The sequence below is a fragment of the Muntiacus reevesi genome, chromosome 19, assembly GCF_963930625.1.
Source record: "Muntiacus reevesi chromosome 19, mMunRee1.1, whole genome shotgun sequence".
NCBI lineage: Eukaryota > Metazoa > Chordata > Mammalia > Artiodactyla > Cervidae > Muntiacus > Muntiacus reevesi.
Window position 1 is genome coordinate 27165976 of NC_089267.1, and position 144179 is coordinate 27310154.

Genomic DNA, 144179 nt, shown 5'->3' on the forward strand with positions numbered 1-144179 from the left:
GAGTTTAAAAGGATACAAAAGAAGATAATATGTATGAAAGATAGGCAAAAAAGAGTCAATATGTAAATAACTGATGTTTCAATAAAAAGTAGTTAGAATAATTAAAGATACAATTCAAGACAATTTTACTTTTTTAAAAAGCCTTAAATTTAGTCAAGAAAGTGTTCCCTATACTTCAGGGAAACTTGACTCAAGGGTGTTCAATACGAAGATATATCCTAGTAGAGTTACTGGACTCGAAATAGGTAAAATTGGCAGCTAATTTGGAAGTGAAGCTAGCGTTTATGCTCTAGCAGCCTTACTTCAGGTTTAAGCATGTCTTTAAAACGTTTTCCTCAACTGCCATTCAATCCAAGGTTTCTCTGTATGAAGAACCAATCTTTTGGATTCCGTTTGTAAGAGGTACTTAGAGTATAATTTTCACGTTTTATTAATACTGTGTTAACGGATTCTGTTAATGGTTTTTTTTTTTTTCTCTCTCTCTCTTTCTTACCAAAGACTACCAGTTGAAACTGCTAGCTAATCATGCCTGGATGAAAGCATACCATAGAGAAAATAATACCCTTTAATATATAGCTGGATGAGTATTGCTGGGAAAGGTAAATGCACACAGCGTTTGTATTAAGGGTACTGGCAGAGAAAGTAGGTGGAGAGAGCTCTGCTCTCAGCCCAATAGCCCCTTAAAGGATTTCAAAAACTAGATGATCCCAAGAAAGACTGAACTCTACTACACGGTATAAGTAAGATAGGCCAATTGAGGCAGGAAATTCCCTTTGAGAGATGTCAATGGAAGATGGCTTCTGGTTGACTCATATACTTAGCTTCCTCTGACACCAGATCTTTAAAGAAGATAGGACTGCTTCTGGAGAAAGAAAGATCTATGAGCAATATGGCAGAGTTGGTGGAAGTGAGGTCAAACTATACCAGAAACAAGTTTGGGAAAGTTTGAAGGAAACAAATGACACAGCTGGATGCTACCAATAGCTAAACCTTGGACTTTTGCAGGTAATGCCAAATGGGTTCCATGTACGAAGACCTTGATACTAGGAGATACAAGGATGCTTTATGAAGAAATTAAGACCTTACCAGTGAGTTACTGGGTTGGATACCACTTGGCAGGAAAACTGCTGAAGGGTGTTCACACTTCTAATCGTTTCTGAAGTTAAAGTAAATTTTCAAGAGAATAAAGACTGTGAAGAAATAACGTACTCAAAGTTCTTGATCATTCAGCATAAAGAGAACAAGAAGAGATCAGCTTTTTAATAAACTATACTCCAATACAAAATAAAAAGTTAAGAAAAAGATCAGCTTTATATAAGAATTTGCAAAAGTGTTACATGGGGTAACAGAGAATACAGGCAGTGAAATGAGGTGCAGAGAGCTGGGTGAGAATCAACAAGCACTGTCTGGGATAATTTGAAATCAAGCTGCTTGAAATGTCAAGGACCTCCTGGGAGCACCCTATTGTTACAATTCCTCCCCCCTGGAGGGGAGAAAGCTTAAGTCCATAGAAACTCAGATGTTAAGTTGATTAAAACAGAATTATGGAATATTTGGAATACTTGAAAATCAAATATGGTGAATTTCATACAAATAAAATAGCAATCTTCCAGATGTTCAATGTTCCAGATGGATTTAGAAAAGGTAGAGGAACCAGAGATCAAATTGCCAGCATCCGCTGGATCATCAGAAAAGCAAGAGAGTTCCAGAGAAACATCTACTTCTGCTTCGTTGACTAAAAGCCTTTGACTGTGTGGATCAAAACAAACTGTGGAAAATTCTTAAAGAGATGGGAATACCAGACCACCTGACCTGCCTCCTGAGATATCTGTATGCAGGTCAAGAAGCAACAGTTTGAACTGGACTTGGAACAACTGGTTCTAACTGGACTTGGAAAAATCACAGGTTCCAAATTGGTAAAGGAGTACATCGAGGCTGTATATTGTCACCTTGCTTATTTAACTTATATGCAGAGTACAATCATGAGAAATGCCGGGCTGGATGAAGCACAAGCTGGAATCAAGATTGCTGGGAGAAATATCTGTTACCTCCTCAGATATGCAGATGACACCACCCTTATGGCAGAAAGTGAAGAACTAAAGAGCCTCTTGATGAAAGTGAAAGAGGAGAGTGAAAAAGTTGGCTTAAAACTCAACATTCAGAAAACTAAGATCATGGTATCTGGTCCCATTACTTCATGGCAAATAGATGGGGAACCAATGAAAACAGTGAGAGACTTTCTTTTTTGGGCTCCAAAATCACAGAAGGTGATGACTGCAGCCATGAAATTAAAAGACACTGTTCCTTGGAAGAAAAGCTATGACCAACCTAGACAGCATATTAAAAAGCAGAGACATCACTTTGCCAACAAAGGTTGGTCTAGTCAAAGCTATAGTTTTTCCAGTAGTCATCTATGGATGTGAGAGTTGGGCTATAAGGAAAGATGAGTGCCGAAGAATTGATGCTTTTGAACTGTGGTGTTGGGGAAGACTCTTGAGAGTCCCTTGGACTGCAAGGAGATCCAACCAGTTCATCCTAAGGGAAATCAGTCCTGAATGTTCATTGGAAGGACTGATGCTGAAGCTGAAACTCCAATATTTTGGCCACCTGATTCCAAGAGCTGACTCATTGGAAAATACCCCGATGCTGGGAAAGATTGAAGGCAGGAGGAGAAGGGGACAACAGAGGATGAGATGGTTGAATGGCATCACTGACTCAATGGACATGAGTTTGAGTAAGCTCCAGGAGTTGGTGATTGACAGGGAAGCCTGGCATGCTGCAGCCCATGGGGTCACCAAGAGTCAGACACGGCTGAGTGACTGAATTGAAAATGGCAATATTAGGTCTTTGCAGTGGCTCAGTGGTAAAGAATCCCCCTGCCATTGCAGGAAACTTGGTTTTGATCCCTGATGCAGGAAGATCCCATAGGCCTTGTAGCAATTAAGCCCATGTGTCACAACTATTGAGCTTGCACCCTGGAGCCTGGAGCCGCAAATACTAAAGCCTGAGCGACTGAGAGCCTTTGCACACAGGGAGAAGCTACCACAGTGAGAAGAAGCCTGTCACCACAGGCTGCTAGAGGGTTGCCCGCGCTCTCCACAACTAGAGAAAAGCTCTCACAGCAGCGAAGACCCAGCACCATCAAAACTAAATAAATAAATAAAATTAGATAAAAAGAGAATTGCTAAGGAAACACTCTCCCTGGAGGAGGAAATGGCAACCCACTCTGGTATTCTTGCCTGGAAAATTCCATGGACAGAGGAGCTTGGCTGGCTATAGTCCATTGGATTGCAAAGAGTCAGACAAGACAGAAGTGACTTAGCACACACAGCACAAGGGAACACTCCGTGCAAAACATTTTTTTTTTTTTTAAATAGCAGTATGATAGCTAAAATACTTGAAAGAATTTAACATCTACCCTTCTTTCTAACAGATTTGATTTTTATACAAAATATCAGTTAGATGAAACAGATTCAACACCCAAAGTAAATACACAGGCTTAAACCTACTTTATTTCGAAGTATCTAAATAATTTATGCAAAGAAAAGTATGTTGGCTTGTTTGTTTAGCTTGGACTGGATCACCTGAATAACTGCCTCAGTTTTCTCGCTCAGCTTTAGATATGCAGTGTCCAGTAGAAGAGCTAGTGAACTCATTATGTGGCTGATCTGAATTGAGATGTGCTGTAAGGGTATGTTATAAACTAGATTTAGAAGACTTATGAAAAAAAATGTAAAAAAAAATAAATAAAAAAGAAAAATAATGTAAAACACATTATTAATAGTTTTTATTTTAATGTCATGTTGAAATGATATTTTGGATATATTGAAAGTAAAAGCGTTAGTTGCTCAGTTGTGTCCAACTCTTTGTGACCCCATGGACTGTAGCCCACCAGGCTTCTCTGTCCATGGGATTCTCCAGGCAAGAATACTGGAGTGGGTTGCCAGTTCCTTCTCGAGGTGATCTTCCCAACCCAAGAATCGACCTTGGGTCTCCTGCATTGCAGGTGGATTCTTTTACCCTCTGAGCCACCAGGGAAGCCCAGTATATTGGGCTGAACTAAATTAATTTTATCTGTGTTGTTTCTTTTTAATGTGGCTATTAGAAAATTTTAAATTACAGATGTGCCTTATATTCCTATTGCAAAGCACTGATTTAGACATTACCTTAATAATATATTTAATAAAATTCAAAAATCTGATGAATGCTTAAACAGAAATAGTTAGCTTTTTTGTATAGCGTAGTAAGTTACATTTTTGGTACATGAATGCTTGATTTTATTATTTTAATATATCTTCATTATATGTAACATTATATTTGATCAACTTCTATGTGAGATCAGTAAATCTTAAATGTATTTCGGCTAAGGGTTCTTGAGATGCTGAATGTTTTAGAAGTGCCATTAGCATTTCATCAAGTAATCATTCCCAATATTTATAAAACAACATTTTAAACATTCAGTTCAGTTCAGTTCAGTTCAGTGGCTCAGTCATATCCAACTCTTTGCGACCCCATGAATCACAGCACGCCAGGCCTCCCTGTCCATCACTAACTCCCGGAGTTTACTCAAACCCATGCCCGTCGAGTCGGTGATGCCATCCAGCCATCTCATCCTCTGTCGGCCCCTTCTCCTCCTGCCGCCAATCCCTCCCAGCATCAGGGTCTTTTCCAATGAGTCAATTCTTTGCATGAGGTGGCCAAAGTATTGGAGTTTCAGCTTCAGCATCAGTCCTTCTTTAAAACATTTAATTCTCTACCTACTTCATTATTTTGATGGGGAATATTTGCTCTTTGTCTTTAAATGTGCATATGTTCTACTTGAAATAAATGTTATATTTTTGTAGTCATGTGCTTCACCAGTTTAAATATATCTGACTATCTGTGAAAATTACTGACTTAGATTTGGGGAAGAAAAAGAAAATCTGTGTGGAAAGAAACTTGTTCATTTGTATTTTTAGTATTAGGTTAATAATTTAGGGGAGTGTGCCTTTAATATTATTATTATTATCATTTTAAATATCAAAATCACTAACAAAACCATATCTTTAATCAGGATATAGTTTCTTACAATTCTAAGTTTATGCTGACCCCTATAGGTTATTATGTCCTAATCTATTTCTGGCTTATTCTTTTTTTTTTTTTTTTTCTGGCTTATTCTTATAGAACATATAGTAAAATATTTAAACCTGTTTACATTTAGAATTACAACCATAAAATACTTTATAAGCCTTTTCTCTCCTTCTAGATGTAAAATTTTATTCATCCTTTAAGACAGTTTATTTCAAGTGTCCAAGATGTTTTAGCCATCAATAGTTTCAGTGTGGGTCTACTGAGGACAGGGGAACTAAATAGCATAATCCATAATTTACAGTGAAATATAACCTGATTATTTTCCTTTTAAAATCTGTTCTATTTGCAGTGTTCCATAGCTATAGCCCATTAAGAAATTACCTTTAAAGTTTATGCGGAAATTTGTACAAAGGCAGGAAAACCTTGGGACCAAACATAAGTCTGACTTCAGTTAACCTTGGCAGAGGGACACTCATTCCAGGTTAAACTGGGAACTTTTAAAGTGATGTGCAAGATACCATACTGTTTCCTTGTGGGTACAGGTGAGGAATGACAGGAGAGGGCAGAAGGCTATAGACTGCTGGTTTCTGGACATGGGCATCTCCAGCAACAAGTAGTGGGAGAAGAATTGTCTGTGGATGACCACTAAAACAGTGGACTGTGAGTGGATCGTGGCAGCAGCAATCAGCCAAGATAACAGTGGAAATTGTCCTTTAGGTCATTACTGATAAACTGCAACCGGAACTCTGTACATTCCATATGCTTCCTAAAATTGCCAGTCCCTGAATGAGATACTGAGCCAATTTCTTCGCAGTCTATGTTTTGCAGACATAGACAGAAAGGGAAAATCTCAACCTGTTAAGAGTTTTCAACAGTGCTAATTTTTAGGAATCAAGAACTGCAGCAGCCCAGGAGTTATTGCAGGGTAGTTCCAAAAGGTACAATCCCAGGAAACCCAGAATGTCAGTTCCATATCACCGTAATAATGAACCCTCAAGAAAGAGTGGTGTGTGAATATAAGGCCTCCATAACGAATTCTTAAAAACATCTGTCATTATTCACCAGTGGCACTAGTGGCAAAGAACCCGCCTGCCAATGCAGGAGACTTAAGAGATACGGGTTTGCTCCCGGAGTTGGGAAGATCCTCTGGAGGAGGGCATGGTAATCCACTCCAGTATTCTTGCCTGGGAAATCCATGGACAGAGGAGTCTGGCAGGCTACAATCCATAGGGTCGTAAAGAGTCAGACATGACTGAAGTGATTTAGCACTCATGTACATCATTATTTACACTTATTCTGGAGAAAAAAATCAGTCATGAACTATGCTGTATGAATTTAATCTGAAGCACGGCCTACTCTTGTTTTTCTTAAACTTGTATTTTAATATAATCTGAGAATTAGGGATAATAAAAATTGTCTCCTTACATATCAGATAGTAATTCCCAGAATATTAAGGAGCAAAGATGTATTTTGATCCCTTTCTGACTTGAAACTAGACATAGATTGCCATAGAAAACATAAAACTAAGTATTTTCTTTTACACTGAAGATATGGTTTTATTCCCATGAAGGTACGTTCTGAAAGCAAAATTATTACTTGCGTAGATATTCTCATAATACTTAATGACTGATAGTCAATAGTCTAGATTTCAGAGTAACTTACTTATTTGGTTACATTAGGGTAAATTTTGTGCCAAGTTCATCCTGGGTATTACATTGGCATAAGTAGATTTTTATTAATGTATTATTGAAACTTTTACTATTACCAGGATAGCCTTGGTAACCCTGCTTTCCATTTTTCTCAGGTTACAATTATCACAATCTTCCTCTACTCGGTAGCTTTGATTCTTTGTTCATCCGTGTATGATAATGAACCCAGAATGTTTCCTGAGGAAACCCTGACTGTAGTATTCCAGAATTCTCTCAGCCCACTTCTTGTCCATGTCTGTTCTGACCTGTGTCTTGTTCTTATTATTAATACAGGAGACTATTAATTTTCAATTCCATTTGTTTTAATGCCAAAATTTATATCTTGTCCTTAATTGGCAACATAGAGCCTGCTCACATTCTTGGCAAGGAATATAACCTTGAGCTCTCTAGTGCTCAGAAAGATCTAGTCTTTTGATCTAATGATCAAAAAGCTCAATTATGAAAAATTATATTTTAGGAGGATGGCCAGGAGGCTAGGCAGTCCATCCTTCATGATAGATATTAATACATGTTTCATGGGGGGAAAAAAAGGTTTTTAAAAGTAAAATAAGTTTCCAATGTTAATGTGCAACATCAATCACAAGCATATAGTGTGCAGTACCACCCAAACTTACTTGAAATCTTTCTGACGGTGGCTACCTATTACCATCTCAAAAAATTATTATTCTAATACTTTTGAAAATTGCCCACTTGAGATATTTTAAATTCGACTCCGGAATCAGGTCACGCCATTAGAGAACTAAGCAATTAGCATCTTTTAAAACTCCTAATTTACTTACTTTGTAAGTAATTTGTGCTTTGGCATTATGACTTTGACGTGCTATAAAAAGTAGCCTAGGGAAACTGCTCCTCCTGAATTGCTGGTTTGTACTGAAAACATTGTGTTTGAATGCAAATCTTAAAAAGCCATCTTTTTAAATTTCTCACAGCCAACAAGTAGACAATTTGTTAATTATAGCTAATAATTATTTACTTTGCTATTGATTTACAATCAATGGGTATATTGTTCCTTAGAGGGTATCAAAACAATTAGGAGGAGGGGATAATTCTCACAGTAAGCGGGGGTTAATAACACTAACAAATCAGTCTCACAAAGTTTAATCTTACATAATAAAGTGCTGTCCAATCTAGAATGCTAATAATGTCTCATTGAGAAACTCTCTAACCACTAAGAAACTTATAGGTCAAATTCATTACACACCCAACTTTTATGGGGTTCACGGGGTCGCAAAGAGCTGAACACAACTGAGCGACTGAACAGCGACAATCACTCTTAAGACTCCTGAGACTATATGACTTGTCATCCAAACTCGAACACATGACTAAAATGTGTAGAGAAAAGAAAAGGATCAAGAACAGCCAAAACAAGTATGAAGAATAAAGTATAGAAACCTTCCAGATATCAAGATTTATTTTAAAGCAACCATAATTAAAACTATTTATTAGAGACACAACTATAATTAAATCGATGTGTTAGTAAACTATGTATAGACAACCCAATCCATAAAGTTCAGAAACATGTGTATGGGAATTGATGTATGACAGCAATGATATTACAGATGAGAGAGAAAGGATTATTATTCTCTAATTTATACTAGGACAATTGGTTATCTATAAGAAAAACTAGAATAGAGTCGGACCTGGTGGTATGTTGGCACGAGATCAAACCATTCCTAAATGGTCGAGAATTTCACAAGTGTCTTCTTCAAACACTGATAGATGGGAATTGCCATAGTGGGAGTATTTATAATAGAAATCTGCAAATGCTATGTATCAGGGCTATTTTTCCCCCAGAGAGCCAGTTTACCATCACATCACTGATTGGATTTCACCTCCTACCATACACCGAAATCAGTTCTTTAAGTGGATTAAAAACCTAAGCATTTAAGAGCAAAACTTTAAAACTAGAAGAAAATATACGGAGGAAAATGTCTTTCAAATCTTGATACTAGTGAGTTCTAAACAACAAAATCATGTAACTTTATGATCAAGTTTGTTAAATTTGATTATGTTATAACAAATTTTAAAACATGCTAAGGTGTTGTCAAAAAGTGTTACTCGTGTTGGGCTCTTTGAAACACCATGGACCGTAGCCTGCCAGGCTCCTCTGTCCATAGCATTTTCCAGGCAGGAATACTGGAGTGGGTTGCCAAATCTTCAAAAGATATCACAAAAAGAAAAAGGAAGTGCAGATTGGGGGATGTAACTGCTCCACACAAAACAAAGAATTTGTATCCAAAAATAGACTAAAACTATCTACAAATCAATAAAGAATAGGCAAAATACTTGAAAAGGCATTTTATTCAGAAGAGAATGTCCTAATAGTCAATAAAAAGTTCTCAACCTTACTAGTTATCAGGGAAATGCAGATTGATAGTATAAGGAGACATTTCACTTCTCTTTTATTAGTTAGAGTGTGAGAACCCCTGGTGCTGATAAAAATGTGACACACAATTCTCACTGCTGGAGAAAGTTTATATTGGTTAAAACCACTTTGAAGAGCAATTTGCAAGTCAGTAAATTGAAGACATTGTAGCAGAGATTGCTGGTTCGTCTCTGACATTCATTCATTATGACCATCTTTTGGTGGAGGGTGAGGAGCGATGCAATCGGGAGCAATGGTTTGAAATGTTATTTCTTGAAGACAGGAAAGTTCACGATTATAACCTTTTTTCACTTTACCCTTTTTGTAGGTCAAAATAATTTTAAAGATGTTTACAGCTTATTGGGTGATAAATGTCTCCTCAACAGCTCGTGATATTCAATAAAATCCATAACATGTTTGCGTTGTTATTCGTAAGTTTTAACTAATTTACAAATTTTAAATGTGCAAACTTCTTGTAACATCTTAACAGCACAAGAAATTAAAATGTTACAGCCGCAAACAGTGATAGAATTGGAAGCACCCAAATAAGTAGGAATAAGTGGGCTTCAGGAATAAATTGAGAACGTAAGTTGGGGGAAAAAGATGCGCAAGTGGAAAAACAAGACGCTTTTTGCCACCTGAATTAGAAGACCTATAGCCGAACGACAGAGGCTTGGAACCCAGGGCCGCGCGTGCGCCACCCAGCACGATGCCCTCCCCTTCCCGGCCCAGGCCGCGAAGGAAGTGACGCAAGCTGAGGGGCGGGGTGGGCTCTGCGCCGGAAGTGGGTTGTAGTTAGTAAATAAGCTGGGAAAGGCGAGGGGAGCTGCTGTCTCCATTTTGTTGGCATACGCTACTCCTGCGACGTTGTGGAGATGGGGAGCGTCTTGGGGCTGTGCTCCATGGCGAGCTGGGTAAGTTGGTTGTTAGCGGCCTGAGGGGTGCTAGCGTGAGAGATGAAAGAAAAGCCCCCGAGCAGGCCTGGGTGAGGCCCGGCGGGACCGTGTTACCCCACCCAACAGGGAGGCCGGCCTTTCCCGTTTTCTCCTTATCTCCCTTGGCCACTCCGACACAGCTTGGCGGCTCTGAGCCTTTAGAAGAGCCGACCCGGGTCGCCACGAGGAGCAGTGAACATGAGTGAATGACCCGGATGGGAGATTCCAAGCTGAGAGCTAGTCGTTTTTCCTCCCCCACCCGCTTTTTATGAAGGCTATTCCCTATTCTTCCAGGTCCCTTTTTGTGCTTTATGTCTTATGTCTGCCTGGGCCCTTCCTACAAAGGTCTTAGGCCGCTTCGTTTTGCGGAGTACCCCCTCTCTTCTCGTCATCTCCTCCCAGCGACCTCAGACTGCAGCAGTGCCATTCCCGGAGGCCTCTTTGTTCTGTCGCGCAGACTGCAGTTAAATGACGGATATGTGGGGCAGCTCGGCAGTAATACTGATACAGTAACATGCTTTTTAAACAGCCCCAACTCTGGGAGTGAGTCCTCGAGCTTAATGATAGGAGAAAATGATGTATTTCTCAAATAAGTGAAAAAACTGGTCAGTTCTGTGATATGAGATATCTGTTTTTTGACAGAAAGATGCTTGTGTAATTCGACACCACTTTTAATTTGGTGTACGTTGCATTTTGATTAGATAGCGTTGTTAGAGTGAAACCATTCTTCATTATAGTGGCAGGATTTTTTGATTCGGGTGGTACAAATAAATTTGAATTTGATATAAACACTCCCCCGTCCCCCAATAGACAAAACTTGACTTTACAGTTAATAAAGGTATTTGTAATATGGGGCGAGATATTTGGGTTCAAATTTTAGTTCTTTAACCTATGATTTCTAAATTCTGTTTCTAACAGTTGCTTGTCTGACTTCCCAGATGACTCCCATTATATACATTAGGTAGCATTTCTGTTGTTTTTGCATATCTCTTTTTAAAAAGTTTTCAATGTAGCTTGAACTGTAAATGTTAAATTTTAGTAAAATACTACATAGAGGGTACTCCAACCCAGGTCATTGTCTTGATTTTACACACACACACACACACACACACACACGCAGTTTTTTTTCTTCTTGTAGCTGGGCGTGGAAAACTGGTATGTTTTTCTTTCTTTCAAAGCTGGTATATTTTTATCTCAGTAAGAAAGTAGAGAATCTACTTGAAATCATTAAGTATCTTATAAGAGGCATAATTAGGGTAATAAACTTAATGTATTGCAAAATGATTATTATAGAATTGTTTTAATTGAGGGAGGTGAGATGTTGTGTAATTCTATTTGTAAAGTCTGATTTTGTCCAGTTAGCAAATGGGCATGTTCTTTATATAGTAAAGATTTAAAAGGAGGGATACACGTTTTCCATTTTGTTTTCAATTTCTAGACCTGTGATGATCAGTCTTTTTTGCCTCGAGGACGATTATGGTTAAAAATAGATTTGGGGGATTAATAAAAACATGTTTTAAATCGTTTTAGTGAACAATGTGGGAAAAATTACATTCGTATTAAAATTTTTACAACTTAGTTCTCCTTCTCCTTAGTCACACTTCTACAGACACAGCCTTTTACTTACTGTTAATATTAAGGTGCATTGGAAAGATGGTAATAAGGAGACACTTTCTTACCTTCCAGTAATTAGGTCTCTGATGGTTAGAGAGGCTAGGTGGTTCTAGGCAATTCTGGTTATTTTTTCCCCTTTGTTTCCTGGTATCTCTCATTATTTTTGAATTGTTCAGTTTTAGTGCAGTTCAATAGAGATTAAAAGAGAATATGCCTTGTATTTTACAAATCCCTTTCTTCCACGGTCTTAACAGTCAATATGCTCATTTACTTAGAGGTTTTGACACATTGAAATTTAGTCAGATATTCAAAAGTATTCAGGTCGTTAACTTAGATCAGTTAAGCCAGAATGAAAATGAACCTCATTCTTTTCTTTGCTCAGGTTTCTTTAGACTTAATCAATTTTTACAAAGATTTTTTTGTTTGTTTTGGAAAACAGTAGAAAATGTCTGAACTATGGAAAAAGTGTAAAAAATTACTTGTGATACTACTGTATATCACAGAGTTTGGAGTGTTAATTTTTTAAATTTCATTTTGTGGGTTTCTTTGTTTTGTGTTTTTGCTATTTAGTGGTCTAGAATTAGATTGATCATAATCCCTGGTTTAAGCATGGCTATCTATCTGATTGGTGATTAAGCATTTTTATAAACATAGGTGGACTGCCACCTAATCCTCTAACTACAGCATCACCAGCAGTTGATGCTTACTTAAGTGCTTTCCCCACCCCAGTCTTAAAATGATGCTAGTGAGTAGCGTTGACTTTTTGAATCACTATATTTTGTACAAAATAACTATCATTTTTTTGCCCAAGATGTTTAGTAATTGAGAAGAAGCTTGTGATTCTTGACTGCTAGTTTTGTGCAGTCTCTTGCTAGATTTTTATTTTTTAGTACAATGACTTGATTTTGTAGAAATGATTCATAGTTGATATAAATAGCCAAGCCATGCAGAGTTCAAAATGTAAATGTCACCAACAAAATCCCACCACATTTCTTCTCTCTCAATGCATGCATACACATGGATGAATAGACAGAAATACCTTTTTAAGGAGTGGTAGCGTGCTGAACATATATTTTTAAACAGAATTAATTTTTTCTGAATTTAACAGAAGAATGTAAAAGTAAAGGAATTGCTGAATGTTAAACACTTCATCAGGAGAGGTTCTGAAAGCGTTATCTCAAGAGATGTTTCTAGAGCAGTAGTTTTCAGCTGTCCCCCAGGGAACATTGGACAATACCTGCAGATGTTTTTCATTGTCACAACTTGGGATAAGGTGCTAATAGCGTCAAGTGGGTAGAAGCCAGGAATACTGCTAAATGTTTTACAATACACAGGATAGCCCTCAACAGTAGAGACTTATTTGGCCCCAGATATCAATATTGCTATAGTTGAAACATCCTGCCTTATCCTTTTCAATTGGTCAGTATAAGAAATGAAATGAAATCTAAGGGTCTCAGCTGCACTTTAAAAAAAGTGAATTCAACTAATCATTTTATTTTCACCTCTGCCTTCAACTTCTCTTATGAAGGTATGTGGTACCGCCTATTCCTGATCTGTTTGATGATCCTGTACAAATTTTATTGCTTAACTTTTTTCCTTTGATGATTTAGAATTTAACTTTCTGACCTGTTAACTCAGTATTATTCTGATTTTTTGGTTTGTTTACCTTTTAATTTTATTCCTTTGGTTAAAAATCTTTTATTTTTCATTTTATTGGTGTTTCGAAAATAATTTATATATTCAGTTTGCCAACTTTAACTAGAATTTCTTTGTATTATTTTTTATATGACTGTTTTGTTTTATAACCATAATTCCCTCAGTTGTTTAATCTTAGAACTAAACCAGTCATTCTTAAAGTATATCCTGGATTAAACTTACTGGAAATGCTGACTGGGTCCCAGCATTGTGGTTTACTATTCTCAGCGGTGATTCTGATGGAAAACCACTGTTGTACTCTTAAGGGGATTCATAGTTCTGAGCATTCTTTTTTTTTTTTTAAACCATAGCTTCTCTCAGTTTTGTTTCTTTTTTTATGTATCATCTCATAATTGATCAGATTTGATCATCTAATAGATTTCTTCCAAAAGAATTCATGGATATTGAAATCCGTGAATTTTTTCATATTTAAAAATGCCTCTTGCTTTCTTGAGAAACATGGTGGACTGGTATAATAATACATCCGTTTCTTTCAGGATCTGAGATATTTCTGTGGATTATGTGCTGGCTTACCCTGCCCTGGTAGCCATTTCCTTTTAAAACGTCTCATACACAGTTGGGCTGTCTCTTCTGCCTGGGTGTCTGAAGAGTTGTATTTATCTTTAAAATTAACCAAATATTTCTGACTTTAAATCTTTTATCACTTTTTATTCTTCTAGAAAATAGTGGGTTTTTATGAAGATACAGATTTATTTCTTCAAGGAAATTCTTACTGTATCTTTGAATGTCCTTTTTGTTACACTTATTTAGAGGATTCTCCATTTTAAAGACATGAGTTCATTTCGTATTATGTTGCCTTCTTTTTTCTTCCATAATATTTTTCCTGTTTTCTGTCATTTTTCTTTAGTTGATTTAATTTACTATGGTGTCTATTAGTAATTTCTTCCTTTTTATTGTTAACGTAGTATTCCATTGCTTGGATTACAACAGCTTGTCTATCCACTCAACAACTGAGGGGCATTTCCAGATTTTGGAAATGAAGTAACTGTTAGTGTTCCTATAAAGTTTGTCTTGTATGTCTATAACTTCTTATTTTGTTTACCTAAAAATAAACAAATGGGACCTAATTAAACTTAAAAGCTTTTGCACAACAAAGGAAACTATAAGCAAGGTGAAAAGACAGCCCTCAGATTGGGAGAAAATAATAGCAAACGAAGCAACAGACAAAGGATTAATCTCAAAAATATACAAGCAACTCCTGCAGTTCAATTCCAGTAAAATAAATGATCCAATCAAAAAATGGGCCAAAGAACTAAACAGACATTTCTCCAAAGAAGACATACAGATGACTAACAAACACATGAAAAGCTGCTCAACATCACTCATTATCAGAGAAATGCAAATCAAAACCACAATGAGGCACCATTACACGCCAGTCAGAATGGCTGCTATCCAAAAGTCTACAAGTAATAAATGCTGGAGAGGGTGTGGAGAAAAGGGAACTCTCTTACACTGTTGGTGGGAATGCAAACTAGTACAGCCGCTATGGAGAACAGTGTGGCGATTTCTTAAAAAACTGGAAATAGAACTGCCATATGACCCAGCAATCCCACTTCTGGGCATACACACTGAGGAAACCAGATCTGAAGGAGATACGTGCACCCCAGTGTTCATCGCAGCACTGTTTATAATAGCCAGGACATGGAAGCAACCTTGATGCCCATCAGCAGACGAATGGATAAGGAAGCTGTGGTACATATACACCATGGAATATTACTCAGCCATTAAAAAGGATTCATTTGAATCAGTTCTAATGAGATGGATGAAACTGGAGCCCATTATACAGAGTAAAGTAAGCCAGAAAGATAAAGACCAATACAGCATACTAACACATATATATGGAATTTTGAAAGATGGTAACGATAACCCTTTTTGCAAAACAGAAAAAGAGGCACAGATGTACAGAACAGACTTTTGGACGCTGGGAGAAGGCGAGGGTGGGATGTTTCGAGAGAACAGCATCAAAACATGTATATTATCTATGGTGAAACAGATCACCAGCCCAGGTGGGATACATGAGACAAGTGCTCGGGCCTGGTGCACTGGGAAGACCCAGAGGGATCAAGGGTGGGAGGGGGGAACGGCATGGGGAACACATGTTAATCCATGGCTGATTCATGTCAATGTATGACAAAACCCACTACAATATTGTAAAGTAATTAGCCTCTAATAAAAATAAATGGAAATATATATATATATATATATATATATATATATCTTGCAGTGGGATCACTAAATCATATGGTAAATGTACATTTGACTTATAAGAAATTGCCAACTTTATCTCCAAGATGGTCATACTAGTTTTTTATCCCACCAGCAAATATTTTCTTAAAGTCTGTGGCTTGTGTTTTCATTCTCATAATGTCTTTAAAAGAGTAGAGGTGATTTTTCTTTCTATATTGATCTTCTTTGGCACTTTTATCAAAAGCCATTTACCAGACTTGTTTTTCTTAGCTCTGTTGTTCTTTTGTGTCCACAGTTTTGCGTAAATTACCGTAGTTTGATTACTGCTGCTTTTAAGTTAGTCTTGAAATCAAGCAGTGTGGTTCTTCCAACTCTTTCAACATTCTTTGAGCTATTCTAGTCCTTTTGCCTTTCCCTGAAAGTTTTGGAAGCAGGTAGTTTGTTGCTACCAAACACTTGCTGGAATTGTGATTGGGCTTGGGTTAAATTTATAAGTCAGTTTAGAAAGAATTGTTACCTTAATGAGGAGTCTTCCAATCCGTGAGCTCAGTTTATCATGCTGCTGCTAAGTCGCTTCAGTCGTGTCCGAGTCTATGCGACCCCATAGACGGCAGCCCACCAGGCTCCCCCGTCCCTGGGATTCTCCAGGCAAGAACACTGGAGTGGGTTGCCATTTCCTTCTCCAGTGCTTGAAAGTGGAAAGTGAAAGTGAAGTTGCTGAGTGGTGTCCAACTCTTAGTGACCCCATGGACTGCCGCCTTCCAGGCTCCTCCATCCATAGGATTTTCCAGGCAAGAGTAGTGGAGTGGGGTGCCATTGCCTTCTCTGAGTTTCTCATGCCATTTTTAAAAATCTTTGATTTCTTTTTTCAGTGTTTTTTTTTAAATTTTCATCGTTTGAAAGCTGGTGTATATTTACTCGTTTTATAAATAAGTATTTTTGTTTAGTTTCACTTTCCAGTTGTTTGTTGTTAGTATGCAGAAGTATAATTGATATGTGTATACTGACCTTGTGTCCTGTGAGCTTATTAAACTTTCTTGTAGTTCTAGTAAGCATTTTGTAAGTTCTTCGGGATTTTTCATGTTGACAATTATGTGTGAAGGAAAGCAGCTTTATCTTTTCCTTTTCAAAGTATGTACTTTTCTTTATTTTTCTTGCCTTTATTTTTTGATAAAATGCCTTTTATCAAAGCATCTACAAGATAGTTAAGGGTATCCTCAAGTCGAGGATATTCTATTTGTTTGCTGAAAGTTTGTTCTTCAGTTGCTCAGTCATGTCTGACTCTTTGTGACCCCATGGACTGCAGCACACCAGGCTTTCCTGTCCTTCACCATCTCAGTAATGCCCTTTCATCCTCTGTCATCCCCTTCTCCTCCTGCCTTCAGCCTTTCCCAGCATAAGGGTCCACTCCAGTGAGGCAGCTCTTCAAATCAGGTGGCCAGAGTGTTGGAGCTTCAGCTTCAGCATCAGTCCTTCCAGTGAACATTCAGGACTGATTTCTTTTAGGATTGACTGGTTTGGTCGCCTTGCAGTCCCAGGGACTCTCAAGAGTCTTCTCCAACAATACAGTTTGAAAACGTCAGATCTTGGATATTCAGCTTTCTTAATGGTCCAACTCTGATCTGTACGTGACTACTGGAAAAACCATAGCTTTGACTATATGGACCTTTGTTGGCAAAGTGATGTCTTGCTTTTTAATATGCTGTCTAGGTTTGTCATTGCTTTTCTTCCAGAGAGCAATCATCTTTTAATTTCATGGCTGTGGTCACTGTCCACAATGATTTTGGAGTCCAAGAAAATAAAGTCTCTCACTGTTTCCATTGTGTCTCCACCTATTTGCCACGAAGTGATAAGACTGGATGCCATGATCTTCGTTTTTTGAATGTTAAGTTTTAAACTTGCTTTTTCACTCTCTCCTTTCACCTTCAAGAGACTCTTTAGTTCCTCTTTGCTTTCTGCCCTAAGGATGGAGTCATCTGCATATCTGAGGTTATTGATATTTCTCCCTGCAGTTTTGATTCCAGCTTGTGTTTCATCCAGCCCAGCATTTCACATGGTGTAATCTGCATATAAGTTAAATAAGCAGGGTGACAATATATAGCCTTGACACACTTCTTCCCAATTTGAAACAGTCCGTTGTTCCATGTCTGGTTGTAACTGTTGCTTCTTGACATGCATACAGATTTCTCAGGAGGCAGGTAAGGTGGTTTGGTATTCCCATCTCTTTAAGAATTGTCCAGTTTGTAGGGATCCACACAGTCAAAGGCTTTAGTGTAGTCAGTGGAGCAGGAAATGTTTGTCAGAAATTCTCTTGCTTTTTCTGTGACCCAGCAGATGTTGGCCATTTGATCTCTGCCTTTTCTAAATCTAGCTTGTACATCTGGAAGTTCTCAGTTCATGTACTGTTGAAGCCTAGTTTGGAGGATTTTGAGCATGCCCTTGGTATAATGTGAGATGAGTACAATTGTGCGGTAGTTTGAACATTCTTTGGCATTGCCTTTTTTTGGGATTGGAATGAAAACTGACCTTTTCCAGTCCTGTGGCCACTGCTGAGTTTTCCAAATTTGCCGGCAGATTGAGCGCAGCACTTTGACCACATCGTCTTTTAGGGTAGGAAACAGCTCAGCTGGAGTTCCATCACCACCACTTTGTCCTTAGTAGTGCTTCCTAAGGCCCACTTGACCTCACACTCCAGCATGTCTGGCTCTAGGTGAGTTTTTAAATTTCTTTTATAATGAATGGGTATTGAATTTTTCAAATTACTTTTTTGCATTCTTTGAGATGGCCCTGGTGGTAATTTTCTTCAGTCTGTTAATATGTTAAATTAATTTTATTGAATTTCAAAAGCTTAACCAAATTTGCTTTCTCCCAGCTCACCCCCACTTGATTACAGTGTATTAACCTTTTGTATGCTTTTTTAAAACTATTTTTAGAAACCAGTTTTAGCTTCACAGAAAAATTGAGAGGAAGATAGAGATTTCCCATCTATGCCCTGTGTGCAGACATGCATAGCCTCCCTTGTTGCAAACATTCCCCACCAGAGAGGTGCGTTTGTTACAGTTACTGAGCCTACACTAACACATCATCATTTCCCAGAGTCTGTAATTTACGTGAGTTCATTGTTAGTGTTGGGCCTTCTATGGATTTGGACAAATATATAATGACGTGTCCACCATTATAGTAGCATACAAAGTAGTTTCACTGCCCTGAAAATTCTCTCTGTACTTTGCCAGTTCATCCCTCCACCAGCTCCCCACTGCTGATCTTTTTGCTGTCTGCATAGTTTCATCCTCTTCAGAATGTCATACAGCTGTGACTGTAGATATATGCATGTATGTAACCTGTTCAGATGGGTTTCTTTCAGTTAGTAGTATCTGTTTAAGGTTTCTCCATGTCTTTTCAGAGCTTAATGACTCATTTCTTCTTTCCACTGACTTATATTCCACTGTCTTAATGTATCATCGTTTATTTATCCATTTACCTCCTAAAGGACATCTCATTAGCTTCCAAGTTTTTACTCCCAGTTTCTCACAAGTCACTGTGACTTTGGCTGTAGGTGTTTTGATATTCTTTACCAAGTTGAGAAAGTTATCCTCTATTCCTAGTTTATTGAGAATTTTTATTGTGAATGAGTACTGAAAGTGAAAGTTGCTTAGTCATGTCCAACTCTCTGCGACCCCGTGGACTATACAGTCCATGGAATTCTCCAGGCCCGAACACTGGAGTGGGTAGCCTTTCCCTTCTCTAGGGAGTCTTCTCAACCCAGGGATCGAACCCAGGTCTCCTGCAGTGCAGGCAGATCTTTACCAGCTGAGCCACCAAGGAAGCCCAAGAATACTGGAGTGGGGAGCCTATCCCTTCTCCAGGGGATCTTCCTGACCCAGGAATCAAACCAGGGTCTCCTGCGTTGCAGGCGGATTCTTTACCATCTGAGCTGTCAGGGAAGCCTGTGACTGAGTATTGGGTTTTGTCAAATTCATTGTATGTATCCAAAATGTGATCATATAATTTTTATCTTGATGTGATGGATTACGTTAATTCATTTTTGAATGTGAGCCAGTCTTGCCTTTTGGGACAAATCCTACTGGTTGTGGTGTGTAATTCTTTTTCCTACATTGTTGGATTTAATTTGCTAATATCTTGTTGAGAATTTATGCCTTTATTCATGAGAAAGGTTAATCTTTTATTATAATGTGTTTGTCAGGTTTTATTAGAATGATGCTTATTTTATAGAATAAGTTAGAAAGTATTCCCTCTACTTATGTTCTCTGAGATTGTAGAGAATTGATGTAATTGTTTCTTAAATATTTAGTAAAATTCACCAGCGAACCTGCCTGTGCCTAGTGCTATTTTGGAAGGCTGTTAATTGCTGATTAAGTTTCTTTAATAGAGGTCTATTCAAATTGTCTGTTTCTTGTGTGTGAGTTTTAGCAGCTTGTATCTTTCAAGAATTTTGCCCATTTATGTAGGTTCTCAAATTTGTGGGCATAGAATTGTCATAGTATTCTTTCATTATCCTCTTCATGTCCACAGGACCTACACTGACATCCTCTCTTTCATTTCTAACATTAGTAATTTGTGTTATCTTTTTTTGTTAGTTAGCCTGGTTGGGGGCTTTTGATTTTATTGATCAAAGAACCATGTTTTGTTTTCATTGGTCTTCTATTTTTTGTCTTTGATTGCATTGGTGTCTAGTCTAGTTCTTCTGTTTACTTTGAGTTTAGTTTGCATTTCTTTTTCTAGTTTCCTAAAATGGAAGCTTAAATGATTGATTTTAGATTTTCTTTTCTGGTAAATGCATTCAGTGCTGTAAATTTGCCTAGAAGCACTGCTTTCACTACATCCCATAAGTTTCTATAAATTGTGTTACTTTAATTCAGATTTTTAAAAATTTCTCTTGAGACTTCTTTGACTTCTGTGTTTATTTTAGATAAGTTTTAAGAATTTGTTTTAAGTTTTAAAACTTAAAACTTTGTAATAAGTTTTTAAGAATTTGGGGATTTTCCACTTACCATTTTGCTATTGATTTCTAGTTGATTTGTAGTCTGAGAGCCGGTCAGTGCTCTTTCAAGTTAGATAGTGTTTTGTTGTCAACAGTGTGGTTTTGGTTAATATTCCATGTCCTCTTGGAGAAGAATGTGTGTTCTCTGGTTATTGGGTAGTCTATAGATGTCAGGTATCCATTTGATTGGTGGTGTTGAGTTCAGCTGTTCTTAATGATTGTCGTCTAGCTCAGTCTGTCCATTTCTGAGAGAGATACTGACAGTCTCTCTAACTGTGACAGTGCAGTCATCTGTTTCTGCTTGCAGTTTTACCAGTTTTTGCATTCACAGTTTGATGCTTTGTCATCAGGTGCATACATATTAAGAATTGTTAAGATCTTCTTGGAGAATTGGATCCCTTTATCATTATGTAATGTCTTTCTTTATCACAGATATCTTTCCTTGTTTTGAAGTCTGTTCTACCTGAAACTAATGCAGCTACACTTACTGTCATTTAGTGTTCACAGGTTGTATTTTTTCCCCCTTCGATTTACTTTTCTTCTGTGTGTCTTTAAAGTGAGTTTCTTGTAGACAGTATAATTGGGTCTTGTTTTTTGAACACTCTTTCAGTCTGTCTTTTAATTGAATAAATTTAGGCCTGTGATCTCCAAGGTGATTATTGATAGATTTGGACTATTACTTACCATATTTGTTACTGTTTTCTATTTTTCCTGTTGTGTGTTGGGGAAGGAGGGTGTTTAAAGTAAGCATTGTATATGATTCCGTTTTCTCTCCCTTCTTAGCATATCCGTTAAACATCTTTTAATTTTTATAAAGTGTTATTTACCTGTTTTTCAGTTGTTGCCCACTTTATTAGTCCATTTGGGCTACTGTAACAATCCTGCAGGGTGGGTGGCATGTGAACAACAGGACTTTGTTTCTCACGGTGCTGGAGGCTGGCAGTCCAAGATTAGGGTGCCCGCAGGCCATCTTTTGTATCTGGTGAAGGCCCTCTTCAGGGTTGCAGACTGCCAGCTTCTTGATGTGTCCTCATATAGTTGAAGAGGTGAGGATCTCTCTCTGCCTCCTTTATGGGAGCACTTTTCTCATTCATGAGGGCTCTGCCTTTTTGACCTAATTCTTCCCAAAGGCCCTATCTCATAATATCATCACCTTGTGCATTAGATTTTCGTCATATGATTTTCAGCCTGTAGCACTCTAGAATTTGAAATACACATTTATAGCTTATCCACTTTGAAGTAACAGCATACTATGATACTACACACTTTTGTATAATGCTATACCACTTTATGGCTAGTATTAATACCTTATAATAGGAAAACAATCCTAATTCCTGTCTCCTGTCCCTTCTACATTACTGCCATTCATTAAATACACACACACACCTATGTGTATACACACATGTATATAGAAGTATGTGTCTAGGCATAACATAAAATGTGCATATATAACAATACATTGTTTATTTTGAGCAAACAAGTTAGCTCAACTAAGAATAAGAAAAGTAAGTCTTAATTGTACTTTTATTTATAAAAGTAGTTTTATATGTAGAGTTTCTGAATTATATTATTTTCCTCCTCTAGAGAATTTTGAGCATTTCTTGCAAGCAAGTCTAGAGTTTGGCAATAAATTCCATTTTATTTGAGAAAGTATTTCTTCTTTTGAAGGATAATTTGCAGAGTACAGAACTATAGGTTGGGTTGTTCCCTCTCAGCACTAAAATATTTCACTTCACTCTTGTTTGCATGGTGTCTGAGGAAAACTTGAATATATCAATAATTTGTCCTTTGTTTCTCTGTAGGTAAGGTGTTTTTCCTCTGGCTTCTTTAGAATTTTGTATTTTCTGTTGCTTCAAAGCGATTTGTCTAGATGTAGGGGTTTTGTTGTTGGTTGTTTTTTTTGTGGAGGGTGGGCTGTGTATGTCTGTTAATTTGGGGGAAGTCTGTCATTTAAAAAACATTTCTTTTCCTTGTGATATTCACATTATGTTTTACCATTTGCAGTTACCTCACAATTCTTGGATATTCTGTTGAACTGAATGTCAGTCTTTACTCTCTTGGCTTTTCAGTTTGGGAAATTTCTATTGATACAGCCTTAAGCTCAGAAATTATTGAGGAAATTATTTCCTCAACCATGTCTGCATTTTTCATTTCTGCTACTGTTTTTTGTTTCTAGCTTATTTTTTTTTTAAGGATTTTCATTTCTGCTTCATGTATGCTGTCTACTTTATTCATTAGAACCCTTAACATATTATAGTTGTTTTATATTTTTGGTTTGATAAATCTAACATCTCTGCTTTGTCTGGTTTTGATGCTTGCTCTGTCTCTTCAAATTGTGTTTTTTGCCTTTTGTAATGTCAGTAATTTTCCTGATAGCCAGACACTGTGTACCAGGAAAAAGGAACTTGATTGTGTCCTGGTGAGGTGTGGGTGAAAGAGAAACACTCCATTATTCTCTGATTAGATTTTAGTCTTTTAGTAAGCTTATGCCTCTGGATTGTGAACTTCCTACATGTTCCTCAGCCTCCTCTCCCTCCCCCTTTAAATGGGAGAGAATGGCTTGAATAAGGTAGAGTTTAGTATTTCTCTTCCCCTAGGTTATTTATCCTCTAGTTAAATAAGTTAGACTACTCTATTTAACTAGTTTCTCTTGAGGTCAGGTGTTCAGAGAAGAGTGTTCTAATATATTTTTTTAATATATTCTTTCCTACAAGAAGCTGGAAGGAATTTTTTTCTCATGTTTACTCTGAGAACCTGATTGAACTAGTAGTAAAATTCACAAATTTGCAGGGCCCTTTAACTGGATTTTCCTGGTTTTTTTTTTTTTTTTTTTTAACTCTCAGACTTGTCCATGTTGAGGCTCCAGCAGTTCTTCGATTATCTTTCAGGATTTCCTTCCTACACACTAGTTCCCAAATCAGTTTCCACTTGTGGACACTAATAAGCGATGATTCCCTGTATTTTCCTGTTTGTCTTTCAGTCTTGGGGGCAGTGACTTACCCTGTGACCTCACCTAACTTACGGATCCTAGAAGAACTGTTGATTTTTTGAGTCACTTTGCTTTTTTCTTTTCTTTAGGATGGAGTCATGGTTTCCACTCTCATTTGTGAAAATGAAACAGATCTTTGTATACTTTTTGTATTATTGACTTGACAGGATATTAGGGTTTTTTGGTTTTGTTTTTTTTTGTAATGTTCATAAAGGATATCAGTATGTTGTTTCCTTGTGATATCTTTGGATTTTGTATCAGTTTTTTGCCTCTTTAGTTTTCCGGAAGAATTTGGGTAGAGTTGGTTTGATTTATTCTTTAAATGTTTAATGGAATTCACTAGTGAAGCTACTTATGCCTCTGAAGGTTTTTAACTACAAATTCAATTTCTTGAATAGTTACAGGACCATTCATCTTATATATTTCTCATCAAATGATTTTTGGTAGTTTGGATTTTTCATAGAGTTTACCTGTTTTATCTAAGCTGTTGAATTATTGAATAAAATCACTCATAGTTTTCTTTTATAATCCTTTGATGCTCACAGACTCAATGTCTTCTCTCATATTTCTGGTTTTGATGATTTGTGTGTTCACTTTCTTGCTATTTTTTTATCCTGATCAGTCTGACTATAGGTTTCTAAATTATAATGGTCTTCTAAAACTAGAGTCACTGACTTCTTTCCTGTTTTTTATTTCATGGGTTTATCTTTATCATTTGTTTTTTCTGCCTATTTTAGCTATAATTTGCTCATTTAGTAACTTAAGATGAAAGCTCTGGTCATTGATTATTTTTATCTAACATAGCCACTTGAAACTGTAGGTTTCTTCTAAACATTGCTTTTGGTACATTTCAAAAATGTGATACCTTATTTTCATTGTTTCTTTTTTGACCTCTTCTGCTTGTGAGTTAGACTGTTATTTAGTTTCTGGAGAAATAAATCCTTCTGTTACTGAAGAGTATTTAATTCCATTGTGGACCACAAAAACATGTATGATTATATTTACTGAGATTTGTTTTATGGGCCATAATATGCTCTGGTTTGGTTAGGTGTTCTTTTAGTTTTTGAAAATAATTTTTATTCTGCTTTGGTTAGATGGAATATTCCCTGAATGTCAGAGACAATTAATGATGTTATTTAAGATTTTCTACATGTATATTGAGTTTTTTTTTCCTACTTCAGTTAATGAAAGAACATAGATGTGGACTTGTTTTTACTCTTTTCAGTTTTAATAATTTTTCTTTGATGCATTTTGAAGTTCTTTTTTACAGGCAGAAGTATTTAGAATTTTATGTTGTATGTCTCCTTAATGAATGTCCTGTATCTCCATGTATGTCTTTTATAATGAAATGGCCCTCCTTGTTCCTGATGAAATTCTTTGCTCTGAAATCTAATTTGTCTGATACTGGTATGTATGTTTATGTGTATATGTGTGTATATATACACAGACACACATATATATACCCACATGTGTGTGTGTGTGTGTGTGTGTGTGTGTTTAATTTTCAACCAGTTCTGTCTTTATGTTTAAGTGGGTTTCTTGTAGAAAAGATAGAGTTGGATCTTAACTCTTTAATCTGACAGTATGCTTTTTATTGGGCAGTGTTTAGTCTCTTTATACTTAATGTGAGTATGGATTACGTTTGGGCTTAAATCAACATCTTTCTATTTGTTTTTTGTTTATCCTACCTGTTCGTGGTCTCTTTTCCTTAGTTTTTGCCTTATTTTGGATTAATTAGCGATATCTTAGTGTTTTTTTGTATTTTTTGGCTTAGTAGCTGTATTCCTTTGTTTTGCATTTTTAGAAGTCACTGTAGGGTCTATAGTATTTAACTTATTACACTGCTTTTGTGTCATATCCATTCTGTTTCTAATTTAAGTCTACAGTAGTATAGTTGAATGTCTCCTTTTATAACCTGTTTGTAACTGTCACATATTTTACTGCCATCTTTGTTATAACCACCCAGAATACATTGCTGTTTTGCTTTAAAAAGATAATAATCTTTTTTGAGTAACCTTTTATATGTAAAAAAAAATACACAGTTAACCATTTCTTTTTGTTCATTTCTTTTATGTAGATCCACATTTCTGGTGTAACTTTCTTTTCACATTTCTGATAGTTTAGATTTGTTAGTTTTGTTTTTTTTCCTGTGTCTTAGTTTTCTTCATTCAGTACTGATTTTTGCATTGCAGTATTTCTTACTAGAAGTCTGATATCTTTCTTCTTTATATAATGTGCCTTCATTTTCTGCCTGCTTTTAAGATTTTTCTGTTTATCATTGTTTTTAAGCAATTTGTTCTTTTCAACCATTTTTTCCTTTTAATTTCATTTATGTTTGGCTGTGCTGGGTCTTTGTTGCGGCACACGGTTTTCTCTAGTTGGGGTGAGCGGGGGCTACCCTTCAGTGCACAAGCTTCTCATTGTGGTGGCTTCTCTTGCAGCGAGCAGGGCTCTGGGGTGCGCGGGCTTCAGCAGCTGCAGCACACCGGCTCGGCAGTGGCAGTTTCCAGGCTTTAGAGCGCAGGCTTAGTAGTTGTGGTCGTGCGTGGGCTTAGTTGCTCCATGGCACCTGGGATCTTCCCTGCCTGGGGATCAAACCTATGTCTCCTGAATTGGCAGGTGAATTCTTTACCACTGAGCCAGGAAGGAAGCCCTGAACAGTTTATGATGTAACTTGATGTGTAGGTTTCATTACGTTTTTGTTGAGTTTCTTGGATCTGTGAGTTTACAGTTTTCATTAGGAACATTTTGGCAGTTACTTCTTCAAAAGGACTCTCCTGTCTCCTCTATTTTTCAGAAGCCCCAGTTTGACGTGTATTAGGCTGTTTGAAGTTGTCTCACAACACTGATTCTCTGTTGTTTTTGTTCTAATCTTTTTATCTCTTTTTCATTTTGGATTGTTTCTTTTGCTATGTCTTCAAGTTCATTTGCCTTTTCTATAATGTACTTTTTGGTTCAGATACTTTACTTTTCATTTTCAGAAGTTTGATACGGACATAACCTTCCATGTCTCTCCTTGACATGCTGTGTTCTCCTCTACTTGAGCAAATGAAGTATAGTTAAAATAACATAGTCACTAAGTTGTGTTCAGCTCTTTGCAACCCGATGGACTACAGCACACCAGGCTTCCTGTCCTTTACTGTCTCTGAGTTTGCCCAGATTCATGTCCATTGAGTCAGAGATCCCATCCAACCATCTCATCCTCTGCCGCCCCCCCCCCCTTCCTGCCCTCCATCTTTCCTAGAATCAGTCTTTTTCCAATGAGTCAGCTCTTCATATCACATGGCCAGAATATTGGAGCTTCAGCTTCATCAACATTGCTTTCAGTGAATGTTCAGGGTTGATTTCCTTTAAGATTGACTGCTTTGATCTCCTTACAATCCAAAGGACTCTCGAGAGTCTTCACCAGCACCACAACTCGAAAGCATCAATTGTTTGACAATTAGTCTTTTTTATGGTCCAACTCTCACATCCATACATGACTACTGGAAAAGCCATAGCTTTGACCATATGGACTTTTGTTGGCAAAATGATGTCTCAGCTTTTTAATATGCTGTCCACGTTTGTCATAGCTTTTCTTCCAAGGAGCAAGTGTCCTTTAATTTTGTGGCTGCAGTCACCATCCTCAGTGATTTTGGAATGCCATTTCTATAATTAAATTCAGTTATCTGTGTAATTTTCAGGCTGGTTTTTATTTGTTGACTTTGCTCCTCGTTACAAGCTGTATTTTCCATACTGGCATGCCTACCAATTTCTTACTAACTGTTAGATATTGTAAATTTTACCTTGATGGGAGCCGGATATGTTATTTTTTTTTTAATCCTTGCTATTCTCAGACATAGGTGAGTTATTTGAAGAGAAGCTTTTCAAAGTTTGCTTTCAGGCTTTGCTGAGATTGGGGTGGCTTTTTTAGCCTTGTGGCAGTTTTGGCCCGCCGCACCTCCCTGTCCCCACCCCCAATACTGTGTAGTAAAAGTCTTATAATTTTACTCAGGGCCTCATGGATTATAACGTTTTTTCCACTCTGGTTGTTAATACCACCCCGCCCTGCCCCCTGGAGGAATTTAATCAAATACTTGTGCTGATTAGTGCTCTGCTGAAGACAGAAATTGAAGCCTCTGCAGATCTCCAGAGCTCAATCTCAGTATAGCATTCGCCTTTATTTTTTTATGTCCTGTGAACTCTCATCTGCCTTCACTCCCTAAAGTCTCAGCTCTGCCCCAGCTGTGTCTCCTCAGTTCAGTAGACTGCTGGCCTGCACTGGAAGCTCTTCCCAGGCAGAAAAATTGGGCTGTCATAGGCTTCACATGGTTTCCTCTCTCTCAGAAATTAAGTAACGTAAATTGCCTCTTGTTAACTGTCTGAAAAACCATTGTTTCATTGTATTTTTCCCCATGGATAGAGGCAGTAGGGTAAGTCTGGTCACTGTTCTGTGTCTTGGCCTGAGTTTATGGTACTTATCCAAAATTTATCTATTATTATTTTTATATTCAGCATTTTTGTTTTGTTCTATGATAATTAGTTTTTTAAGCAGGTTTTTCCCCTTCTCATTTCTCCTCAGCCCTGCAGTCCTCCTTTTCAACTTGTTCTGTTCTGTTCTGTTCTTTTTTAATTCTCCTTTTTGCTCCAGGTGAACCAATTTTAGGGAGTTTCCTTTTCTTACCGAGTTACGTTTTATTTCAGATTGGATTTTTCAAATACCTTTTTTGTTTGTTTGTTTTGGTTGGGGCATGTTTGTTTATTTTTTGCTAAAATGTGTTTGTGTTGTTGCCATGACATTTATTTTTACCATATCGAAGTTTAGTATAAGTGCTTCTGATGCTACCTTATATTGGTTACTGTAGTCTGTCTGACTTCTACAATACTCCTTTCCTGTGATATCTGGTAGTATGGTGGAGCTCAGCCTAGATTAAGGTCAGTTGTTACAAGAATACTTTCACTTTGCCTTTCTGAGATATTATCAAATTCCATTACCGGTATTTGCCTCAGGGAGATAGCCTTTTCCCTTGGGATCTACTGCTAGTTTAGTGTGGAATTCTGTTGGAGAATGCTAGCTCACCCCACTTGTTCACTTAATCCTATTTTTCCTAATTCTAATAGGAACTTTTACTTGGTGGTTATCACCACCACCAAGTCAGAAGAGGGAAAAGATGAGAATACCAATTTACTTCTTTTCCTTCTCTGAAGTATCTGAGAAACCTCAGACTTTTGTGGTTTCAGCCTGATTTCTGGGGGTTAAAAGGTAGGAGTTGGAGATCCGCTTGTAATTACAAATATTCCATTTCTTTTCTCAGCTAAACTTTGAGTCTTGTTGCTGTTTTCTTTTTTTCTTTTTAACTGAATTTACTGATTTTGCTTGATATAAAGGGCAGACTTTTTTTTTTTTTTTTTGCTTTATTTTGCTTCATTTTTACCCAGAAGTTACCAAGTTTTATAGTTTCTACATAACATGTGAACCAAATCACTTGTTCATTAATTTAACTTCATCCTTTTTTGAGTAGATAGAATGTAAATTTTCACTGTATCATTTTAAACTATACTGATTTTTAATGTTCTTTTCGCAGATCCCATGTCTGTGTGGCAGCGCCCCGTGTCTGCTGTGCCGATGCTGTCCTAGTGGAAATAACTCCACTGTAACTAGGTTGATCTATGCGCTTTTTTTGCTTGTTGGAGTGTGTGTAGCTTGTGTAATGTTGATACCTGGAATGGAAGAACAGCTGAATAAGGTAAGTCTTTTTTTTTAATGATTAACTGAACCTTTATAGTGTGTGTGCCTATGAAGTCACTTCAGTTGTGTCTGACTCTGTGACCCTATGGACTGTAATCTGTCAGGATCTTCTGCCCATGGGATTCTCTAGGCAAGAATACTGGAGTGGGTAGCCATGCCCTCCTCCAGGGGATCTTGCTGACCTACCTGCCTGTCTTAGGTCTCCTGCATTGGCAGACAGATTCTTTACCACTAGCGCCACCTGGGAAGCCTGGACCTTTAGTATGCTTATGCATAAAATTGCTTCCAATGTGTTGGAAGCAGAATACTGTAAAAAGGAAAACAATACTTAATCCCAGTTTTAGTAGCTCATAATTATTTAGGAAAGACAAACAGTAAAAGTGGTTTATGAAATTGTGATGGTGGTGCAGAAAGTGTGCTGTGATAATAAGAGGAAATAAGTAATTTCCACCTGGGGAAATGTCAGAATCACTGTGGGTCTCATGGAAAAAGGGGCATTCTAAGAATAAATTTTTCTATACAGAAATTGAAAAACAGGAAGCAGAATGAGGATACAAGCTTTTTGAGCCAAGTATTTATGCCTTAGGAAGATTTATCCGATAATTAGGAAAGAAGGCAAGCTGTTATGCGTAGAGGCTATTAAAATGATGTAACCAAGAAGGGCATAGAGAACCTGAAATAGATTCCCTGAATACAGAATTAACTGGGTCTGAGTTGAAATATAGTCGTGATGGAATAATAGTAAGGAGGTTCTGATCCTAGATAACTGAGAGGAAAATGTTGCTGTTAACTAAGAAAAAGAAAGAAAAGGTATTTTATTAAACTTACCACCTGCCCCCACCCCCCCCCACCCCCGCCCCATAATCTAGTTCACAGTATGTTGGCTTGGGGGTACTTCACTACATTTGTGTCTCTGTATGTGTCCAACAGGAAGTAGAAAATACGAGTGTGTCACGCAAATCAAGGATAGAGATGAAATTCAGACTGGCAGCATATGCTGAAGAGGAGGACCATTTGGAGTGAGCAGAGCTAGAACTTTGACAGAAGGGGGTTGGTGGAGAAAGGGAACCTCTAAAGGAACAGTGAAAAAGAGAACCAAAAACATGTTTTGTAGATCTTAGGAACGGAGTTTTAAGAATGACAGGATAATGTCTGTGTAAAAAGGGCATAAAGGAGTGTGAGGATTAAGTAGTAGTCATTGGATTTGACAACCAGTATATGTCTAGTGTCTTAAAAAAAAAAAGCTGTAGTTTTAAGAGTGCTGGACCTAGGAGGACTGGGAGGGAAAGTTAGGTGGCTGTGAGGAAACAAATCCAATGAGTATCAACTACTAATTTGAGGATCTTTGTGATGAAGATGGCAAGTCTTAGAGGGAGGCTGAGTTGAGATTTAATCATTTGCTTTTTGAGAAGTCTCAAGGGATCTAACGCGTAAGAGATGAGAGAGAATGTGATCAAGAGATGGCATATAAAAGTTTTCCTCCAAGGAAAGATGAATGACAATAGAAAATTTGAGATTGAGAAAGTGTTTATGTTAGATAACTTGCATTTTAAACCATGATTATCTGCTTGTGATTGACTTTGGGGTAAGGAAAAATCATGTACATTTGGGAAATGAGCTTATCACAGTTGTGAACGTAGCATTGTAAATGTCATAAATAGATGCTCAGTTAATTTTACTTAAGTCCTGGGTATAAGCAAAAGACATTCATATGGTTTTGTAATGGAACCAGTTGACTTCTTGTGAATGGTTTTAGTTGATACTGTTAGCTTGTTTCACTCATTTATTTCACTTAAAAATATTTTAAAAATACTTCCTTGTACTGTTTTCAATGTGATTTTCTAAAATGGTCTTCAGTCTTTTTCAAGATTTTAAGTTAGAAAAATAAAAATACAGCCAGCCATTTTGCTGTTAATCCAGTTCTATCCCTGATAGCTCAGTTGGTAAAAAATCCACCTGCAGTGCAGGAGACCCTGGTTCAATTCCCGACCCTGGGTTGGGAAGCTTCACTGGAGAAGGGATAGGCTAACCACTCCAGTATTCTTGGGCTTCCCTGTGGCTCAACTGGTAAAGAATCCGTCTGCAATGTGGGAGACGTGGGTTCTGTCCCTGGGTTGGGAAGACCCCCTGGAGAAGGGAAAGGCTACCCACTCCAGTATTCTGGTCTAGAGAATTCCATGGACAGTCCGTGGGGTCACAAAGAGTCGGACACAACTCAGCGACTTTCACTTCAACTTTACTTTCAGATCTATCCATTATCAAAAATATTTGTAGAATCAGGGACCAGATCTTAGAATGACTTTAAATAGCATTGGCTTTGAAAAGCCATCATTGTTCTCTTCAGTATTTAGAAACTGATTCAATTACTCTGTAATTCTTTAAACTTTTATTGATTGTGATTTTCTTTTATACATGTGATTCAGCATATCACAGTGGAATGTAAGTTTTAAAAAAACTTAGAATGAGTTTGAATAAGTCTGCAAGTTAAAATAAGCATTCACTTTAGGATTGACATTTGTAGTTTATCCTGTGTGCACATAAGTGAAAAAAAGAGTTAAACCTCTGTTTATGAAAGTGTGTAGACTTACCTTGATTCCATTATCAGCATAAACTGTAAAGCAAACTTCAATTTTCTGAAGCTTAAGCTATTTAATTACACAGAATTGTCATTTTTCCTTGAAAAAATTCTAGATTAGAAATTCTTATTTTTTTCAGATTCCTGGATTTTGTGAGAATGAGAAAGGAATGGTCCCTTGTAATATTCTGGTTGGCTATAAAGCTGTATACCGTTTGTGCTTTGGCTTGGCTATGTTCTATCTTCTTCTCTCGCTATTAATGATCAAAGTGAAGAGCAGCAGTGACCCTAGAGCCGCAATACACAATGGGTAAGTATTTTAATAAACTTCACTTTAAAGTCTGCGTCGGCTCTTCTCAGTAATTTCGAGTCTGTCTAAAGAAAGTTTAAAATAAACTTGAACAATCTGCAGAATTATTTTGTTCATGAATGACAAAGTAAGAAAATCCTCTTGTCTGTATCAGAGAATGTGTCAGAATTTGGAGATACAAATTTTAAATAGTAGACTTGGATCACTTATTGCGTGCATAATATTTAGTAAAGTTTCCCGTTGTGAACAATACAGGTTTAAACTGTGCCGGTCCACTAAGAGATTATTTTCCAACAGTTAATAACTACGGTATTACACACTCCATGATCTCTGATTGACTGAATTCACAAATGAGGAACCTCTGATACAGAGGGCTGATTGTAAGTTAGAGGTGGATTTTCAACCATGCAGAGAGTTGGGAGTCCCTAACCCTAGCATTGTTCAAGGCTCAACTACGTTTTCATCCTAAAAAGAAGATTTATCACATCTCTGACTAATAATGAGTTTATTCTTCCTCCTTTTAGCCTTCTGTAGGCCAATCTCGGGAGAAGGCAATGGCACCCCACTCCAGTAGTCTTGCCTGGAAAATCCTATGGGTGGAGGAGCCTGGTAGGCTGCAGTCCATCGGGTCGCTAAGAGTGGGACATGACTGAGCGACTTTACTTTCACTTTTCACTTTCATGCATTGGAGAAGGAAATGGCAACCCACTCCAGTGTTCTTACCTGGAGAATCCCAGGGACGGGGGAGCCTGGTGGGCTGCCGTCTCTGGGGACGCACAGAGTCGGACACAACTGAAGTGACTTAGGAGCAGGCCAGTCTAGCTACATAAAACTGAACTCAGTTCTTATATATGTACGATGCAGCCAAAATGAGAAACTTTATTGCTTTGAAACAAGGTGGTTGATTTTCTAAATGGTTATAATGGACAACCTAGACATTTCAGGGTACCTTTTTGTCAGTCTCCTTTAATACAGAGCAATGCATCTGACAGTTTTGAATGTTTTGAATGTTATCACTGTTCCACCCCATAAATAAAAATAGTTTTTTAAGTATCTGATATTGCTTATCTATTAACATACACTATCAAAGACAGGAAGAATGAAATAAAATATTAATGATAAATGATGTTTTGTGCTAGGTTGATTTTTTTTTTTTTTTAAATTCTCTGAGTCATAGGTTGTTTTGATTTTTAATTTAATTTTTTTGCACTGTTAAAACATCTTTATTAAATGTATTTTTTAAAAATACATTACAGGATGGCTATCACAATAATTTCCTGAGATAACATTCTTCTCAAAGTATGTACTAAACACTTACATCATTGCTAATGGCTCTTTTTTGCGATATAATTGATGATTTTCTGTTAGGTTTAAAGTGTACAAAATGTTAATTTCATATGTATTATATATTAGAATATGATTACCATCATAAATTAGCTAATACCTCTGTCACATCACATAATTATTACTTAGTTGAGATGAGAACAATTAAGATCTATTCTCTTAGCAACTTTAAAGTACATTTTTCTTTTTCAGATTCCACATTTTGGTAATATAGTTTTTTTTTTAATTTGGATTATCTCATTTAGCATAATTCCCTGAAGGTCCATCCATGTTGTTGCAAATGATAGGCTTTCCTTCTTTCTTGTGGCTGAGTAGTATTCCATTGTGTGTATATACTACAGTCTCTTTATTCGTCTGTTGCTACACACTTAGGTTATTTCTGTATCTTGGCAGTTACGAATAATTCTGCCATAAACATGGATGTGCAGATACCTTTTCAGTACCCTATTTTCACTTTCTTTGAAGATATACCTAGAAGTAGGATTGCCAGATTGTATGGTAGTTCCAGTTTTGTATTTTTGAGGAACCTTCATAACTGTTTTCCATAGTGGCTGAATTAGTGTACATGCCCATTAGCAGTGCTTAAGAATTCCTGTTTCACCACATTGCCACCAACATTAGTTATTTCTTACCATCTTGGTGGCCATTGTATGGTTTTGATTTACATTTCTCTGATGATTAGTGATGTTTAGCACCTTTTCATATGCGTGTTTGCCATTTGTATGCCTTCTTTGGAAAAATATTTAGTTTTGTCCATTTTTAAATTGTTTTTTCTAAGTTGTTGAGTTGTATGGGTTCTTTATATATATTTGATATTAACCACATTTTGATACATGGTTTGCAGATATTTTCTCCTATAGTTTGTCTCTTCATTTTGTTCATTGTTCCTTTTTTCCTGTGGAAAGTGTTTTTGTCTGAAGTATTCCCACCTGTTTGATGTTACCTTTGTTATTTGTACTTTTGTTGTCTCCCCAAAAAACTCATTGCCCAGACTAATGTCAGGGAGTTTCTTCCTTATTTTCTTCTTCCCAGTATCAGTATCTTCCTAGTAACTTTTGTGGTATTAGGTCTTAATTCATTAACTAGGGGATTTTTGCTGGAAACATAGGCCTGTGCCTGGTGATTTTTATTTTTGTTAACCTGAAATTAATTCTATTATTTAATTAACACTTTGCAGATTATTACATTCAATAGTTACACCTGACACACCTGTAAAAAAGCACCATGCATTTCATTTTCACTTTCCCTGTCAGAATCAATCACTAAGATTTATTTTGTCTTTTTGTTGATCTAATATTCATATTGTCTGAGTCAGAACTATATTCTGAAGAACTGTCATCTTCTGAGATACTAGTAGTTATGTTGCTTGAATAGTCAGAGAAAGTATCTGCTCAAAATTTCGCGATGCATCATTTTGAAAATTTCATGGTCATAAGCGTGTATCTATAACATACACAAAATTGGAGCAGAAGCCTAACAGGGAAACGTGAATGAAAACAATCATAAGTTCTGTAATGAGCCCTTATCAGTTTTAAGCTCTAACAACTAAACACTGTGATGTTAATTTTGTGGCTTTCTAAAAGCATATGATTCCTCTCCAGTCAGTAACATTCGGGTAACAGAAGACTTGTTAACACATCTCCAGTCAATAACGTGTTCAGTGTGTTTAAGTCTTCCATTCAGTTTGAGTCGATTCTGTGAATGGTGTAAGAAAGGAGTCTGGTTTCATTTTTCTGTATGTGGTTATTAATAGCTTTCCTCTGTTGAAGAAACTGTCCTTTCCTACTGAATATTCTTGACTCCCTTGTCAAATATTAGTTGATCCAAAATGCAAGGGTTTATTACTCTTCTGTTACATTGATCTGTGTGTCTGTTTTTATGGTATTACTGTTTTAATTAGTAGAGCTTTGTAGTATAGTTTGAAATTAGTAAGTGTGATATTTCCAGTTTTGTTCTTCCTTCTCATGACTGATTTGCCTATTTGGGGTCTTTTATAGTTACATACAAACTTTAGGATTGTGTTTTCCTGAGTTTTTGTAAATGACATTGAAATTTTTATAGGGAGTACTTTGAATGGAAGGGTGGCTTTGAGTAGTATGAACATTTTAACTATTCGCTTCCACAAATGTGATTCCGTTTGTCTTTTTCAGTTTTTTTAATTCAGCCACTCCCTTTTGGTTAACAAATTCACTCATTAGCATAATTATTGATTTGTTAATGCCATGTTAGTCATTGTTGTCTGGTTGGTCATATTTTCATCGTTCGTTTTTTCTCTGTTAACACCTATGTAAATTGGTGATTTTCTTTATAAACTAATGGTATATTCTGCTTCTCTGTCTTATCTACTCTAGCTTTTTGCTTTGTGGTTACCATGAGGCTTATGTAAAACATGTTATAGATAAAAGTTAATTTTAAGCTGATAGCAGCTTTAAATGCATAAAATAACCCTACATATTTATTCCTCTTTTTTTTTTTGATGTCACAATTTACCTCTTTTTATAATACTCATTGTTTTTAAATACTTTTTAAAATCTTTTTTTTTTTTTACTATTGTTTACTTAACACACTATCCTGTTAAAGAATTAGACGTTTATGAATCTGTGTATTTACTTTTACCAGTGTGTTGTAGGCTTTTGTGTCATTAATTAGTGTCTTTTCATTTCAATCTGAAGAATTCCTTTTACCATTTTTTACAAGACAGGTTTAGTGGTTGTTTGGATTTAGGGAAAAGCCTTATTTCTCCTTCATATCTGAAGGATAACTTTGCTGGACAGAGTAATCTTGGCTGGTGGTTTTTTCCTTTCAACACTTTGAGTATGTCACTCAAAGTCACTCTTGCTCTATCTTGGCCTATAGATTTTCTAAGAAATCCACTGAGAGCCTAATGGAAATACTTTGTAGATCAGAATCTCTTTTTGGACCCCTCTGGCTGCTTTTAGGATTCTCTTGTATTCTTTGATTTTTGACAGTTCTATCCTCAAGGTCTTTTTGCACTGAGATGATACTGTGACCTTACTAGCTTTGTGAACTTTGATGTTCATGTCCAGGTTTAGGAAGTTCTCAGATATTATTTCTTTAAGTTAACTTTCTGTCCCCTTCTCTTCTTCTGAAACCCTGATCATTCTAATATTTAAATTCCATATATTACTGAGGCTTTCTTCCCCCCCCCCCCTTTTTTTTTTCATTTTTTTCCTCAGTTCATCCCTGATTGGGTTATATCAAAATGCCTGTTCACTTGTTCTGTCTTCCTTTTGATCTACCCTTCTGGAGATCTCTGGACTTCCCTTGTGGCTCAGCTGGTAAAGAATCCACCTGCAATGTGCGAGACCTGGGTTTGATCCCTGGGTTGGGAAGGATCCCCTGGAGAAGGGAAAGGCTACCCACTCTAGTATTCTGGCCCAGAGAATTCCATGGACTATACAGTCCATGGGGTCACAGAGTCGGATGCAGCTGAGCCACTTTCACTCCTAAAGATCTCTATTGCTTTTTTTTTTTTTTTCATTTCTTTTCTTGAATTCTTAAGCTTCAGAATATATTTGGTTCTTTTCTGTCATTTCTGTCTCTTGGTTAAGTTTATTGTTTTTTGCTTGTTTTCATTGAGTTATTTTTGTATTTTCTTATAGCTCATTGAATTTCCTCAGAACAGCTATCTTGAATTCTTTATCTTCTAGATTGCCAGATTTTTATGCCTTTATGATCAGTAATTGCAGGATTGTTGTTATCTTCGGGAGGTGAAATGTTCATATTCCTTACAGTTTTGCATTGCTGCTTTCACTTAAGAAGTAGCAGACACCTCAGATCTTTGCTAGTTGTCTTCAGATGGAGTTATTAATCTGTTACTTCTGGGTTTTTTTGGATTCTGGACACCTGCTTTGCAGTTCTTGCTCTTTCTGTGTTAGAATTCTTAAGATATTATGTCTTCTCTGGTTCTTTCAATTCATCTGGCTTGCTACTGGAAATGTGTTTTCCAGACTTTTGTGTTTTCAAAAACTAATCCTTTGTGCAGTGTAACTTATTTACACTTCCATATATTATCTCACTCATTTAAGTAAACCTGTGAAATGAATCTAATATTCTCATTTATTAGGATCAGTTAAAATAGCCATGCCTCCCTGGTGGCTCAGGGGTGAAGAATCTGCCCGCCAGCGTCCATGTGGGTTTAATCCCTGGATCAGGAGGACCCCTGGGGAAGGAAATGGCAACCCATTGCATATTCTTGCCTGGAAAATCCCATGAACAGAGGCGTCTGGTAGGCTGCAGTCCATGGGGTTGTAAAAAGAGTTGGACACTGAGTGACCAAATAACAACAACACAACAAAATAATTGACACATGATGGTCTTCTCATTTTCAGGATATCCTCAGAAGGAATAGAGTAGTCACAATAAAGTGTAGCTGTTTTTTAAGAGCAGCTCTCAAAAGATTTCATATATGAAACCATTTGTTGAATGAATATTTACTAATAAAAAATAATTTGTTGTTGTAGATTCTGGTTCTTTAAATTTGCTGCAGCAATTGCAATTATTATTGGGGCCTTCTTCATTCCAGAAGGAACTTTTACAACTGGTAAGAAATCTTTTTTTTTCTTTGTATGATGTTGATACTTTATAAGGAAATTGAAAATAATTGTTGCCTGGAACTGTAACTGTTTGTTTTGTGTTTTCCTTTAAGACATCTATGTAAAAGTTTGTTTTTCTTTGGGTGTATTAATTGTGGAAACAGTAAAAAGTGAAGCAGTTACTCACTTGTGATTTTTTGATTTTTTTCCTTTCAGTGTGGTTTTATGTCGGCATGGCGGGCGCCTTTTGCTTCATTCTCATACAGCTCGTCTTACTCATTGATTTTGCCCATTCGTGGAATGAATCATGGGTCGAAAAAATGGAAGAGGGGAACTCGAGATGTTGGTATGCAGGTAGGTTTTTTGCCTTACAGAACATCTCAAGATAGTTGAACTTTGAAAGTGAAAGCAGGTAGTAGAGTATGGGGAAATCATGATTTTTATGGTACAGTTTACTGTGAGGAGGTTTTTAGTTTAAGTTTGTGAGTGGCATCCTGTCACGTTATATGTTGCATGTCAACTAGGAACATACCCAAGAATGAGACAGTCATCCAAAAGACTGGGAATGGCTAAAATAGCAAAGCATATTGCTGAGTATATGTATATTTTATAGCCTAATTTCCTGGGAATTTTCTAAGTAAAAGCTTAAAAAGTAAAATATTAAAGGGATGAGGACTACTAGAAATAGATTAACAGTGGTACAATTCTGAAACATCAGCAAGCAGGAAAAAGAAACCACTCCGAAGCATTTTCTGTAAGTGCAAAGAATGCCTTTATGTGTGACACCTTAGGGAGTTATTATAGTAGTGTATTTAATGTGTGTTTATAATGATGAGCTTGAGTCCTTTGGTTGTACTCTAAAACAGGAATCAGAATTCGGGTGCTTACAACAGGTGACACAAATGAGGGAGGAGAAACAGTTTAAGTGCATTTTCAATCCTCTTGCAAATAAAAGGGACTGTGGTGAATTAGAGAGTGTGAAGGCCATTATACTGCTTAGTTCCGTCCAGTAATTGTCTTGTGGAAATGTGAACCCAGTGTCGCTTAATTTTTCTGAAGTTTTTTAAAAGAAGCCATAAATCTGGATTTTTATGTGAAATAGTCAGCTTCAGCTAAAAATACATATATTTTAAGTCAGTGAAAATAAATCAGCATATCTGCTATATTCATATTTTCTTTCATACAACTAGTTTGTGATATTTGATCTCAGTGGTAAAAATTTGATATTCAAAGAAATAAGCTTTAATCATTTAGAAAATTTACTTACACAGAATGTTTCATTTTTTACTGTTAAATCTAATGCAAGAGTTTCTGCTTTGTTGCCTATTGTATCCCCAGGGCCTTTGTAGGTATTCAATAAATATTTGTCTGATAGAGCATTTGTTAGTCACATGTACATAAATACATACATACTAAGCATACATTAACATGAAAATTAAAAGTGTGTGTGTGAGATAGAAGAAACTTAGGTTGTCTTATTAAATAATGACAACTTAAATAGTTTTTTGTGGTTTTTTTTTTTTAAGATTTTAGTTGATAAGGCAAATAAAGCATTGTTCTGTGGGCTTAGCATTAACAAAATAGTTTTCTTAATGCCCGTGTTTACAACTGAATGATATAACTTAAAAACTTTAAGTAATATTCTCCTCCTAGTTAATTTTCTATATTTTGAAAATAATGGCTAATGTATCTGAATGTGTTTTGGACACTCTGTATGTAAATATTACTTTAAATTAAGATCGTATTATTACCCTTAAAATGCATCAGAATAGTGAGCTATGTGTAAAGGCTGGAGTAGGAAATGGCAACCCATTCCAGTATTCTTGCCTGGGAAATTCCATGGACAGAGGAGCCTGATGGGCTATAGTCCGTGGGATTGCAGAGTTAGACATGGACTGAGCACGCACACACGCATGTGTAAAGGCAACAAAAGTCTTAATGTGGTACAGGCCAGAATTAAATCTTTATCTGCTTTTATAGCCTGTGTAATGCTGATAAAACGTTGCTTAAAATAATGTTTTTGAATAAAATAAGATTGTTTTTAAAGCAAGCCACATGCCACATTCCTAGTATTAGTGATAAAATCTAATTGTCAAAATGTATTTCTTTCACAGCTTTGTTATCAGCTACAGCCCTGAATTATCTGCTGTCTTTAGTTGCTATCGTCCTGTTTTTTGTTTACTATACTCATCCAGCCAGTTGTGCAGAAAATAAAGCATTCATCAGTGTCAACATGCTCCTCTGCCTTGGTGCTTCTATAATGTCTATACTGCCAAAAATCCAAGTAAGCTTGGATTAGTTCTTTCATTTTTATGAAGCTTCTGTTTTTCTCTAAGGTTTCCTAAATCTTGAATGATCACAATATTTTTCTGTTTTGCCTAATTATTTTCTTGTAGGAATCACAACCAAGATCTGGTTTGTTACAGTCTTCAGTGATTACAGTCTACACAATGTATTTGACTTGGTCTGCTATGACCAATGAACCGGGTATGTTTTGTTTGCCTGATTTGTTTCTTTTAATGAATCCTGCAAGCTTTTCTCTTTTTCAGAGATGGTTGTTTTGTAAAATTAAGCTCATAGAGGAATGAAGAGAATGGAAATACCATTTTCATCTTTGATGTACTGCTATATTTTTTCACTTAAGCTTCTTCCTTCACTAACAAAACTATAAGAAATTATAGGAAAATTATAAGAAATATACCTGATTTGTACAGTGCATGTAATAGTATATGTAAAATTAAAAACTATTGAAATGTTTGTTGATTCTATTTTAATCAGTATAGATTTTTTTTTAAGTTCTTTTTGCCTGTGATTACCTTACAGGTGAATATAATTGGTCTTTGTAATCTTTTTATAGGCCAGCTTTATTGCATTTCATAGTTATAAGCCCATATATGTTATTTGGGGTGAAACAAATTGGAAAATAGATGTACTGCAGTATAGTCTGCATTTGGTTGAATCCACGGATGCAAAATTGCTAATATGAAAGGCTGGAGTATAGAGGCCAGCCATAAAGTAACATGCAGATTTTCAGTTGTGTTGTGGGTTGGTACTGCTAATCTCCTTGTTTAAAGGTCAACTGTACTGTTTTTTGAAAAGGGAAAAAAGGGTCTCTTTTCCTCAGAATAAAAAAAATTACAGAATTTTTGACAGAAAAAAGTTTCCTGACTCTTAAATTTCATTCCATTTATAAATTTCATAGGTGCTTTATCACTAGTTGGAGAAAAAGAGTTTTTTTAGTATACTAGAGAAAAATTGTTTATTTTTGTCCAGGTAAGTGTCGAGAAAAAAATTAATAGTAATTTACTTTAGGGATTATCCTTATACAAGTGGCTTCAAGGTAAACATAATTTTTCAGTGATAAGATGGCAATTGACATATCTGGCATTGTGGGAGGTAAAAAAAACATATTTGGGACACTTAAGTGGATACCAACCCCATTTTAATTCTTTCTTATAAGAGTCAAGAGGCTGAATAAGCATTAGGTCACTATGATTTATGTACTCATTTCCACAAACTATTTGCTAAAATTCTAGTAACTGATTTTGTGTGTAAACTATCTTGCTTATATAACAATGTAGTTTGACAAGTTGATAAACTTCATAAAATCACTATTGTTATTTCATAGTATATAACAGGAAAGGCAGTGCATCTTAGTTTAGGATACCTGAATTTTATTCTTAACTCTGCTTGAGCTTTACTATAAAGTAAAAAATTTACTTTACTAAATTTCACCAATTTCCTGATTAGTAAAAAGCTTAAATGTCTCAATTGCATGAGGCTGAAAATGAGATTGCTTTCCAACCAGTTGGATAAAACTAGCATTATATAATGTAAAAGGTCTCATTATTAATAAATACATGTTGTCTTATTTTGTTTGTGCCCTTTTCTCACAATTTTTTGAGTTTGCAAGTGTATAAAGAGTTAAAAAGAACTACAATTGTGCTCTGAAAAATTTTTTGTACTTTTCTAACATTTTAATTTGACCTTAATTTACACTATAGAAACAGAATGTAACCCAAGTCTACTGAACATAATTGGATATAACACAACAAGCACTATCCCAAAGGGGGGGCAGTCTGTACAGTGGTGGCATACTCAAGGAATTATTGGACTAATCCTCTTTCTACTGTGTGTATTTTATTCAAGGTAGGAAAAATTATGGATTTTATTTTTTTGAAGAGAAGTCCAGCTATTATTCATATATGAATGTTGTGTTTAAATTCCTTTTTTTTTCTTTCTCTTTCTAAACTGTCATTCATGTAGCATCCGTACTTCAAACAATAGTCAGGTTAATAAACTGACTCTAACAAGTGATGAATCAACACTAATAGAAGATAGTGGAGCCAGAAATGATGGATCACTTGAGGATGGTGATGATGTTCACCGAGCCGTAGATAATGAAAGGGATGGTGTCACTTACAGTTACTCCTTCTTTCACTTCATGCTTTTCCTGGCTTCACTTTATATCATGATGACCCTTACCAACTGGTACAGGTACTTTTATTTTATGAAAACTTCGCATGTGGTAATTTGGGTGGCTTTTGTGTAATTCCATTGTAAAAACAGGGTATTGAGTACTTTTTATCCTCCAATATATTTCAAAATTTACAACTAAATGGTGAGATCAGTATGAGAAATGCAGACTTTATTTCCTTGCTTTAGCATTAACAATCACTGAAATAGTTCCAGGTCTTAAAAGAGATTGAAATAGTTCTTTTACCTGTTTTTGTTCAAACTTTGTCATTAAAAGCTTTGAGGATTTCAAAATTGAAGTGTGAATACATTAACATAGATGGATTCTTAGAATTCTTTAAAACTAATTTTTGCTTTTATATCACTTCAAAACTGATAAATCTTTTTTGTTAAGAGGAAGGTAGTGGTTTATATTTTGTCTTTAAAAATTCTGATTTAGTTCAAAGGATTGCTAAAAGATATAAGATTCAAATTGAACTGTATAGTTAGGGTAGTTCTATTTTTAATACTCTTTTTTTTTTTTTTTGAGGAGGGAACGCAGACAGTCTTTAATACTCTTTAATGCATAATATCCTTAACAATTTGTAAGAAAACTTTGAATACCAGCAAAAGATGTTTTTAAAAAAAAGATTATTCATTTGTTTGAGAGCAGCCTCTACTGGCATTTATTATTGAATATATATATATACACACACACACACACACTTAAAAAGTCTACACTGCAGCATATTAAGGTACAAGAACTATTCCAAATAATTCTCAGTAATTCACAGCTTTGGCTGTCATGTAATAATAGTAAGTATTAAAGATGAAAAGTATCATGGTATGTTTCATCAACATAAAAATAAGCTAAATTTGGGATGTATTTCCTTCCCAGTTTCCTAAATCTGAGAAGGTGGAGGGAGCTCCTGTATATACTTTGAACAAATTATATTCTTTGTACGGTTTAGAATTGATAAGTCTTTGTTAAATAATGTTTCATTTATCCAGAGGTCACACTCCATTTCTCTGCTATCTCATTAATTAGTGAGCCAGAGATACATAAAGATTCTCTGAGTATTACGTAAAGGAACTACTTCAGAGGCCTATGTCGTCTACTCCTTTAAAGGTTTTTTTTTTTAACCTTCATATTAGCTGTCAAAGTGGTATGGAAAACAAGACAACAGAGATAGTCTGACAACTATATATGTTATCACAGATTATATACAAAGAACACTTCTAAAATAAGGAAACCTGGTGGCTTGATGACCAGTAATCCAACTTCCCTCTGCTTTTTGTTTCCCTCGAACTCTCAGGTACGAGCCTTCTCGTGAGATGAAAAGCCAGTGGACAGCTGTCTGGGTGAAAATCTCCTCTAGTTGGATTGGCATTGTGCTGTATGTCTGGACTCTGGTGGCGCCCCTCGTTCTTACAAATCGTGACTTTGACTGAACGGGACTTGAGGCATCAAAGTCTCACTTTGATCATCATTTATTTGAAATCAGCAGTATTCCCAACTTTCGTGAAGTTGTGTATGTGTGTGCTTCCCATGTAACTTCTCCAGTCTTCTGGCATGAATTAGATTTACCGCTTGCCATTTTATTCATTATAGTCTTGCCAAGCGCATCAGTATGCGTTTTAGAATGAATCAAGAGTTGTATGAGTATGTTGGTGGTGGTAAGTTAGGAGAAGTAGACATTGTTAGGTTTATTCTCTGCTCTGTACCTGTGAAAAGAGTAAAAACAAAACTGCTTGGCAGTTTGATTTTTAAATTGTGTTAGAGAACATAAAATGTTTTAGAAAAACATGAAAAATGTATGGCTGCCTTTTCAAATATTTGATGCCTTGTCCTACAGGATACTGCAAAGAACATGACTGTCCTAAAATTGTATAAACAAGTCACAAATGTCAGTTTTCTAAAGACTTTTCAGATTTTTCCCTTGATATGAAGGTAAGGAACATATACAGGTATGGAGTATTTGATTGACAACAGTGTAGGTTATGGAGGAGACGGAGACACAGAACTTTCAGAGATTTGCTGGTGGTGGGTATTTAAAATACCCAGGTAGGTTGTAATGTTCCCTGAATAGGGGTAGTCTTCCATACTAACATAGTGAACTTTGTTTTGGTCATTATAAACACATGCAGATGTGTTAAAATGTGTTCAGTGGAGAAGTTAGGAACTCTGAAGGATTTGGACAAAGATTTTGAGAAGAATATATAGGTTAGAAGGAGGTTGAAAATCACTTTTAAAGTTTGTTTTGAAAATCAGAGCTGATAAACTGAAGCCTACTAAAGCCTATTTTGCAGTTTCTTTCTGTTCTGTCAGAAGTTTAACAGTGAAGAAACTGAAGCTCAGATAGCTGATCAGTGGCAAAACTGGGAAATCCCACATCTGTCAAACACAAATGGCATTTTTTCTGGCATTCAACAATAATTTCTGTTCAAATACATGCCTAATAGATTTTGCACCATTGTGAGTGGTAGATCATTTATGTGATGTGAATTGCTGGTATCTAGTATGCCTTCTACACACAAACTGAGGCCAGGAGAATGATGACTGCTGTAAAATAAACTCCTGCTTAACAGTATGCTATTCCGCTCAAAAGATGCTTTTCTATTTGCTGCCATCTAATTGAAATATATAGGTTATTAAAAATCTTTCAACTTGAAAATCAAGCAGTATCACTGTTAACTTCGATAGAAACTCTTAGTTGTGTCATTAGTGTCTTAAATCTTAAAATCTACATTTGCTTCTTTTAAGAAATCAATGTAAGCGAAATATAACAATTCCTCACCTTTTATTGTGTTGGTATTGTATTCCATGATCTCAAATGGCTGTTTTATCTTTAAATAAATGAATTCAGAGAAAATGTGTGGTGTATTCTTTTAAATTCTAAAGGATATAATTTTAGCCAATTTAGGTGGTGTAATACTCTGAACTACTTTCTTCCTGTGTATATTTTTTAAAAAATAAGGTGGTATTTACCCTTTTGGTTCTCTGTAAATAACCCCTGAAGTAGATCTCAAAGGTAATTTAAGTGTTATTCTCCTAAAGAACTAGACCAGTTAAGTTTGGAGACTAATTTTAATTCATTTGATAGCTATTCTAGACTTCTGTGTCCTCCAGGCCTTTTTTCCTGAGATGCCAATTGATGCTACTTTTTTCTGACACTTATTTTTTTTTTTTTTAATCCCTCATTTAAAAAAAAAAAGCTCTATCCCATAGCAGCAAAGTATCAGAAAGAGAAAGAAATACTCCACTTACCTTCATATCACAAAGAATAAAACACCTAGGACTAAACCTACTACCTAAGGAGGCAAAAGACCTGTACTCTGAAACCTTAAGACACTGATGAAGGAAATGAAGACACAAATAGATGTAAAGATATACCATGTTTTAAGACAGATAAAATCAATATTGTTAAAATTATTATACTACCCATGGCAGTCTACAGATTCAGCGCAATCCCTGTGAAATTATCAATGGCATTTTTCATAGAACTGGAACAAAATATTTTTAATTTGTATGGAAACACAACAGACCCCAAATAGCCAAAATGGCCTTGAGAAAGAAAAATGAAGCTGGAGGAATCATGCTCCCTGATTTCAGACTACTACAAAGCTAACAGTAATCAAAGCCATACAGTACTGACATAAAAACATATCAATGGAACAGTTAGAAATACCAAAAACCCAAATGCTCCTGAGGGACAGTCTACTACAAAGGAGGCAAGAATACACATTGGAGAAGAGACAGTCTCTTCAATAAGTGGTTCTGGGGAAAAGATCAGTCTCCTGGAATAATGGAAATAACAAAAGTAAACAGTTGTGACCTAATTAAAGTTTTTGCACAGCAAAGGAAACCATAAGCAAAAGACAAACTACAAAATGGGAAAAGACACTTGCAAATGATGCTACCCATGAGATTAATTTCCTAGTAATACAGCTCATGCAGCTTAATATTTAAAAAAAAAAAACTTAAATAGATGTCACTATTTGGCCAGTGTTACACCCTTTTCAGTTCTGTCCTGTGACAGGAGTAATTGTTTAGTCGCTCAGTCATGTCTAACTCTGCAATCCCATGGACTATATAGCATGCCAGGCTTTCCTGTCCTTCCCCATCTCCTGGAACTTGTTCAAACTCTCGTCTGTAGAATCAGTGATGCCATCCAACCATCTTGTTCTCTGTCATCCCCTTCTCCTACCCTCGGTCTTCCTCAGCATCAGGGTCTTTTCCAATGAATATTCAGGGTTGATTTCCTTTAGGATTGACTAGTTCGATCTTGCAGTCCAAGGGACTCTCGAGAGTCTTCCCAGCACCACAATTCTTCAGGGCTCAGTCTTCTTTATGGTCCAACTCTCACATCCATACATGACTACTGGAAAAACTATAGCTTTTTCACTTGTGGGCAATTAACAGCAAAGTGATGTCTCTGCTTTTTAATACACTGTCTAGGTTTGTCATTACTTTTCTTCCAAGGAGCATCTTAATTTCTTGGCTGCAGCCACTATCAGCAGTGATTCTGGAGCCCAAGAAAATAAAGTCTGTCACTGTTTCCGTTGTTTCCCCATCTGCTGGCCGTGAAGTTAAGTGATGGGACCAGATGCCATGATTTAGTTTTTTGAATGTTGAGTTTTAAGCCAGCTTCATTCTTTTACTTTCATCAAGAGGCTCTTTAGTGCCTCTTCGCTTTCTGCCATAAGGGTGGTGTCACCTGCATATCAGATGTTATTGATATTTCTCCCAGCAATCTTTGATTCCAGTTTGTGTTTCATCCAGCCCAGCATTTCTCATGATATACTCTGCATAGAAGTTAAATAATCAGGGTGGCAATATACAGCCTTGACGTTCCTTTTTCCAATTTTGAACCAGTCTTTTTGTTCCATGTCCAGTTCTAATTGTTGCTTCTTGACCTGCATACGGTTTCTCAGGAGGCAGGTAAATTGATCTGGTACTCCCATCTCCTATGAATTTTCCAGTTTGTTGTGATTCACACAGCCAAAGGCTTTAGCAGAGTCAATGAAGCAGATGTTTTACTGGAATTCTCTTTTTTCTGTGATCCAGTGGATGTTGGCAATTTCATCTCTGGTTCCTCTAACTTTTCTAAATCTAGCTTGTACATATGGAAATGTGTGTGTATTTATAATACATATGCATTTATGTGGAATTGGCTCACCAATTACAGAGGCTGACAAATCCAAAATTGGGCTGCTTGGGGTGGTTTTGAGACTGTGTGGTAGATATTCCAGAAGTTTGGGGCTCAGTCTACTAAGTCAGAGTTAGTATCAATGAAAAATCAGGTTGATAGCATGCACCTATCATATACTGAAAATGGCACTTAACATGATCTTCCCCAAGACTCATAATCCCATCTAATTATGGGAAGAAACAAAAAGTGACCCCAAATTGAGGGACACTAGAGTATCAAGCCAGTACTGCTTAAGACTGTCAAGGTCTAGCTTATGTGTATTGTAGTTTCTCTGAAACCAATTTCTTGAAATTTACTCTTATGACCTAATCTGCAACTGATTCTCAAAGTAGTTTTACCTATGCTTGTTATTTCATGTAGGTGCTAATTCTCAAATGTAGCATTTTATGTATGTTTATCGTTGAGTGTCATCTGGTCATCTTCCCAGCCTGTGGACCTTCTGTTCTCACACTTCAGCTTCTGAACTTAGTATACCAACCCTATGAAGCACACAGTGAAAGTCACTCAGTCGTGTTTGACTCTTTGTGACCCCATGGACTATAGAGTCCATGGAATTCTCCAGGCCAGAATACTGGAGTGGCTAGCCGTTCCCTTCTCCAGGAGATCTTCCCAACCCAGGGATCGAACCCAGCACTGCAGGGGGATTCTTTACCAGCTGAGCTATCAGGGGAGCTGGAAGCACATAGTGAAACACCCTACAAGAACATTTATCTCTAAGTCACTAGCTCTCCTATGGGCTTACTTGTATCCCAACTGAAGCAAAAGAAACTTGGAGGTGGTATGAAGATGAGGGGTACATACCTCTAAATCATACTGTGCTGTTTTCCACAAAACACACAGAGACTTTTTGCAGTAAACACAAGTTTATGTTATTTTTAAAGGAAGCAGTTTCCAGGTCTTCAATTTCCATGTGTACATTTTCCTAAAGTGATGTACTTGAAAAGATGTCTCAGGACAAGGTATCATCCCTTTTAACAATTACTCTTTTCACACTTGAAACAAATCAATTACTCCTCTTAATTCATCCTGAATCTTAATAATACCAAGGCACTTCAGATAAACTTGCTAAACACCCAAGCAGAGACAATTTTAAATACTGGTAAAAGAATGATACTTGTTTATAAAACCCTTTGCAATTCAGATGATTTACATTTCTTTCACTGAAATAATCAGGATGATCTAATTAAATTGCCAGCTAATAAAATTTTTTCATTACTTAAGTGAAATCTGAAGGACTTCTTATTTGGTAACATTGCTAACAAATTTCCTATCTCTTTTTTTGTATTAAAATTTCTTAGGACTTGATAAAAACAAATGGATGCTCTCAGTATATTGATATTGTAAACGTATCCCCAGATAATAAAACATTTTGGGAAAAAAATCCCCGAGATCTGTTCACCCCACAAAAAGATGTATTTCTGATAAAATTTTAGTTTTTATGTTAACAGTTCAAAATTTAAACTATATTAGTGAACAGTGAAATCTCTTAACAGATCAATCCCCCAAAATTCAGAGGCGGAACACAATAAAGATTTGCTCCCCCCTCACCTGAAGTCTAAAGGAATATCCAGGATTGATGGGTGGCTCTCCTCTAAGCGGTGATCCAGGAAGCCAAGTTTCCTCCTCCTCGTGTGTATACTCAGAAGCCACATACTCCTCTGCGTCAAGCTAGCAGATAAGTAAAACGCGAGGAGGGTTGCATGGGGGAAATATCCACAGATCAGACCTGTAAGTTCTGAACACTGCTTTTCCTGATTTATTAGAATTCAGTTACATAGCTACCCTGTTTACAAAGATGGAGATAATGTAACTGCATGATAGGAGATGGTTCAGCAATCAGTTAATACTCTCTGCCACATACCTTTATACTGTTTTGATCAACTATGTATTTATAATTGGAGACAAATTTTAATGCTTGGAATTTTAAGGTTACAGAAAGTAATTTCAAATTTAGTTGCAGAGCAGTGCAACAGTTACCATCAAATGTATGACTATCATGCATAATAAAAGTAGTATAAAATTTTTTGGAGGAAGTGGAATGGATAATGATGAACACCAAGTCTCTATGGTATTTAGATGCTTTTAGATATACATTTAAAAGCACATAACTTTTTAAAAATGGCAGCATTAACAGTATCCTAAATTCCTCCTGGCTACTTAAGATAAAGAAGTTTAAATGTCACCTTAAAAAGTACTAGGAGATGTAAGGTTTTCAAAACTATTTTTAAAATACTTCTAGAGTTATCCTTAAAGGAGAAGAAACTTAACCATATCCCCGTGATTAAAGGAAGGGAAAAAGAAAAAGTCTGACGTTACCTCTCCTCTCTAACTCTGCACTTTTATGCAGAACACTGTTTTGAGTTCTTGAATTTGTTCACCAAGATCCTGCTGTCAGAGCCAAGTTATTTTAGGATCTGCTAAGGAAAGGTTTCTTACCCCTCTGTGATAGGCTTTATTTGAATTTTTATATCATAGTAAGAGAAATTCCAAGATACTAAGAGTCTATAGCCAATAAGGAAAGCCATCTTTGTAATTTCTCATCAAACAACCCTATTTAAAAAAACATTCAGATACTAGCTCACTGCTTCCAGTTCTCTGCTCGAAGGTAGAATTCTTCAGGTGATAGTTCTCTGGCCTTGCATTAAGTCTAATCCTTCTGAGCAAATGTTTCAAAGGGAAAAAAGTGATTTAACTATTTCTCTTATCTTCTCTCAAGGTGAAAATTAAAGGCACTTTGCATCCAGTGATAATAATGTTCGTACCTAATTTGAACAACTGGAAGCATACTTTTCTAAATTCTTTATTAGAAACATAGAAAGTAAGCCAGTATAATTTTTAAACAAAGAACTTAAAACACATTAAATTTGGAGTTATTCTATTTTCCTCATTGTTGCAATACAACCGGTCCTCTGAGATGAGGCACAAAGAGCTTGGTATGATTCATGTTTAGAATAATGGACAACAGACAAAGTTCACAGTTTACATCTACCTACTTCATATGAAAAGGAAAGACTGTCACATGTGGATGTCACTCCAAAGAAGACACGTAACAGACACACTAGTACGCAACATTCATTATATTTATTTTACTAAATAGTATGCTTCAAAAAAACACAAAACAAACCAGAAAACTTTTACTTAAAACTAGTCCCATTAGCTGGATGGGTTGACACCATCCCATCCCCTTCTTTCTATAATATATGCAGCTGAAACTGTTATCAGACAGCAAGCACTCAAGTATATGTTGCCTTCCTTTTGAACATGGATGAACTTCTCTGAACCAAGAGAGACAAATGAAGTTTTACAAGATACAGGCACTTTATGTTCCCAGTTTTATAAAGAAGCCATGTGAAAAATACTCAATAAAAGCAACTGGAACAGAGAAAGCTTTAGGAGTTCTACCATTAGTTATAGTGACTTACACTCAATGCAAACAAGACAGCATCAAACAAGTAAAACAAACAAACGAAAAGTTTAACTGGGGTTAATGAACATACATGTAAAAAATAAATCCAATTTAGTATAACTGGAGAAAAATGGCCATTTGAATCCAACTTAAAGATATGCCAATAATGTGTTTTAACACATCAAATCTTTATGTACCTACGTAACTGAGTAACACCTGAAAGCTTTGCAAGAGTGTGTGGTTAGTGAGAAAAGCAAAAGGTGCTTTTGATTCCACAGTTATCAGATAAAATGAAACAGAAATTTACAAAAAAAAGTACCAAATGATACTTTAAAATAAATAGTTCATCATTTTGATGAATATATACACGCAGAGTCCACTTCTTGGGGATTTAGCTATCTAAAAGTGGCATGTCACTATCCAGAGGTGCAGGAGCAAGTTCACATAAATAAAACAGTGTGGCTTCACTAGCTTCAGCTTCAGTCAATGGCTCCAGGCGAACAAGCTTACTTTGGGTTGGTTCTGGGTCCAAGCTGCTGTCCAGAAGCTCATCAACTTCTATGGGTTTATCTACAGAGGACATAACTTCTGACGATGCAGTACTCCCCTGTTCAACAGAAGAAGCAGGGTTCCCATCGAGGAATGCAAGAAGTGGAAAAGCAGTGTACTGGATAAGCTGCTTATCTATAACGAAGATAAGAAAAATGCTCTTTTACCACCAGCTTATACAGAGTTCAAGCTGAAGGTGGAAAAAACAGAAGTAGATGTGCATATGTGCAATCATTACCCTGATATACAGTCAAACATGATACTCTGTGTCAGTAAATTTAAAAATATGTAAGTCAGAAAATGTAGTCTTGCATTCAATAATTAAGAAACAAGAGTTCTTTCAGTTCTTCTGAAGTTAAATAGGGGGGAAAATGACAAACTTTAAGAACTATCACCACACCAATTTCCTTTATATGCTGGAACCTTGATATGTTATGAATACAACCAAGACTAATACATATCCATGTTCAATAATTAAGCATGGCAAAACCTTCCTTTGCTCACATTAGTTTCTACACAGAAATCTTAATTTTAAAAAATGAATACTACATTTATACCTACCTGTTTTGGGTTTAGGTTTTCTTCCCTCTTCTGAAACTGGCTGAACTACATTGTTCTTGGTTTCTAATCCTTTATTCTCAGACTAAAAGAGAAAAAATAGTATAAAAATCCTTGTCTCATATTTTTAATGTTCCTGAAAAACAGCAAAACATTTAAAATTGGTACAGTATATGAATACTGCTATGTTCTCTGAAATACATGGGAAAGGGGAGCATCAGGAGAGGTAAACTAGAGAGAGAGAGAGATCTGAGTAGATGCAATCAAACTGGCTAAGAAAACTATTGCTGTCACCAAGTGGATGAAACAGAACCTGAACTAGGATGCCAGTAAGTACAAAAAAGGAAGGGCATTTCAACAGTAGAATAGACAGAGTCTCTCAAGAGTAGAAGATGGTAATGAATCAAAGATGGCTAGTTTCAAATTGCTAATGAAGAGCTAACTCTTTAAACAATTTTAAACAGTTTTGACTTAAAATGTATTACACATTTCTTTTCGCTCACAAACAGAATATTTAGCATAAGTAAACATATTTACAGTAGTCCAGGATGACACAATGATATCCTTGAAACTATTTATCTCTATACTTGGAAGCCTCAAATGTGAGGTGGTATTTCTTCATTTCCTTTTTGTGGCTCTTTCAGTTCTTTTCTGTCATTTAAATTACTTCTTTTGACACTATCTTCTCTCCTTACACCTGACTGTAAGGGAATTAAATTTTTAACATTAAGTTCTTCAGTGCTCTTTTAAATGATGTTCAAACTGAGGTGCTGAGGTTCACAATTTTTCCTGAATATCTGTTAAGTCCCAGATATCTGCATGCTTGTAAATTATATATGGTATAGCAAATATACTAATTCCTATAATTTCCCTGATATCAACATAAAATTAAGCAGTACAAATTTCCAGAATTCACAGATAATAAAGACTTCATGACATAATAAAAACTACGTAAACTTCCCCCCAAACTCTTCTCATTCAGCATTCACAGTAAAAAAAGCACTAACGCAGTAACATTTTCTTTATGTTTCTACTTCCTGTGCTCAGTCGCTTCAGTCGTGTCTGACTCTCTGCACCCCTATGGACTGTAGCCCGCCAGGTTCCTCTGTCAATGGGATTCTCCAGGCAAGAATACTGGAATGGGTTGCCATTTCTTCCTCCAGGGAATCTTCCTGACCCAGGGATCAAACCTAGGTTTCTTATGCCTCCTGCACTGGCAGGTGGGTTCTTGACCACTAGCACCACCTGGGAAGCCCTAAATAGGCATTTTTCAAGGATGCCACTATTGTTATTCTAATATGAGAACCAGGAAAGCAAATGTGTTTCATCTCCCAGGCAAATTTTTGCTTACTCCTAGTGGCCACATAGATTGCTATACTGAGATTGCAACACTGCATATTGATTCATTAGGAAAGAGTGTTTTAATACATATCGTACAATACTTGTCACTGGCAAGGGAATGAGAGCTGATGTGCCAATTATTTAAAATTAACTGAAATTCTAAAACATGATTAAAAAGTCACTCTCAATGTTAATTTTTCGATAGTATTGTAGAATACCATAGAATTTGGACTTCCCAAGTGGATGCAGTGGTAAAGAATCCACCTGCCAATGCAGAAGATATGGTTCGATCCCTGGGTCAGGAAGATTCCCTGGAGAAGGAAATGGTAACCCTCTCCAGTATTCTTGCCTGGAAAATTGCATTGACAGAAGAGTGTGGTGGGCTACACTCCATAGGGTTGCAAAGAGTCATACATGACTTAGCAACTGAACAAACAGTATTGTAGAGAGTATGCAAGCCTGCCATTTAACTGTTATTTCTGAAAGCTTTTGGGAACAAGATGATTATCCAAGAACAGAGAATGCCTTAATGTCTAACAATAAACAAACAGTATAGCACATTCACTAAATATATATGCATGATCCATGTTCACTCAACTTAAGGTCTAATGCTCAGTAATATTGTATTTACTAAAACACAATCGTATCATGGTCCATAGATTCTTACAGTATAAACCTAGGCAAACTACAGTCCACATGCCAAACTCAGCATTCTACCTGTTCCTTAAAAAGTTTTACAGAAGCACAGCCACACTTATTCTTTTATGTACTGTCTATGGTTGATTTTGCAGAGCTGAGTAGTTGTGAAAGAGGATACCTGGCTTCCTGCAAAGCCAAAAATATTTAGTCTTCAGAGAAAAAGTATGCCAATCCCTGATATAAACCATCCAAATACTGAATATATAACCAACTTCCTAGTTCAAAAATTCACAGGTACCTTCAACTTTTAAGTTACCCAAGCTATAACTTTGAAAATGTGGTGAGGCTATCCTCACACATGACAACAGTTAGAAAAATTCCACCTCCTCACTCTAATACCTTGTATTTATTTGATATATGTTCATTTTTTATTAAAACAAAAATAAAAATTAAATTTTGATTCTACTAAAGAATTTGTACAAATTTCAGGGGAACTGATTTCCTTTTTATTCAATGAAAAACAGGAATTATGAAATGACCTGGTATAAATACAAGATAAATGAAGTATACACCTACTCAAGACAATAAGCCATACAAAGTAACAGACTGATTTCTAAATGTCCGCTCTAATAACTTGATATTATCCTCATCACTCACTGAAAACCAGTTCTAAAGAATCTGTTAACTCGTGCTAATCCCAACTATAGTTACTATTTTTAAGAACATAAAAACTCCCCTTAAAAAAGTCCCAAATCCATACTTCACTGATTCCACTCGCCTTCCTTACGAACAATACAATTCCTGTGCTTTCACTATATGCTAATAAAGTGAAGGAACTCATTTTCAACATGAATACCCTTAAATTTTCAACAAAAATGCTGAGATGTTATTTATAGATGGATAAGAATGTAAAATGAAGGCATTAAAACATGAAGAAATCATATTTTAATAATTTCTTTCAGTGATATACCTAAGTATGCCAAATTTATTCAGTTTATCTTCCAGCATGTTGAATGCTAATTTCACATTCACATTTAACAGCACAAGGCACAGAAGAATTGGGCAATGATTCACCCCATAACCAAAAACTAATTTTTCATTTAGAATTTTATTATCTTGATTACATGTATTAGCTAAGAATATAAAATGCTTTTTGTAACTGGGAGTGATACTGCTCTCTACTTACTAGAATTTTTTTTTTTCAAATTCTTACAGCTATGGGTCCTGAGCAACATGAATTAAAACTTACTTTTGTATTATTGATGTAATCTGTGGGATTCATCTGCACAGAACTAGTGAAAAGCTGAAAGACCAAACAAGAAAGATGATAAGTTTAAAAAATATTTTAAAAAATGTTAACTGTGTGTTCAAAATTTTATACAGCTATGTAGGGTGAAGAGATGTAGTTCCTGCACTAGGAAGTTTCCACATAGTAAAACAAGTTTGGAAGAGAAAAGCAAGAAAGCAGAAAGAAAAACAAAAGCAGAGCAAGCTAGCCCATGCATTAGATGTTTTAAGAATTTCTACCCTATAATAGTAGTAGGGTAAATCACTTGAGACAAATGGTGGTTTTCCCACCTTCCCTCTCCTTCATTTATTTTCCTCCCTAAATGCCTTCAGCCTTAAATGATAAGCAGGGCTGACTTCCTTGCCCTTACGATGATCCTTCACTGACTGACTACCTGCTAATTATGTGATAATTGTACAGAATCTGCTCTATGAGAATGGTTCCTAAATCACACCTCAGGTAATCCTCTGGTTAAATGGCATAACTCCATGTTGATTCTCCACATAGCAAGGGAAGCCACATAGCAAGGGAAGCCATAGATGCTAAGACCACTTGCTCACTGCACTCCTGAGACCAGCCACTCTACAAACATAATTTTTTTTTTATGTCATAAGCTTCAAAGTCATCCATCCCACAGAGATTTACTGAGCATCTAAGAAATAATTGACATCATTAAGAATACAAGATGACACTATACCTGCTCTCCAGGAGCTTACAATCTAAAAGACAAGATAACGACAACAACAAATAGCAACATGTGATCATATACAATCCAGTATTATTATAATTAATGGATGGTGGAGCTCAAAAGTACTAAGGAGCTAAGAGAAAGAGAAAAGAAAACAGAGACACATAGGATGAAACAAAAAGTATTGATAAAACTATGTGACATGTATCAGTTCCTGGAAAATGGTTAGGACCTAGAAAGGAGAGGATGTCATAGCACTAGCAACAACAGAGAAGAAATGGTTGTGAAGTAAGTTCTACAAATGAAATGACTAGTCCAAATGACACAGAAGTTCTGACTTGAAGAGTTAAGTTGTATACGTAAGGTTTTAAAAAATAAGGCAAGGCCAATGAATGGACAGGACATTCTGTCCACAGTGAGAGTCTTGGGAATGGCCTGAGTAATGAAATATATTGACTAAAGCATTTTAAGAGAATGAGCACACCAAATGGTTTGCAGGACAGAATGAAATGCAGAGGCTCCTTCACCCTCTATAGACACTCATTCCTCTCCTTTAAAGTTCCACATTCACTGTGACCCTAAAAATATCCTCAGCTCTTCCTTTCCTTTCATTCACTTTTCCTACTTCTATACCACCTACTAATCCAGGAAGAAGAAGAAACTCAGATTCTTAACTATAGGTAGGTGACTATACACATTACTGCCAACCTCTACCAGTTCAGCCTGCACACGCCCTGGAGACCTGACCAGTTCTGTGCCCATTAAGAACACATCTGAGGAGGCCCCGCAGCATAAACAACTCTCTCCTCCTTTGCCCCAACCCCCGACACACCAACTCGGGACACCTTCATGTACTCCTAGCAGACACATGGTCTCAAGTAGGAAAAAGGAGATCATGTACGAGGAACTGACATGGTTCAATTCCAAGGTCAAGTCTCTCCTACTGATTCCACACTGTGTCACTTAGTACTGAACTCTAGCAAGAACCCATGAACTTCTCAGCATACTTATTCACACATATACTTATCTTTTCCATTTCAGAGAACAATGCAACTTATGAGTAATTTTTTTTTATAACAACACCGCATAATTCAAGAATGAAACAATGAAGGTCTTAGATGAGAAAGGCAACAGTGGAAACAGAAAATGGGCATGGTTTGTGAATACTACTCTGGAAAATACACAGGACTTGGTAAATGGGGAGATAAAGAAGTGAAGATAACTATGATTACTATCCTGTGTCAGTAAAGAGAAGTCTGATACCACTACAGAAAATAAAGGTAAAAGGTAGCTACTTTAGAAAATAAACAAAAGTTTGGTGTTAAACACAAAGAATTTAAGGCAAGATGTAACTGATGACCCCAAAGGCATGGAATTAGAATTCAAGTGAAGTTTACTTTAAAAAACATTAAGAGCTGGAGATACGCTTTTGAGAGCAATCCTACAAGCCAAAATCCCTTGAGAGGCAAGACATAAAAAGGAAGAGGCAGAAAAAAATAGGATAAAAGACTGGGGACTTTGGGGAATATCCATAGGTGTAAGACAGCAAGAAAAAGAAAAGCTCTTAGAAGAAACAGAATGGTCAGGGACACAGGAAGAGAACAAAGAGGTCCAGTGCCTTTGAAATCAACATAGAAAGTTCTATGGAAGAAATTCACTAGTGTTAAACAATAATAGTGTCAGTTACGTATAATCTTAACAAAAGCCCTTCATGTCAGGCATTAGCCATATTTAATAGATGGGGAAACTGAGCAAGGGAGGTTAATTTTTCCAAGATTAATAATATAGCTAGTAATTAACATGAGTCAAAAATGGAACCCAAATTTGTCAAAACAAACCTTCTTCCACTAGCCCAGTGGCCTAATTTAGGGTGAAAAAAAGTTACAGCCTACTTACAACGGGTAAACCAAGGCAGCACAGTATTTGAGTAAATACAGATATTTACAGTCAGATTTTCTTGACAGATATATATATCTGTCAGAACTTCAAAAGAAAATATGGAATAAAAAAAGTAACAAACACAGCCACTCATTTCTACAGTTTTGGAGTATAAGGATTAGAGAAGCAGAATGCTATATGAGCAGAGCAACACATCAAAATGTTTTATAAGATGGAGATTACCTGTAACTACTGAAGGCAGTTGGGAAAGATCAAGGCTAGAGATAGAGAAACAGAGTGGCAGAGGGCAGGTGTACAAACTGGCTTTAAAGAGGAAACAGGTACTTACTTTCTAAGAACAAAGTATATGAGACTGTACAACTGATGAGAGAACTAGGGCATGGTGAATTATGCTCTGTGAATAGGGAAGAATAGATAAGGTCGTGAGGACAAAAGAATGTGTTAACTGTTCCAAAGTTAAATGACCTAGTTGAAGACAGAGGATCTGTAGGGAATTAAGAATTACAGGATTTTATTTCCTTCTATGTGATGTAAGGGACAGATACTCTAAAAGGTCTCTAAATTCAGACTGAGAACAAAGACTGTAGAATCAAGAAGGGCTGTCAAGTCATTGTTAACAACTCGAAGCAGGTCATTAGTATGGATGTTAAATTTACTAGAGAGTAACATGGAAAGGGAATCTTCTAAGAAGGTGAAATCCATCCTGTGAGGCACTAATGATTTAGGAAGAATAACAGTCATCTGACACTGACAAGGCTTTCCAGGTGGCTCAGAGGTGCAGAATCTTCTGATGTGAGAGAAGCTGCATTTTAAGGGAAAAACATACAAACAAACAAACAAACGTTTTCAAGAAAAAAACACAACACAAAATGGAAATAGAGGAGAGAACAAGATTTTTCTGGATAAGACCAGGCCACACAGGAAGCTTTAGCTAGGGGAGACAGGAGTGGTAGGAAGAAGACAAAATAAAGCAAGGAAGGTGGTTAGTGCCAAAAATGATAGACAAGGATTCAAAGTCCAGACAACACTGGAATCAAGTTTATACAGGTGCTGGTGAGGACTGGAATAGGGGAATCTTGGAACTCAAAATATAAAAAATGTTTAAATACAGCAAATATGACAACATATAGTACATCTGACTGAAAAATTAATTCCCAAATATTGCGAAGTGTTTCCATGATCTTTTCTACAAACTTCTACTAATTTCTATTCAATGACAATTTATTCTAGAGCAAAATATAACACAGCAACAAGTCCAGACAAGACCTGGATTTAACAGTACTTTGAGAAGAGTTGATATGTTGTTACAGAGGGATTAACTGAACTTCTACTCAGAGACAAATAGTGACCACCCTCCTTCACTGTCCTGAAACCATCTGTCCACTCTAACAAAACCATTTCATTTAAAATAAATGAAATGCAAAAACAGTGTAGAATTCAAGAAAATGATGCACTGATTTATAAATAATATTCACATATACACAAACTGACAGTACAACAAAGAATATTCAAAGTACCTACATCAACCAGGAGATCTGGGTCTATGCTAAACTGTCTTCCTGACAGCATGGCTTGGAAGTCCTCTAAACTGCAATCAATACTGTCAAGATAATCCAACAGCTCAACCCTAAGGAAAAAAGACATTAAAAAAAAAATCAGATATAGGTTTCCTGGCTTTTATGCTTATAATCACACTGCAAACTTGCTAGGCAAAATATTCCTAGCAACTACTGAATCCTTACCAATTCTTAACCTTAAGAGATCTTATTCAGAACTTAGGATTCAAAAATTCAGTTATTTGAGAACCTACAGCCTTTATATAAAACATTAGTTTTTAAAGGAAAAACTTCTGCAATAACATAGTCTGATTTATCTTTTTCCTCTGTATTATAAATTATAAAATGTTTCACCTCTTATTACCAGTCTTTGCTACTAACTTATTTTCTTATACTATAAATAAGCTCCTTAATAGAGATTGTCTTATTCCAAAGTCCTGACAAAAACACAAATACACAAAAACACACACACTTTTAAGACATTCAAAAACAAGTATTTCATTAAATAAATCTAATGAAATGACAAGAAAATCCCAACACTGATCTTGGAATAATCAAAGCTTTCTCAAAATAACATTTGCAGAGGTCAGTCCTGATCAAAATAGAAAGGTTGACTACCTGGGTTCATAATCTGAAAGTAAAATCATTCAAAGAGAAAAAGAACATATGAAGTAAAAAAGAATGCAAATAAATTTAAATAGCATCCAGATGAGCACTCACTTTCCTAGAAGATTGATGTTATCATTTAGAATGGAATCCATCATGGTCACGGGGTCTTCTGTGGTCAGGCTAGATGGGCCGTTTAGCTGGACAGCACTAGACATGAGAGGGCTGGAGCCATCACTGCCTGAACTCAGGGAGTCTCCAGCGGGTTCACTCTGATCTCCACTTTGGATGACAGGTGCATATTCATCTTCATTGTCATCTTCAACAATGACAATATCAGGGTACTGGCTACAGCTAGATCAGCAATGTGAGAAATAACCGATTACATTTTCAGACTAATTCAATAAATTCACCCTATCCAGTCACTCTCCAGGGAAACTGCCCCCCGCCCCCCGCAAAGCACTGGACAAAAGGTCTAATTTTCTTGTGTGTGTAGTTTAACGACAAATATTGATACTTCATACAATTTAAGAGTACAAAGAATAATCAATTAAAGGTCTTAAAACACCAAACCTTAAAAATCAGAGTTAATTTTCATTACTTTTTGCTGAGAGTCTTTTCACTGGAAGGAGGGAGGTACTTGGTTGAATAATTTGGCTTAATTTTTCAGTTCAACAATTAAAATATGGGTGAGATATTAGTTTATCAAAGAATAAAGTAGTTTTAAATTCAGATCTGTTAAGAAAAGTATTATTTACATAAATGTTATTTCACAATCTCCTTACTTGGAGGGATCAGATATAACATCCTCATTAGTTTCTGGAATAACTGGGATATTTTCTTCATCTGCATTATCATCAGTAACGTCATAAATAATGATATCATCTGAAATCCGCTCCCTTGACTTTAAACCTTCAGTCCTACTGTGTGGAACCTAAAAAAATCAGGTAGAAAATATATCAGAAAACAAATTATTTTGACTACCAAACAACATATAATTTTAAAAATGGTAATTGGGCTTTGAGATACAACGGTAAGCAAAACATATCTTCTCTGCCCTTATGGGACTTATACACTAAATTGGTATTAGAAGTACCAATTCACAAAGGTATAAGGTATATTATCTGCATGCTACTTAACTATTTCTTTCATTGTAAGGGACTGTAAAGATGACATACCTCATAATGTTTCTAAGAAAAGACCTTCAAATTTTAAAGTATTTCTTATACCCAAAGAGTTATAAAGCTTAGGACTTCAGAAATCTCAAGCATAACCAGATGGTCACTGGGCTGGTGGGGATTATTTCATCTTCAGCTACTCTTGTTAGACACGTTTTATTCTGACTCATGAGATGGTTTCTTTAACAGGGAAAAAAAAAAACCACTTCAACTATCCTACAGCTAGATGTCAGTTTGGCTTTTTGGCAATGATTTTTTTTTTTTTTTAATTCAGCTACAGATATATTCAGACCATAGGTACATTAATAAAAAAGCATTCAATTCTTCAGAGCAAACTTAAGTAATTATTATAATGCAAATTTCTATCAATTTCAACACTAGATAATATAGAGGCATAAGATATAAACCAAATTAAATTATGAAATCTTCATCCATTTACATGAATCTTCAATCCTAAAAACAGGTATCACTGATTATTTAGAAACGCTGGGAAGAGGAACCAGGTGTTTGGGTGACTCTAACTTGCCTGAGAACAAAAATCTCAACACCCTAATAATAAATCTAAAACAGTATTCAGAATTCTAAGACTTTAAAGTTACAATGATAATCAGATATTAGTAAGTCTGGACTCAACTAACCTTCCACTGGGTATAAGTCTGACAATTTATCTAGAGAGCTTGTAATAAAAATGGAAGTAAACAAAAATATTTTTTGCAGTTGCTATACTGAAGGAGTCTAGTCTGTGTACATTTATAGTAAAAGCTAGAAAAAACTTAAAATAACCAATGGACAAGTACATAATTGCCTTATCATAATATTCAATTAATCCCACAGAGTAGTTAAGATGAACTAAATTTCTATGTTTAATAAATTGCAAAAGACCAAGTTAAAAAAGCCACACCGCAAATGGGTATGTACAAAATAATTTTAGACATATACAGGCTTTCCTTGGTGGCTCAGATGGTAAAGAATATGCCTGAAACTACAATGCAGGAGACTCGGGTTTGGTCCCTGGGTCAGGAAGAACTCCTGGAGAAGGAAATGGCAACGTACTCCAGTATTCTTGTCTGAGACAGAGGATCCTGGAGAGCTACAGCCCACTGGGTCACAAGAGTCGGACACGACTAAGCAGACTTTCACAACAGAGGTATACAAAGTAATACCAAATACTGTTCATGTAGTCACACATCAAATAGTCATGGGAATAATAAGTACTAATTCAAGATAGTGATTTATCTCTGGATGAGAGGCGAGAGTGAGAGGGAAAGAAAAACTAACTTGGAAATAGGCAACTGAGACAACTGTATAGTTTATTTCTTAAAATAATCTAAATTAAATAATAAAAAATGGCATGATTTTTAAAAGCTGGAGGATGAGCAGTTAATATTATTCGGTAAACTTTTTTAAATGCATGAAATACAGCTGTATAAAATTTAGTTTGAGATAATAAACAGAAAACAGAATTTGAAAAATTACTTTATGATGGTGATTATCAGCTGGTTCTTTTACTATGTGCTGAAACAAATTCTTCTTTTGGGCTCCATTAGTGTTCAGAAGTAGAGGTCTGAAAAATCAGAGGATATATATGAAGTTTGGTGAAGCAAATATACAAGGAGTTTAAGTTGCTTCTAATAATTTACCCATATATAAACACACTCACTTTAACAATGAATAAAAAATTTCAGTAAGGGTCAAAGAAACTCTTAAAAAAGATTACATCTTAGGAATAGAAACTGGGGGATAAGTGTGTCTAGGACTTTTATTTCTCCATTCTTCTGTATTATCTGTTATAATAAACATAATAAATTACGCTCCCCAAATACACTTCATTGTGACTGAACTATGTAACTCTTTACGGTACTTACATAGTTTAAAAAAAAAAAAAAAAAGGTAGTATCACAAAGAATTAGTAGAAGCAGAGTTATTTTCACAGCATAAGCTGTAAGGGTAAACAAGGTCTGCTAAAATCCTCAGCCTTACAAGATCATCTTTTTAATCTTTTTCTCCTTCTCCTATTCCTTTGCCCACTGTTTTTTTAAATTGTGACAAAGGTAGTTATTCACATTTATGGGTAATACAACCCATAGTCAATACACAAGATTTTTAAAGACCCTTATGAATGGATTAAACATGAGATAAAAGTTTAAACAAGTAAAAATTTTTTGTTTTCTTCAGCATGTATCCTCTTTTAACAGTTTCTCATGAGGCCTTCTAATGCCACAATAATTTGGTACTGTAAATGAAAAACAAATTCTTTATCAACCATATGTATGTAAAATGACCATTCAGCCTATCCTGATCTCTCAAAAACAGCAAGATGACAATGGTAGAAACAATACCACTCTTGAAATGTTGAAAGAGAATAAACAAGGAAGGACCATTCACCTGGGACAACAGGCATATTAAGCAAATGAAGGCCTCTCATGATGAAACTCTTAACATGTTTGGTCGTCTATAGGTAGGTCAAAATGAATTATCACAAAAACTTACCTTTTACGTTTTAAACTCACAAGTTGGTTATTCTGAACCAATGTAACAATAAACTGGACAATCTAAAAGGAAAATACAGGAAATATCCCATCATAGATTCCTAATTCTTCCGTCTACAAGTCTTATAAAATTAATTCAGGTACTATATGTCCTCTATTCTTAGTCACATAAGCTTTCACATTTAATAACACTTTAAATTTGGATGCATCTTATAATGATACTTAAAAAAAATACCAACTTCCAGGCAGAATAACCTGTGATAAAGTTGCTGCTACTTAAGATACAGAGGTACCTAGGACATCCATCTTCCCATATATCTATATCTAGCTTCCTCCCCTGCCATCCACCTATTTATCTATCCGATATTCAGTTCAATTATTTCTTATACTGGGTAACACAATTAGAAACAAAAGAGATTGCCAACTCTCTCAGATCATAATGTTTTCAAGTTATAAAAGTTATTAGCTAATTCTAGAAAATTACTGAGACAGTGAACATCTGTCAAAGCTTCCAGATGACAATCAGGAAGCTGATTTTCAGTCTCATTAAATTTAGAAAAAACTATTAAACAGATCCAGACATGCAATCAATTCTTTATATTTTATGACAGTTTTTCTTAAAATATGGTCCATGGACCAGCAGCATTGGCCTAGGTGCCTTTTAGACATTCAAATTCTCTACCCCACTCCAGAAATGCTCTAAAATTCTGCGGATAGGGTCCAGTGATGTGTGCTGCTCACTAGCAAGAGCTCCAGGTGATACTGATGTGAACGTGCCAATCACTGGTTCAGGGTACACCTTGAAACCGCACTGCCTAAAGGAGTTAAAGAAGTCAACTATGAAAACTAGTATATCACTGAGATGCTATGAATAAAGGCCAAGTGACTGACAACTATCTAGAATCTTTGCAGGAGTTCCTTGTACAAGCTTATAAAATATAACTACATGATTAAAGAGAACTGACAACTGAAAATACATAATGTATAGCTTTAATATTAAACACTCCCCCAAAAGAGGCTACTAAATGGCTTGCCTTACAATCAATATATTAACTTTTCTACAGAGAAAATACAAATGTTTTAATTGAAGAGTTAGACGGCATTAGTCTATGATGCTTTTGAACTGTGGTGTCTACAGATAGGTCAAAATGAATATTTATTGGAAGGACTGATGCTGAAGCAAAAGCTCCAATACTCTGGCCACCTGATGTGAAGAGCAGACTCAGTGGAAAGGCTCTGAAGCTGGGAAAGATTGAAGGCAGGAGGAGAAGGGGGCGACAGGATGAGATGGTTGGATGGCATCACTGATTCAATGGACACACACCTGGGCAAATTCTGGGAGACGGTGAGGCACAGGGGGACCTGGCATGATGTCCCCCTGCCATGGGGGTCACCAAGAATGGGACACGACTTAGTGACTAAACGACAACAGAGTCTACACAAAGGAGGTTTGCCACTAAATTTACTTGTTTAAAAGAAAATGCTGACAGCTGATGAAAAGACAACAATTAACCTTAACGATACGTATGAAACGGTTTAATTATTTTTGTTAATTTATAAAAAACTGTTAGGGAAAATTCTAAAAACATTAGTTAGTGGAATTTATAAGAACATGAAACGCTGGCTAAATTTCTCGTGAAGTTTGTTGTAAACTTCAGCTCTCTTTTGACACTTTGGCACTATGTTGTACAGAGTCTGTTTCCAGAAGAAGATGAGGCATTTAACATTTATATCACTGGACTTCTGTACCTGACAAGTTGTCTAACAGATAACTCCAATATATTATTCCAGTTAATCCAAGGCCAAAGAGTAAATGGCAGAATTAGAAACAAACTCCAGGAATAGGGAAAAAATTATCAGCAATCTATCATGCATTATGGAAACTTCCTAACCCCACTAAAACATATAGGTTCAAACTCAAATTTAAGGAGATAGAATGTTCACTTTCATGAAAAACTGAAATATTAAGTATTTTACCAACTAGCCTTGCTTTCAAGGAAAAAACAACAACAAAAAATTATGAAGTATTTTTTTTTTTTTTAATATTATTTTATTAGTTGGAGGCCAATCACTTTAAATACTTAAAAATTATGAAGTATTAAGAGTTAACATTTAACCAAAACATTGTTTTGTATTATGTATCTGAAAAAGATACGGATTTTTTTAAAATAAAGCACAGGTTAAGATACAGCTATCGTTTAAAACTAGGTATTCCTAAATAGGGCTTCAAGTTGGAATCAACTATGGAAATTTTAAAAATACAAGTACTTGGACTAAACAATAAAAACTGAATCTTACATTCAACCTTCCCTTGTAAACTTGTTTTTAAAATTAATCAGTGTATCTATTTTGACTATAGGCCAAAGGGTGCAGCTACCATTCATCTCTGTATTCTAAACCTCTTCACTACATCCAGATCCTTTCAGTCATACTCCTATTTTTAGCTAATGGCCTCCGAGTAGGAACAAACTGAAGCTCTCCCACCCTCCCTCCCCGCATAAAACCTGTTGCTTAAACTTGAGAGTACAGTTTACTCATGAGCAAAAAATAGCTGCCTTAATTACTTTTATGTTTCACCTCTTATTAACGTATGAAAGCTGATATGAGAAGATTAAATCACAAAGACACAATGCAGCAAGGAGATTTTCAGTTCCCCCAGTAATTTTCAGCTCAGATACTAAAATTTAGGATTTATAGTATACCACTACCTTAACTGCTTTTCTGCACAGGCTAATAATGACATACTTTGATAACTAATTTTTTTGTTTGGCTGCTTTGAAAATATTAGTCATTTATCTTTCATGGTCATATCTTTGCCTTTTAGAGTAAAAAAACAGTAAAACAAAATCAAAAAATTTGACTCAGTATAAATGTCTTTTACATATGTTAAAAAATTAGTAGTATATTAATTATGCTCCTAAGAATGAAGTATATTACAGTTGTTTTATCAGGCAAAAGATTTTACTAAAAGCTAAAGAAACATTAGCTGGAAGTATGGTATGATTATATTAAGCTAATGAGAAATTTTTTTATTAAAAAGAGTATGTAACACTTGGCTTGATTTCATAGTTTTACGTCTGTGTACCCAATATATAAGAAACTAAGATCAATCACTGACTATTCAGGTTTTTTTGAGGGTCACAAATGGTACTCATTAAATGCAGAATATAGTCAAAGAGAAAAAACTCACCTTTCGAATAACTTGTTGCTGTTGTGCATGTTTTGCTCGTAATTCAGACACCTCCTTCCAAAGGGACTCATTCTCACTGTTATCATTTATCAAAAGTAAAAATTTAAAAAATTCAGTCAGAAAAGCCAGATCTCAATATCTTTAATTAAGAACAGCAGAGAAATAAACTAGTTTTTACTATATATCTTCGTGAGAGTAGGAAAATTTTGGTTCAGTTACACAGAATGGCAATTAACCTTGACACAACTGCAGAATCTTTACTTCCTAACAGTAGTACCCTATACTCATGGCAATACATATATTCAAAAACTAAGACACACACCTACATGCATACAATAGTAGGCCATTTACTCCTCTGACAATCTGGTTCATTATTTCTTATTTAAAAAATTAACTTTTCAATATGGTTACCATGTGAATTCAGGACTTGTGCTTAGGAAACAATTCTTAAAAGAAGTGACATTTACTCAACACTTGTTATGCCAGGCACTATTCTAAACATTTTATGTGTATTACTTAAAATTTTCTAAAATCTGTCAAGAAAAGAATTATCTCTCTTTTAGAGAGGAGACTGAGACTCAGCTAACTGAGAAGACTGACTCAAAGTCACACAGACAGCTGGGTAAGTCCTACGACTACAGACTATCGAGACTAAAAAAGTCTAAAGATCTGTCTCAAATACAATCATGTAAATGTTTGGTTTTTTTAAAGTATTAAAAAATGTTTCTTGTTTTAAGGCATACCCAAATACATGACAGGGGCTTTTCAGGTGGCACTGTGGTAAAGCATCTGCCTACGATCCAGGAGACGCAAGAGACAGAGGTTCAATCCCTGGGTCGAGAAGATCCCCGGGAGAAGGAAATGGCAACCCACTCCAGTATTCTTGCTTGGAAAATCCCATGGACAGAGGAGCCTGGTGCGCTACATCCCATGGGGTTGCAAAGTGTCAGATACAAGCAAGCACACACACACACAAATAAATGACAAACCAATTATATGTCCAGTAGCAACAGCTTTATTTTTTCCCTCACTCATCGTCTATGAAAACTGCAATTATTAAATGTTAGTAGCAATGGTAATTTTGAGTAAGACATGAAAGAATTCATCTATTAAATGCTTTAATTTTTGCTCTTTTGTTAACTTCCACAAAAGCGATCTTCCTCAATCCAAACTATTACAAAAGATACTGAATTTAAATATAGAAGTATAGAAAATAAGATTTTAATACTTACTGAATAATAACTGTACTTTCTCTGACTCAGAAATATAAATATACTGTCATTTGCCTACTAGAGATAAGTAGGAGAATGGTTACCACGAAGATTTACAGGATAAATTTGGAATCCCACGCCTTAAAAGCTAAACCTGAGATTCAAGGAACTGGGTCAAAGGACACTTCAGTAGACACAAGATACACACAGTAAACCAACGTAGAGTTTAAATAAAACATGCAGAATGAGTAAGCTTAAAATTAATGCTTATTCACAAAGGGACTCAAAGTTCAAGTTTACTCTCAATGAAAATACTTGAGTTAAGAATAGCTAAAGTAATGACCTATGTTACAAATGGGAAAGACAATACATAAAATAACTGCTCTTTAAGACCTTCGTGCCTATTTACATTCAGAAGGGTTCTAGCCACTTACTAAGAACAGAAATATAGGTCTACTATATATACAAGTTGTTAATGTGGCGTTAGAATAATGGTGCCAAAAATTCCAGTTTAAAAAAAAAAACAAACATTTTTCTGTAGAGAAAAAGTATGACTATGGCCTTCTCAAGTCTACGTAAAGTATCAAGTAGGCCAAGTCTCTTGTGACCTTTTCCCCCTATTTTTTGTGTCCTACTTTTTCCTAAAAGATAGGCCACATAGAAAATGTCTTAAGAAATTTCTATAGAAGAAAGGACAGGTGACATATGTAGTTTTTACAGCTTGTGGTCCTCACATGTGTGTGAACAAATGAAAGTCAACTGAAACAGAATCATAATTTCCTACACCAACTTTAATGATCTATTATTTCATCAGTAAGACTGTGCATCAAATTGTTTTGATTGCCCAAGTTTATATATATTCTTTTCACCACCATCATGGAAACATAATATTGGGGTAAAGTCTATGGCTACCAATAAAAATAGAGGGAATTAATACTTTAAAAAAATGGTTTTTGATCTTGGCTTCAACAACATAATCTAGTTACCTAAAGCACCAACCTCCAAACTTCAAAACACACACACACTCAAACACCAACCCCTGTTATGATGATTACATTTGGAAATACTTTACCTTTTTAATTCAGAAAGCCTGGACTCAATTGTTTCTTGCTTTATTTGAACCTTTTGAGCACTACTTATAATTTTTGTTAAATCTTCCTGACGAATTTTATTTTCTTCTGGTTTTGAAGATGAAACCTTTCAAAAAGTAAATGTAGGAAATTAAACAAATACTAAACACTGTGGCTATAACTCAAAGTCTTCGTGTTATAAAAGGTTTTGTAGCCTGTCAATAAGGTAAGATCCAGTTCCAAAAGCCCAGGAGAAGAACAGCATTCATGGCTCACAGAGAGGATGAGGAATAACCTATTTATTTATTTTCAATGTGGAAAAGTTTCCATGAACAGAAGCAACTTAAGGGCTTTTTTTTTTTTTTTTAATTTTCTTCTGCCAAATTTCCTGTAGTTCCCCCAAGCCTCTTTATTATCACATTCCACTTTTAATTAAATTTATGCAGAATAGCTGCACACTAAGGCCATGTTCTTTCATGGTTCACTACCCTTTTATCCCCACCTCCCTTTGTGGATTTAGTCAAAATATCTCATTTCAGCAAAAGATATCATACATTCAAAAATGTTGTTATTAAATATCTACTATATATAAGGGACTTAACTTTGGGCACAGGATATTCAGCAGTGAATTACAGAAAAAGGCCTTCTAAGCAGCTGACTTTCTAGTAGGAGCTTATGCTTTTTAAGCTAAATTATAAGCAGTGCGCCATCACAATACAGTTGACTCCTTATCCTAAGTCAGAATGTAAACATTTCCTTCCCTCTAAAAAATTATTTAAAGACTGAGCCCTGTACAGCTGAACACAGAGGAAAAATAAGAAAATACACAGAAGGCATAATTAAAGCACTATTAGTCTAAATTGTCCCCAACAAAATCTGTGTATTTCAGTACATTTTTACTTTCAACAAATGAAATACGTCTTGACCAAGTATACTACATGTTAATGCCCTAATTAAATCATGCTAACAATAACTCACCTTCCTTTTAATGTTCTCCAGTAAGTCATCCTGGCCTTGTTTGAAGTAAGGATGTTGAAATTCAACAGGACCATCTCGTTCCTGCTTCACAATTCCAGAATCAATATGTACTACTTTACGAAAACCATCTGAAATACATTGAAAATTCAGGTAAGTTAAATAGATAAAAGTAAAAAGCTTAAAAATTAATGGTGCTTCCATGAATATATTTTCCTTTATCATCCTAATGGGAGGAAAATGGTTTAATCAGTGACTGATGACAGTACTCCAATTAAACTGTTGTTCTTACTTACACATATTCAGTTGCCTCACAAAGCTTGCCATGTTATTGTGCTTGAAGTATTTGGGAAGAATTTCTTTTGCAAATCTTTGTTCATCCAAAACCAGAAAACTCTGGCCATTCTGAAAAAAATTGAAAATATCAGTGTTATGATCCTCCAAAAGTAGCTGACACATATGAACCTCAAAACTTTTCAGTCCTTCCGTAACACCTCGGACCATCATTTTGTTCCTGTTAATAGCAATAGAAACATAATGAAATTAAGTTCCAAATTTCAATTAAGCTCCAAACTGCAATCAAGCATTTTGATGTCAATCTCAAAAGTTTAGAAGTATATCTCAAAACAAAAAATGCATCAGACTCTATGGCTAAATATTAAAAAGACTTCCTTCATCTACACAAAAACAAAAAGAAATACATTATGTAGCCAGTATAATTACTTAACACTGTTTTAAAGTCAATGGAATTAAGACAAAAATGAGATAAAATTTGAAAAAAAGCCATATTTTATCAAGTAAACAAAATTATATCTTTGTAAAATCAAATGAAAAACCACAGGAGAATTCAGCAGGATATCTGGCTACTAATTAATACATTAACAACAAAAGGGTCAGAGAGAAATTACAGAAACAATATCATTTACCTTTGTATCAAAAAGAATGAAACATCAAGGAATGAATCTATCTAAGGAAACAAAAAACCTGTACTCCAAAGGCTGTAAGACAATGATGAAAGAAATCAAAGATGACATAAACAAATGAAAAGATATACCATGTTCTTGGATTCAAAGAATCAATACTATCAAAATGACCATAGGACTCAAGGCAATCTACAGATTCAATGCAATCCCTATCTAATCACCAATAGTGTTATTCACAGAATCAAAACAAAACAAAATCTTAAAATTTATATGGGACACTGAAGACCCCAAACAGCCAAAGCAACACTGAGAAAGAAAAACGGAGCTGGAAGAAATCAGACTCCCTGATTTCAGGCCATATTACAAAGCTACAGTCATCAAAACAACATGGTACTGGCACAAAAACAGAAATATAGATCAACAGACAAAATAAAAGCTCCAGAAATAAACCCATGAACCTATAGTCAATTAATCTACAACACAAGAAGCAAGATTATACAGTGGAAAAAGACAGTTTCTTCAATGGTGCTGAAAAACTAGACAGCTACATGTAAAAAAATGAAACATTCTTTAATATCATACACAAAAATAAATTCAAAATGGGTTAAAGGCATAAATATAAGGCTGGATACTATAAAACTCTTTGACATAAATCACAACAATATATTTTTTGAGCCCTCTCCTAAAGTAATGGAAATATTAAGTTGATGAAAAAGCTAACTGTGGTTTCATACTATGAATTTTAAATCATTATAACTAGACTCAAACACATCTTTAATCAAAATATTAACCATTACAACATTACAATCAACACATTTTTGCCAACAAGAGATAAGTTTATTCCTGCAGCATAAAAAACCATGCTTCACAACTGGCATTTTCTGCCTCCTGCTGGCTGTGGGAGCGTTTTCCCAGCAAAAAGTTGTTGCGATGCTTGAAGAAGCAGTAGTCAGTTGGCAAGAGGTCAGGTAAATATGAAGGATGAGGCAAAACTTCATAACCCAATTTGTTCAACTTTTGAAGTGCTGGTTGTGCGACGTGTGGTCAGGCGCTGTCCTGGAGAAGACCTGGGCCCATTCTGTTGACCAATGCCAGTTGCAGGCATTGCAGTGTTCCGTGAATCACATCAATTTGCTGAGCACACTTCTCAGATGTAATGGTTTCGCCAGGATCCAAAAAACTGTCATGGATTAGATGGGCAGCAGACCACCAAACAGTATCCATGACCTTTTTTAGGGGCAAGTTTGGCTTTGGGAAAGACTTTGGAGCTTCTCCTCAGTCCAACCACTGAGCTGGTCAATACTGGTTGTTGTATAAAAACCACCTTTTGCTGCACCTCATAATTCGATCGAGAAATGGTTCATTGTTATTGCTTAGGATGAAAGACAACAATACTTTAAAATGATTATTTTTTTGATTTGTGGTCAGCGCATGAAGCACACACTTATTGAGCTTTCTCACCGTTCCAATTTGCTTCAAATGCCGAACGACCACACAGATGAATGATGTGGAGTTCTTTGACAATTGCTTGTGTAGCTGTAAGAGGATCAACTTTGATGACGGCTCTCAATGGTCACTGTCAACTTCCAGTGGTCAGCCACTACGCTCCTCGCCTTCAAAGCTCTCGTCTCCTTTACAAAAGTTCTTGAACCACCACTGCACTGTATATGTGTGTGTGTGTATTAGTTTCTTAGCCGTGTGCTACTCTTTGCAACCCCACAGACCGCAGCCCACCAGGCCCCTCCATCCATGGGATTCTCCAGGCAAGAACACTGGAGTGGGTTGCCATTTCCTTCTCCTAAAGGAACTATAGAGAGTGAAGTCGCTCAGTCATGTCTGACTCTTTGCGACCCCATGGACTGCAGCCTACCAGGCTCCCCCATCCATGGAATTTTCTAGGCAAGAGTACTGAAGTGGGCTGCCATTTCCTTTGTTAGCAGTTCCTAGGCCAAATGTGTTGTTGATGTTGCAAGCTGTCTCTGCTGCTTTATGCCCCATTTTGAACTGGAAGAGAAAAATCGCTCAAATTTGTTTTTTGTCTAACATCATTTCTAGAGCCTAAAATAAATATAAAATAAACAGCAAGTAAATTCACTGCAGCACTATTTACAACAGCAAAGATATGGAAACAACCTAATGTCCATAACAAATGAATGGATAAAGATGTGGCACCTATATAAAATGGCTATTACTCAGCCATTAAAACAATGAAATAACACCATTTGCAGCAACATGGATGGACCTGGAGATTACTATACTAAGTCAGACAAGGAAAGATAAATACTATATGATACCACTTATATGTGGAATCTAAAAAAAAAAAAAAAATGATACAATGAACTTACTTTTAAAACAGAAGCAAACTCACAGACTTAAGAGAAAGAATTTATGGTTATGGGGTAAGGAGGGGACAGATTGGGATTTGGGGATTGACATGTACACACTACTATATTTAAAACAGATAACCAACAAGAACTTACTGTATAGTGCAGGGAACTATACTCAATATTATGTAACAATCTAAATGGGAAAAAAAACCTGAAGAAGAATGCATGTGTGTGCTTAGTCGCTCAGTTGTGTCCAAGTCTTTGAAACCCCATGGACTGTAGCCCACCAGGCTCCTCTGTCCATGGCATTCTCCAAGCAAGAATACTGGAGTAGGTTGCCATTCCCTTCTCCAGAGGTGCTTCCCCACCCAGGGATCAAATGCAGGTCTTAATGCACTGCAGGCAGATCTTTACCATCTGAGTCAATGTAACAACCTAAATAGGAAAAAATCTGAACAATAAATACATGTATGACTGAATCACTTTCTGTACACCTGAAACTAACGGGACATTGTTAATCAACTATGTTCTAATTTAAAATAAAAATTAAAAAAAATAAAATCACTAGTATTTTTCTATATAAAAATAAACAATTTGAAACTTCCTCCTCAATAACCAAAAACAGTATGGTACTGGCATAAAGACAGACTGACCCAATGAAATAAAATAAAGAGCCTAGAAGTAAACCCTCATATATACAGCCCAAGAATTTCTGACTAGGGTGCCAAGATAATTCAACAGAGAAAGAACAGCCTTTTCAACAAACAACATCGGTAAAACTAGAACCTCACATGCAAAACAATGAAGTTGACTCCTCACCTCATACCACATATAAAAATCAACTCAAAACAGATCAAAGGCTTAAACATGACAGCTAAAACTACACAAATCTTAAGAAAAAACACAAGAGAACACAAGAGGAAAAGCTTCATGACAATGTATCTGGCAATAATTTCTTAGGTAACACCAAAAGCACAGGCAACAAAAGCAAAAACAGACAAATGGGGCGATTTCAAACTTACAAACTTCTATGTAAAGAACACTATTAAGAGAGTGAAAGGACAACCCACAAAATCAGAAAAACGATTTGCAAATCATATATCTGACAAGGGATTAATATCCTTAACAATTATTTTTTAAACTCCTATAACTCAACAACAAAAAATAAACTACCTGATTAGGAATGGGCAAGGACTTGAATGGGCTTCCCTGGTGGCTCAGTGGTAAAGAATCCACCTGCCAATGCAAGAGACTTGGGTTTGATCCTTGAGTCAGAAAGACCCTCTGGAGAAGGAAATGGCAATCCACTCCAGTACTTCTGCCTGGGAAATCCCATGAATCAGAAGAGCCTGGTGGGCTATAGTTCATGGACATGATGAGCTGGACACGACTTAGCCGCTAAACAACAAAAACAAACGACTTGAATAGACACTGTTTCCAAAAAATATATACAAATGGCCAATAAGCAAATGAGAAGATGCCTGGTATCACTAATCATCAGGGAAATAAAAACCAAAGCCACAATAAAATGCCATTTCACTCATCAGAATGGCTCTTTAAAAAAAAATACAAAAACCTAGAAAATAATTGTTGGTGAGGATGTGGAGAAACCGGAACCCTTGTGTACTTCTAGTGGGAATATAAAATAGTGCAGCTACTGTGGAAAACAGTATGGTGGTTCCTCAAAAACTTAAACATTTTTGTTGGTATTGGTAATGACCAATATATCCAAAAGAATTAAAAGCAGGGATTCAAAAAAAGTACTTGTACACATATGGTCATAGTAGCATTATTCACAATGGTCAAAAGGTGGAAGAAACCCAAACATCCACTGAGAGACGCACAGGTTAACAAAATGTGGTACACACATACGTACAGTGGACTATTATTCATCTTTAAAAAGGAAGAACATGTGCCACAATGTGAATGAACCTTGAAGACATTATGCTGAATTAAACTGGTCACAAGAGGACAAACACTGTATCATTCCTGATACCTGAGGTATCTGAAGTACTCAATTTCACAGAGAGAGGAAGAAGAATGGTTACCAAGGGCTAACAAGGAGGGTACTGGAAATTATTATCCAATGAGTACAAAGTTTCAGTCTGGGAAAATGAAAAACATTTTGGAGATGGATGGTAGTGATGATCACATAACCAGTAAATGAACTTAATGTCACTGAACTGTAGATTTAAAAATGGTTAAAATGGTTACAAATGGTAAAAACGGTTAATTTCAAACTAAAATGGAGTAAAGATTCCAATAGTATAAAAATTCAAGTATTCAAAAATAAATTTTAAAAATACACAAGATTGGGACTTCCATGGTGGTCTAGTGGATGGGAATTCACCTTGAAATTCAGGGGATGGATCCCAAGACAGGGAACTAAGATCCCACATGCCGAGGAGCAACTAAGCCTGCATGTGTCAACTACTGGGCCCTCATGCCACAACTACAGAATCTATACTGCAACTAAGATCCAACACAGCTAAATAAATAAAAATTTCAAAAACAAAACAGGACTTTTAAGAAAAAATTACAGAGGTTCAAACAGTGTTATAAAGATATCAAGTCTCCTTAAGTTGAGCAATACATTAAATTGTCTCAATTTAAAAAAAAGTTTTGGAGACAAGATGAAGAGGTGCTAACATGACCAAATACTAGGCACTAAAGTTCATTTCATAAAGATAATTATGTAACAAATAGGCAAGAAAATACTGAAAACAATGGAGAGAGAGAGATGTTAACCCTATCCTACACAGATAACAGAATTATAGTGTTTTCAAAATTTGATACTAAAGATGGATACTAAAGTTGGAATAGCTGAATGGACAGACTAGAGAGAACAGAAGTAGCAACAAATCCATCTGAGAATTTGATAAATAATAGTTAAGGGCAGCAGTCAAACCAGGAGGAAAAATTAGGAGAAAAAGGATTAGTTAATAAACTTTCCATTTGGAAGGAAAAAAATAGAGGCTCACTGATAACTGGAAGCCACCTCACTTTTTATAACCAAGCTTCTGAAAGCACCATTAAAAAAAAAAAACACACACCCAGAAGTCCTAAAGGTAAAAATTAAAAAATTTATTCACAGAGACTTCCAGCTGCCTACCCTATGTTCAGATTTCTCTACTTTCTTATTTTTAAAACTAAAACTGTATATATTTAAGGTGTACATGAGTGAGCTTCCCTGGTGGCTCAATGGTAAAGAATCCACCTGCCAACGCAGGAGACATGGGTTCAGTCCCTGGGTTAGGAAGATCCCCTGAAGTAGGAAATGGCAACCAACTCCAGTACATCTTACCTGGAGAATCCCATGGACAGAGGAGCCTGGCGGGCTACAGTCTGTGGGATCGCAAAAGAGTCAGGCATGATTTAGCAACTAAACAACAAGGTGTATATGATGATTTGACATATATTCTCACACATGGTGAAATAACTATTACAGTCAAGCTAATTCACCAACCTAAAAAGCTTTTCCTAGCATGCACTAATTATCAGGGAAATGCAAATAAAAACCACAATAAGGTATTACCCTGTACTTCTCAGTATTGTTGCTGTTGTTGTTCAGTTGTCAGTCATGTCCAACTCTTTGCAACCCCATGGACTGCAGCACGCCAGGCCTCCCTGTCCATCACCATCTCCTGGAGTTTGCTCAAACTCATGTTCATTGAGTTGGTGACACCATACAACCATCTCATCTTCTGTCGCCCACTTATCCTCCTGCCCTCAATCTTTCTCAGCAGCAGGGTCTTTTCCAATGAGTTGCCTCTTCACATCAGATGGTCAAACTAGCAGAGCTTCAGCATCAGTCCTTCCAATGAATATTCAGGGTTGAGTTCCTTTAGGACTAACTGGTTTGATCTCCTTGCAGTCCAAGGGACTCTCCAGTCTTCTCCAGCACCACAGTATGAAGGCATCAATTCTTCGGTGCTCAGCCTTTTTCACTGTCCAGCATGCACATCCGTACATGACTACTGGAAAAACCACATCTTTCACTATACAGACCTTTGAAAGCTAAGTAATACCTCTGCTTTTAAATATGTTGTCTATGTTTGTCATTGTTTTTCTTCCATGGAGCAAGCGTCTTTTAATTTCAAGGCTGCAGTCACCATCCACAGTGATTTTGGAGTCCAAGAAAATAAAGTCTGTCACTGTTTCCATTGTTTCCCCATCTATTTGCCATGAAGCGATGGGACCAGATGTCATGGTCTTCACTTTTTGAATGTTGAGTTTTAAGCCAGCTTTTTTACTCTCCTCTTTCACCTTCATCAACAGGTTCTTTAATTCCTCTCTGCTTTCTGCCATAAAGGTGGTATCATCTGCACATCTGAGGTTATTGATATTTCTCTCCATAATCTTGATTCTAGCTTGTGCTTCATCCAGCCTGGCATTTCACAGGACGTACTCTGCATATATGTTAAATAAGCAAGGTGACAACATACAGCCTTGATGTACTCCTTTCTCAATTTGGAACCAGTCCATTGTTTCATGTCCAGTTGTAACTGTTGTTTCTTGACCTGCACACAGGTTTCTCAGGAGGCAGGTCAGGTGGTCTGGTATGCCCATCTCTAAGAATTTTCCAGTTTGTTCTGATCTACACTTGTCAGGATGGCTACTACTAAAAAAAGGGTTTTTTTTTTTTTTTAGAAAATAGCAAGTGTTGGTGAGAAATGTAGAGAAAACAGAGCCCTTGTGCACTGTTGGTGGGAATGTAAATTGCTAAAGTCATTATGGAAAATAGTACTATATATTTTATAGTACCAGAACTACTATATGATCCAGGGGCCCTCTTCTGAGTATACACCCAAAGGAAATGAAATCAATATGTTTAAGAGATATGTGTGCTCCTGTGTTCCCTGCAGCATTATTCACAATAACTTCACAAAAACAACCTAAGTGTCTGTCAAAGGAACGATGAATAAATAAACTGTAATATATATACATATATATATATATATTACACATATACATATTCTATCCAGAATGAAACTGCTCAGTCTTAAAAAATGAAAGCAATCCTGCCACTTGCAACAACATGGATGATGCTCCAATTTCATACTAACAGCACAGTTTTGTGTCATGCTACAACTACATCTCTCAGTCCTTCTTATATCAGTTCAGGTCAGTTCAGCTGCTCAGTTGTGTCCGACTCTTTGCGACCCCATGAATCACAGCACGCCAGGCCTCCCTGTCCATCACCAACTCCCGGAGTTCACTCACACCCATGCCCATCAAGTCGGTGATGCCATCCAGTCATCTCATCCTCTGTCGCCCCCTTCTCCTCCTGCCCCCAATCCCTAACCCTTCTTACATATAGAGGTGCAAATAACATATCTGGCAAATACAATATAAGCAAGGGAAGAGGGTAGAGTCTCATACATAATAGAATGTACAACAAAACAAATAATGATTTTCACTTATTAGACCAGCAAAATTTTAAGTTTAGCAATAACCACTGTTATTAGCAAGTAGCTATCAAAATTTAAAAGTGCATACATCTTTATCTTAAAAGGACTTTCTCTCTACCTTTGACTTCTTACCCACCCCATCTGTCTTTTTATTCACTACATAAAACTTCCTTCTCCAATTCAGGACCATCTACTTACTCACTAAAAACTGCCTTCAGTTTTTCTCAGTTTACTGAAACTGTTTTTTCTAAAATGTCAAACATCAAGTTCAATACCCTCTTTTCAGTTCTCAACTTCCTACACCTCTCTGTAGCATTTCATTTGGCACTACAGACACTCCCCTCCTTAAATGCTCTGCTCTTATGGCTTTCAAACTATACATTGGGTCTCCTATCTCTCATATTTCATTTGTCTTCCACCTATCAAGAGGAAGTTTGTTTTTTAGGTTTCTATCCTTTATCATGATACCTTTATACTCTTTCCTTAGGCAATCTCAGCCACACCAGTGTATCTAATTACTAACCTTATTACATATAATAATTATCACATCTATGCCTCTGCCCCTGAACCATATCAAATATCCCCCTTGAATTATCAATCGCTAACATTTATACACCATGTTCTTTAACTTACTGAGTTACAGAAATCAATGTTCTTTAATATTGAGATAATGTTTTCAACCTATTGTCTATTTCAAACCTATCATCCTACTCCCCCAACATCAACTTTTTTCCTGTCTTTTCCATCCTGGCATGCCCTGTGCCCTCTAAGTTACTCAATTAATTTTGTTATCAATACCAATATGGTAAATTAAAAACCCTCAATTCTAACAGCTAATAATTTAAAGAACAAAACCTGTCATATCCAGATGCTTATGGATGTACACTTACAGAATCCAAATCAGTAAAACAATTAGCTCACTGGTTTATTATCAATATACAAATGTTACTTGTATTTCTAATTACCAGCAATAGTTCAATTTATTTTAAATAAACTGAATATAAAATACCTATATTTTATTTTTAGCTTTATTTAGATATAACTCCAGGAGTTTGTCATGGACAGGGAGGCCTGGCATGCTGCGATTCATGGGGTCGCAAAGAGTCAGACATGGCTGAGCGACTGAACTGAACTGAAATGATTTAGATATATTATAAATGATATTACAGAATATCTATTATATATTATTGTTATATATTATCTATATCTATTAATACATGTAATTATATATTATAAAATATCTATATTTTATTGAGTGTAAAATATCTATAGAGTATAAAATATTTATAAAGTCTAACAAAGATATACAAGACCTAACTGCAATAAACATAAAACTTTATTAAGCAATAAATGAATTTAGAAATACACCCTGTTCATGGGACTACTCAATATCATAAACATAGCTATTTTCTATAATCTGATCTATACTTCTCAGTATAATTTCAATTAAAACTCCTAATAGATTTTTTTAATAGAACATGATTTTAAAACATATACGGAAGAGAAAGAGTAGTCAGTCAAGACACTCCTAAGACTAGGCTGCCCTCCCAAAAGCAAGACTTTTTACAGAGCTACAATAAATAAGACATATGACATGGGAAAAAGGATAAATTATCCAATGGAACAAAATAGAGAACCTAGACCCCAAAAACACAATTTATCTACATATAATTTTGCTTATAAGACAGGTAACAACACAAATCACTAGAGGAAGAAGAAACTACTCAATAAGGGGGTTAAAACTACTAAATATTTATGTGGAAAACAATGAAATGGATCAAACAAAAATCAATTCCGGGTGAATTAAAGACTTAGGTACAAAATGCAAACCTTTAAAACTTTCAAAAGAAAAAAAGAGAGATGGAAAAGTATCTCTCTCTCTTTGGGGCAAGTAGGCAAAAACATCCTGAAAAAATGAAGAAAACTGTGAACCACAAAAAGGCAGATATATCATACTAAAATCAAGAACTTATCAAAATAAAGGAAAAAGAAAAGACAAGCCACAACCAGGAGAAGGCATAGGCAACACATACATTCAAAAATACACAGAATTACAAGAAATTTCTACAAATAATAATAGATAAACCACCCAATAGAAAAATGGTCAAATATTTCATACAACAGGAAACACAGATGGCCAATAAATATGAAAAGATGTTTGAACACATTATCAGGGAAATATAACCTCACTGAAATAATATTTTATACTCACTAGATAGGTAAAAATTCAGAAAAATGAGAACACCAAATTTTGAAGAAACAAATTAATGGAAAATCTCATGCATGGCTCATAGGAGTACAAGATGATTTGACTTTGGAAAATAATTTGATCTTGAAGTTGAACATTTCATATTTTATTTTCCATAAATTCCACTCTTAGAGAAATGTTTGCTTATGTACACCATAAGAGATATATAAGACTATTCATAACAGCATTTGAAATCGCTGATCATCTCTTTCTTGAAACTATTTTCTTCCATTAACTGATATGACCTCACTCCCTTGTGCTTCCTCCTTTCTTACCATTCCTTCTCAATCTCTTTTGCTGTTTTGTGTTTTTTTGTCTTTATACTCTCTAAATATTGGAATACCCTATCTTTCAGGTCCTTCGATCTTCATTTGTCTTGCTGGATGATCTCATCCAGTCCCATGGCTTTACCACCCGCATGCTCCAAACTCCACCTGGAATTGCCAGTTTTATATGAAGTCACTCATGTTGTTCTCCTTTCTAGCACCGCAATTCCCTACCTATTCTGAAATAAGGTGTGACCATATGACTGAGTATGGTCAGTAAAATGCAAGCAAAACAGAACTCTCTTAAAGTAATACTAGAAATCGACTTGTAATCTCAAAGTTAACGTGACCAAAAAGAATCCCACTTGTACTTCTCCGAATCTTTCCACATCTCAGCAAATGGTACCATCATCTATCCTTTGCTCAGACTATACTACATATATGAGTCATTCTAATTCTTTTCTATCCCTCAACTCCAGACAAATTTATCAGTAAGTTCTGTGACTTTGCTTTCAACGTTCCAAAAGTTTCTCACCACCTCCACTGCTATTATCCTAGTCTCAGCCACACTATTTTTGATACCAAAGTGGAAAACTATGTCTTCTACCTAGTTCCCTCATTTCCAATCTCCTTACCATGCCCTAAGGCCCTATACCATCTGCTTCTGCCTACCTCTCTGACCTCTCTCTCATATCTAAAGATAATCCAACCACATGTGCCTTCTGCAATTGTATGAACACGCCATGCCCAAGGTCTTTACATTTGCCATTCACTTTCGTCTATCTGGCCTATCTTTTCTAATCATTCAGATCTCTGCTCAAATGTCACCTCCCCAAAGAGGCTTTCCTCATCACTCTATTTAAAATATAATAAATTCCAGTCATTTTACAGATTAGTCATGAATTTACTGCTCCAAATTCATTCTTTAGTGTCTGCTCTGCAAATACGGAGCTGAGTCTTTATTTTTTGTGAAGATGTTAAGCTTTGTCATAGAAGATACTAGACAGATATTACAAGAGGAAGGGGCTTCCCCTCCCGGTTCCAGTGTGAACTTAGCATGTTCCTGCCGTGTAGGTTCTCCAGCACAGAGCTCTCACAGTGCATGGCCGGCGGAAGCACCCTAAGGCCAGCTTCCCCCAACACTCCCTTTCCTTCTGGAGGCTTCAAATTGTAACTCTGGCCAGACATCTCCCCATGAACACCTTTCTTCGGTACTCTAGAGCATAGACAGATAAGCATATTCTTAAAGGGTTAGATAATAAATATTTTAGGCTTGCAGGTCATAAAGTCAGAACTCTGCCCCTGTAACAAGAAAGCAACTACAGTCAATAAGTAAATCTAGGGAGCTTGGCTGTATTCCAAATAAACTTTTACTTATAAAACAGATGGTTGGCTCACAGACCATAATCTGCCAACCCCTGCCCTAAAAGGCATATTTCCCACAAGCTCTGAAGGATGGATTTCCAGTAAGTTCCATGAGTGTGTATCAGTGACTTTTCTGCCATTCAGTGAGATATCGTATGGAGATAGTCTCTCTCCGACAAGGTTTCAGAACTTGGGGGGAAGGGCTCTTACTTGGGCACTGGATCTTAAGCCTATCGGTGATGGTTGCTTCTTAAAACTACTATTCTTATATTCCTGAGAGTTTTCTTTAGTCTAATTCTCTTGACGTAGTTAGTTACTCCTATTAAACTTTCCTCTGTTCAAAATACTTGTGACTTCTGTCTCCTAATTAAACTGATAACATTCTCCTTCTGCTGCTTTATTTCGTTACTTATCACCAACTGAAATTATGTTATTATAGTATGTGTTTGCTTACTTTTTAATTATCAGTGTCCTTCATTAAAATGAAAGCTCCATAAAGACTGCTAGTTTTTTTCACTACTGAGTGAATTCCTACTACCTAGGCACACTGTCTTGTCATAACAGATTCACAACTACTACTTGGGAGTGACTGAATGATGATGAGTCTTTGGTCACAGTGGACCAAATCATATTTTTATAATTTCAACTCTTGGATTATATATAACAAATGAAAAGATGAATGCCTCTAGTTTATATCTGCTTTCTCTCTCAAACATACACAACCCTAACTCACTCATATTGTTCTGTATCTCTGTTTATAGTATTCCTTCAGTCTCTACTTCAAAATTAGTAAATAAGCTCTTGGAATGCAAAAATTCCACCTTACGGCTGTTTAAACTTGTGAAGTTTAAGCAATGTAACACAGAACTCTCCTGATACATTTTACAAGGTACAAAAAGCCACTACTACTCAGAAGGGTGGGAGGGATGGTAGCCTCTCTTTAGGCCTTACCTAAAGTTTCCAGAGAGTAGTAACAACTGTTTCTGCGAAGATTGGTACTCTTGGTTAAAAATGTCCAAAATATTTTTAATAATAATACTTCATCCCATTATTCTAAAAGTTTTCAAAACAGAAATTGATATTATTTTTTAAACCACCAGTCTATAATTTCTTAATGTTTACCAATCATTCCTTGTGTCTCTGGCTCATTCTCTTGGGTGCATGTATCCTAAGTTGCTTCAGTTGTGTCCGACTCTTTGGGATCCTATGGGCTGCAGCCTGCCAGGCTCCTCTGACAATGGGATTCTCCAGTCAAGAATGCTGGAGTGGGCTGCCAAGCCCTTCTCCAAGGGATCTCCCTGACCCCAGGGATTGAACTCGTGTCTCTTTTGTCTCCTGCATTGGCAGATGGGTTCTTCACTACTAGCATCACCTTGGAAGTCCCATTCTCTCTTACGTAGACAATAAAAAAGCACTTGCCAATGAATCAGTCAACTTTTCAAAAGGCTCATCTAAAGTGGATTTAACCTCTATTCTGCCATATTTGTGGCCTTTCTTGTTTTCACTGGAGAATACTGTAATAATACAATGTTTGCTAGGAAGTTCAAAACGATACCATAACATTGGTAAATCTAAGGATCTATTATTCAAATTCATCTGAAACAAGTAGGAGACACTGGACAAATTTTAGTTTTGCTTCATTTCCCTCCTATTTCCTTGATTTGTTTCTGCTGACTTGAGATGGACAGGGAAACAGAAACTGCCATAGGCACAAAAAGGTGAAACAAATGAGTAAGAAGTCTGGTGGAAATCACTTCTCGGTATTCTCAAGCAACCTGAAGAACTGAGACAAAGCTAACAACACTGGTAAAACAATGACCTCCAGTTCTTTCCTTTTCTAATACTGCTTCACTTCAACACACACTGAGTATCATGTATCAGTAACAGTAAAGGCTGTTCCTCACTATCAATGGCAAGAACTTCCATTCAACTTCCACAACCTCTTGTCCCTGAATATCAAGTTTCCCCAGTTGCTACCAAGCTAAACCTGTGCTTTCTGTTTAGGGCTCTGTCACATTTAAAACAGTTTTAATTTGTCCGACAGCACTATCTCTGTCCTTGATTCTGATAACAGACTTCCTATCAGAGCCAAAATAGCTACATAAACTTTGAAGTCATAGGCAATGTAAGAACAAACAAAAAAGAAAGGAAAGAGAAATATCAATGAGGAACCTTGGGGGATGTACAATTTCTACTGAGTCTGTAACAGTATAATTTTGATTGGTGAGAATATTGATTTTTTTAAAATAAATGACATGAATGGAGATATTTCATTTTTGTTATATTATATTTTTCAAAGAAAATTAAAGCTATGTAAGTCTTCAGGAATATTAAGCCAAACTTTTCAAACTGCAGTTGCTAAGAGTTTTCTCCCCTTGCCTTATACTCAAGCTACAGGAGTAAATTATTTTCCACAAGTGAAAACAACTGCATAAAAGACTGCCTGGTTTCCAAAACATCTGCTATTTCTAAAAAGTCTTAATATGATTTTCACTCAGATAGTATAAATGCTAAATTACCTCAACAGAAGTCCAGCAAAACAAGTTTGAAGGAAACCAGAAACAACCATAAATAGCAACTTTTAAAAGATGAGAGTAAATTATTTTGGTTTTTCCATCTAGCATCATTGTTCAATTCAAAGTTTTACCTTTCATTGTTAGTACTGTTTTTGGAAAAATCTGTGGGAGTGTAAGACAGCTTTCCTACGCTTAGCCCTAGACAACATTAATCCAGAATTGTCCACTGACTTGTGGAAGTAACATTTTGATATAAGACTAAATATTCTAACAATTTGTATTACATGCAGTGCTATTGATGGAAAATGATCTGGGAGATCAACAATCTATATTAGAACCCTACCTCCAATAATGGTTGGCTTTGTATTTACAGATAAATAATCTAACCTGCCTAAGTCTCAATCCTCATCTATATAATGATGAGACTAAACCAGATAATCTTTCAGAATTCTTTTCAAGCATCATTCTACCTTTATCTTTCCTACCACTTCCACTACACAGTCCATGGATTTCACTGTTTCATCAAACACTAAGTACCTACTGTGTCCCTTGGCACAGATACTGTTCCCTTCCCTCACTGAATTTATGTTTTAATTGTCCCACCATGTATTAGAAAATGAGTAGCTAAAAAAGAAGCTTAGACTTAATGGAAAAAATAAGAATGACTTTTAAGTGGCTTGTTTATTTGGCTTAGAATTCATAAAATGATGCTTTTATGGATTAGTATGAAACTCTACCAGGGGCTTCCCAGGTGGAGTAGTGGTAAAGAATCTGCCTGCCAATGCAGGAGACGTGGATTTGATCTCTGGGTTGAATCAGGAAGATCCCCTGGAGTAGGAAATGGCAACCCGATTCAGAATCCTTGCTTGGAAAATTCCAAAGGACAGAGGAGCCTGAAGGGCTGCAGTCCATGGGGTCACAAACAGTTGGACATGACTGAGCGACTGAGTACCAGCAGCATTAAACTCCACACATTTGATATTGCCCCCCCCAAAAAAAAACTATTAAAACATTTCTGACCTATGCCAATCTATTAGACCTGCCACTGACCTAACACGCCTTAATTAGGACCAATTACAAATATATTTAGGTACCATTTCTTGGCAATAAAAACAAGGCACATCCAAGACAAATAGGTGTGATAAAGTCAGCTGGGAATGGGCAGACTCTCAGTTCAATCTTTTACATGCACAAAGCTGAGTAACAGCAGTCGGTGCTGATCCATCCTTGTCAACTTTTAATCCTTATGACTGATGAAAAGCATGAGACATATGTTTATTTTTAAGTGTATACTGGCGGCTGGCTTCCTTATTTTCACCCCTTCTTTTCACAATTGCACAGAATTCATCAAATGTTTTATATACAACATCCAGTTCACGATATTGACCTTGAGGAAAATTAGGTCCTAGAGAGAGATAAAGAAAATGAACAAATGACAGCAATATAAGGCAGAATATGGTATATTGAGTAGCCAAACTCAATATACTGTCCTCTGTCAAGATGAAAGTAAATAATAAAACTGAAAATAGAGGAAAGAAATAAAGAAGGGAGCAAAAGGTAAGATAACATTCACTCAGCACCTAACAGGTGTCAGGCACTGTGCAGGTAGTTTTCACTTACTCTTTTCCAGACCTCTAAAACAAGATAATATCCAAAATAGACGAGTATCTACCATAAGAGAACTCCACTCCCCTTCACAAAATGATTCCATGGCTTAATATTCTAACACAAACACTCTGTTTATGTAATAATCATTCTAATTAGAATCAGTATGTCGAACTAGAGGGGGGTCTTGGAGTAACCAGATAAACCATTCATCAGACACTTGGGCCAGATGAGGTAAGAAGCCTGTTCAGTGGCAGAACTGGGATCAAATCAATTATCAAGGCATCTATATACTACACTGCCGGCAACTGTTTAGTGAAATTTAGTGATTCGTTTTTGCTCTTCACTATGTTACTCAGCACCTGTCTATTCGCATTTTCATTAAAATAATCATTAAAAAATCCCTTGACACAAATGGCTCAGAATCGTCAAAGAACAATGTGTCATTTTCTATAACACGGTATTTTTTAAACCTACTAATAAGCAATGCCGTCCCCACAATGATCTCAGATGCGAGGCGGGCTGTGTGTCGGTTTTCAGGGACGAGAATCAGGTCGCGGAGGTGAAGACTGCCTCGCAGAAACCCCGCGTCGAGGATCCCGGCCGGGTTACCCGGTCCCCAGCGAGCCGCAGCCCCGAGCCGGGAGGGAGGACGGAGGATGAGTGTGCAGTAACGTGGCTCCCGCGCCCTGGGCTCGTCGGCCGCGCAGGCTCCGCCGGGCCGGTTCCGAACGCCGCCCGGGCCGGACCGTTACGGGGTCTCCCGGGCCGCGGAGCCCCGCGCGGGCCGCCCCTCCCCCACCGCGGCCTGAGCCCGCGGCGCCGGCCGGGACCCCCGCGGCTCCCCGCGCGAACAATACCGGGGTCCCCCGCGAGGCCGCGCGCCGAGGCCCGCGCCACCCTGCCGCCCCCGTGCCGCGGGCCCTCGCAGAGGGCGTCGAGCCGCAGGCCGCGAGAGACAGCCCCGCGGGAGAGAGCGAGAGAGGAGGACGTTAGTCAGGGGGTTCGGAGGCCGCGGTGCCATCACCCTTACCTGACTCCAGGTGATAAACTCGTTGGTGTGAGTTTCCTCTACAAGCGTCCACAGCTTGCTGAGGAAAGCCGGCACGTTGGAACTCTGCTTCATTGTTAACGAGGCTCAGAAATTCCAAATTCTACACCCAAACGCGGCGGTAGCGGCGGCGGCGGCGGCGGCGGCAGCTGCTCCCCGAGAACGCCCACAACGCAGGCGCAGCAGCGCCCGGGCCCCGCCCCCTCCCCGGCCCCGCCAGGCGCGCTGTGAGGCGGGGTGGCCGGGCGGCCGCACGTGACGGACAAGTCTCCAGTTCGGCCCGTGCGCACTGGTCCCGCGCGCGTTCCCGGCCAATGCCAGGAGCCGACCGCACAACAGAGAAACGCGATTGGATGCTGCGGGCGGGGAGGGGTGGGAGCAAAAGGGGGGCGCTGCCCTCTCATTCGCCTTTTATATGGGAGCTCTCGCCTTAGCGGACCTCGGGCTTGAGGGATTGTGTTCGGTTGTTTCACGTGGGAGCATCTTCGGGTGATTGGGCTATGGCTGGAAGGCTACAGAAAGTCCTCAGGAGCCTTTGAGTCATGTTTGGTAGGCAGGGTTGTAGGCTGCGCTAGTCAGGCAGGAGGAAGTGTAATAATTCACGTGGGGAAAAAAACAGCTTTCAAGCATGACTTGCTAGGCCCCAAATTGAAACTGTCTTAAAAATAATGACCCTTTTCCCTTAAATTCTCATCAGGAAAAAAAATATTCCTTTAAAACACGTTTATCAAAAATAGGAATTTAAATAACATACTCTTTACTGAGCATGTAATGCAGTGATCCAAGAACTGCAATAGGCAACTTACATGTTTAATTCAACAGACACAGAATGCCCAGTATGTGCCCTACGTGAAAAGAAATAGCATCATTTATTATCTTTTAATCATTTAAAATCATTGTTCCTGTAGGTACTTTACAGATACGTTCTTAAAACAATTGTTCCTATATGTCCTTTACAGATTTGGTATGGTGGTAAAAATATTAGGCAAGGGGTCAGCATATGAGTTTAGACCCAGTTTCAAGGACACATTAGTGGATATTTAATTACACTGGTAGTGTGTGTAATTTAGGCAATCTCTTACTCTGTTCCAATCTTTCCCTTATCCTCACTGGGAATAAAACTCTCTTTTCACTCCTGTAAGGGAACATTGATAACATAATAGGTGGGAAAATATTTTGAAAATATAAAGGATTGTACAGAGGTTTAAAAAAATTTTTTAATAAAAGTCAAAATGTGAATATAAGAATGTACAAACAAGTTGGAGGTAATGAACATTGTATAAGTAATTCAATGTAGAATTGATTTTCTTCCTGGATACATGTAATTTAATACAAGAAAAAAATAAAATACATATAATTTCCAACAAGCATATATTTATTGAAACTTGTTTTTGTGTTTAGCAACTATCTGTTTGCTAAAACAAAATCAGATGTGTGGAGGGAGATATCCAATATATGAAATCATATTTTATAAGCATTTATAAAAGGGAACTTTCTAGGTGGCACCATCAGTAAAGAACCTGCCTGCCAATGCAAGAGACATAACTGATGCGGATTTGATCCCTGGATTGGGAGGGTCCCTGGAGGAGGGAATGGCAACCCACTCCAGTATCCTTGCCAGGAGAATGCCACGCACAGGCTCGTGTCCATAGGTAGCGAAGAGTGACTGAAGCAACTCAGCACAGCATGTGTGTGCCCAGGGATTTACATATATCATTTAGTCCTCACAACAACACAGTGCAGTAGGTCTTATTATCCCATTTTTCCAATGACGATTCTGAGACTCAAAAGCAAATTTACCTGTATCACAGCTAGTGAACAGTAGAGGGTATTTACATCCAGGCTTTATAGAGTTCGAAATCCCACGTTTTTTCCATTGTAAGATGATGACACCATCTCACTACTCAAGATGTTTATATTCTGATGTAAGAAACAAGAGGGGAAAAAAAAAGAAACAAGAGGAACACAGTGATCATCATTAACATTTTAGAAAGAGCTACATTTGTAATAAAACCAGTAATGACAAGTTTAGAAAGACAGAGTTGAGTGAGTTAAAGTCATAAGGGAAGACTTCTCAGAGGATGGGGACCTTAAATTGGGTCTGGAAGTACAAATGCATTGGGCCTGCTAAAAAGAAGACAACACAGAGAAGAGAAGATGGGAAGCCAAAGAGCAGGGTCTGTTTGTGGAGATTGACAGCACAGGAGGTAGTGTCTGAGTAGGAAATGTGGCCTTCTTTCATGGCACTGTACATTTCCATTTGAAAACAAAACAAAACGGTGTGGTTAGACACAAGCAAAGACTCCTCTTTGGGTGTTCCACCTGTGTAGTTGTAGGCCTATGCTTAGTAGGACCCCATACTTCACTTAATGCTCCTCCTGTCACCATCTTGAAATTCTTATGTTTTGAACAAAGGACCCTACATTTTCACATTGCATTGGGCCTCTCAAATTACGTTAACTCGTCTGCCTCCAATATATTACACTTAATAGACCAGTGGTTCTCAAACTTAAGCATGTATCCAAATCACTTGGAAGTGGGAGATTGTCAATAGAGCAAATAATCAATTACCACTTATAATGTTCATGAGGCCTGCTAAGGGATTAAGTTATTAACCAGGTAATGTGATGAGAGCACCAGGAAATAGATAATGTGTCTAAAATAAAATGTCTGGAGTTTGAATAGAAACTGTGTATTTTATAGTTTGAAACATACATGCTTTTTTCTTTTATACCAATGTGCCTCATACTTTAGCCTACATCAAAATCACTGAGGGCATCTGATAAAAAAATGACTGCCTCTTCTCTTGTTCCCCCACGCTACTCCACACCTTCCTCGGCTCAGTAGATCTGGAGTTCAGGGTAAGAATCTGTATTTCTAACAAGTTCCTAGGTAATGCATATGGTGTTGGCCTTGGGACCACAGTTTGAGAACCAGTGTTATAGTGGAAAAATAAGTAAGCTGACTTTCCCTTGCTAATATTACAGACTTATTGCTGTTCACCCTTCACATCAACAAAATCCAGACTTTCCAGGAATAGTTTTAACTAATATGTTTTCTTTTTCTATGAACATAATCCTTAATATTTATTGTAATTAATAAACTGAAAACTTTAAGAACTAATTAGAAATATTTGGGGGAAAAGAAAATCATTAATGGCTTATTTTCACTTAAATATAAAACTGAGAAGAGAAGAAAACCAAACCACAATTATTAGACTCCTACAACATCCCACAGATAGCAGAAGAAACATATTTGAACCAGTGTCAACAGTTTTGAGATGTTTAAATATTAGAGGATATAAATGGAACTTTCTTAAAATGAATAGCCTCCTGTAGACTAAAAATTAAAGAAGTTGGAAAATTCCCATGGTTCATTTGCAACCTGGAGTGTAAGATTTAGAAGATATAGAATAACATCAGAAAATATGAATGACCCAGGTCTTTGCCTAAGAAATAGAAAAACATATTGTGGTAAGTTTTTATGCTTCAAAGTATTTGATTCAAATTGTAAAAGTTCTATCTAATTCATTATAGAAAACTAGTTGGAGTCAGCAGTGCAACCAGAACTAGCTTGCAATTATTATTTTCGAGAAAAGCAAGACAGAAGCCAAAGGTAAACTGCATATAAGTTTCCATCTACGTTCCTGTCTGAAATTGTTTATTTTTTATCAATTTTGAAATGGCCTATGGGCCCTAAACAAATCACTCGACACCTCTAAGTCTTAGATTCTTATAAATAAAATGTGAGTAAAAATACCTGTTATACTTACCTCACAGGGTGGTTTTGTGAATCAGATAAATTGCTTCTTCCTCTAGTCCACCCTCATCTTTCTAAGACACAAATCTAAAAAGGTCACTTCTGACTTAAAACTGTCCTGTGGCTTCTTATAATTTTCAGAATAAATCCAGATCCCCTGAGAAGGCATCAAATGACCTTCTGTGATCTGCTGTCACCTACCATTCCAGTCATGATCTACCAGTCTTACCCTTAACCACACCCAGTTCTTGTAATTACCTTACTGAGCATGTGCTTTCACACCTCCACGTATTGGGTTGGTCAAGAAGTTCATCCAAATTTTTCTGTAACATCTTATGGAAAAACCCGAATGAACTTCTTAGCCAACCCAATATTTCCATGAGCTCTGCCTCGGTGTGGAGAGTCCTTCTTCTTCCCTATTATTCCTAACCTTCAAGGTCAAGTACAATTCCACAGAGAAGTTGCCTTTCTCAGTCAAACTCTCCCTGATTACATCATATCGTAGTTATTTATTTACATGTACTTTTGTCATACTAAACTAGGAAACATTTCCAACATAAAGACTAAAAGATTACACTCATTCTCATCTACAATGGCTATCACAGAGCTGGTACACATAAGACTCTCAGCAAGTATTTGTTGGATTAATCAATGAATGCATCAGCAGATGAGTGCTAACCCTCCTTTTAATCTTGCATGACCGCCAAATTTGGATGACTTGTTCCTCTGCTGTGCCCACATAGCATGAAGAGCTTGATCTTCATGGTATGTATTTCCCAGCAACCCTTGCTAGCTTGACAGATTGTGCTTACATTGTTCAGTCTCGTATCTTTAGTAGTAAACACGGTGCTATGATACAGGAACAGCTCAATAAATATGTTAATGAATAATTTTCATTTCTGATACCTTTTACATAAGATATACTCTACCCAATAATAAGTAAACACCCTACAACTTAGTAGGGCTCAGTCTGTACAAATTTTTAGTTTTTAGGAGAAGAGAATGAAGAGAAGGGGAACTTAAGGATAGCTCAGCTGAAAGGCATGTGATTAGGGAGCAATTAGTGGAGTAAATATCAGAATCTTGGAAATGCCAGAACTTAATGGAATGTCATAGAGTCCCAGGCTTCAGGTCATCTGTCTTTGAAACAAGCAAACCTTTGGTGATAATGGCAAAATGCTTAAAGACCCATTAATAGGTTTTCGAATAAGTACAGGGCCAGCACACTATGAAAGTTAATTTCTTAAAATTTTCAAGATCAGAGAAGAGGCTTTTTTTTTTTTTCTAGGACTTCAACTTGAATGTAAAAGGGACTGACTGGAGGAGTTTTTTAATTCGGAGATGTGTTAGTACCAGCCTTGTGTTGGCGCCACTCCATATGAAACTTCCATTGTATGCCACCTATGATAGAATCTAACCAGTCACCCAACAACAGTGACAAATTGGTCCAGATTTGCCCAGGACTTTACCATTTAAGTACTGCAAATCCTATGCCCCAGATACTATTTCACCCCCAGGCACCTGGATGGGTCACCCTAACTCCAGCTTCTTCAAGCTACTGATGTTGTACAGGAAGCAGGGACTTGTCAAACTAAACCAGGTGACTTGTATAGCAGCTAGTGTGTGCTGTGCGCTAAGTCACTTCAGTCAGGTCTGACTCTGTGCGATCCTATGGACCGTAGCCTGCCAGGCTCTTCTGTCCATGGGATTCTCCAGGCAAAAGTACAGGAATGGGTTGCCATGCCCTCCTCCAGGGATCTTCCCCACCCAAGGATTGAACCTGCATCTCTGACATCTCCTGAATGGCCAGGCAGGTTCTTTACCACTAGCGCCATCCGGGAAGCCCATATAGCAGCTAGCACAAATGAAAGATCTGCAGCTTTAATGCATTTCTTAGCCTTTCTGGATGCAAGGTACTCTTTCACCAGAACCCCAATAGGTAGCTGATAAACAGAAGGAATATATGAACCCCACAAGCCAATATCCTGGTGGAGGCCCCAAACCATGCTGAAGGATGATAATAAGAAAGAATATAAAAGGACTACAAGCATTAGGGAAAATATAGTAGACTGGGACACGGCCCATTATGACTCAGGTCTTCCACTGAGGTTCTAGTTTCCGTTCACCTGGGACTGGTTTTGCTCCCTGTGAAAGTGGTAGCCAGGATAGAAGGTGTTTGGACTTCATCTTTCTAGATACTGTGTGTGTTAGTCACTCAGTCATGTCCTACTCCTTGTGACCCCATGGCTTCCATCCTGGGTTGGGAAGGTTCCCTGGAGGAGGGCATGGCAACCCACTCCAGTACTCTTGCCTGGAGAATCCCCATGGACAGAGGAGCCTGGCGGGCTACAGTCCACGGGGCCACAAAGAGTCGGATACGACTGAGCGACTAAGCACACACGTATGGCTTGTGTACAGAAATGTACCCACACCTTGAACATAAGATTGAATGGGAGAAATCGGTTTCAGTGAGGAGGTAGCCACTGTCAGAGATGTGTGTGGTGATTTGAAAGGTGTATAGGAAGAGGTAGCAAATGTTTGTTATCTGTTTAATTTGAAGCTGAGTACTATGAGCAGCACTGAGGGACCAACTGGAAAGGGAAATGTACTTTCTAGTCTCTGGGCTCCCAGTGCAGGTTCCGAACAGCAGAGATCAAACCGAGGCCTATTAGGATGGAGTTGAATCAAGCTGGAATCAAGATTGCCGGGAGAAATATCAAGAATCTCAGATATGCAGATGACACCACTCTTATGGCATAAAGCAAAGAAATAAAGAGCCTCTTGATGAAAGTGAAAGAGGAGAGTGAAAAAGTTGCCTTAAAACTCACCATTCAGAAAGCTAAGATCATGGCATCTGGTCTCATCACTTCATGGCAAATAGATGGGGAAACAGTGGGGCTCCAAAATCACTGTAGATGGTGAGTGCAGCCATGAAATGAAAAGACACTTGCTCCTTGGAAGAAAAGTTATGAACAACCTAAACAGCTTATTAAAAAGCAGAGACATTACTTTGTCAACAAAGGTCCATCTAGTCAAGGCTGTGGTTTTTCCAGTAGTCATGTATGGGTCTCACACCCATACATGACTACTGGAAAAGTGAGAATTGGACTATAAAGAAGGCTGATCGCCAAAGAATTGATGCTTTTGAACTGTGGTGTTGGAGAAGACTCTTGAGAGTCCCTTGGACTGCAAGGAAATCCAACCAGTCCATCCTAAAGGAAATCAGTCCTGAACTTCGGCCACCTGATGGGAAGAACTGACTCATTTGAAAAGACCCTGATGCTGGGAAACATTGAAGGTGGGAGGAGAAGGGGATGGCAGAGGATGAGATGGTTGGATGGCCTCACCAACTCAATGGACATGAGTTTGAGTAAACTCCGGGAGTTGGTGATGAACAGGGAGGCCTGTCATGCTGCAGTCCATGGGTTGCAAAGAGTTGGATACGACTGCGACTGAACTGAACAGAACTGAGGATAGAGTTGAATGACTTCTGACCTTTCAGAGAAAAGTTTTGTTTTGTTTGAATGCAGTATCACATTAAAGAGCTGCTAATTAGTGGCAGAATTCATGACTAGAATGTCCTTATATATGCTGATTGTTACACTTGCTATAATTTACTTTAAAATACTGCTGTTTGAACAATGATATATAGAATGATAGTTTGGTGCAATTTACAACCTAAGGGCAGATAGTTAACATTTGAATTACCCTAATTAGGTATGCAGACTTCCGGGGTGGTTAGTTAGCACTTGAAAGATTAAGCAAAGCCCACTCTCCAAAGGCTTTATCCTAATTTTATTAAAAAAAAAAAAAATTAACCAACACCAAAAGTTTTGTTAATTAGAAAAATGGATGTGGAAATGATTTTTCCTTGGTGAAATGACAACTTCAGGATATGTGTATCGACTAGAAACAGAAAGCCAGTAGGCTCTCTGATTTAAATTATACTGGGCAACAAAGTGTAGTGAGCCAGTAACCTCTGCTCTTGTGTTGGGGCTCTAACCTTAGGGCTCTCATAAATCCTCTATTCGGAGTACTTTTCAGACTTGTTCAGAATATTCCGGGAGCCTAGATCAAAAGTAAAAGGCCCACATACATATTTTAAAACCTTTGAAGATCACAAATCAGATTAACAAACTGTAAAACCAAGGTAGAATTCTTCCTACCTTGACAAATATAGCTTCCTAATGACATTTGAAAGATAATTGTAAAACTATAGTTTTATAAAGTCACTAAGTTGGCAAAACATCCAAAAGACCAAATTTTATTATTAATGTCTGGTGACTGTTGAATAGGAAGTGTTTTAGATGACTTATAAAAAAGTATATATAATTCATAAATCCTTATGTGTTTATTCTATGAGCTTTCTTTCTTGCCTTTATTTCAGAAGAATCATTAGGTTGTTATCAAGATTTTTACATAATGTGTGTTCTAACAATAATGATGAAAGAATTAAAAAATGTAATTGTATTTCAAGCATGGTTGCATTTAAAATCCAAATTTGAACATATTCTATGAAATGTATTTTTTATGAATGTATTCTTAAGTAAATGTAAAAGATTTGAAATTAAAGTCATGTTAATGTTTTTAAGTTACAAAATATTACGAGTTATGTAATCAAATTTTAAATGCTTCTACCTTTTGACTATTGTGAATAACGTTGCTATGAACATTGCTATAGAAACATAGTTTTATGCATTTTGCTTTTCTTGCTTGACAACACAGGGTGGAAATTCTTTCGTCATCTGGCATAGTTGTAATTTACTTCTTTTAATGACTCTGTGGTATCTGTGATGCGTGTGCAGCACAATATATTCAGCCATTCTGTTACTGGTGGGCATCTGTTTTGTTTCAAGGCTTTTATCTATTTATTCACTCTGGAAGCTGCTGCTGCTGGAAAAAAAAAAAACCTTAAACATAAGTTATTAAATACTGGTGCTTTTATTTCTCTGGATTAGTGAGTTCAGATATCCATGTAAAATTTGCATGGCAAATCTATACGTCCTATTATTGTACTGGCATAGAAAAAGAAAGTCCTGCTGATTGAAAAGCCCCACATCTAAGCTGACAGAATGCTATTGTATACGTACGCAATGCTATGACGCTCCTAGCAACCAGAAATATCAACACCATGTTTCTATGGCAATAAGCAAATGTTTAAGCTTGACAGAGAATACTCTAATATGTGGTGTTCAGGGAAGTTTGACTATTAGGCAGAAATTAAAGGAGATACCTTTGTTCTAAGATATTTGCATAATATATTAATGCAAAGCCAGGAAAATGTAGATTTATTACATGTGATTTTGTGAGCACGGGTAGCTGAAGATACATTCCATGTTGCAACTGGCCCTGTTTAGTTCTGGTTTATTTTTCACTAGATTAAATTTACAATTGGTAATTATCTCCTCCAGTCCAACTCAGCTATGCAAAAAGAGTAAAGAAAAAGAATTAATGTTTATAGAGATGTTTATTGAATTTGAGGGCTTTTCTGGTGGTTCAGATGGTAAAGAATCTGCCTGCAATGCGGGAAACCCGGGTTTGATCTCTGGATGGGGAAGAACCCCTGGAGAAGGGCATGACAACCCACTCCAGTATTCTTGCCTGGAAAACCCCATGGACAAAGGAGCCTGGCAGGCTCCAGCCCATGGGGTCACAGTAAAACACCACTGAGTGACTAACGCTTTCACTTTTTTTCACTTATTGAATTTGAGACCCAAAGAGGTGTGATCATATTCTGACAGATTCACAACCAGTATGACACCTATTTAGTGTTTTGATTCATATAACTTTTTCACTTTAAAGCTGATGTTTTTCCACCACTTCGCTTAGGATCTACCCTTTGAGAACTCTGCAGAAATCCAATACAGAAATACCAAGCCTGGTATCCCACGTCTCCTATCTGTTGTGCCAGGATTGAAATACACCAATAGTCTTATGACTTATATTCTAATTCTCATGTTAGGCCAGAGCCCTGCCTTGGCTACCCATCCACTTACTTGGGCTGCTCCCTTAGTCCCTAGCCAGGATGACCTCAGACCGGCTTAGACCCTCAATGGATAATTATTGGGACTAGTATAATAAGTAAAAGAAATTTCTGCTTTTTCCATGATGACTGCTTTGATGCTTTCTGAAAATATCAAAATCTGCAAAAGCAAGCAAACAAACAAACCCCAAACACAAATGAAATCATGTTTTGATTCTCCTGTTTTGCCTAGTGCTCAGTTAGGTAACTGGATGCATTTTGAGTTTTGCTTCAACCAGATAGATGATTCAGATCTTGCTACTAGGTGTTAGAGGCTGGATTGTGTCCCCCACCTCCCCAGATTTCTCCGTTGAAATTCTAATTATCAGGACATCAGAAAGTGACTGTTGGGAGGCAGGGTACTTAAACAGCTAATTAATGAGGTCAGATGGATGGACCCTGATCCAGTATAACTGGTGTCCTTATAAGAAGAGGAGATTAGGACACAGACAACACACTGACCAAGGCACAATCACGTGAGGACATAATGAGAAGGTGACCATCTGCAACCCAAGGAGCGAGACCTTGGAAGAAACCAAAACAGCCAACACATTGATCTTGGACTTCTAGCTTCCAGAAGAATGAGAAAATAAATGTCTGTTGTTGAAAATAACTATTTTGTGATAGGTGGGTTATTATCAAACCTTTATTTATTAATCTTATTATTAATAAATATTTCATTATGGCCGTTTTAGCAGGCTATACCTTAGGTGAGCATTACAGCAGCCCAACTACTCCCTGGGTTCCCTTTCTTGGGCAACAGTACTGGCCCCGGTAAGGAAGAAGTTCACTCCGCCCACTGAACACTGAGATGGACCTGCTGGCCATCCACTCCCACCAGGTCTGCAGCCAGCTCCCTCTCCTCCTTTGGTTCTATCTATTCACTCTTCCTCCCCTGTGTACTGTTATTGCTGGAAGCCCTGCTTCTGAGAGTGCTAATCTGTTTTCTGCAGGAAGTCTGTGACCTTCAACTACACCAAAACCTGAGCTCTCCCCAAAAGTCCAACCACTTATATCAAAGCAACTTTAATCAAAATATTTACTAACTTAGTTGATTTATAATGATTGGACAAACTGATAAACACATTTTCAGTTCAGTTCAGTCGCTCAGTCGTGTCCAACTCTTTGCAACCCCAAGGACTGCAGTACACCAGGCCTCCATGTCCATCACCAACTCTGGGAGTTTATTCAAACTCGTGTCCACTGATGTCCACTGAGTCAGTGATGCCACCCAACCATCTCACCCTCTGTCATCCCTTTCTCCTCTTGCCTTCAATCTTTCCCAGTATCAGGGTCTTTTCAAATGAGTCAACTCTTCTCATCAGGTGGCCAAAGTATTGGAGTGTCAGCTTCAGCATCAGTCCTTCCAATGAACACCCAGAACTGATCTCCTTTAGGATGGACTGGTTGGCTCTCCTTGCAGTCCAAGGGACTCTTAAGAATCTTCTCCAACACCACAGTTCAAAAGCATCAATTCTTCGGCACTCAGCTTTCTTTATAGTCCAACTCTCACATCCATACCTGACTAATGGAAAAACCATAGCTTTGACTAGATGGACCTTTGTGGGCAAAGTAATGTCTCTGCTTTTTAATATGCTGTCTAGGTTGGTCAAAACTTTTCTTTCAAGGAGCAAGTGTCTTAATTTCATGGCTGCAGTCGCCATCTGCAGTGATTTTGGAGACACCCAAAATAAAGTCAGCAACTGTTTCCACTGTTTCCCCATCTATTTGCCAAGAAGTGATGAGACCAGATGCCATGATCTTAACTTTCTGAATGTTGAGTTTTAAGGCAACTTTTTCACTCTCCTCTTTCACTTTCATCAAGAGGCCCTTTAATTCTTCTTTGCTTTTTGCCATAAAGTTGGTGTCATCTGCATATCTGAGGTTATGATATTTCTTCCAGCAATCTTGATTCCAGGTTGTGCTTCATTCGGCCCAGCACTTCTCATGATGTACTCTGCATAGAAGTTAAATAAGCACGGTGACAATATACAGCCCTGATATACTCCTTTCCCGCTTTGGAACCAGTTTCTTGTTCCATGTCCAGTTCTAACTGTTGCTTCCTGACCTGCATACAGATTTCTCAGGAGGCAGGACAGGTGCTCTGGTCAATGGCTATAAATATTTTCATTTTAATAACCAAAGGCTTATGGTGACATATTAAGGCATTGTTCTAAGCCTAGGTGAATAGAAAATTATTTCTTGATATTAAAATTAAAATTTACTCTGTGATATTTGTCATTAGCTTGAAAAGGTTTAATGAATAAGCAGTACTTGATATATAAAAAGAAAAAACTTTATTAACCCTACTCCAAGTTATCAAAGAAATGATCCACTAACAGGGTCAATAAAAAGTTTAGGTTGACCTTTAAAAATCAAAGAACTTTACTGTAATTATTTGTTCCCTCAATAAACATGTGTCTAAGATTTTCCACACCATCTGTAAAAAAAATTATTTGTTTCATCTTTGAAAAATTTCAGTGTAATGATTTGAGACTTTATAATAAATCTACAGAGTTCTAATATTTTATATTAATTTTTGACATTTGATAATTCTTGCTAAATTTCCTTGGATAATTCTAGTAATATGCATTTTGATTTTTATTCTCCCTTTTTTTGTATCTCCATAATCATTTTGCCTGTGTAATGTAAATGTTTAGTCCAAAAAATTATTTCAATTCATCTTACTTCTATTAGTGGAAGATGCTATAGAAGAGCACGTATTTGAAGTTTGGTAGACACAGATTTGAACTCCAGCTTTGTCATTAGTGACAGTGTGACTGTCTGAGCCTCACTCACAAAATCTCATAAGGTTGTTGTGAAAATTTCAATTAAATAATGAATTCATTGTGGATAGATACATAACAGTAAATATCTGACAAATGTTCCCAGATACTGTCAAGTAACCCTGAGACAGCTATTTATTTATTTGAGCAGTTCTCAGCTTTCTTCAGAGCTTATTTATAATTTCAGTTTCCACTAACAAATGTGCAGACTTACATGTCATACTAGTCACTTACTCACTTCTAAGACATGGACTACATTGATTAGTTTAGCTGATGTTTCTTCCAGTGTTTCACAAGTATCCTCAATTACATTAGTTTCATGGACAAATCAGGCAAGCATACAATACTTTGTGGGATGTGACAAAAGGAATATGTGATCCAATGAAGATACAAAATGAAAACACATAATTAAGAGAATAAATAGGTATCACTGTCTAGCAGTATAGTGAAATTAAAAGTCAAAATGGGTTGGATTAGAAAAAGTTTCATGGGAAGAGTGTAGAGTGCCATTTGAATTGGCCTCAATTAACCCTTAAATTCTTCACGACCCAGATAATCATGATGGTGTGATCACTCACCTAGAACCAGACTTCCTGGAATGTGAAGTCAAGTGGGCCTTAGAAAGCATCACTACGAACAAAGCTAGTGGAGGTTATGGAATTCCAGTTGAGCTATTTCAAATCCTGAAAAATGATGCTGTGAAAGGGCTGCACTCAATATGCCAGTAAATTTGGAAAACTCAGCAGTGGCCACAGGACTGGAAAAGGTCAGTTTTCATTCCAATCCCAAAGAAAGGCAATGCCAAAGAATGCTCAAACTACTGCACAATTGCACTCATCTCACAGGCTAGTAAAGTAATGCTCAAAATTCTCCAAGCCAGGCTTCAGCAATATGTGAACCTTGAACTTCCAGATGTTCAAGTTGGTTTCAGAAAAGGCAGAGGAACCAGAGATCAAATTGCCAACATCTACTGGATCATCGAAAAAGCAAGAGAGTTCCAGAAAAACATCTATTTCTGCTTTATTGACTATGCCAAAGCCTTTGACTGTGTGGATCACAATAAGCTGTGGAAAATCCTGAAAGAGATGGGAATACCAGACCACCTGACCTGCCTCTTGAGAAACCCATATACAGATCAGGAAGCAACAGTTAGAACTGGACATGGAACAACAGACTGGTTCCAAATAGGAAAAGGAGTATGTCAAGGCTGTACATTGTCACCCTGCTTATTTAACAAATACGCAGAGTACATCATGAGAAACGCTGGGCTGGAAGAAGCGCAAGCTGGAATCAAGATTGCTGGGAGAAATATCATAACCTCAGATATGCAGATGACACCACCCTTATGGCAGAAAGCAAAGAAGAACTAAAGGGACTCTTAATGAAAGTGAAAGAGGAGTGTAAAAAGTTGGCTTAAAATTCAACTTTCAGAAAACTAAGATCATGGCATCTGATCCCATCACTTCATGGCAAATACATGGGGAAACAGTGGAAACAGTGTCAGACTTTCTTTTTTTGGGCTCCAAGATCACTGCAGATGGTGATTGCAGCCATGAAATTAAAAGACGCTTACTCCTTGGATGGAAAGTTATGACCAACTTAGATAGTATATTAAAAAGCAGAGACAATACTTTGCCCACAAAGGTCCATCTAGTCAAGGCTATGGTTTTTCCAGTGGTCATGTATGGATGTGAGAGTTGGACTGTGAAGAAAGCTGAGCGCCAAAGAATTGATGCTTTTGAACTGTGGTATTGGAGAAGACTTGAGAGTCCCTTGGACTGCAAGGAGATCCAACCAGTCCATCCTAAAGGAGATCAGTCCTGGGTGTTCATTGGAGGGAGTGATGCTGAAGCTGAAACTCTAATAATTTGGCCACCTGATGAGAAGAGTTGACTCATTGGAAAAGACCCTGATGCTGGGAGGGATTGGGGACAGGAAGAGAAGGGGACGACAGAGGATGAGATGGCTGGATGGCATCACCGACTTGATGGAAATGAGTTTGAGTGGACTCCGGGAGTTGGTGATGGACAGGGAGGCCTGGTGTGCTGTGATTCACGGGGTCGCAAAGAGTTGGACACAACTGAGTAACTGAACTCAACAGAACTAACTTCCCACCAGCAAGATGGTAGGATGGGCAAATCACATTTTGAATCAAACTCCATACCTGCCAGAGACACTCAGAGGGCTTAAACAAACCTTATGTGCACCAGGACCCAGGGACCCCACAGAGACTGAGACAGAACTGTGTGTGAGCATCTCCTGCGGAGGTTCGGGTCAGCAGTGGACTGCCACAGGGACAGAGGCTCTGGGTGCAGCAGACCTGGGTGTGGCATAAGCCCTCTTGGAGGAGGTCGCCATTAACCTCACCATAGAGCTGCCAGGACTCACACAGGCCTGGGGAAACAGACTCTTGGAGGGCACAAACAGAGCCTTGTGTGCACCAGGACCCAGGAGGAAGGAGCAGTGACCACATAAGAGACTGAGCCAGAGTTGCCCGTGAGTGTCCAGGAGTCTCTGGTAGAGGCGTGGGTCAGCGGTGGCCTGCTGCAGGGTTGGGGACACTGAGTGTAGCAGTGTGTGCATGGGACCTTTTGAAGGAGGTCCCCATTATCTTCATTACCCCCACCATAGTTTGTGCTCAGGTTAAATAACAGGGAGGGAACACAGCCCTGCCCTTCAACAGAAAAATGGACTAAAGATTTACCGAGCATGGCCCTGCCTATCAGAACAAGACCCAGTTTCTCCCTCAGTCAGTCTCTCCCATCAGGAAGCTTTATAAGCCTCTTATCCTTCTCCATCAGAAGGCAGTTCAGTTCAGTTCACTCAGTCATGTCCGACTCTTTGTACCCCATGAACCACAGCACGCCAGGCCTCCCTGTCCATCACCAACTCCCAGAGTTCACCCAAACCCATGTCCATTGAGTTGGTGATGCCATCCTACCATCTCATCCTCTGTCATCCCCTTCTTCTCCTGCCCTCAATCTTTCCCAGTATCAGGGTGTTTTCCAATGAGCCAGATCTTTGCATCAGGTGGCCAAAGTATTGGAGTTTCAGCTTCAACATCAGTCCTTCCAATGAATATTCAGGACTGATTTCCTTTAGGATGGACAGGGTGGATCTCCTTGCAGTCCTAGGGATGCTCAAGAGTCTTCTCCAATACCACAGTTCAAATGCATTAATTCTTCTGCGTTCAGCTTTCTTTATAGTCCAACCCTCACATCCATACAAGATCAGAGGGCAGACAGACTGAAAACTACAATCACAGACAACTAACTAATCTGATCACATGGACCACAGCCTTGTCTAACTCAATGAAACTATGAACCATGTCCTGTAGGGCCACCCAAGACAGACGTTTCATGGTGGAAAGTTCTGACAAAATGTGGTCCACTGGGAAGGGAATGGCAAACCACTTCAGTATTCTTGCCTTGAGAACCCCATGAAGAGGACGAAAAGGCAAAAAGATAGGACACTGAGAGATGAACTCCCCAGGTCGGCAGGTGCCCAATATGCCACTGGAGATCAATGGGGAAATAACTCCAGGATGAAGAGAAGGAGCCAAAGCAACAACCACACCCAGTTGTGGATGGGACTGGTGATGGAAGTAAAGCCTGATGCTGTGAAAAGCGATATTGCATAGGAACCTGGAATGTTAGGTCCATCAATCAAGACAAATTGGAAGTGGTCAAACAGGAGATAGCAAGAGTGAGCATCAATCTTTTAGGAATCAGTGAACTAAAATGGACTGGGAAACGGGTGAATTTAATTCAAATGACCATTATATCTACTACTGTAGGCAGGAATCCCCCAGAAGAAATGGAGTAGCCCTAATAGTCAACAAGAGTCCAAAATGCAGTACTTGGATGCAATCTCAAAAATGACAGAATGATCTCTGTTCGTTTCCAAGGCAAACCATTCAATATCACAGTAATCCAAGTCTACGCCCCGACCAGTAATGCTGAAGAAACAGAAGTTGAATGGTTCTGTGAAGACCTACAAGACCTTCTAGAACTAACACCCAGAAGAGACATCCTTTTCATTATAGGGGACTGGAACGCAAAAGTAGGAAGTCAAGAAATACCTGCAGTAACAGACAAATGTGGCCTTGGAGTACAGAATGAAGCAGGGCAAAGGCTAATAGAGTTTTGCCAAGAGAACACACTGGTCATAGCAAACACCCTCTTCTAACAACACAAGAGAAGACTCTACACACGGACATCACCAGATGGTCAATACTGAAATCAGATTGATTATAGTCTTTGCAGCCAAAATTGGAGAAGCTCTATACAGTCAGCAAAAAGAAGACAGGGAGCTGACTGTGGCTCAGGGAAAACCCCTAGACCATTCAGGTGTGACCTAAATCAAATCCCTTACGATTATACAGGGAAAGTGACAAATAGATTCAAGGGATTAGATCTGATAGACAGAGTGCCTAAAAAACTATGGACAGAGGTTCGTGACATTGTACAGGAGGCAGTGATCAAGACCATCCCCAAGAAAAAGAAATGCAAAAAGGAAAAACGGTTGTCTGAGGAGCCCTTACAAATAGCTGTGAAAAGAAGAGAAGTGAAAGGCAAAGGAGAAAAGGAAAGCTATATCCATTTGAATGCAGAGTTCCAAAGAATAGCAAGGAGAGATAAGAAAGCCTTCCTTAGTGATCAATGTAAAAAAAATAGAGGAAAACAGTAGAATGGGAAAGACTAGAGATTTCTTCAAGAAAATCAGATATACCAAGGGACCATTTCATGCAAAGATGGACTCAATAAAGGACAGAAATGGTATGGACTTAACAGAAGTAGAAGATACTAAGAAGAGGTGGCAAGAATACACAGAAGAACTATACAAAAAAAGATCTTCATGACCCAGACAATCACGATGGTGTGATCACTCACCTAGAGCCAGACATCCTGGAATGTAATGTCAAGTGGGCCTTAGAGAGCATCACTACAAACAAAGCTAGTGGAGGTGATGGAATTCCAGTTGAGCTATTTCAAATTCTGAAAGATGATGCTGTGAAAGTGCTGCAATCAATATGCCAGCAAATTTGGAAAACTCAGCAGTGGCCACAGGACTGGAAAAGATCAGTTTTCATTCCAATCCCAGAGAAAAGCAATGCCAAAGAATGCTCAAACTACTGCACAATCACACTCATCTCACATGCTAGCAAAGTAATGCTCAAAATTCTCCAAGCCAGGCTGCAACAGTATGTGAACCGTGAACATCCAAATGTTCAAGCTGGGTTTAGGAATGGCAGAGAAACCAGAGATCAAATTGCCAACATCAGCTGGATCATCGAAAAAGCAAGAGAGTTCCAGAAAAACATCTACTTCTGCTTTGTTGACTATGCCAAAGCCTTTGACTGTGTGGATCACAACAAACTGTAAAATTCTTCAAGAGATGGGAATACCAGACCGCCTGACCTGCCTCCTGAGAAATTTGTATGGAGGTCAAAAAGCAACGGTTAGAACTGGACATGGAACAACCGACTGGTTCCAAATTGGGAAAGGAGTATGTCAAGGCTATATATTGTCACCCTGCTATTAACTTATATGCAGAATACATCATGAGAAACGCTGGGCCAGATGAAGCACAAACTGGAATCAAGATTGCTGAGAGAAACATCAGTAACATCAGATATGCGGATAACACCACCCTTATGGCAGAAAGCGAAGAAGAACTAAAGGGCCTCTTGATGAAAATGAAAAAGGAGAGTGAAAAAGTTGCATTAAAACTCAACATTCACAAAACTAAGATCATGGCATCCAGTCCCATTACTTCATGGCAAACAGATGGGGAAGCAATGGAAACAGTGACAGACTTTATTTTTGGGGGGCTCCAAAATCACTGTAGACGGTTACTGCAGCCATGAAATTAAGACACTTGCTCCTTGAAAAAAAGTTATGACCAACCCAGACAGCATATTAAAAAGCAGAGACATTACTTTGCCAACAAAGGTCCATCCAGTCAAAGCTATGGTTTTTCCATTAGTCAGGTATGGATGTGAGAGTTGGACTAGAAAGAAAGCTGAGCGCTGAAGAATTGATGCTTTTGAACTGTGGTGTTGGAGAAGACTCTTGAGAGTCCCTCGGACTGCAAGGAGATCCAACCAGTCCATCCTAAAGGAGATCAGTCCTGGGTGTCCATTGGAAGGACTGATGCTGAAGCTGAAACTCCAATACTCTGGCCACCTGATTGACTCATTGGAAAAGACCCTGATGCTGGGAAAGATTAAGGGCAGGAGGAGCAGGGGATGACAGAGGATGAGATGGTTGGATGGCATCACCAACTCAATGGATACGAGTTTGAATAAACTCCGAGAGTTGGTGATGAACAGGGAGGCCTGGCATCCTGCAGTCTATGGGCTTGCAAAGAGTCAGACCCAGCTGAGTGACTGAACTGAACTAAACTTCCCAACAAGAGTTGCAAGACTTCATCTGAGGATTCCAGACTCTGCACTTATTGATGACACGATGACTGTCATTGAGGCGGTGAGAAATTTGCAAGTGGTGCTTCCAAAAAAGAAATTGACAAAATATTTTCCTAATTCTATTTTACCAAGAAATAATATTTTGCAAAAACGCGCTTCATTAAAAGCAGCTCGAATGTCTCATACTATTTTTGAGAATAAAGAAATCTCTCGATTATTTCTATCAGTATGCATTTTCCGCCCTCACAGCGTTTTGCCTATGCATGCCTGCCAAGAGTTCCAGCGTGGTTCAGCCGTGGTGGTGAGATACTACACTCACCGACGCTCACAGGCTCGCCTGTGCCCTCGGCTCCCTCTGCTGGTCACAATGCGTTACTGCTGAGACCGGGAAATGCACCCGTTAGTTTTACTCTGTTTAAAAAAAAAAAAAAAAAAAAAAAAAAAAAAAAAAAAATATATATATATATATATATATATATATATGGCCTAAAAAAACTACTTGTAAGAAAAAATTGTCTATTAAAGAGAGCTGAATCTCATTTTCAAAAGCCCCAAATGGTGTTTAATATGATTAATTTCCTAAATTCCACAATCACAGCACTAGAATTGCCCATTCTTAAGAAAACTACATCTCTGAATACAGTGCTTCAGAGAGTTGTGTTCCCTAGGATCAGATTTTTCTCCCCTTGGTTAGTATCAGTTTTATATTAACTAGTGGTAAAACATGAATACATAGCAAATGATTCTATTTGTAGGTAAAGTGTCTAGATGATGTTAAAGGCACATGCTTTCTCTGAATATTTCAATGACTCACAGAGTTTTGTAATACTCTTAAAGTGTGGTTCATATTATCTAAGCACTTTTAAAAGGCTATTTTCTTAAATTTTAAAAGTGTGGTCATTTCTGAGATCCCAAGAAACCATTCCAGAGTTAAAATATAGAATAAATCGCATTTATAATAGATATTACAATAACTATGTTATAGAGATGGATACATGTTAATTTGTGAAATAACTATTTCCATGGTCACCAATCCACTGAGTATTAAATAATCCCAAGAGGAATAAGTAAGCACCATAAGACAGGCCGTCAACATCCTAAAACGGAGGCAGGGCCACCAGTAGAGAGGGACAAAGACAATGAAAGAGAAAAAGGTGTGGGTAGGTGGCATGGGGGGTTGGGGTGGGGAGGAATGAAAGGAAATGAAGGGAAAAAAGGAAGGAACAATCGATGTACATAGCAAGGAGGAATAGAGCACCCAAACATTGTTACATGGAGATCATACATAGAAGGATGAGAATTTGGGTTAGTTGCCCTCATGTTGATCCTTTAATCCAATTTGACTTTATAGGGGTCTTAACTACTGTTACAGCACATCTTAAAAATTCATCATATAAATCTAAATTTGGTGCCTCTAAGCTTTGGAATTAACCTTAATCAATGGTAAATCATGATTTTGAAAGTTATTATAAACAAGTACTTTTTCTGTTATCAGAGCAATACTTATTCTTTTTTAAAGAATTAAAATAATATGAAGGGTAAGTAATGCAAATTAAGAGCCCTGTGACTCTCTTCCACATATCGCCAGTATTACTCATCAAGAGGTCTCAAATATACATACACACATTTGTATGTGGTACTTACAATATATTAGGCTATACAGTTCTTTCTATAGCCACATGTTAAAATCCATGGATTCAGTCAGTCCTAGATGCAAAATATTCAGAGAAAATTCCAAAAATCTCCAAAAAACAAAACTTGAATTTGTTATGCACATTTAACTATTCACACGGCCTTCACATTGTATCAGGTATTTTAAGTAATCTAGAGTTGAGTTAAAGTGTACATGAGGATGAGGAAGATTATATGCAAAAATCACATTATTTTTACATAAGAGACTTGGGTATCCACAGATTTTGGTACCTGAGGAGGCTATAGAACTAATACCTTGGAGACACCAAGGAATGATAAGAGATTTATGTGTATTAACTCATTTAATCTTTACAATAATCACCTCACAATAGTATGTACTATTATTGTTCTTATTTTACTGATGAGGAAACAGGTATATTGTTTTAGCTCTCACAAAGTTAATACATCTTCTCTAAGATATGTCTAAAGTCTGCTTATATATTTATCCATCTTATTCTTTATTGACTTCTTGCTATGATACGTTAGGACTTAGCTCGTTTTTAGCGGGCTTTCCAGTATTCCCCTGCTTCTCAATATATTTTTCTCAAAAAAGTCTAATTTACTGTGTTGTATTTAGTTTAGTTTGCGTGCATGCATGCTAAGTCACATCAGTTGTGTCTGACTCTTTGCGACCCTTTGGACTATAGCCCGCCAGGCTCCTCTGTCCATGGGATTCTCTAAGCAAGAATACTGGAGTGGGTTGCCATGCCCTCCTCCAGGGGATCTTCCCAACCCAGGGATCGAACCTGTATCTCTTACAACTTCTGCATTGGCAGGCGGGTTCTGCCCTAATGCCACCTGGGAAGGTCTTGGTTTTGTTAGGCAGTATGATTTTTTTACTACCTCGATTTCTTGTTTGCCTAACCATATAGAGTATCTGCAAGGTATATACCGAGTATCTTTTGACTCCTCTCAGTAAACATGAACAGTAGCCCTGATGTCTTTCAGTTTTTCTACTTTCTCTTCCACCTTCACTTTTTGATACTGAACTTACATTTTTTCCAAGGTTCACACCCTTTACTTTCTACTCTATAACCACAGTACTTCCCTACTTTGTCCATAAGTTGATTCTAAAATAGAAAAGTCAGTAGACAATGTTACTAATGATTGTGTAAAATATAAAAATTATTGACTGAAGAGTCAAGAAGTACCTTACATTTAGATTGCCTTTTACACTTGTTTCCTTCTTGTAGAGTTTCTAGTTGATTATGTTTTTTTCCCCTGAATCATTTGCCTTTATTACATTTTACATTCTGTTCAAACTGCCCATCATGTTTCCTATGATACTGTGGGCTTTTCTCCCCCACCAAATTCTCCTGGTTGCAGATTTCCATCATCCTCGGGCCTAGCCCGTGTGAGTTGCTGTTCTGGTGTCCCACTCGTTACCTTGCGGTTTACTGTCATTGCCCTTCTGAGTAGGAACTGCTCTTTGCAGGCATTTTACTTTTTCTTGGCTTATCCCTTCTTTTTCTTGATGTATATCCTAAAAAGAATTTCGTCAGAAAGCACCATGGTGGCTAACCTTTCTGATTGCATGCACGTCAAAGTATTTTTGTTCCTGCCCTCACCTATCATGGGTGATTTTGCTGTATATAGGCTTCTAGGTGGAAAATCATTTTCCCTCAGAATTTTAAACATTCATCCACTGTTTTCTATTATGTAGCATGACTAATAATATTGATGACTGTCTATGTTTTGTTCCTTTTTTAAGAAACTTATTTTTATTTCCACACTGGGAGTTTTAAGTATATTCTTTTCATTTATTGTTTTGAGGTTTTAAAATGAAATGAGTCTGAATGTCTTCCTTTTAGCCATTGAGCCAGACACATTATGGGCTTTGTCGCTCTGTTGTGTTCGACTCTTTGCTACCCCATGGACTGTAGCCCTCCAGGCTCCTCTGTCCATGGGGATTGAGACAAGAATGCTGAAGTGAATTGCCATGCCCTCCTCCAGGGGATCTTCCCAACCGGTGATTGAATCCAGGTCTCTTGCATTGGAGGAAGATTCTTTACCATTTGAGGCACCAGGGAAGCCCTATTATGGGGTATTTCATTCTGCAGACTTCCACTGAAATACTTAAGCTGTAGGAGATTTCTTCTAGGATGATTGTTAGTATTTATTATTATGATCATATCTCTTCTATGATCTCTGTTCTTTCTTTCTAATGCTGGGCATTTGGGAATAATTATCTGTTTTGTTTTACATTTTTTTGATATTTTGTCTTTTAGTTCTAGTACACTGGGAGAATTTTAGTATCTGTATTTTAATTTGACACATATTGTAACACAATTGTTTTCTGATATTTGAGTTTTAATAGCATCCTGTCCTTGTTTTTTATTTGTTAAAAATGCAACAGATATGGTATCTTAGCGAATATTTCTTAGGATGCAATACGTTTTTTTTTAAATTTTTAAAATCCCCTTGTTGATAAATTGCCTGTTTTTCCCAGAGTAATTTTTTGCTTATTTTGATCTTTCTCATTCATAGTACAGGGTTTTTTCCTTCAGATATTTGGTGGTTCTTGCTTGTTCATTTATACCAGCTGAGTGAGTTTTTGTCAAAGGCAGTTACTGCCCTGACAAGCTGTTTTAAGGTGTGTGGGTGGGGAGCGGCAGGTTATAATTTGGGACTCAAATGTCAGAGTTGCAACTCCCACGCAAGCTGCCCTACTTCATCTCAAGCATTGTATTCAATTTTTATGGAGAGGAGTGGTTACTTTACTTCTTCCTTTCTTGCACCTGCTCACCCTCCCTCCCCCTCTTTACTTCCCTTCTTTCTTTTCATTGTTTCTCTTTTCCTCCCTCCCTTCCTCCCTCTCCTTTCCTTTCTTCCCTCTTTCTTTCTTTCATTCTCTTCTTCCTCTCTCTCTCTTACCCACTTTTGGGATGAGTGTGAGTGCTAGGTCATTGGACCTCTTGAGAAAGATGCTTGGTGAGAGAGGAGGGCGTGCGGGGACATAACATGCTTTCTCTAAAGACTTTCAATGAATCTCTTCGCTTTTTGGCCGGGCCTCACTTCTACTTTCCACTGTAGTTGAAACCTCAGTCATCTAGATTCCACTGGGCAGATTGGGTTTCTACTGCAGCCCACTGTGTGTGCATACTTATAGCATCTTCATTTGCTTTACTTTATGACTCACTAGTTCATCACCATTTGCTTCCCCCCCAGAATTTGTTGCAATCATTTGGTGAGTGCCCTACTTTCGATACTCTTTTTCATTGTTCATGTATATCATTTTTAAGTATACCTCTGTGCTATTTTTACTGAGTCTTGGGAAAGAGAGGAGATACATAAAATATATCTTTCATCTTGATTTTTTTTTGAATGAAGACAAAAGTAGCCTTTGTCATTCATCTATTTGTTCATTGAAGAAATATTATTGAGTGCTTACTAACTCTATTCCATGCACTGAAAATATAATGATAAGCAGAACCAGAGAGTTTTTCTATGCTCGTAAGGATGCCAAAGCAGGCAGATAACAGCCAGAATGTGGCCTAATCTTAAAGGGCAGGTTCCCTGAGAAAGTCAATTTGAGTTAAATTCTGAGGAATAGCTGAGAATGAGGTGGTTAGATTAAAATGCGGTAGGAGGAAGTATGTTCTAGAAAAAGCAAAAGTTATTTACAAAGGGAGATAAATTTGGATGTTAGGACAGTTGCCCAGTTCAGAAGTGTTGGTTATTTGAACTAGGACTGCAGGAGTGGAAATGGACAGGAGTTGAGTTATTTAGTGGTCTGGACAGTGGAGTAGACTTGAAGGGCAGGGAAGAGGCAGTTTTTCAGGATGACTTTCAAGTTTCATGTTGTCATAGCCTAAATATATGGGAGCTGCATAAGAAGCAGACTTGTGGGGAAAGAACATGATGGTTCCGAACATGTTGAGTTGAAGTGTCCTTGAGATATACAAAGAGAGATGTTGAGTTGGCTTTTTAAAAAAATTGGGGTATAGTTGCTTTACAATGCTGTGTTACTTTCTGCTCTACAACAGGGTGAATCGTCTATATGGATACACATATCTCCTCCCTCCTGGCCCGCCCCTCCCCCCCATCCCCCCATCTAGGTCCCTACCAGCTATTTGCAACAATAAATGCTGGGGAGGGTGTGGAGAAAAGGGAACTCTTTTGCACAGTCACTATGGAGAACAAGAAGGAGGTTCCCTACAAAACTAAAAATAGAGCTAATGTGATCCAACAATCCACTCCTAGGCATATATCCAGAGAACATGATCGTTCAAAAAGACAAATGCACCTCAGTGTTCACTGCAGCACCATTTTCAATAGCTAGGACATGGAAGCAACCGTCCACAGTGGAATGGATAAAGATGTGGTACATTTTTACAATGCAATATTGCTGAGTTGGTTTTTGAGTGTGTAGATGTATTATATAAGATGTGTATTGAAGGAAAAAGTGGAAGTGTTAGTCGCTCAGTTGTGTCCGACTCTGCGACTCTGTGAACTGTAGCCTGCCAGACTCTTCCGTCCATGGAAATCTCCAGGCAAGAATACTGGAATGGTTAACATTTCCTTCTCCAGGGGATTTTCCTGGCCCAGAGATTGAGCCTGGGTCTCCCACATTTGCAGGCAGATTCTTTATTGTCTGAACCACCAGGGAAGCCCAAGATCTATACTACAGATATTAACCTGAAGTGAGTGGCATGTAACTATTAATTGAGGTTTTAGTTTTGAATGAGATTAATTAATGAGAGAGTATATAGTGAGAAGAGATGAAGACATAGAGTTTTAGTCTTGATAAAGTATTTTCAGTGTAGCATAGTAAGAGTAAGGAGTTTCTACTCATTAAAAAATTGTGTTTATAAGTAATATTAATTTTTCCTAGAAAATAAGTTGAATATATGCCAGAAAGACACAGTTGAATATTTAAAATGTTTACTTATAGAAGGTAATGTAACATTAATTTTAATTTATTAATTTATAATAAATCTATAATTTGTAATTAAATAATTTATAATTTATTTTATATAAATATTATATTTAATATATATTTAATCAATTAAATATCTAAACATACATTTAATATATTAAATGTATTATTATAATATACTTAATTTATATAAATATTATAATTAAACAATTTATTGTTTAATTTATTATTTAAATTTTAATTAATTTAACATACTCTGCTATATAGAAGCTATGAGGCCCAAAAAGATGCTTGATAAAAATATTTGGTGATGAAATTAAATTATTTTTCTGTCTCTTTTTTGGTAATATTTAGATTTGGAAGTTTTTATAATCTACATTTCAGTTTCCCCATCAGTAATACAGATTTTTTTTTTTTATATGGAGAATAAAAGAGAGGAAGGTTTTTCCTTGTATTTTAAACTTTTTGTTGATAACATAAGTGTTACATTTAATTTGAAATAAATAGACTTTGGTTTAATGTTAGAAGAAAATGTAGCTGTCGGCTTTCCAATTTACTAAGGGAAAGGAGGAATTTGCCCAAGTGGTTCAGGGGTAAAGAATCTGCCAATGCACAAGATGCAGGAGACGCCGGTTTGATTCCTGGGGTGGGAAGATCCCTTGGAGGAGGAAATGGCAGCCTACTCCAGTATTCTTGCCTGAATAATCCCATGGACGGAGGAGCCCAGCGAGCTACAGTCCAGGGGGTCGCAGAGTTGGACATGACCGAGCAACGGAGCACACACACATGTAAGGGAAATTAGTTTAAATTATGTTCAAGAAAACATTCTCAGTAACTGCAAAAAGAAGTATGCTAGACTTCAACTGGCATCTACTTCACCTCGATAAGACTGGAAGTCATATTTCAGTAAGAATACCTGAAAATCATCTCAGGTAGATGAAAATATTATCTATGTATAATTTTAAAGATGACATTGTTCACTCAGTTTCTATTACCAATACTATGTTCATTATGAATTTTACATAGTTCCTCTAGATGGTGCACAAAACACAGCTTCTTTTGTTGTTGGAAAATCAACAGAAAATCCCTAAAGCTTTTCTTGATTTTATGTTGCATCTGAATAAAACCAAATCTTCTCTATCTATATACTCTAATTTAATAACTGAGATGACATTTTGTCATATCTTTGAGATAGTGGCATGTATATAATAACTGTTTGGAGTATACTAAAATGCACATATATATACATTTTTTCTTGGTATTATTATAAAATTAATTTCTAGCCCTCAGTGAAGAAAAATTTAATATATCTTATCCATTTCTTTAGCTTTTTCAAGTGAATGATAAGTATACAAATATCATTACGTGACATCATCAAGCATACAACTAATGATATAGAATGCAAACTGGTCTACATTCAAGTACTTCAGACTAGTTCTTGGAGGTGTGTACTGCTACTGATGTTAAGCCAGTCCCATCTCTTCCCTAACATCAGTGAAAGATACAGGACGTCTGAATGCATGGCTTATACAGTTTGGGTAAATTTTCCTCTGTTTGTTGCATAGGACAGAAGCTACCACAAGAGTGCAGGGCAGGCTTTTGCAAGAAATGGTAAAGTAGTGGTTTGGTGAGCACTAGACTGGTTTGGCTGGACAAATGTCCCTTTTTAGGTGTTAATCTGAGTTTTAATTTTTAAAACAGCATTGTTTTTCTAAAAGAAGTAGCAGTATTCAAATAATCCTAAAATGTTTCTTTATTACACCTGAATGATTCTTTAAGATTGCTATTTGTTTTCTTTTGAATGAGTAATAGACTAAGAAGTTTAAGACTAAAACTTAATTTAAAACTCATTACTTAAGTAACGTCCATGTTTTTCAAATTAGCATCTTCTTTGTTCTTCTTTCTATGGTAGATAATGTGGTGCAGATAATTTGTGAGCAATCCAGTTTTGAGAAATATGAAGTATTACTATTACCATGATAAACATTTCTTGATAACACACCTATTTCAGGGTCTAGTATTTTCAGCAAGACTTTTCTAAATCCCAAATCCATAGTGTAGACAATATCTAAAATACTTCTGGAGTTCAGAGTTCTGTTGAGACCTCAGGCCCTCTGTTGAGCCTTGAAGAAATGGGATGAACAAAGGTTCAGAGGAAAAAATTCCTTCTATCCTTTACTTTTCCCTTTAAGTTTCTTCCTAACTGTTATCCTCCTGATCAATAGAAGAAATAACATGATATTCAAACCATAGAAGAAATACATGATAATACAAAAGAAAGTTAAACGATACAGAAGTGGATAACATAAAAAACATTCCCCCTTCTTATTCCCAGCTCTTCCTCACACATTGCCTAGAGGCAACCAGTATGAAGAGCTGGCTGAGGGTATTCCCTGATAATTTTATACATAAATATTCATATATTTTACACCAATGAGATATAACCACTCATCTATTTGCAACTTGTTCTTTTTATTTTTGTTTACAAAAAGTATTTACAAAAGTATTCCAATCACTTAGTGATTGGAAGATTATATTAGTATGCGCTACAATTCTAACGATCTTTACACAAAAAATGATCTCTCTCAATGTACTAACAATATTCAGCCTTCCATTATAGTAATACTTGCCCAGCTGTTACACTCACTATTATGATATTTTATGTGAACACAGAAAAGAGTGCCTGTATATTTATAAAAATTTTTTATATTTTGGCATAATTATATATTCACAAGAAATGGCACAGATATGTAGGTGAAGGTCCCATGCACCCTTCACCTACTCCTCCCCTATGTTACCATCTGTAGTACAGTGTCAAAACCAGAAAATAGATATTGGTACAGTCCGCAGAGTTTATTCAGGCTTTACTAGCTATATATGCAACCATTTGCGTGTGAGTGTGTTTGCATGTGTACTTCAATGCAATTCAATCACAAATGCTCCTGCAGTTACCACCGGAAATATAGTACAGAACTCTTCTGTCACCACAGGCTCCCTTGTCCTGTTACACTTGCAACCTCAGTTTCTCATCCCTGGCAACCACTAACCTGCTCATCTCTATAATTTTGTTATTTCATGAATGTTCTGTAAATAGAATTGTATAGTTTGTAAACTTTTGAGATTTTTTTTAATGCAGCATAATTCCCTTGGGATTCACTGATGTTATTGCAGCAACTTTTTCTTCTTACTTAACAACGCATCATAAATATTTTCCCATATTAGCACATATAGGTCAATTATATGTATTTGTTAGTTTCCAAAAGTGCAGTTTACCATTGTGTAGATGCATCACAACTTATTTAGTTGGTGAGTGAAGTGAGTGTCGCTTAGTTGGGTCCAACTCTTTGTGACCCCATGGACTATAGTCTTCCAGGCTCCTCTGTCTATGGAATTTTCCAGGGAAGAATACTGGATTGGGTAGCCTATCCCTTCTCCAGGGGATCTTTCCAACCCATGAATTGAACCAGGGTCTCTTGCATTGCAGACAGATTCTTTCCCAGCTGAGCTACCAGAGATACCCCATTTAACTGGTCACTTATTTGTTATTTGACCTTTGGATTGTTTCCTATGTAATATTTTTAATAGTAAATAAATTTGTATATATGTTCATTTGTGCGGGCTTCCCAGGTGACTCAGATGGTAGTGTCTGCCTGAAATGCAGGAGAGCTGGGTTCGATCCCTGGGTCAGGAAGATCCCGTTGGAGAAGGAAATGGCAACCCACTCCAGTACTCTTGCCTAGAAAATTCCACGGATGGAGGAGCCTGGTAGGCTCCAGTCCGTAGGGTCACAAAGAGTCGGACACGACTGAGTGACTTCACGTTCACTTTTTCGTGTGTTTGTGTATATATATATATATATATATCAAATATATGTATATATTATATGTATATATAGGCATATAATCTAATTGTGTTAGTTTTATAGCATAAGTTCTTAGAGTTATAACAGATGCCTTTTAAGTTTTTGAGAGAGTGCCCTTTAAGGGCATTTTGTGAATGCTCTTAAGTTTTGAGGCTAGTAATAGCCTCCAAACATTGAAGTAATTTGTGTTGTCAGTGAATTAGAGTGCCTTTTCCCCCACCTCCTTATTAACACTGAATGTTATCAATTTTTTAATTTTGTCTTTGTCTATCTGCTGGATTAAAGTTGTATTTCATTGTTTTAACTAATGTATCTCTAATTGTGAGTGAGGATAAACCTATTTTTGCTTATTAATGGTAATTTACATTTCACTTAGGAGAAAGAAATGTAAGCATACCATCAGTGAAATATGAGCAAGGCAGCTTGTAGCTGAGTCTTTGATCTGGGGATCAGTAGGGTATTAGATTTGAGATGTAGGTGCCAGATTGTGACAAAATGATGAGAAATTTAGTCTAAATGCCTTGGTGAGCCATTGAAGTGTTGGTGTAAAGCTGATTTGTAATGTGTCAAATCTATTGTAACTGGGATACTAGAAACAGGAATCCACTTAAGGTGCTACCATGGTGCTTTCTGATCTAAATTGATGGGAGTCTAGACTAGGCATGATGGTGGTCCTGAAAAGATTGATAAGAAGGGCATTCTTTAAAAAAAAAAATCAGTAGGAGACACCAACAACAGGTTCTGTGAGAGTGGACTCCAGATTGATGTCGTGACCTTGGGATAGAAGGATGTGGGAAATTATATACTTTATAGTAGAAAGAAAACTGGAGGCGACTGATTTGGAGTTGAAGAACTGGATGGAGGTATTTGATTTTGCTTTAGATATTATAAGTCAAAGACTTCCCTGGTGGCTCAGACGTTAGAGTGCCTGCAATGCAGGAGATCAGAGTTCCATCCCTGGGTTTAGAAGACCCTCTGAAGAAGGGAAAGGCACTCCACTCCAGTATTCTTGCCTGTGGAAATCCATGGACAGAGGAGCCTGGCAGGTTATAGTCCATGGGGTCGCAGAGAGTTGGACAGGACTGAGCAACTGAGGCACAGGTCATGTCTGATGAGCAAGTGTTATTCCAGGGCAGACAACGTGCTGGCACCATGTCTGTGCTTTTATATACTGTTATGTTGCTCCAAACACTTTCAGAATCCTATTAGTTTGCACTGAAAAATGTTGAAAAAATTGGAATTCATGGGGAAGGTAATGGAAAGAGAAGAGGAAATGTTGTCAGGGATTATGCAAGATATAAGAAGGTTAAGGGTCCCCAGGTCAGCAGACCCAGCTTCCAGTTTTGGCTTCTCTTTTTTCTAGCTTTATGACACTGGGCAGTGCTTAATGCCCAAACCTTAGTATCCTTAGTACCCTTAAGACTTAGCACCCTTCTCTCTAAAACAGAAATAGTATTAATGATTGTCTCAAAGAACTGGTACATCAAGAGAAATAGTCCATGTAATAGTGGTCCTTGCATATAATAACTCTTAATTATGTCTGTTATTGCAATTATGATTGGATAAAATTGTATAAGCTTCCCAGGTGGTGCTAGTAGTAAAGAACCTGCTTGCCAATGCAGGAGACGCAAGAGACGTGGGTTCAATCCCTGAGTTGAGGACACCCCCTGAAGGAGGACATAGCAACCCACTCCGGTATTCTTACCTCTGTCTCATGTGGACAGAGGAGGCTGGTGGGCTACAGTCCATAGGGTTGCAAAGAGCTGGACATGGCTGAGTGACTAAGCCGTCGCAACAAAATTGTGTGTTTTAAGTTATACCTCTTTAATTTCCCCTGAAGAGGATTCTCGCTTGCTCATTTAGTCTCTTCCCCTCAACCACTTGCCAAAGAGATCCTGGCATTTCCAGAAAGGATTTTTAGGTTGTTTGTGATGCCAAGTAATGAGAACAGGAGCAGAGATGGAAAGGATAAAATCGGTGGGCTGATTCTTAAGGAGAAAAGTCATGGACATTTACGATGGCATCCTTCAGGATGTCAAAGTCTGTTGAAAAATTTCAGGAGCATCAGATGTTGTTTAGTCATTCAGTCATGCCCAACTCTTGCTATCCCAAGGACTAGAGTCCTCCAGGCACCTCTATCCATGAGATTTCCCAGGCAAGAATACTGGACGGGGTTGTCATTTCCTCCTCCGGGGATCTCCTCAGCCCAGTTCTCAAATGCTGAGTCTCCAGCATTTGCAGGCAGATTCCTTACCATGGAGCACACGGGAAGGCCTGCATCAGGATAGAGAAGAAGAACCAGACACAAGAGGAGGCAGAAAGAAAAATTTCTGGGTTGAAAAATTGGTAATTTAGTGACTGAGAGTTTCTGGAAACCTTGGGGGGAGTGAGAGAATTAAGGAGGAAACAGGAATTCTACTCTGTTTTCATGGATCATGCATTTAGATCTCCTTTTTATGTTGTTTGGTGAATGTAAGTAAAGGGCTTGAATCAGAAAGCTTGCATCCTCTGTCCATAGTCATGTGCCACTGATGCTGATAGTGGTGCTGCCAGGCAGGAATTTGGTTGGGTCCAACTAGTACCGACCTATCATTGAACCCATCCATGTTTACACAGTAAACTTTTCCTTATTGCTGCTATGATTATGCTGTTCCAGGGGTCACATTCACACATCTCATTTACACAATTTTGCTGCTACTGCTTAGTTAGTCTTGTCTGACTCATTGTGACCCCATGGATTGCAGCTGGCCAGGCTCCTCTATCCTTGGTATCCTCCAGGCAAGAATACTGGAGTGGGTTGCCATGCCCTCTTCCATGGGATCTTCCCAACCCAGGGATCAAACCTGTGTCTCCTGTATTTGCCAGCTGATTCGTTACTACTAGTGCCACCTGGGAAGCTTATACAATTTTATCCAATCATAATTATAATAAACTGGTAGCAACCTATCACTAAATCTTATCCATGCTTATACAATAACTTTTCCTTATTGCTGCTGTGATTATGCTGTTTCAGGGGTCACATTCAAATATCTACTTGGGTCAGATGAGTACCAGAGCTGTCTGGTGTGAGGCATTACAGTGCTGGTTCAACATTTAGAATCAGAGAGATCTAGGGTTTGGAGAGAAGCAGTGCGTAACCTCCATCTGAGTCTTTCCTCTTAACTCTGATTCAGTTGGGACAGACAAAGAAGTCTAGCCAGGGAGAATCTAAATGTTGTATTATTGCCAGAGCTGCTGGGACACTCATCTTGGGTATGTAGCAAAGATACTGAACCCCATAAATACTGAATCCCGTAAATATCCAGACTTTCCAACCCACAGGCCTGTCTGGACTCTGGCAGGCCTCCTCCCCCGGGGCAGAGATGTAATGGTTCAGTTGTGTTAAAGAGAGAGGATAATGTGTACTCTCTGTAAATAAATTGTTCCGAAAAAGGAGGCGAGCAGGAGAAGGATCTCAGCTCTCCTTCTCTGGTTCTCCTTCCCAAATGTGTCAGTCAGGTATCCTGAGTTCTCCCCATTCTCTATTTGCCACATTCCATGGAGTTACTGTTTTTGTTGTTTTTAACCCACTGGGTTAAAAATCATTAAGTTTTAATGTCTTAACCATTAAGACTATGGTCGAGACTTTGCTGGCAGTCTGGTGGTTAACATTCCATGCTTCCACTGCTGGGGGTGCAGGTTTGATCCCTGGTTGGGGAGCTAAGATTCTGGATGCTGTGCAACATAACTAAAAAGTAAAAAAATAAAATAAAAGATACTCTGGCAACTATAGAGAGTGTTATCAACACAAATATCCCAAATTTGAATATAATTGCCGTCTCTGTATAACATTTCCAGGGAGATTCTGAAGACATAAAGTCTTGGGTCAAATTATATTGCTGAGGTTAGTGTAAAATCAAAGGACCTTAAGTCTCCCTCAATTTTTTATTCTCTCTCTGGTTCCTGGGTTGAGTCAGGTTTTCTTTAGCATCTGTGGCTAGGTTTTCTTCACCAAAAAACATGTAAGAGTTGTAAGAGTTAAGTTTCCATATCCTTGTCTTAAAAAGTGTTCAAATAGTTAACAAAATAAAAAATCATCTGAGCACCAAGCCCTCACTCACCCAATTTAGAAAATGGGCCAGCTCCCATCTCCTAGAGCATAATCCCAAGTAAAAGTGTGTCTCCAGGGCCTTTCACATAGTGTTGTCAAAGTTCAAGTAGTATTTGAGAGGAGAAAGTTAGATTTTACTCTGTTTGGACTTGCTGCAGTTCCTGTCCACCATTAGTTCTTTCAGATCCTCAAATGGGAAACATGAAAGCCTAAGATCTCTTCTAGCAAGACACAAAATTGTAATTTTGTCACAATCCCATGGCCAAAATTGGGGAGTGGAATGTGTCCACATGGGCTTCCCAGGTGGTGCTGGTGGAAGAGAACCCATCTGCCAATGCAGGAGATTTAAGAAAAGTGGGTTTGATCCCTGGGTTGGCAAGATCCCCTGGAGGAGGGCATGGTGACTCACACCAGTATTCTTGCCTGGAGAATCCCATGGACAAAGGAGCCTAGCAGGCTATATAGTTCATGGGGTTGCAAAGAGTTGGACCTAACAGAGCGACTTAGCGCACATACATACCCAAGTATCCGTGTACTCTGTATTTTTTTCTCCAAGCTTAGAAGCTGTTATGGTGGCAACCTTGACCCATGGTTCTCATCTGAGGTATTTTTCTTTACCTTCTGAGTATATAAACTCTTTCAATTTTTGTTTTCTTTTTGAATCATGTGCTTCTGATACTCCAGAGCTTAATGAGTGTGGACTCTGTCCAGAGCTACAGTCATGGATGTCTTGTCAGCAGGCATTTTCAGACCTGTACCTGTTCTTTCCTTTTAATATGAACTCCCTGATTCCAGAGACCTGTTGCTAGGAAAGATTTGCCTGGTACCTGCCTGAGAATCACTTTTAATAGATTTCTCAACTGAAGACGCTTCTGATAATTCTGAAACCTGTACCTCTCAGGGCCTATTCTTTAGGACATTGTACTTAGTATTTAAATGTTTCAGATCTTGCCTGACATTATTTTCCCATGAACCTTTTTCTGTAGTTGTAGAATATTTGTCTCTAGTTTCACTTATCTCTACTGTTTGGTTGCATCTTCAGAGAATCTCAATAGAATTTTTAATCAATTTTTTAAGTGTTTTTTTTTTTCTTTTTCTAATACTGTTTGCTTGATCTGTTCACTTTTTCCTTTTTAATTTATTCTTTCTATTTCTACCCTATTCATCCAGGTTATTTGTAGATGCTAATAGTGGTGTAGTGAGATTCCAGGACTGCCAAAACCTTGCTTGCCAAACATTTATTCCCCAATATGTTTTGGCTTGATTAATCCTACCCAGGAGCTACTCTTCCATCAGAACAACATCTAACTCAGACTTCATCTGCTTTGGTCCTGCCTGGCTCCGATTTAATGTGCTCCTTCTTGGATTTGCCATCCCCTGGGGTCGTAATTTCACCCATATTTCTGGCATGCGCTTTCAGGGCACTGTACTGCTCTGAAACTCACCTAATAATTCTTGGAGTATTTTACTGTGACAATCCCTATGTTCTCCTCTCAAATCTGTGCAGATTTTTATGTCCTTAACAATTTAGTATTGTTGTCCTCAAGAGTTTGTTTCCCAATTACGTTTACGATGGAGTCAGTGTTTGTAGCTTAAGAAGCCACTTCTTAATAGTTTCCAGGATCCTGGCGTCCTTCGGGGAATCATTCCTTTTGTTCTTTTCTGAGATTTTACTTCTGTCTGCCTCTTTCACTTGTTGTTGGGCTCTAGTAATCATCAGATATCTCTTCCTTTTCTAATGACTTCTTTAGCAGCTAACAGTACTGGGTGCATCTCTTTCTTTTTTGTGTGTTTCTCTTCCTGCCCTCAGAATCTCCGCATTGCATTTGTTTAGCCTTTCTTCCATATTTCACTTTTCTCCTGTGACGATGTCTCTCTGTTCCTAGCTTAGTCTGCTCTTTTATTTGTGTCCTATTTTCTACTTGGAAAATGAGTTTGAAAAGGCAAGCTTGAGTTAGATTTTAGAAGACATTGAATGCAAATTCTATCCATTAGATCACTGTAATGTGGCTGCATATTGGAGTTGCTTTAAGAGTTTTAAATAAGACAAAACCTAGGGCTCATTTCCAGAGATTTTGAGTTAATTGATTTGATGGCAACTAGACATGGTGTTTTTAAATGTCTCCCTAGATGACTTTAATTCTCAAGAACAGTGAAGAATCTGAAATTTTACTTTATTTGCTAACTAAAATCTTAGTCTGCTACAGTTTCAAGGATGCTGGCGTAAGACATAAAATTCCTTAGAGATGAAGGCAAACTTATTATTCATAGAAATATCAGTATATTGCTCTAAGAAATATCAGCTATTACTTGTAGAATATCAGCTATTACTCATAGAAATATCAGCATTTTGGGTGCTGGTTCCTTGAGCTGTTATTCCCATAGGGTGATGCAAAGAGGGCCAAATGACACCTTTACATGTAGAATGTTTCATAAAGAGAAGAGGATTCATAAGTTTAGGGAACCTGAATATTTTACACTAGAAAGTAGCATGCCTACCCTTTGCTCCAGGGGAAGAAATGTTATTTCTATCTTCTATAGAAACATCCTTGAAAGGATAATATGGAAAGGTAGTCAGTGCTTTGTTTCATGGGATGAACCTGTGGTAGACCTGAGGAAAATGGGCTCTCAACAGAGTTGAGACCACATCTATTGACAAAGATGAATCCTGAAATTGTTTTAAGCAAATGAAGAAAAGAAATGCCTTAAATAACATATTTAACTGTGAAAGAAAGCAGACTCACAACTTAAAAGCTATCATACTAATTCAGAATTTTCTAGGTGCTGTGCTGGGCTATGCTTAGTTGCTCAGTCATGTCCAGCTTTTTGCGGCCCCACGGACTATAACCTGCCAAACTCCTCTGTCCATGGGGATTCTCCAGGCAAGAATACTGGAGTGGGTTGCCATGCCCTCCTCCAGGGGGTCTCCTCAACCCAGGGATGGAAACCAGGCCTCCCACATTGCAGGTGGATTCTTTATTGTCTGGGTCACCAGGGAAGCCCCCCGACACACACTAATTCAGGCAAAACTTGAAAAAGGCTTTGACTAGGTGGTCGTAGAAGACAGAGATTGACACAAGAAGAAATTTTAAAGAAAAATCGATAAGCATGGGTCCTTGATTAGATGTAGCCATGAAAGAGAGGCACAATGAAATCGAGTTTTCTTTGCGGAAAGTTAATTTTGGAATATTGTGTTGGGTCTAAGTCGCTTCAGTCATGTCTGACTCTGTGACCCTGTGGACTGTGGCCCACCAGGCTCCTCTGTCCATGGGATTCTCCAGGCAGGAGTGCTGGAACGGATTGCCATTCCCTCCTCCAGGGGATCTTCCCGGCCTGACCTGGGGATTGAATCCACATCTCTTATGTCTCCTGCATTGGCAGGTGGGTCCTTTACTACTAGCGCCACCTGACAAACCCTGAGGATACATTAGTAAATTATACAATATAGGCCCTGATGGAGATAATATTCAAGTGACTGAAGACATTATTTGATGTCAAAACTCTAGTTTTCTCATCTCTAAAGTGGAGTTTTTCTAAAACAAAGGTAAGTGACTTAACAAGGTAATGAATGATAAGTTCTTGAAACATAACATGTACTCATGAAATGGTACTTATTATTAGTAGTAGTATATACATTTTTAATCTATAACTAAGCTTTTTCACGTTCTGTGTTGTAATTTACTAAATTCCAGGTAGAAGAGGTAGAAGGTTCCTTGGCAATAGGTGTAGTTTTCATGGGTAGCTTTCTGGAGATACCCAAGCAGGTAACTCAAAATTACCTGTTGGAAATTGATGATAAATCTTTCCTAAAAGTCCTCAGAAGCTAGCGTTTTTCTTCTGAATGTATGAACAACACTTTTCCTTTCTTTGCCTCACTGCGGTGCTTAGTCACTCAGTCACATCTGACTCTTTGCGACCCCGTGGACTGTAGCCCGCCAGGCTCCTCTGTCCATGGGATTCTCCAGGCAAGAATACTGGAGTGGGTTGCCATGTCCTTCTCCATTGCCTCAATGCACATGTGGTCTTTTTGCCTCATTAGTGGTGAATTCACTTGTCACATTAGTGACTTTGACAATATTCTTGGTATCGATGGCTAATTTACTTAGCATGTGACCAGAAACCAAGTACAAGCTACAGAATTTCTGTTTAAGCTGGAGAATTATGTTCATGGTTTCTACCTTGTGGTACATTAAACCAAACATTGTGAATACGAGGAGAAAGTACCTACTAGATTTTTTCTTTATTAGTCTATATTAATTCCATTTTACAACAGCAATATGAAAGCCAAACAAAATAATCTCTAGTTGACTTACGCAGTTGGTGTGAGTCATTTTGCTTTTGACCTCGGGCCTTACAAGAGTCACCTGAAATATAGTCTGTGATAACGCCTCAGAAACGTGCTGCCTAGCAGGCTGCCATGCTTAAATAACATAGTTTTGTTATTTCACTCAGCAGTAACGTGCCTTTGAGCAAGAGGAATCTAACACCAAACACTTCTTTTTGAAGAAAGTAAAGTTCAGAGCCTTAAAGGAGAGGAATATCTTATTTTAAGAGATTCTGATTATTGAATGTTATGTGTATTATTGCCTTCTCAGTAAGATAAACGAGTAACCAACACTGTCATCCTCTTCCTATAAGTTAGAAAGTGATTCTGGATTGAAAGTAGATTTGAAACCCTTCTCTAACATTTTCATGCATGTCTGAGGTTTTTGGTAACTCAATATATGAGTACATTGGGAACTAATGCACACAGAGAACTCTTGGGGTTTTGGAGAGGCCATCAAGAGTTCATAGATCATTCTATCCAGACAGTTCACTTGATGACAGCTTGATTTCAGTCAGGTCAACATGACTTAGCTCTCTCTATGTGCAGAGAGTGTCGTGAACAGACACACACTGTTCCTCGGTCACAGGCTGTATTTGAGTTTCTGGTTGGCTGTTTCTTACATGCTTGTGCAAAACTGAAGGTTGGAGCAAACACATCTATTAATAGAAATCAACTTCAAGTTTCATCTTGTAACAGTTCTTTGGAATCTCATCTGTGAAATCATCTTATCACCAACTATTTATTCTAATAAGGAAATATAGGGGGAAATAAGAGAGCAATTAAATGCATTTCACAAATATGTACTGAATAGCATGGGGATTTTGTTAAGTTACTTAGAAGAATTTATTACTTGTATGTCATCAGTGATGTTTTAAGGAAAAAATAATCATGGTGCTGTCTCAGAATAACCTACCTATTAAAGTTATTACGCAAGTAGTTTTTCTGTAGTTATCAGCCAATGCAATTAAATGAGCTTATATGGTCTTTTCAGTAAATGGAATAAATCATTGTCTAATTCACATACTTGCTTGATACCTGCAGTTACTAGCAGCAGCACAGTGCTATGTGAGAGAATGGGTTTTGGAGTCAGAAACACTTAGGTTTGAATTCTCATACTCCTCATTGGCTCAGTTGAGTCTTCATAGTCTCTAACAGAAAGGTCAATAATATTTACTTCCTAGGGTTGCTATAAATATTGCATTTAATGCCCTCAGCATCAAAACCAGGAACACAATAGATTTTCAATGAATTGGGTTACATTTCATCCTGAGATTTTTTTCAGAAGTGTAGCAAGGGGGATTCATCTACACCTGGGATTTTTGCCATTACTATGAATATTTGCAGGATTAAAACTGTCAGAAAAAAGATCATCCATGCCACTCTAATTTACTGATGGAGAAAACATCCAACAGAGATATAGTAATTCCTGATGTTGGACATAAATGTGAAATATCTTCTTACCTTTCATTAACTCAGAAAAAGTCTGTATAGTATATTCCTCAATGCAAAAAAAACAAAACAAAACAAAACTAATAATTCTTCTGATTGAGGTTGATTTTATTAATTTTATAAAAACATTTTATAAGAAGCCTTGTTATTTTTATTTCTATTTTCTCTATTTAAAGATGCACACATAAAAGAGTTTTTAGCAAAACCCAGCACCCACTCCTGAGAGTAACTGGGAGATCAAGCAAGCCTCAGCTTTTATCTTTCTTTTCTATTGATATATTTCTACTGAGACTTTGAGAGATTAGATGTTCAAATTTTCATTCTTCCTGTCTTGTTATTTATGCCTAGTCTTCTCCTCTGGGACTCACTACGGAAAGTAAAAAAAGGTGAGGAAAAGAATACATTGACCTGGATTCTAAATCCTTACTCTTTTGTGCAAAACATTTTTTTTTTCCCCCACCATCTCTTGATTTATTTCCCTGTCAGGCTTCCAATAAGTCTTTTGCACAAAAACCATACTAGCTTTGAAGCACTTAAATTAGTGTTTTGGTTTTCAGTGGGAAAGGACAAAATTCATGTGGGTTATTGCTGGAACAAGATGTACATTTGAGACTCTGGAATTCTATGATTTTCTTTTTTCTTTTTTGGTAGCAGTGATCATGGTTGGGTTATAACATTTGTGTTGCTGCTTGTTTAATTTATCTTTACATGGAATTGAAGTCTGTACACAGAATGGGTTTCAGCTTGTTAGAGCATCAGCAGTGGCAACTTAGAATAGGGAATTATTCTTTGAAGCAGTTCTGAATCAGTATTTTACAACTGAATTAGTTCTGTGCTTCCGAGAAATCTTAAAGTTCTGACTTCTTGTAAAACCCCCATGAAACTTTTCCTTGATGGTAGCAGTTCTCCAAGAACATTACTAAGCTGGCAGTGTGTTTGAGCCATATCTGACCTTTCATTCTAATAGTTATTGAGCATCATTTAGGTTTCCCATGTCCTTTCAAATTGGTAATATATTATTTCTCTGTTGCTTGAATTTAATTTGATTTTAGTGATTTGCTTCAGTAGCCCTTATATTTTACAATAGGAGTATCTCAGCTGAAAATGAATTACCAGTATCTTGTAAATGAAGCTTACTAAGAAGATACAGATGATAGGATGAAATATATATATATAAATGGTAAAGATCAAAATACAATTATTGTTAAATTTGGTCTCAGTGCTGAGACCACAGCTAAGGAAAAAGGTTTTTGTGGTAAACAAATCCTTGAACTAGAAGACACAACATTTGACTTCAGACTCAATTCTGCCAGAAATTTGTTGTATGATTTTGACTAATTAAACTATCTGGGCTTAGTTTCCTCATCTATAAACTGAGTGTGTGCTCCCTAAGCTATTTTTCCTGCTTTAACATTAAGATTCAGGTGGCAAGAAGGCCAGAAGCATCCAAGAGTACAAAATATTTTGTTTGAAATGCCATTAGAACCTAGGATGGAAAACAAGGGTGAGGGTGGACTTAAGTATGGATGTCAGGTGTCTGGTCGGACTCAAGAGGAAACATATGGCCCAGGTTAGAGGATTTGAAGTCTCATCAGTCTGGACTTAGGGAACTGACAAATGAATAGAAAGACAGATTTAAAAGCACTCGTTCCAACACTTCACTCACTCAATCCCTCATATGCTTCTTGTTCAGGTAATAACAAGCCCTAATTATATCTGGCTTAGGAAATGGAAGAAGAGAGAAGAAAGCAAGAATATATTGCTGATGTAAACTGAACCTAGGTAGAAAAGAACACAGACTAATCCTTGCCTATGTACATCAAGTCATTTTTCTTTTCCATTTACCATTTTTAATGAAAATTGCTTTCTTATATAGTAATTCAGACATGGCTTTTATATCTAAGATGACATACTGTGAACCATTCCTTGAAATTCATAATTTTTCCTGGTATTGATGATTTTATTTTCAAAAAGCAACGTCAAGTTAATCACATAAATATTTTGACCCTCCGTGTCTCTGATGTTGGGCCTATAAACCAGAAATCTGGTATTTCCACAGAAGCAGGAGGAATCATCTTACTGAGCTTTCTCTAGATCAAAAGGTATGTAAGTGATAACAGACAATTTAAATATGACTTTTATAAGTGAGAAATGAATGGGAAGGATCCAGTTCCTAGGAAAAAATTAAAGTGCCTATTTGATACGTCCCTTTGAAGATCATGCCATCACTCATTTTCTAAACTCTCCTCCTACTTCCTCTTAATCCCTTTTATGTTTCTTACTGTCAGGTATCTAAGCCTAAAACTCAAAATTGTCCTTCATGTTTTTCTGTCTCTGGCCTTTTGTAACCAGGTAAGTTCTAAGGCCTGTTGATTCTTCATTTGACTTATTTCTTTTCATGCATGTTTCCCAAACTACCATTGCCTTCTTAATTTTTCTCGATATGTTCTATTATGTTCTAATTCAGAGGTTACTTCTGTACAACCTTTCATTGGTCTTCTCATTCTGAATTTTGTAGTTTGAAAAATTCAAAACACAAGTTTTGAAAGTTCTTGAAATAAACGGAATCTATAAATTGAAATGGTACTTTGTTAATTTGGGGTTTCCCTTGTGGCTCAGATGGTAAAGAATCTGTCTGCAATGTGGGAGATCCAGGTTTGATCCTTGGGTTGGGAAGATCTCCTGGAGGAGGGGATGGCAACTTACTCCAGTATTCTTGCCTGGAGAATTCCATGGACAGAGGGGCCTGGTGGGCTAGAGTCCATGGGGTTCCAAAGAGTTGGACACGACTGAGAGTAACACACTTTGGTTAATTTATCTACATTTTACAAATCTAAGACATGGAATATGTGACTACAATAAAATTTTGATCCACATGTAACAATCAGCATAACCGCACCAAGAAAATATACTCTTTTAGCATTCCGTACAATCCTCCACTTGTGAACCACACGTTTTGGGCCTATACACCGTATACCACTATTCTAATCCCTTTGAGTGAAATACTAATTTCATTATGTCTAAGGCAACTATGTAATTTACTGTTCAAACTGGATCACTCTGAACAATGAAAGGGAGGATATTAATAATTATGATAATTACATCTAGTCAGTGGAGTAAACTAGGACTGTCCCTGGCAATGTGGGGAGATTATTCTAGTCATGTCACTCTAAGCTATAACCTCAGTGCCTTCCATAATCAATGAATAGAATTAATTTTTTTTAACTTGGCATTCAGTAACTTTATATTAACTTTTTGTATCTGTTTGATGAGTATACTCACTGATTTCCTCAAATCTTTTGTTTAAACTTTTCCACCCTTGCACCTTTGCTAACACTGTTTTCTCTCCTTTGAATGTTATCCTCATACCGCTTCACCAATCTAATAATTCCTATCCAAATTTTAAAGCAGAGTTTATTCCCCTTATTTCTGATAAAGCCCCCTAATATAGTCTGTTGGGATTAGTTTCCTTTCTCTAATCACTGGTTGATCACATGTAAGCTTTCTTTGATACCAAATTTTTTAGGTTTAATTATCTGATTAACTCTTAAATGGATTTCAGATTCTCCAAAGACATCTTTCTTAATTTATCCTTCCTTTTGGTACATCAGGGTCTTCTTTTATTCTTTCTCTTCACTCTTACTATCTGGACAAGAAGCTTTGGAGGTGATGTCAAAGTGAAGGAACAGAATCTAGAGGCAAGAGACTCTAAGAGATAAGATGAAATGTTTCCTCCACTACGAAGAAAAATGTGGAGCTGGAGAGATAAAGTGACAACCTGAATGGCTGCACCAATAGCTAATAAAAGGGGTGTTGGGATGTGGTGTCATAAAAGTGGGTCATGGAGAAGAGAATGAGTAGGCTGGGAAGAGATCATGGGAAAAGTTGGGAGGAATGCAGCTGTAGAATTCTGAACATTGTCTAGCCCAGAAAATTTGTTATGCAAAATGTGCCACATTCCAGAAGCACTGGTATCAGTTGAGAGCTTATTAGAAATGCATATCTTCAGGCCCTGTTTTAGACCTGCCGAGTCAGAGTCATTTTATTAATAAGATTACTAAGCGATTCCTTTGAGAAGCCCTGGCCTAAAATATCCATTTGTCTTTGCATATAGATTTTACAGTCAAGCTGGGTCCTGTCACATGGGTGGACTTCTCTGAGTTAAATATTCATGGGTGACCTTCAGGATATCCAGTAATAAAGGTAGGTTGATTAAATGCTGAGTTGAAAACTAGTTTTAATTCCTCACTGATTTCTGAGTGCTTCAAATGATGGTGTAGGTCTTGTACAGACTTTCACAAAGGTGGAGATGGAGATTTGAGCTCTATGTGTGTTAGAATAATATTTTTCAGATAACAAACTGTGATTTAATAAGAGTTGGGTGGAGAATAATGGAAATAATCTAATTATGGATGAAACAGAGTTTTCAAGTGTCTGTTCATGTCATTATGATCTGTAAGGTTTTTGACCTCAAATGTCTTCTTGCCAGTTTTAAGTGCTTCAGGACAGGAAAACAGTTGGCCATCTGGTTTTACTAAACACTTTCTCATGTACAAAGGACAAGATGTATTACTTGGAGCAGCTAGAACTGCACTGTTGGAAGAATTTGGGACACTTCTCTGTACAAACTATTTCTCAAAGATGAAGAGCTTGGCCTGTATCAAAAATTAAAGAAATTCTTTGTTGAGAGTACTTCTGATTCTTTCTTCTTATGCGTCAGTTTTCTGTAGCTATGTATAAATAAGCATTTATTTATCTAGAGAAGGTGTTTCACAGTTCGAGTTACACATAGCCACTTACCTTACTTAGCCTTCCCTTCATGGAAAAGAAAACTTTGCAATCCAAATCTTTAGGTGAGCTTGGTTATGCTTTTCTGGTTGCTTCACGATTAAATTGGAAATGACACTTAACTAGTTAAAATTTTGTTACTTAACAAGAAAAAATGAAGTCACAGGTTGAAAAAGACTAATGATAAATTTTTTTGTTTTAAATGAAAAGAAAAAAGAACAGATAAAATATTAATTGTATTGCCCTATAGAAAAAAAGGCAACATGAGATCATAGAAAGTAACAAAATTCAATATGTGGTGTTAAACATATTGTTTTCACTACAGATGTAATAAACTCGGAAGACACGAAACCTTTCAACATTATTAATTTTATGCTTAAAATAAATAAATCCTTGTCCCCTTGAATTGATCTAACTAGTTTTCAGCAGACTTTCTTTTTTCCAGTGATCCATGTACAATTTGTCATAAGATGCTTTGATCACAGTTAATAGCACAAAAATATCAGGTCAAAAGTACCAGTTTTTATCTAGGAGGACAGAATCAAACATGTCAGCTGGCGTATATATTTGTTCAACCTCAGGCAAGATTGTTTAGCAAATACTTAGTTGATTGTGTTTCTTGACTGCTGTATTTGATGTAATTGCTTGTTTAACTAATAATTTGCTCTTGAGGCAGTAACATACCGGCACTTGTCAAAACACTGCCTATTTTAAAATACTGGTTGAAATGTAATTTACCAGGAGGAGCAGGATATTTAAACTGGGGCTCAAGAGATCTGGAGGAAAAGTGTTAATGTCCTCAATTTAGTTAGATTGGAGTTAGAATTATTTATAGAGGATTTGTGACCTCATGGGCTCCTTACTCACATACAGACACACCTCAGAGATATTGTGGGTTCAGTTTCAGACCATTGCAATCAAGTGAATCATTAATGTTTTGGTTTCCCAGTGCATATAAAAGTTATGTTTGCATTATATTGTAGTCTATTAAGTGTGTAATAGTATTATGCCTAAAAAAGTTACATACCTTAAGTGAAAATACATTATTGCTAAAAAATGGTAACTGTCATCTGACACTCCTACCCCCCATCTCTGGGAAGCTAAAGATTGTTGATGTAAGAGGCCCAATTCCTGATGCTTTCAATTTCTATACTTTTTTCTTTTTTTCCTGTTTAACTTGTTTCTTTTTACTTTATTTTTTTAATTTTTTTTTTCAGTGGGTTTTGTCATACATTGATATGAATCAGCCACAGAGTTACACGTATGCAATTTCTATACTTCTACTGGTTCTTTTCAACCAAAATTCTAACTAGCTTAGAATCATGGAAAACTTATTATGCTGATATTTAAACTAATTTGGTGGTAAATGCGGCAAATGTCTCTTTAAATTCCATGAAGAAGAATACTAACAAAAATCATTTTATGGGTTTTCAAATTTTTTTTTTAAAACCAGTAATGGTGACACATTTTTGAACTCTAAAAAACAATGAAATGTTATATTTAAAGTCAGAGTCAAGGCAATTAGTATGAGTAGTAAATTTTACTCTAAAACCAGCAAAACAATTGGGCTAAAAAAAATCCAGATGCTGAGTTAGTACAATAAAGTATACTGTATTGTTATATGCAGGAATCATCGACTTCTATAGAGAGAACTCTGCAGCGAACATATAACTCATAGCTTACAATGAAGTAGCAATTGAGGGAAAAAGTGTCACTCAAGTATTTTCTACTTGTTTTTAAAAGAGAGAGTGAGCCATGATATTATAACAGATCATTAGAGTTGACTCTTTAGTTACTCAGTGAAAAACATCATTAGACATGTATATTGGTTTTTCTATTGCTTCTGTAACAAATAATCACAAATTTAGGGGCTTAAAAGAGCACAAAATTTATTACCTTACAATTCTGTAGGGTAGAAGTCTGGCACAAGTTACTGGGCTAAGATCAAGGTATTAGCTGGGCTATGTTCCTTTTTGGAAGCTCTAGGGAAAAATCTGCTTCCTTGCCTATTTTAGCTTCTAGAGATTGTTCACATTCCTTGGCTCCTGGCCCCCTTTCTGCATTTTCAAAGGCAGCAGTGCTGTATCACCACGACAGTTTTTCAAGACTCAGGTCTCTCTCTTCCTCTGACTTACTCTTCCATTTTAAAGGACTTTGCAATTACATTGGATCTACCAGGATAACCTCCTTATTTTAAGATCAGCTGATTAGCAACATTAATTTCATTTGCAGACTTAATTCCCCTTTGCCCTGTAAACCTAACATATTCACAAGTTCTAAATACTAGGACATGTCATTGGTGGGAGCATAGTTGTGCCTACCATACACAGTGGGAGTTATGAGAAAACAGGTGGAAATACTAGACCTACATGAAGTATAATTCTTTGGAGGAAACTTGGGAATACTCTGAAGATGGCCCAGGGTCTTGCTCTATGGGTCAGAACATGGACATCACCTTGGACTTTGTTAGAAAACAGTATCTTGGACCCCCACCACTGACATACTGATTTGGGAACTGCAGTTTAGGAAAATTCTCAAGTGAGATTCATATGCATATGAAAGTATGAGACACAAGGTTCTGGAAGAGGGGTTCTGTTCCTTCAATCAGAGAAACTTCAGTTGTATGTGCTTTGGTTATTGGGTTACTAAGTTTTCTCTTAAAGAAGTTGGGACCCGAAAGAAAAGCTGGACAATCTCGGCTGTGCAGGCTGCAGAGATGTCCTCTTCTCAGACGTTTCTGTTCCCACCACAAGTCCATGTCTTCTCCTGGAGTCACTGACCTTCTGCAAGTACACAGTTTTCTTATGGGGGGTCGTGGCTGGGAAGGGGTGGGAGATGAAAAGTGACCAAAAACTGTAGACAGCTCATTGTTAAATTTCCAGAAGATAAAAAGAGATGTTTAAATCCAGTATAAGGATTTAGAATCCAGCTCTGTTTAGTGACACCCTGAGCAAATTCAACTTCATTATCTGTCTCTTTCTAATATATTAGTTTCTGTCAGACTCTTCTTTTGGCACAATGTATCCATTTGAAAGTATCTTTTTCAGTCTCAATTTAATATGCTATTCTTATATATAACTTTAATAATGTTTACTAAGTTTTAATGTTTTCCATGTGACTCAACTATATGTATTATTATGAATTATTTTTGTTATATCTTTATGCTTTAATAAATATGTCAGCATATATACTTAAAAAATGGAAGTTTCCTAAATCTTGAGAATAAGACTTAAGAACATAGTCTCTAGAAAAGTTTAGAATGCAGAAACAAAAAAAACTTTGAGCACTTTGGAGAATTTTAGAGAATTGTGACATCATAAAGGCTTCAAAATAAGTTCATTGGAAACAAGCCGTAATTTATTTTATATCCTTCTGTATTAGAGTTGCTAATATGATAAATCAGGAAAGCATGGGCACAGCATAACTTGAGGAGAGCACTTGATAGGCTTGATGACAGAAGTGATACATTCTGATCTGTTAAAAACTTTGTACTCAAGGTGTGTTGCCTGGTGATTTACATAGAGCAGAGAGGTAGAAATAGGTGTCTGTCCTTGACTCCAAGCTACTCATTTTTATAAAAGTCACTTAAGAAGAGGAAAGAGTGATTTTTTTCCCTAATAGTTGATTTAAAAGTTTAAAGGGATAATACATAGAATATACAGAAAAGGGAACCAGAATTAAAAATTATCATTCTTAAAGGGAATGCTGTGATTGAAGTCAGAGCTTCATCAGTGCTGGAGAAAAATTTCTTTACTTTATTAGTAGACAAAGATGGTGATCTGCTTGTAGAAATACCGATGAAAAAGAAGTAGGGTTCTAACTGATCATAAAGTTCCCATGTGCTTATAGTATAACGCAGTTATCTGAGGGCAGAGACTATTTGATTTTGAATCCCCAAGGCCTAGCATGGCACCTAGTTACTTGGTAAACATTTGCTGAGTGAATAGTTACTGAATTACATAAAAGTTAGCATTAGGTTTGGTTGTAATAATACAAGTCTAGAGTCTGTGGTGTAAGATAATTTACACCCAAAATAGTACATCTGCTCTGGGTATCATGTTTTTAGAGTTACATTGAAAGGATGCTATGCAGGAGAACAAAATGAGAACTCTGCTGAAAAAAACATCCCTAAGGGGACTGTTACAGTGGCAGGAAAACGAGAAAGAGGGCATTTTCTTTCTTTTTTTTTTTTTTTAAATTATTTTTATTAGTTGAAGACTCATTACTTTACAATATTGTAGTGGTTTTTGTCATACATTGACATGAATCAGCCATGGATTTACATGTGTTCCCCATCCCGATCCCCCCTCCCACCTCCCTCTCCATCCCATCCCTCTGGGTCTTCCCAGTGCACCAGCCCTGAGCACTTTTCTCATGCATCCAGCCTGGGCTGGTGATCTGTTTCACACTTGATAGTATACTTGTTTCAATGCTGTTCTCTCTGAACATCCCACCCTCACCTTCTCCCACAGAGTCCAAAAGTCTGCTCTGTACATCTGTGTCTCTTTTTCTGTTTTGCATATAGGGTTATCATTACCATCTTTTAAAATTCCATATATATGCATTAGTATACTGTATTGGTCTTTATCTTTCTGGCTTACTTCACTCTGTATAATGGGCTCCAGTTTCATCCATCTCATCAGAACTGATTTAAATGAATTCTTTTTAATGGCTGAGTAATATTCCATGGTGTATATGTACCACAGCTTCCTTATCCATTCATCTGCTGATGGGCATCTAGGTTGCTTCCATGTCCTGGCTATTATAAACAGTGCTGCGATGAACACTGGGGTGCACGTGTCTCTTTCAGATCTGGTTTCCTCAGTGTGTATGCCCAGGAGTGTGATTGCTGGGTCAAATGGCAGTTCTATTTCCAGTTTTTTAAGGAATCCCTACACGGTTCTCCATAGTGGCTGTACTAGTTTGCATTCCCACCAACAGTGTAAGAGGGTTCCCTTTTCTCCACACCCTCTCCAGCATTTACTGCTTGTAGACTTTTGGATAGCAGCCATCCTGAATGGCGTGGAATGGTACCGAAAGAGGGCATTTTAAATAGTCATTATTTTGAAACTTTTATTGAAACATGAGGACAGGTTTGTTATTATAATAGGTTGGTAAAAAGCAAAAGTAGGAAAATTATAAAGCTATAAATTACAATTTAATGTGAGAATTTTCTAACAAGGCTGTCCAGTGATGGAATGGGCCCCCTTAATGGTGATGCTTTGCCTGTCACTGGAGGCTGTATGACCATTGGTCAGAGATTCTGGGTATGGAAGGATGCCTTAAAACAAGACTTCTGATTCTCAAACACACTAGGGCATGGGCTGCAGACTTTTATTTTTAATCTACTATACTGTTCAGGAAATATTTATTGATTTGGCACTTGTTAACGTTTATGGGGTTAGTATCTCTTTAGTTTGCATCTGCAAGTTTGAATGAGACAAAGGGAGAGGCTACTGTGTGTAAGAAATAAGAAGGAATAGAACTCTTCAAGACATTTAGGAGATTCAGAAATTTCTAACCCTTGGTTGCTTAATTTCCATGCAATCCTCTTATTGATTTCTCTCCCACAGTGAGTAAGTAATAAATTAAGAGAGGCAAATGAAGCAAACTTTCCTGGGTTTCTTCTAATTCCTAGTCATTGTAGTAGATTTGTATTGTTTGAAAATTTTTTGTTCAATCATACGCTCATATCTTTTACTTTCAAGAATAAAAAATTAAGACATAATCCCCCAAAATATGGGGACACAAAACTTATTCTTGTAATAGAAAAGTGGATATTTAAAATTCCTAGATATCACCTCCATTAGAAGTGTTGTGTTGTTATTCAAGGGTATGCTTTACTTTTGATGTGACCTTATAGTGCAAACATCATTTATGGACTAGAATGATTTCCTAAGGGAGAGGGAAAAAAAGACTGGCAGGTATGATGGTAGTATGCTAGAATAGCCAAGGAGATGAAGGAATTAGTGACAAAATCTTTTGGTAGAAAACAGGAAAGAATAGAATCAAGATTTTCAAGGTACACTGCAGTTTCTAATAAACATATTAAATCAGAATGTAAAGGCTTTGTATCACAATCAGACAACATAAAGTTCTGGAAAAGCTCCTTGTAACAAAGTTGCTGCAAAAATGCATAGAAAAGCCAAACAAAATTACTTGAACTGATGTTTGTCATAACTTTTCCCCTCCTCTTTGTTCCTGATAGATTCGAGGAAAAAGTCAGTGTTCTTCTTGAACAAAGAGATTGTTCTGGGCATGACAATGTGAATAAAAGATTTTTCCATCTAATTCTTCCCACATGTTGGAAAAACTAAGTTTATTGTTTAGAGTACTTTGATGGAGCAAATAAGTTAATGAAGTAAAAACAAGTAATGAATCCAGTAAATTCATTATAATCCCAAGTCTCACACTGTCAGATGTTGCTGTTAGTTGTTATTATATTGCCATTTCACTAGGGTAGGCCCTTCAAATTATGTTCATGTTTAACTGTAACAAGTTTTTTCCTAAAAACAAAATCTTTTTAGGATGCCATTTTTGAACATTTTTTATCAGTTAAAAAATATGGTACTTGCTACATAACAAGAATAGATATAACTTATATGTGAATTCTAAAGTATAATTATACAATGGACACCAAAGAACTCATTGAATTTTAAAAAATGCTACCAATGTTTTACATCTGAACCAGTTGCTTCTGTCCTCTTCTCTCCACCCCGAGAATCAACACAGAGATATGTCATTCTGCCTTAAATTTTAAAAAGTGTACTATACCTAGATGATATAGTATTATTTTTGCTTGTTTTGAGCTATAACATCATACTATAGTTATTGTATGTGAGAGGCTATCTATATTGTTGCAAATTGTAGTTTTTGTATCTATATTATTTTATTTTTCCTTGTGGGAGCACACTACAATTTATCTAGCTTCTTTTAGATGACCATTGGGTTTTTCTAATTGTATTTTATTACTGTAAACATTACCACTGTGAGGTTTTAGGGAGACACGTGTGAGAGTTTCTCTTATGTCTATGTAAAAAATTTCTCTAGGAGTGGAAATTCTAGGTTATAGGCTATACATGTTCTGTCTTTATGAAATTATGCCCAACTGTTTTCCATGGTGGTTGTTTCAACTTACCCTAGCCCTCATACAAGTGTTGTGTTTGACCATTATCTTCTCTAATGCTTGATATAATCAGGCATCTCAACTTTTTCCACTCAAATTGTCATAAATAAATTATTTTATTATATAAATGTGAACATTCATAGATATTTTTTAGACAAAAGGAAATAGTAATAAAGTGGCAATCAAGGAAAAATTGATGTTCATTCATTCAACAAGTGTTGTTGAATGCCCACAGCTATGAAAAACGTGTAAGTATATAAAGAAAAAATATAAAAAAATATTTTCACTCTAAGATTTTAAACTGAAGCCTTCAAATAAAAGTACAAGATAGTGTTATTTTCATTTTTAAGAATTCTTTATCCTCTCCCTTCATATTCTTTGCCTCTGTAACTTAGGACTTTGCAAGAAAGAAATTTAAGTGGTTTCTACCTTCAAAGAATTTCTGAGTGTCTATTCTGTCTTATTCCTTTCATTTATTCTATCAACTAACACTTGGACCATCACCACAATCTTCTACTGAAGGATGATACAGATCTGAATATGAACAAAATGGAGAGCTGAATGAGTGAGGATTTTCTACCCGAGTGAAAAGATACGCAGGAAAGTAAAAGAAAACAAGGTCCATGACTTTAAATGGAAGAAAGAAAGAATTTGAACATTATCCTATAGACAATGGGGAGCAGTTAAGGGAATAAAATATTTTTTTCTTGATTCCTGATTTACTCACAAGAGATAAGAGGCTATATTTAGAAGAGCTGTGATGAAGCTCAATGTACAAAGGAAAAAAAGGCCATATATGCAAGTCCCTAGAAAATGTTTTTCATGAAAAGAGAGTAAAATAACATATGGTACAAAAAGCAGTATCTAAGACAATCTCTAAACTAGCATTTTCAATACATACAATAAATGGTACAGACCACATAATCTTGGAAAAAATAAAATAAAACCAACATTCTTGACTTCTTACCTGGTTTAAATTATTCTGGATGTACTTAATGCCTACCATAAAGCAGTAGTATTCTGTTCACAAATAGTTTATTCCTTTATTTTTAAATTTTTATATTGTTTTAATGTCAAATATGATTAGTTACTTTCCTAATTTGTATATAACAAAAATTCTTACCAAACCTTATAGCTCAGTATTCACTGATTTGGATTTTTAGTTTACATATCAGACATGTTTTTGGAAAGAATATGCACGAAGATACAGGGTTCGAATGAAATGTTGAATGAATGACAATCACGCAGTTGGCTGAATGACATTCAGAATGTCCTGTTTCTCTTAGTACTTCTTTAGAGTATAGTTATGGTGAGACTGTTTTCCTTTGAGAATCTTTTCTCATGAGCTGTTATGTCTTTTAGGAAGAAAAATATTATTAGTTCAGATAAAGTTCTATAAGTAGATCCACCGCTTTTCAAGGCTAAAAATGAAAGGAAGACACACAAAAATTTCATGGTAGAAACCAATTTGGAAACTCTTTTATGCTGTAAATGAGGTATGGCATTGTTTTTGTACTTCATTGTATAAAGTTTACAAATCTAACTTTGCAAGGTAGATATTAACCCTTGGAAAGTAAATAATGAAACCTAAATATACACACAATCTTAAAATTGCAATTTAGTTTCCACAGTCAAGTCTGGGACATATTTGCTAATGATTGAAAGAAGCTGTTTTATGTCTTTATTAGAATAGTTTATTTTTATATTTTATTCATTCCCTTTTATTCCTACTCTTGCTCTCTTATTAGCCAATAACTAATGTGTTTGATGTGTATGTTTTACACTGTATGTCTGAAAATAGTCTATACAGCTTTCACTATTAAAGCAGACTTCTAAGACCAAACTAAGCTAAAATTTGTACCTTACTCATTTTTTCTCAAATAGATTATTATTGACCTAAAAAACATAGCAAAATTTTTTCCTTATTTGGCATGTGGCTATATCCTGGCTTTTTATTTTTTTGTGTGTGGAAAAATGTGGAAAGTACTAATCAGGATAAAGAATTGGAAAAATAAATCACACATAATTCCATTGCCCAGAGGTGGCCAGTTAACATGTTGGTTTACTTCCTTTTAACTTTTAAAAATAGTTCTTTAAAAATAGAGTTGAGCTCATATTTTACAAGCAATTTTGTGATTTTTCTACACCACCATCATAATATAAGCATTTCATTTAAGTCTTCTAGACATAGTTGTATTGGCTATGTAATATTCCATTATAGATGTATCATAATTTGTTTAATTTTCCTCTATTGTTAGACTTTTTAGTTGTTTTCAACTTTTGTTGGATCATAGGAAAAGCAAGGGAATTCTAGAAAAACATCTACTTCTGCTTCACTGACTATGCAAAAGCCTTTGGCTGTGTGAATGTGAGTGAGTGAAAGTTGCTCAGTTGTGTCTGACTCTTTGTGACTCTATGGACTGTAGCCCACTAGGCTCCTCTGTCCATGGGATTTTCCAGGCAAGAATACTGGAGTGAGTTGCCATTCCCTTCTCCAGGGTATCTTCCCAAGCCAGGGATCAAACCCAGGTTTCCCTCATTACAGGCAGATTCTTTACTGCCTCAAACAACAAACTGTGGAGTACCAGACCACCTTACCTGCCTCCTGAGAAACCTGTATGCAGGTCAAGATACAACAGTTAGAACCAGACATAGAACAACAGACTGGTTCAAAATTGGGGAAGGAGTACATCAAGACTGTATATTGTCACCCTGCTTATGTAACTTCTATGTAGAGTACATCATGTGAAATGCTGGGCTGAATGAATCACAAGCTGGCATCAAGACTTCTGGGAGAAATATCAACAACCTCAAATATGTAGATGATGCCACTCTAATGGCAGAAAGTGAAGAGGAACTAAACAGCCTTTTGATGAGGCTAAATGAGAAGAATGAAAAAGCCGGCTTAAAACTCAAAGTTCAAAAAACTAAGATCATGGCATCTGGTCCCCTCACTTCATGGCAAATAGATGGGGAAAAAAGGGAAACAGTGACAGACCTTATTTTCTTGGGCTCCAAAATCACTGCAGATGGTGACTGCAGCCATGACATTAAAAGATGCTCACTCCTTGGAAGAAAAGCAATGACAAGCCTAGGAAGCACATTAAAAAGCAGAGACTTCACTTTGCTGACAAAGGTCCATATAGTCAAAGCTATGATTTTCGACTGGTCATGTATAGATGTGACAGTTGGATCATGAAGAAGGCTGAGCACTGAAGAACCGATGTTTTTGAACTGTGGTGTTGGAAAAGACTCTTGAGAGTCCTTTGGACTGCAAGATCAAACCAGGCAATCCTAAAGAATCAAGTATAAATATTCACTGGCAGGACTGATGCTGAAGCTGAAAACTTCAATACTTTGGCCACCTAATGTGAAGAGCCGACTTACTGGAAAAGACCCTAATGTTGGGAAAGATTGAGGGCAGGAGAAGAGAGCAAGGATGAGATGATTGGATGGTATCATTGACTCACTGGACATGAGTTTGAGCAAGCTCTGGGAGGTGGTGGAGGAGGTGTGCTGCAGTTTATGGGGTTGCAAAGAGTCAGATGTAACTTAGCAACTGAACAGCAACAGTATTTTTTGTTATAAATAATTTTAGACCCTTTTGTACATAAATATTTGTCTTGTACTTTATTTCTTATGATAAACTATTAGTCATGGAACTACACTGCCAAGTTATTTTCAGAAAGGCTCTACTAGTTGTCATTTTTATCAGCTATGAGCATGCTCACATTATTAAGCTCTTGAAAATATATAAGCTCTTGAGTATAATCTTTTTACTTATTTGGTGGGTTAAAATAAGGTAGTATTACATTTTACTTGGGGTTTTTTTTGCATTTTTTAAATATTCATTATTCATTTGTAATTCTTCTTTATACATTGTCCATCCATTTAGTTCAGTTCAATTCAGTCGCTCAGTCATGTCCGACTCTTTGTGACCCTCTTCACTGCTCTTCATGAGTCAGCTCTTCATCCAGTCCATCCATTACCTTTGTTCATTTATTGGGCTTTCCAGGTGGTGTTAGTAGTAAAGAACCTGCCTGGAAATGCAGGAGACTAAGAGACATGCATTCAGTCCCTTGGTCAGGAAGATCCCTGGAGGAAGGTATGGCAATCCATTCCAGTATTCTTGCCTGAAGAATCCCATGGACAGAGGAGCCTGGTGGTCTACAGTCCTTAGGGGTGCAAAGAGTTGGACACAACTAAAGTGACTTAGCACACACCTTTGTTCATTTATCAATAAGGGCTCATTTTTTTTTTTTTTCTTATTTGTAAGCATGGACTTTTTGTTGTATTTGCAAAGTATTAAATTTTTTTTCAGATTTTGTTCAGATTTTTTGCTTTTTTATTTACTGTTTAATGTTGCAAAGTTTTAAATTTTGGGTTATTCAGAAACCTTAGACTTTTAAATTATTTTCATTGCTTTTACTTTATAAAAGCTTTTCCTTTCCACAGTTAAAATATATGTTTAATGACTAAATATAAACTTGAATCCATGTGTAATTTATACTCTATGAGTATCTAAATTGTATATTTGGAGAAGGAAATGGCAACCCACTCCAGTATTCTTGCCTGGAGAATCCCATGGATAGAGGAGGCTGGTGGGCTACAGTCTATAAGGTCACAAAATGTCAGACACAACTGAGCGACTAAACAACAAATTGTATATTTCCCCAAACTCAAGTACCTCAGCCTTGTCTCCTCTTCATCTCTGATTTATGATGTCTCCTCTGTGGTATCTGAGCTTTGTTCGGCAGATTTTTTATTTTTTTGATCTGTCTGTCCTTACACTGATGATTTAATTTAATTTCTGTAGTATTTAGCAGCCATGTTGCATATATCTGATGCC

General features: G+C 37.0%; 2 protein-coding genes across 3 annotated transcripts; one reads left to right on the top strand and one right to left on the bottom strand.

The window, feature by feature from the left end:
* Positions 1-9918: 9918 nt before the first annotated feature.
* On the top strand, positions 9919-45428 carry SERINC1 (serine incorporator 1). The gene is made up of 10 exons (XM_065911309.1): positions 9919-10058; positions 29152-29313; positions 32031-32200; positions 38029-38108; positions 38317-38454; positions 40215-40384; positions 40497-40587; positions 42105-42249; positions 42367-42597; positions 43872-45428. The coding sequence occupies exons 1-10, from the start codon at positions 10020-10022 to the stop codon at positions 44005-44007; spliced, it is 1362 nt and encodes a 453-aa protein (XP_065767381.1). The 5' UTR covers positions 9919-10019; the 3' UTR covers positions 44008-45428.
* A 5402-nt stretch (positions 45429-50830) lies between these two features.
* HSF2 (heat shock transcription factor 2) lies at positions 50831-88288 on the bottom strand. 2 transcript variants are annotated; one of them, XM_065911440.1, is made up of 13 exons: positions 88106-88288; positions 70708-70816; positions 70415-70542; positions 69439-69563; positions 67156-67231; positions 63967-64028; positions 62953-63040; positions 61084-61232; positions 60413-60652; positions 59658-59763; positions 55511-55564; positions 52285-52366; positions 50831-51858 (listed from the first exon to the last, which is right to left on the bottom strand). In XM_065911440.1, exons 1-13 carry the CDS (start codon positions 88196-88198, stop codon positions 51566-51568), a joined length of 1605 nt encoding a protein of 534 aa, XP_065767512.1. In that variant the 5' UTR covers positions 88199-88288; the 3' UTR covers positions 50831-51565. The 2 variants fall into 2 exon arrangements, with proteins under 2 accessions (XP_065767512.1, XP_065767513.1); XM_065911441.1 differs by lacking the exon at positions 55511-55564.
* Between the last annotated feature and the right edge of the window lie 55891 nt (positions 88289-144179).

What these genes read in the sequence shown, in the direction of transcription:
- HSF2 (XM_065911440.1), bottom strand. Translation starts at nt 88,198, where the DNA reads ATGAAGCAGAGTTCCAACGTGCCGGCTTTCCTCAGCAAGCTGTGGACG. An exon ending in CTGATAATCACCATCATAAA is followed by an intron (nt 61,233 to 62,952) that starts GTAATTTTTCAA and finishes TGATTTTTTTAG; the next exon opens with GTTCCACACAGTAGGACTGA. An exon ending in AACATCAATCTTCTAGGAAA is followed by an intron (nt 59,764 to 60,412) that starts GTGAGTGCTCAT and finishes TTTTTTCCTTAG; the next exon opens with GGTTGAGCTGTTGGATTATC.
- SERINC1 (XM_065911309.1), top strand. Translation starts at nt 10,020, where the DNA reads ATGGGGAGCGTCTTGGGGCTGTGCTCCATGGCGAGCTGG. An exon ending in TGGAAGAACAGCTGAATAAG is followed by an intron (nt 29,314 to 32,030) that starts GTAAGTCTTTTT and finishes TATTTTTTTCAG; the next exon opens with ATTCCTGGATTTTGTGAGAA. An exon ending in ACCCTTACCAACTGGTACAG is followed by an intron (nt 42,598 to 43,871) that starts GTACTTTTATTT and finishes TCGAACTCTCAG; the next exon opens with GTACGAGCCTTCTCGTGAGA.